The 142,547-nt window shown below is 44.1% G+C and overlaps 10 protein-coding genes across 10 annotated transcripts in view; 6 read left to right on the top strand and 4 right to left on the bottom strand.

The window, feature by feature from the left end:
- Positions 1-21,244, top strand: part of LOC311110216 (uncharacterized protein) — a gene marked incomplete at both ends in the record, with an annotated part of 48,039 nt that extends 26,795 nt beyond the window's left edge. The window contains 17 exons of the mRNA XM_084188755.1: positions 3,470-3,659; positions 3,816-3,952; positions 4,319-4,463; positions 5,362-5,455; positions 8,499-8,630; positions 8,744-8,930; positions 11,369-11,538; positions 11,689-11,801; positions 11,938-12,054; positions 12,297-12,485; positions 12,981-13,113; positions 13,599-13,751; positions 14,947-15,039; positions 15,502-15,770; positions 16,102-16,235; positions 16,485-16,644; positions 20,843-21,244. Coding sequence (XP_084044881.1) covers positions 3,470-3,659; positions 3,816-3,952; positions 4,319-4,463; positions 5,362-5,455; positions 8,499-8,630; positions 8,744-8,930; positions 11,369-11,538; positions 11,689-11,801; positions 11,938-12,054; positions 12,297-12,485; positions 12,981-13,113; positions 13,599-13,751; positions 14,947-15,039; positions 15,502-15,770; positions 16,102-16,235; positions 16,485-16,644; positions 20,843-21,244 — 2,818 coding nt within the window. The remainder of the gene's footprint in view (positions 1-3,469; positions 3,660-3,815; positions 3,953-4,318; positions 4,464-5,361; positions 5,456-8,498; positions 8,631-8,743; positions 8,931-11,368; positions 11,539-11,688; positions 11,802-11,937; positions 12,055-12,296; positions 12,486-12,980; positions 13,114-13,598; positions 13,752-14,946; positions 15,040-15,501; positions 15,771-16,101; positions 16,236-16,484; positions 16,645-20,842) is intronic.
- A 21,141-nt stretch (positions 21,245-42,385) lies between these two features.
- LOC311110214 (uncharacterized protein) lies at positions 42,386-50,875 on the bottom strand (the record flags this gene model as incomplete). The annotated part of the gene is made up of 4 exons (XM_084188754.1): positions 42,386-46,462; positions 46,663-46,774; positions 47,000-47,133; positions 50,551-50,875. Coding segments are annotated over 4 exons (3,192 nt in total), but the record flags the coding sequence as incomplete, so codon positions are not given.
- A 693-nt stretch (positions 50,876-51,568) lies between these two features.
- On the top strand, positions 51,569-63,640 carry LOC311110154 (uncharacterized protein). Its single transcript, XM_084188709.1, has 4 exons — positions 51,569-52,285; positions 61,062-61,192; positions 61,555-61,651; positions 61,911-63,640. The coding sequence occupies exons 1-4, from the start codon at positions 52,006-52,008 to the stop codon at positions 63,104-63,106; spliced, it is 1,704 nt and encodes a 567-aa protein (XP_084044835.1). The 5' UTR covers positions 51,569-52,005; the 3' UTR covers positions 63,107-63,640.
- A 3,146-nt stretch (positions 63,641-66,786) lies between these two features.
- Positions 66,787-80,122, top strand: LOC311110157 (uncharacterized protein). Its single transcript, XM_084188712.1, has 4 exons — positions 66,787-67,443; positions 77,850-77,986; positions 78,166-78,262; positions 78,480-80,122. Exons 1-4 carry the CDS (start codon positions 67,170-67,172, stop codon positions 79,646-79,648), a joined length of 1,677 nt encoding a protein of 558 aa, XP_084044838.1. The 5' UTR covers positions 66,787-67,169; the 3' UTR covers positions 79,649-80,122.
- Positions 80,123-82,610: 2,488 nt separating this feature from the next.
- Positions 82,611-88,943, bottom strand: LOC311110152 (uncharacterized protein). Its single transcript, XM_084188707.1, has 3 exons — positions 88,489-88,943; positions 85,750-85,886; positions 82,611-85,361 (listed from the first exon to the last, which is right to left on the bottom strand). Exons 1-3 carry the CDS (start codon positions 88,769-88,771, stop codon positions 82,827-82,829), a joined length of 2,955 nt encoding a protein of 984 aa, XP_084044833.1. The 5' UTR covers positions 88,772-88,943; the 3' UTR covers positions 82,611-82,826.
- Positions 88,944-91,941: 2,998 nt separating this feature from the next.
- On the top strand, positions 91,942-98,119 carry LOC311110156 (uncharacterized protein). Its single transcript, XM_084188711.1, has 4 exons — positions 91,942-92,759; positions 95,936-96,072; positions 96,255-96,351; positions 96,460-98,119. The coding sequence occupies exons 1-4, from the start codon at positions 92,477-92,479 to the stop codon at positions 97,638-97,640; spliced, it is 1,698 nt and encodes a 565-aa protein (XP_084044837.1). The 5' UTR covers positions 91,942-92,476; the 3' UTR covers positions 97,641-98,119.
- A 5,902-nt stretch (positions 98,120-104,021) lies between these two features.
- On the top strand, positions 104,022-109,445 carry LOC311110150 (uncharacterized protein). The gene is made up of 4 exons (XM_084188705.1): positions 104,022-104,355; positions 104,798-104,940; positions 105,224-105,335; positions 105,541-109,445. Exons 1-4 carry the CDS (start codon positions 104,064-104,066, stop codon positions 108,177-108,179), a joined length of 3,186 nt encoding a protein of 1,061 aa, XP_084044831.1. The 5' UTR covers positions 104,022-104,063; the 3' UTR covers positions 108,180-109,445.
- A 3,243-nt stretch (positions 109,446-112,688) lies between these two features.
- LOC311110155 (uncharacterized protein) lies at positions 112,689-120,089 on the bottom strand. Its single transcript, XM_084188710.1, has 4 exons — positions 119,403-120,089; positions 115,628-115,764; positions 115,353-115,449; positions 112,689-114,920 (listed from the first exon to the last, which is right to left on the bottom strand). Exons 1-4 carry the CDS (start codon positions 119,683-119,685, stop codon positions 113,692-113,694), a joined length of 1,746 nt encoding a protein of 581 aa, XP_084044836.1. The 5' UTR covers positions 119,686-120,089; the 3' UTR covers positions 112,689-113,691.
- Positions 120,090-132,999: 12,910 nt separating this feature from the next.
- On the bottom strand, positions 133,000-137,505 carry LOC311110153 (uncharacterized protein). The gene is made up of 4 exons (XM_084188708.1): positions 136,012-137,505; positions 135,623-135,759; positions 135,158-135,254; positions 133,000-134,898 (listed from the first exon to the last, which is right to left on the bottom strand). The coding sequence occupies exons 1-4, from the start codon at positions 136,325-136,327 to the stop codon at positions 133,688-133,690; spliced, it is 1,761 nt and encodes a 586-aa protein (XP_084044834.1). The 5' UTR covers positions 136,328-137,505; the 3' UTR covers positions 133,000-133,687.
- Positions 137,390-142,547, top strand: part of LOC311110213 (uncharacterized protein) — a gene marked incomplete at its 5' end in the record, with an annotated part of 10,972 nt that continues 5,814 nt past the window's right edge. Inside the window, 2 exons of the mRNA XM_084188753.1 lie at positions 137,390-137,672; positions 142,324-142,460. Of these exons, the coding sequence (XP_084044879.1) occupies positions 137,390-137,672; positions 142,324-142,460 (420 nt within the window). The remainder of the gene's footprint in view (positions 137,673-142,323; positions 142,461-142,547) is intronic.

Raw genomic sequence — 142,547 nt, 5'->3', positions numbered from 1 at the left:
TTTTGGGCCATTTTGAGCCTGTAATCGAACCCACAATTGCTGATGCTCCAGATACTCAACTAGTCTCAAGAAGGCCAGTTTTATTGCTTCTTTAATCAGCACAACAGTTTTCAGCTGTGCTAACATTATTGCAGAAGGGTTTTCTAATGATCAATTAGCCTTTTAAAATGATAAACTTGGATTAGCAAACACAACGTGCCATTGGAACACAGGACTGATGGTTGCTGATAATGCCTATGTAGATATTCCATAAAAAATCAGCCATTTCCAGCTACAATAGCCATTTACAACATTAACAATGTCTATACTGTATTTCTGATCAATTTGATGTTATTTTAGTGGACAAAAATAAATACATCTTTTGAAAACAAGTACATTTCTAAGTGACCCCAAACTTTTAAACGGTAGTGTATGTCGCCACAAGGTTAGCTGCGCAAGACTGTGTGTGTGTGTGTGTGTGTGTGTGTGTGTGTGTGTGTGTGTGTGTGTGTGTATGTGTGTGTGTGTGTGTACGTGTGTGTGTGTGTGTGTGTGTGTGTGTGTGTGTGTGTGTGTGTGTGTGTGTGTGTGTGTGTGTGTGTGCGTGTGTGTGTGTGTGTATGTGTGTGTGTGTATGTGTGTGTGCGTGTGTGTGTGTGTGTGTGTGTGTAAGGGTTGGGGTGAGGTGTGACCCAGGTGCAGGATATACAGTAGGAAGTAGGCAGAGATGGTGAAACAAGGATCTTTACTGGTGGTCCCGAAGCCAAAATACAAAATAACGGACTTATCACGATAAGAGAAAGGCGGAGCAAATAAGTTTCCAAAAACCGGCTGACAGCCGAAATCTGAAATACTACCTACAGTGAGGGAAAAAAGTATGTGATCCCCTGCTGATTTTGAACGTTTGCCCACTGACAAAGAAATGATCAGTCTATCATTTTAATGGTAGGTTTATTTGAACAGTGAGAGACAGAATAACAACAAAAAAATCCAGAAAAACGCATGTCAAAAATGTTATAAATTGATTTGCATTTTAATGAGTTGTTCGAAACCTTATTACTGATTTACAGCCACCATACACATACACATACACACACACACACACACACACACACACACACACACACACACACACACACACACACACACACACACACACACAAACACACACACAAACACACACACAAAGGTTAATGATTTATGGAAACTCCTAAAAGTGAATGATTAGTGTGTTTTGTAACACACCTCACCTTCCTCTCCCCATCCCTGCCTGACCATACTGTCCAGTATACATACAGGTGTATCTTCCAGAGGGGTTCCTCTACAGTTTGGGTTACTACTGCAACAGAGAGAGGGAAAGAGGAAGAGATCCAACTACGCTCAAATAACCTGAGAAGGTATGGAAGCTTTGAAAAGGTTTCTTTACATAACTGGTGTTATTATATGACAAAACAATTCAGATATCTTTATTTTCATTATGTTTACTATTATTTATATTATATTTATATTTATATATAGAGAGAATATTTATATATTCTATTTCTATCATTTATATTTTAAATGGTAAATGGTTTACAGTCCTTAGATGATAATATATTATGTTTTTGAATTGTTTGTTATAACCTTATAATTTTCTCGGTTAATGGTGCTTTGTCAAAATATATTTTCTCAGCGTTTGTCAGTTCAGTGGAAAGATTGTCTTTATTCAATTAATTAAATTTTAGAAGCATAAAAAATGGACTTTGAATTAGTTGAAACTTTTGACTCGAATTACAACAAAGTACTATGCTGTGATTGAAATAGATAACCAAACACACTTTGATGTTCATGTTGTTTGAGTTTCAAACACTTACAATTATTTTATTTGTCTTACATGGTATACAGATGTAGGATCTTAATTTGAGCCAGTTTGCTACAGCTGGAAAATAATGTGAATAATTATGTGGATTATAATGAATCAACATTTTTGTAAGGGGTAAAAACATTTTTTTTTTAGGGAAAATCAAGTCTGAAATTTCAAACCGGAAATTACAAACTTCATAACCCTTTTTAAACCTCAAATACACTAAACATTGACTTATTGCAGGAAAAGTATCCTGCAACATGGAGATACAATTAAGATAAAATTAAGATCCTATATCTGTAGTATTACACCTAACATTTACATTTACATTTGTCATTTAGCAGACTTATCCAGAGCGACTTACACATTGAATTTGAGGCACTTGTTGGGAGCCACTGATGGGGTTCCTATTAGGAAGTGCACCCTTACTTTGGCTTAAAACACCCACCATTAAGTTATTTAGTTATAGAACCCTATACACACTATATGTATACAGATTGAGAGGATCGTACATATATGACCATGATATATAGTATGTATAGGATTCTACAAATGACAGACATTCTCTCAATCTAGGACAGAAAGCAGCAGTAAGGAGCAGTATTGTTCCATTTCCCACCAGCCTTTCAGTTCAATGTTAGCTTTTTAACACTTGAGGAACTAAAGGTATTCAATAAATAGTTATTCAGCAAAAGGATATCGGGTAAAAAAAAGGCCATGGTTGAGTTGAGCCAAACACTTCAACAGTATGCACCTTTGTATCTCTTAGGAGAACACATTTACATAAACATTTACATCATTTAGCGGGGGGGGGGTGGCTAAGCACAGGGAATGCAGTATGGACAGGGGCTAAGCACTGGTCTCTAATCAGTTTTGACAACGTTTTATTACATTTTACTGATGTATCATAAAGATGCTTCTGCATCTTCCTCTACAGTTTGGGTTACTACGGCAACAGTGAGAGGGAAAGAGGAAGAGATCCAACTACGCTCAACTAACCTGAGAAGGTATGGAAGCTTTGAAAAGGTTTCTTTACATAACTGGTGTTATTACATCACAAAACAATTCAGATATCTTTATTTTAATTATGTTTACTATTATTTATATTATATGTATATTTATATATATTTTATATTTTATATATTTAAATGGTAAATGGTTTATAGTCCTTAGATGATAATATATTATGTTTTTGAATTGTTTGTTATAACCATATAATTTTCTCGGTTATTGGTGTCATTTTAGTGTAAATGTTTTTTATAGTCATTAGAGCATATTATAAAATGGGTGCTTCAAGCCCTTAATGCTGATTGGCTGACAGCCGTGGTATATCAGACCGTATATCACGAGTATGATAAAACATTAATTTTTACTGCTCTAATTATGTTGGTAACCAGTTTATAACAGCAATAAGGCACCTCGGGGGTTTGTGGTATATTGCCAATATACCACGGCTAAGGGCTGTATCCAGGTACTCCGCGTTGCGTCGTGCTTAAGAAAAGCCTTTAGCCGTGGTATATTGGCTATATACCACACCCCCTCGTGCCTTATTGCTTAAATATATATATAGTTTGTTGTGACCATATTATTTTTTAGGTTATTAATGCTTTAAAATATATTGTTGTCGATAATGCAATCCCACCACAGACTGATGATGTTACCGGTGCTGGGCGTGTCCTTTTTGGCCCTGGTCCTATCAGGAGGAGCCTGGGCAATTGCTCCCATCGGGGGCGGAGCCTCAACTCACATCAGCATCACGGGAACGGCCGTTCTACAGAAAGTCACAGAGGTGTGCCGAGCTATCGCCGAGTCAGAGGGACAAGACTTCACCCCCACGGTAAGTGTGTGTGTGTGTGTGTGTGTGTGTGTGTGTGTGAGAGAGAGAGAGAGATAAAGGAAATAGAGTTATGTGACAGATTTTTTTTTAAATCTACTTTGCCCTCAATGCTGATTGGCTGATATCTACCCTCTAACTTCTAACCTTTCCCTTTAGGGTAACTCTGCTGAGGAGCTGGTCCATGCCTGCCTGGGACCCAAAGCAACAGGTGAAGTGTCAGCAGCTAAGTTCAAATCTGCCCTGAACGAGATCTACGTACAGAATGGACAGGTGGACAGAGACTTTGTCAACAGGTTGGTGCTACATTGATAGAGGATGAGGTTACCTTATTATGTAAAATGCTTTGAGTGCTTGGAAATAGCACAGGAAAAGCAACATACATTTATTACATCTTTATTTAACTAGTTTTAAAAACAATTTAGTTTTCTTCTCCAGCACAAGTCATATGCTGCTCTCAAACACTTTATTCCTAAGCACCGTATTGTAAAGGTTTAGGATGTGCATAATTCATTCACCCTTCTTCTAGTGTATCTAATGTATGAACTATATTAACAATTAGTCATTGTCATTATTGTGATAGCCCAAGTGAACATTTCGTATATCACTCCTACAGTTGTTTTCTATGTAAAACCAATTGATCACAATCTTTATTATAACAGCCCAGCCCATCACTTTAACTCAGAGGCGTTTGCTGAGGGCCGGCGCCTTATCACTGATGGGGTGGCCAGCATTAAGGCCAACGTACGAAAGGAAAACTTCCAGGCTGCCAGAGAGACACTGGGGAGAGTACTGCACACACTACAGGTAAGAGAGAGAAGGGGGGTGGTACCACACAGTACAGGTAGCTAGAGAGACACTGGGGAGAGTACTGTACACAGTACATAGAGAGACACTGGGGAGAGTACTGTACACAGTACAACTATTTTCTAGTGCTCCTAAATGTTTTGTTGTGCTCCTAACTTTTATATGTTGGGAGCACCAGTGTCATTAGAGCCCTGACTGCAGGTAAAGAGAGAGGGAGGGAGAGGGAGAGAGAGAGAGAGAGAGAGAGAGAGAGAGAGAGAGAGAGGGGGAGAGGGAGAGAGAGAGAGAGAGAGAGAGAGAGGGGGGAGTTGGAGAGGGAGATAGAGGAGTGGGAGAGGGAGAGAGAGGGAGGAATGGGAGAGGGAGAGAGAGGGAGAGGGAGAGGGAGAGAGAGGAGTGGGAGAGGGAGAGAGAGGAGTGGGAGAGGGAGAGAGAGAGGAGTGGGAGAAAGAGAGAGAGAGGGAGGAGTGGGAGAGGGAGAGAGAGGAGAGAGAGAGAGAGAGAGGAGTGGTAGATGGAGGAGTGGGAGAGGGAGAGAGAGGAGTGGGAGAGAGAGAGAGAGAGAGAGAGAGAGGAGTGGGAGAGGGAGAGGGAGAGAGAGGAATGGGAGAGAGAGAGAGAGGAGTGGGAGAAAGTCTGAACTTCCAGGAATGAAGGGAGATAAGGTAAATAATTAAAGGATAGAGGGAGAAGGGGGGGGGGGGGGGGGGGGGAGAAAGACAACATCTATCTCACCTAATCTCTCGTTTCATATTTCATGTTGACTCAAGTGTTATCATCTGAACCAAGTTCACTTATATCTTGAGGTGTCTGTTTTGCCCACTGTAATAGGGAAGTAGATAGATCATTTTTCCACAGACACAGACTTGGTATATAATACATGCTTGTGTTTTGTCAGGACTTCTACAGCCACAGTAACTGGGTGGATCTGGGATACACTGAACCCTACGCCAACCTGATCCGCCCCGATCTCCCACTGGAAAACCTGGCAGGTAGGGTGGGTTTGTGTTAATGCGGGAGCGAGGACAGCTAAGCATGGGAACCAACTGGAGGGAGGGCAGTAGGGCAGGGAAGAAAGGAGGGGGGTGGTAGGGCAGGGAAGGAAGGAGTGAGGGAGGGTTGTAGGGCAGAGAGGGAAGGAAGGAGGGAGGGAGGGTGGTAGGGAAGGAAGGAAGGAAGGAGGGGGGGGTGGTAGGGCAGGGATGGAAGGAGTGAGGGGGGGGTGGTAGGGCAGAGATGGAAGGAAGGAGGGAGGGAGGGTGGTAGGGAAGGAAGGAAGGAGTGAGGGGGGGGGTGGTAGGGCAGAGATGGAAGGAGGGAGGGAGGGTGGTAGGGCAGAGATGGAAGGAGGGAGGGAGGGAGGCGTGCTTGGAATGTGAGAGAAAAAGTACGATAGCAGATTAAAAAGGAGAGACAAAGAGAGAAATCTGCTGCCACCTCTGGCTTCGTGTGATGATGAGGTCATTAAGGGTTTACAGGAAGTCTAAAGGGCAGACAGGGAGGGACACACTCACACATTATCTGTTATGGAGAAAACAGAGCGGTGTGAAGCAGAATAGTCAGAGGGAATTATGGGATAGAGAAAGGACCACCACACCCGTTTAGGGTTTAAGAGAGTGTGTGTGTGGGGGGGGGGGGGGACACACTTACTCATTCAAGGGTTTTTCTCTATTTTTACTATTTTCTACATTGCAGAATAATAGTGAAGACATCAGAACTATTAAATAACACATATGGATTCATGTAGTAACCAAAAAAGTGTTAAACAAATCAAAATATATGTTATATTTGAGATTCTTCAAATAGCCACCCATTGCCTTGATGACAGCTTTGCACACTCTTGGCATTCTCTCAACCAGCTTCATGAGGTAGTCACCTGGAATGAATTTCAACTAACAGGTGTGGCTTCTTAAAAGTTAATTTGTGGAATTTGAGCCACTAAGTTGTGTTGTGACAAGGTAGGGGGGGTATACAGAAGATAGCCCTATTTGGTAAAAGACCAAGTCCATATTATGGCAAGAACCGCTCAAATAAGCAAAGAGAAACGACAGCATCATTACTTTAAGACATGAAGGTCAAACAATAAGGAAAATGTCAAGAACTTTGAAAGTTTCTTCAAGTGCAGTCGCAAAAACCATCAAGCGCTATGATGATACTGGCTCTCATGAGGACCGCCACAGGAATGGAAGACCCAGAGTTACCTCTGCTGCAGAGGATAAGTTCATTAGAGTTATCAGCCTCAGAAATTGCAGCCCATATAAATGCTTCACAGAGTTCAAGTAACAGAAACATCTCAACATCAACTGTTCAGAGGGGACTGTGTGAATCAGGCCTTCATGGTCGAATTGCTGCAAAGAAACTACTACTAAAGGACACCAATAAGAAGAGACCTGCTTGGGCCAAGAAACACGAGCAATGGGCATTAGACCGGTGGAAATTTGTCCTTTGGTCTGGAGTCCAAATTGGAGATTTTTGGTTCCAACCGACGTGTCTTTGTGAGACGCTGTGTGGGTGAACGGATGATCTCCGCATGTGTAGTTCCCACCGTAAAGCATGGAGGAGGATATGTTATGGTGTGGGGGTGCTTTGCTGGTAACACTGTCTGCAATTTATTTAGAATTCAAGGCACACTTAACCAGCATGGCTACGCCAGCATTCTGCAGTGATACGCCATCACATCTGGTTTGGGCTTAGTGGGACTATCATTTATATTTCAACAGGACAATGACCCAACACACCTCCAGGCTGTGTAAGGGCTATTTTACCAAGAAGCAGAGTGATGGAGTGCTGCTTCAGACGACCTGGCCGCCACAATCCCCCAACCTCAACCCAATTGAGATGGTTTGGGATGAGTCGGACGGCAGAGAGAAGGAAAAGCAGCCAACAATTGCTCAGCATACAGTGGGGGAAAAAAGTATTTAGTCAGCCACCAATTGTGCAAGTTCTCCCACTTAAAAAGATGAGAGAGGCCTGTAATATTCATCATAGGTACACGTCAACTATGACAGACAAATTGAGAAGAAAAAAATCCAGAAAATCACATTGTAGGATTTTTTATGAATTTATTTGCAAGTTATGGTGGAAAATAAGTATTTGGTCAATAACAAAAGTTTCTCAATACTTTGTTATATACCCTTTGTTGGCAATGACACAGGTCAAACGTTTTCTGTAAGTCTTCACAAGGTTTTCACACACTGTTGCTGGTATTTTGGCCCATTCCTCCATGCAGATCTCTTCTAGAGCAGTGATGTTTTGGGGCTGTCGCTGGGCAACACAGACTTTCAACTCCCTCCACAGATTTTCTATGGGATTTAAGGTCTCCAGGACCTTAATGTGCTTCTTCTTGAGCCACTCCTTTGTTGCCTTGGCCGTGTTTTGGGTCATTGTCATGCTGGAATACCCATCCACGACCCATTTTCAAAGATCTGCAAAGAGGAGTGGGACAAAATCCCTCCTGAGATGTGTGCAAACCTGGTGGCCAACTACAAGAAACGTCTGACCTCTGTGATTGCCACCAAGTACTAAGTCATGTTTTGCAGAGTGGTCAAATACTTATTTCCCTCATTAAAATGCAAATCAATTCATAACATTTTTGACGTGTTTTTCTGGATTTTTTTGTTGTTATTCTGTCTCTCACTGTTCAAATAAACATACCATTAAAATTTTAGACTGATCATGTCTTTGTCAGTGGGCAAACGTACAAAATCAGCAGGGGATCAAATACTTTTTTCCCTCACTGTATCACTGGTAAATCATTTTTTAAGATTTGAGCATTTGTGGCGTCCATTTAAGAAAATCCTAATTTACTCAAATGTCTCATTGGTGTTACCATCACTGGTGTTACCACTGCTACAGGTGGCACAGTGTTATTATAATGGTAAAAATGATTTAAAGTTATTAAGCAGCCATATTAGTTGATTTAGAATGGTAACATGCATTTATATCAATAACAAAATATAGATAAATATATATATATTGTTTTAATGCCACTGTAATTCAAGAACGACTCTTAAACGTTGTGTTTTGGTTCTGTAGATGTCAGCACCCCGACCTGCAGTGACTGTGCCAATGGGGGGTTCTGTTCAAAGTCCATCCCGCCTAACATCCTTAATGAGAAGAAACTCACCTCTGGGTACATGGGGATCTTCTCCTCAGCTAAGCCTAAAGGTACAAACACATACACATACACATAGACACACACACACTACCCTCCCCACATACCCACACACTCTCCGTATAACATAAATGTATAACACCCATCATCACCTCTCTTCCCACAGGTAAGTGTAGTCATGGCGGTGCAGCTGACCTGACCAGCTCGGAGGTTCCTCGCGGGGGCATCAGCAAGGACGAGCGTCGCTCCGACAACATGGCCCTGCACACTGCCGCCGTCACCGTGGCAACGACCGCCACCCTCCAGCTGCTGGACGACATCCGGGGAGCTGCCGGTGACAACAACTACCTACGGTATGGAGAGGGGTAGAGGGGGTGAAGGGGAGGAGAGGGTAGAGGGGGTGAAGGGGAGGAGAGGGGTAGAGGGGGTGAAGGGGAGGAGAGGGTAGAGGGGGTGAAGGGGAGGAGAGGGTAGAGGGGGTGAAGGGGAGGAGAGGGGTAGAGGGGGTGAAGGGGAGGAGTGGGTAGAGGGGGTGAAGGGGAGAAGAGGGGTAGAGGGGGTGAAGGGGAGGAGAGGGTAGAGGGGGTGTAGGGGAGGAGAGGGTAGAGGGGGTGAAGGGGAGGAGAGGGTAGAGGGGGTGAAGGGGAGGAGAGGGTAGAGGGGGTGAAGGGGAGGAGAGGGTAGAGGGGGTGAAGGGAAGGAGAGGGGTAGAGGGGGTGAAGGGGAGGAGAGGGTAGAGGGGGTGAAGGGGAGGAGAGGGTAGAGGGGGTGAAGGGGAGGAGAGGGTAGAGGGGGTGAAGGGGAGGAGAGGGTAGAGGGGGTGAAGGGAAGGAGAGGGGTAGAGGGGGTGAAGGGGAGGAGAGGGTAGAGGGGGTGAAGGGGAGGAGAGGATAGAGGGGGTGAAGGGAAGGAGAGGGGTAGAGGGGGTGAAGGAGGGGAGGGGTAGAAGGGGGTGAAGGGGAGGAGAGGGGTAGAGGGTAGAGGGGGTGAAGGGGAGGAGAGGCTAGAGGGTAGAGGGGGTGAAGGGGAGGAGAGGGTAGAGGGGGTCAAGGGGAGGAGAGGGTAGAGGGGGTGAAGGAGAGGAGAGGGGTAGAGGGGGTGAAGGGGAGGAGAGGGGTAGAGGGTAGAGGGGGTGAAGGGGAGGAGAGGCTAGAGGGTAGAGGGGGTGAAGGGGAGGAGGGTAGAGGGGGTGAAGGGGAGGAGAGGGTAGAGGGGGTGAAGGAGAGGAGAGGGGTAGAGGGGGTGAAGGGGAGGAGAGGGTAGAGGGTAGAGGGGGTGAAGGGGAGGAGAGGGTAGAGGGGGTGAAGGGGAGGAGAGGGGTAGAGGGGGTGAAGGGGAGGAGAGGGTAGAGGGGGTGAAGGGGAGGAGAGGGGAGAGGGGGTGAAGGGGAGGAGAGGGTAGAGGGGGTGAAGGGGAGGAGAGGGTAGAGGGGGTGAAGGGGAGGAGAGGGGTAGAGAGGGTGAAGGGGAGGAGAGGGTAGAGGGGGTGAAGGGGAGGAGAGGGGAGAGGGGGTGAAGGGGAGGAGAGGGGAGAGGGGGTGAAGGGGAGGAGAGGGTAGAGGGGGTGAAGGGGAGGAGAGGGTAGAGGGGGTGAAGGGGAGGAGAGGGGTAGAGAGGGTGAAGGGGAGGAGTGGGGTAGAGGGAGTGAAGGGGAGGAGAGGGTAGAGGGGGTGAAGGGGAGGAGAGGCTAGAGGGTAGAGGGGGTGAAGGGGAGGAGAGGGTAGAGGGGATGAAGGGGAGGAGAGGGGTAGAGAGGGTGAAGGGAAGGAGAGGGTAGAGAGGGTGAAGGGAAGGAGAGGGGTAGAGGGGGTGAAGGGGAGGAGAGGGGTAGAGGGGGTGAAGGGAAGGAGAGGGTAGAGAGGGTGAAGGGAAGGAGAGGGTAGAGAGGGTGAAGGGGAGGAGAGGGTAGAGGGGGTGAAGGGGAGGAGAGGGTAGAGGGGGTGAAGGGGAGGAGAGGGGTAGAGAGGGTGAAGGGGAGGAGTGGGGTAGAGGGAGTGAAGGGGAGGAGAGGGTAGAGGGGGTGAAGGGGAGGAGAGGCTAGAGGGTAGAGGGGGTGAAGGGGAGGAGAGGGTAGAGGGGGTGAAGGGGAGGAGAGGGGTAGAGAGGGTGAAGGGAAGGAGAGGGTAGAGAGGGTGAAGGGAAGGAGAGGGGTAGAGGGGGTGAAGGGGAGGAGAGGGGTAGAGGGGGTGAAGGGAAGGAGAGGGTAGAGAGGGTGAAGGGAAGGAGAGGGTAGAGAGGGTGAAGGGGAGGAGAGGGTAGAGAGGGTGAAGGGGAGGAGAGGGTAGAGGGGGTGAAGGGGAGGAGAGGGTGGAGGGGGTGAAGGGGAGGAGAGGGTGGAGGGGGTGAAGGGGGAGAGAGGGTAGAGTGGGTGAAGGGGAGGAGAGGGTGGAGGGGGTGAAGGGGAGGAGAGGGTAGAGAGGGTGAAGGGAAGGAGAGGGTAGAGAGGGTGAAGGGGAGGAGAGGGTAGAGAGGGTTAAGGGAAGGAGAGGGTAGAGAGGGTGAAGGGAAGGAGAGGGTAGAGAGGGTGAAGGGGAGGAGAGGGTAGAGAGGGTGAAGGGGAGGAGAGGGTAGAGGGGGTGAAGGGGAGGAGAGGGTAGAGGGGGTGAAGGGGAGGAGAGGCTAGAGGGGGTGAAGGGGAGGAGAGGGTAGAGGGGGTGAAGGGGAGGAGAGGGTGGAGGGGGTGAAGGGGGAGAGAGGGTAGAGTGGGTGAAGGGGCGAAGAAGGGGGGAAGAGGGAATTACCCATGTTGAAGTTACTCACACTCTCTCTTTATCTTTCTCTCTCTCCCACAGCTTCATGGGCATAGCGCGTTCATCAGTGGTTGCTTTTGTGATCGACACCACGGGGAGCATGAAGGATGACATCCTTGAAGCCAAGAGAGTCGTCAATGAGATCATCGACAGCAAGAAGGGAACGCAGGATGAGCCCTCCCAGTACATCCTGGTCCCATTCAACGACCCAGGTTAGGCTGGCTTTACACTCCACCAAGCATTATCCTCAGCAAAATCTCACTGACAACTCTGGCATTCACCGAAATGCCTGTGCGGTTTGTGGTTAAGTCAGGAAGTGGTTAGTGATCTGTGTGTGTGTGTGTGTGTGTGTGTGTGTGTAGCGTTCGGACCCCTGATAAGAACGACAAACCCTGATGTTATGAAAACAGAGATTGCTAAACTCAAGGCTGATGGAGGCGGAGACCCCCCTGAGATGTGCCTGTCAGGGCTACAGGTACAGTGATTGACATGGCTATCTTCCAATCAGGTTTAGGATATAATCCCAATCTCTGTAGTGCACCTAACAGTAAGTAAAGACTCTAAGCACTCTCTCTCTCTCTCTCTCTCTCTCTCTCTCTCTCTCTCTCCAGTTGGCGCTGACCGGTGCCCCTGCGTCGTCCCACATCTATGTTTTCACAGATGCCGTTGCCAAGGACATTGCGTTGAAGGACACCATCGTGGCCCTGATCAGGAGCACCAAGTCAACCGTGAGCACTTCCTCAAACACTTCCTGTTTTAGAAGAAACCATTTCCTGCATTTCAAGATCTTATTCATTAGGGCACACAGTAGCAAAACGCAGCAAAATGTTTTGCAACGGCAAACGAAAACAATAAATTCTTATTGGACAAGTTTGGGTAGTCCCTCCATGTTTTCTTCCATTTGGTGCCTAATGAATACGACCAGGCAAACCACCCGACCTCTCTCAAACACAGCTATGTCTCTCTCCAGGTGTCTTTCTTCATGACTGGTGATGGTGCTGGTGCTAGAAGGAGGAGGCGTGGGTTAGAGTCCAGGGCAGCTACATTCGAGACCTACAAGGACCTGGCGGTGGCGTCTGGTGGTCAGGCCATTGGAGTCACCAAGGAAAACCTGCCCCAGGCCACTGACATCATCATCGACTCCTCCACCTCCGCTCTGGTGAGTCAACGATGGTGGCCATTTTGTTTTGGATCAGTAGTTGATTTAAAATCATTCAAAACTTGATCAATTAAAAAAAAACACCTGTGCTTTATAAATAATGCATTTTAGAAATGCCTAGGAGTTATACCCCTGAAAGGGGGAAATATATAAATAAATCACATGGAGATGTAGCTTTGGCTTCAAGTCACTTGCACCCCTATATTAATTCCTAGGTATCACAAATCAATCTCAGATCAGACATCAAGAGCACACAGGTCGTATAATCAACATTTAGATAAATGAATAGCATATTACTTGCTGGTACACATTATGATTCTGTATTATTATTTCGTTATTTTTAAGGCACTTTTAATTCTGTCACATAGGCATAATTGTTATGTCTATGGTTATTAAATCCTCCACATTACATCAACACAGCAACATACAGTACATCACATCTTATTTCTATCTGTTTCTTCCTCTCTCATTCTGTCTGTTTCTCCTCCTCCTCAGGTGACAGTCCTACAGCGAGCGAGGAACCCAGGCAAAGCTGAGACATTCTCCTTCCTGCTGGACGAGTCTCTGAACAACATCACCATCTACATCACCGGAAAGGCCCTCACCTTCACCCTGAAGAACCCTTCAGGTAAGAACCTCAAACACCTACACACTGATCTAAGGTCAATTTTCAGGTAAAGGTTCACCTAACTGAATAGGATGACATTTCCCCTAAACACTGATCTAAGGTCAGTTTTCAGGTAAAGGGTCACCTAACTGAATAGGATGACATTTCCCCTAGACACTGATCTAAGGTCAGTTTTCAGGTAAAGGTTCACCTTACTGAATAGGATGACATTTCTCAATGGTTACAGTTGACATTTTAGTAATTTTAGCAGACACTCTTATCCAGAGCGACTTACAGTTAGTGAGTGCATATATTTTTCATACTGCCCCCCGTGGGAAACGAACCCACAACCCTGGTGTTGCAAGCGCCATGCTCTACCAACGGACATGTTTGAGTATGCAGCTAGCCTGATGTTTTTATGGCACAATGCACGTTTCAACAACGTATCATGAACCAGTTACAGCCCAATGACAGTATATTTGACTGTATCCTCCTCGCCATTACAGGTGTGACCCAGAAACAGAACGAGGCCAATGGTAAACTCGGGACCGTCCAGACGGTGGGCAACCTCTACCGGGTCCGTCTGGCCTCCAACAAACAGACAGGATTATGGGAAATCAGCATGAACTCCAACCAGCCTTACACACTGAAGGTCACGGGTGAGTTTCCACAGAGATACCCCTGTTCTATTTAGTTATGTGTGTAATGCTTATGTTTACCACTAGAAGGCAGCCATGATACATACAAAGCCCAGACCTGGGTTTAAATTATCAAATCAAATCAAATGTGTCACATTTAATCACATGCACCGAATACAACAGGTGTAGATAGACCTTACAGTGAAATGCTTACTTATGAGCCCTTAACCAACAATTCAGAGTTTTAAAAAGTAAGTAAAAAAAGTAAGAAAAAAACTGGTACCGAGGCAATGTGCAGGGTTCCAGGTTAGTCGAGGTAATTGAGGTAATATGTACATGTAGGTAGGGGTAAGGTGTCTATGCATACATAATAAACAGAGTAGCAGCAGTGTATTTTTGAAATCTGTACCATTTGAAATACTTAAAAATACTATTTAAATCGATTTCAACTTTGAACACAGGTCTGAAATAACCATATAGAGAAGGGAGAGAATACAGCTCTCACTCCCTGGAAGACATTGGTAACGGGAACTTCCTGGTTACGGTAGCCGAGGTCCCTGCAGGGAGTTTGTGGTGCTGTTGAAGGGACAGATGTAGTCTCCTCCACTGTGTGTGCATCCTGGTCTCATAGACTAGACATAACATAGTAAACGTAAATCCGGGACAGTCAGATCACTATGATACGTTACGTTTGGTATGGTTACATAAGACAGGTTTCTTAAGGCAAAAACAAAAGGAGAATGGATGGTTGGTCGTGGTTGACGAGAGGGTGTATAACACAAACGTCTAGCATCCCAAAGGTTGTGTGTTCGTAACTCATCACAAACAATTTTAGCAACTTTGCAACTACTTACTACTTTTTAGCTACTTTGCAACTGCTTAGCTAACTCTTCCCCTAACCCTAACCTTAACCCTTTTAGCTAACGCTTCCACTAACCTTAACCCTTTTAGCTAACCCTTCCACTAACCCGAACCTTAACCCTTTTAGCTAACTCTTTCCCTAACCTTAACCCTTTTAAAATCATGTATAAAGATGTCAAAAAGTATTTGAATCCAGGTCTGGCAGAGCCATAAAGAGAAGGGAGACAATACAGCCCTGACTCTGTGTGTATGTGTGTGTGTGTGTGTGTGTGTGTGTGTGTGTGTGTGTGTGTGTGTGTGTGTGTGTGTGTGTGTGTGTGTGTGTGTGTCTCTCTCTCTGTCTGTCTGTCTCCAGGTCAGAGTACCATTGCCTTCATGTATGACTTTGTGGAGACCTTCGAGGGACCTCACCCAGGATACGCCCTCATCTCTGGCCGTCCAAAAGCAGGTAAACACAACATCATCTTAAAATCATTATCCTATCAAGCAGGTAATCTGTCGATCACAATTAAACTAAGGCGACATCATCTACATGAATGCAGATGCCACTTCATTAAAGCCGTTAGATACAGTTTATCATTGCACACGTCGTTTTTCTGACTGGCGACAGGTTTTGCACTCATCGCTACATTCTCTATCACAAAGTAGGCTGGCCCTCTTTGATGTTGCGTAGGTCGAAACAATGCATTCTGTTCATTTATAAAGCCTACTTAATCAAAGTCATAAAGAGCCATGAATTGTCATTTGTAAAAACGTATCTGAACCTAGAACAGTTACATAGCCACACCCTTCAAGAGGATGTTCCTCCTCTCTCTCTTCCTCTATTTCTCTCCTTACCCCTACACTCCTCCTCCTCTCTCTCTCTCACTCTCTTTCCCTCCGTTCCTCCTCTCCGCTCTCCTCCTCCCAGGTATGCCTGCCATGCTGTTGGTATCAGTGTTGGGCAGAAAGGGCCCAGCCTCTGTCAAGGTGGCCGACGTCGCCTTGGTGACAGCGTCAGGGTCAGTGGTCGTAGGCGGGGCCCTGGAAGACATGGGCAACGGGGACTTCCTGGTTACTGTAACCAAGGTCCCTGCGGGGGAGTTTGTGGTGCTGTTGAACGGGACAGACGTGGTTTCCTCCACCATGTTCCAGAGACAGTCCACCACTCAGATGTCCATCTCCAAGGTTACCATCAAGGTAAGTGATGATGACACACTTCCTGTTTACATTGAAAAACGGCTTTCATTTGTAAATCATGAAGGAGCCTATATTGCATATTGGGATAGAGTTCGAAAATAACCATGGTCATAGACATTCACAGATAATATCATAAAGAAAAATGTGCCTTACCATCACTCTCTAAACATGTAGTACTGTGGGCCCTACTTACAAATGACAACATGGACTTTCTAAACACAGACGTGTCAGTCCCTGTAAATGGGCCAACAAACAAACTGCACATGTTCAAAAGTGGAACTCACAACAACTCCTCAACAATTACTCTTCCTTCTTCTTCTTGTCTTCTCAGGCCGTGGTGGACAGAAGCATGGAGCCTGGTAAAGCCTTCAGCCTTCCCTTCACCGTCATGACCGACGCCACTGGAGGCACCTACAAAATCAGTGCCAGAAACGACAGAGACTTCAAGATGAACGTCCCCAGCAGGTAGGGATCAGGCCTGGAATATCCTGAGACTGGTCCCAGATCTGTTTGTACCGTCTTGCTAACTCCTATGGCCATTGTCACGTGGCACATTGACCATAGGAGTTGGCAATTTAAGCACAAACAAATCTGGGACCAGGTTATATGGTCAAAATGCTGGCAAAATGACTCAACATGACTAAATATTGTCCTCTCTTGGCATCATTTGTATTGACAATTAATGCTAACCCATTGCTGATGCTAACTTAACAGCGTCACTGTGGCCACCGGAGGAAACACCACAGGGGTACTGACCATCACGGTGCCCGCCAACACACCCTCAGGAACGGACGTCACCCTGACCATCGAGGCAGTGGCCCCCGGGGCGGTCGACTCCAACTACGCCGTCCTGCGCCTCTCTGTTGTCACCAAGGTAACTGCAGAGATACAGAGATAGATATCAATATATTATACTGAACAAAAACAAACGCAACATGCAACAATTCCAAAGAGTTACAGTTCATATAAGGGAATCAGTCAATTTAAATAAATCATTAGGACCTAATCTATGGATTTCACATGACTGGGAATACAGATCTGTTGGTCAAGGATACCTTTAAAAAAAAATAGGGGTGTGGATCAGAAAACCAGTCATATCTGGTGTGACCACCATTTGCCTCATGCAGCGCGACACATCTCCTTCACATAGAGTTGGTCAGGCTGTTGATTGTGGCCTGTGGAATGTTGTCCCACTCTTCTTCAATGGCTGTGTGAAGTTGCTGGATATTGGCGGGAACTGGAACACGCTGTCGTACACGTCGATCCAGAGCATCCCAAACAAGCTCAATGGGTGACATGTGTGGTGAGTATGCAGCCCATGGAAGAACTGGGACATTTTCAGCTTCCAGGAATTGTGTAGAGATCCTTGTGACATGAGGCTGTGCATTATCATGCTGAAACATGAGGTGATGGTGGCGGATGAATGGGACGCCAATGGTAGATAAATGAACATTACATTCTCTGGTAACAGCTCTGGTGGACATTCCTGCAGTCAGCATGCCAATTGCACAGTCCCTCAAAACTTGAGACATCTGTGGCATTGTGTTGTGTGACAAAACTGCATATTTTAGAGAGGCCATTTATTGTCCCCAGCGCAAGGTGCACCTGTGTAATGATCATGCTGTTTAATCAGCTTCTTGATATGCCACACCTGTCAGGTGGATGGATTATCTTAGCATGGAGAAATGCTTACTAACAGGGATGCTTTTTGTGCCTATTTCTGGGATCTTTTATTTCAGCTCATGAAACATGGGACCAACACTTTACATGTTGCGTTTATATTTTTGTTCAGTATAGAACCCTGTGTGTGCATTCTAATGTGACATCACAATGGGTGTAGAAATGTAAGACAGTAGAGCTATAGATAAAGATACACTAGAGAGCTGAGAGGCCTTTGTGGGCTGTCTCCACTATATGGTCTGTCTCCACTATATGGTCTGTCTCCACTATATGGTCTGTCTCCACTATATGGGCTGTCTCCACTATATGGTCTGTCTCCACTATATGGTCCGTCTCCACTATATGGTCTGTCTCCACTATATGGTCTGTCTCCACTATATGGTCTGTCTCCACTACATGGTCTGTCTCCACTATATGGTCCGTCTCCACTATATGGGCTGTCTCCACTATATGGGCTGTCTCCACTATATGGTCTGTCTCCACTATATGGTCCGTCTCCACTATATGGGCTGTCTCCACTATATGGGCTGTGTCCACTATATGGGCTGTCCCACTATATGGGCTGTCTCTACTATATGGTCTGTCTCCACTATATGGTCTGTCTCCACTATATGGGCTGTCTCCACTATATGGTCTGTCTCCACTATATGGGCTGTCTCCACTATATGGTCTGTCTCCACTATATGGTCTGTCTCCACTATATGGTCTGTCTCCACTATATGGGCCGTCTCCACTATATGGTCTGTCTCCACTATATGGGCTGTCTCCACTATATGGGCCGTCTATATTTATATATATATTTATATTTTATATATTTATATATATATTTATATTTATATTTATTTTATTTTATATTTTAGTCATTTAGCAGACGCTCTTATCCAGAGCGACTTACAGTTAGTGCATACATTATTATTTTTCATACCCCCTGTGGGAATCGAACCCACAACCCTGGCGTTGCAAACGCCATGCTCTACCAACTGAGCTACATCCCTGCCGGCCATTCCCTCCCCTACCCTGGACGACGCTGGGCCAATTGCGCGCCGCCCCATGGGTCTCCCGGTCGCGGTCGGCTACGACAGAGCCTGGATTCGAACCAGGATCTCTAGTGGCACAGCTAGCACTGCGATGCAGTGCCTTAGACCACTGCGCCACTCGGGAGTCTCCACTATATGGTCTGTCTCCACTATATGGTCCGTATCCACTATATGGTCTGTCTCCACTATATGGTCTGTCTCCACTATATGGGCCGTCTCCACTATATGGTCTGTCTCCACTATATGGTCTGTCTCCACTATATGGGCTGTCTCCACTATATGGGCCGTCTCCACTATATGGTCTGTCTCCACTATATGGTCCGTCTCCACTATATGGTCTGTCTCCACTATATGGTCTGTCTCCACTATATGGGCTGTCTCCACTATATGGTCCGTCTCCACTATATGGTCTGTCTCCACTACATGGTCTGTCTCCACTATATGGGCTGTCTCCACTATATGGGCTGTCTCCACTATATGGTCCGTCTCCACTATATGGTCCGTCTCCACTATATGTTCTGTCTCCACTGTATGGGCTGTCTCCACTTCTAAATAGCCTCCTTTCCTCATCTTTTCTCCATCATCATCATGATCACGGTCTCTCCCTCTCCCCCCCCCCCCCCCCCCAGGTGACAGATCTCACCCCTCCCCAGTGCGATGTGGTCAGCTTCTCGTCGGACGACTGCCCCGCTGACCCAGCAGCCTGCAGCTCCGCCTTCTGGCAGCTCTCTGCCAACCTGACCGACGGCATCAACGGCACCGGTATCGCCAGTCTCACACACCGCCAGGGCGTGGGCAGCCTCACCCACACGGACCTGAAGCAGACGGTTGTCGCGGCAGCGTTCAACGCTTCTTGCTGCACTCTGACAGTGGAGCTGGTGGCGGTGGACAAAGCCTGGAACGTGGGCACCTGTTTATACACCACCAAGGTAACCTGACATCACAGGAGGCTGGTGAGGGGAGGATGGCTCATGACAATGGCTGAAATGGAGTGAATGGAATGGTATCAAACACATGGAAACCACGTGTTTGATACCATTCCATCAATTCCGTTCCAGACATTACTATGAGCCCGTCCTCCCCAATCAAGGTGCCACCAGGCAAGTGTGCCTTATCTCATTTACATCATCATGGCCACTGATTTCAGAGGACTTGTGTTGGTGAAAGCAACATGGTGGAAATCTACTACCTACTGCTATTATCATCAAGGAAAGGCAGACAAGGAAACATATTTTTAAAGAGGGGCTGAACACTGATTCTGCCTGGGCTTTTCCCGTACTCATTAAGAAAAACTAAATTTGTGTCTTGGGGGTGTGGTTCAATGTGGGTGTGTTATGTTCGCTATATCCTATCCTGACAGTAATTGTTGTTGTCCTTCTTGAGTCACAGTCCCAAACAGACCACCATACTTTGGGTGAGGAATGGTTTAGCAACCGCGTGACTTGATTGGTCAAGAATCCCATGCGCTGAGCGTTATCAAAGAGAAAGAGGCGAAGAGAGGGATAACTGGGCCCAAAATCTGTCTTCTCCATTTTTTTAACAGGGATGCTTTTTGTGCCTATTTCTGGGATCTTTTATTTCAACTCATGAAACATGGGACCAACACTTTACATGTTGCGTTTATATTTTTGTTCAGTATAGAACCCTGTGTGTGCATTCTAATGTGACATCACAATGGGTGTAGAAATGTAAGACAGTAGAGCTATAGATAAAGATACACTAGAGAGCTGAGAGGCCTTTGTGGGCTGTCTCCACTACATGGTCTGTCTCCACTATATGGTCTGTCTCCACTATATGGGCTGTCTCCACTATATGGTCTGTCTCCACTATATGGTCTGTCTCCACTATATGGTCTGTCTCCACTATATGGTCTGTCTCCACTATATGGGCCGTCTCCACTATATGGTCTGTCTCCACTATATGGTCTGTCTCCACTATATGGTCTGTCTCCACTACATGGTCTGTCTCCACTATATGGTCTGTCTCCACTATATGGTCTGTCTCCACTATATGGTCTGTCTCCACTATATGGTCTGTCTCCACTATATGGTCCGTCTCCACGATATTGTCCCTCTCCACTATATGGTCCGTCTCCACTACATGGTCTGTCTCCACTATATGGTCCGTCTCCACTATATGGTCTGTCTCCACTATATGGTCCGTCTCCACTATATGGTCCGTCTCCACTATATGGTCCGTCTCCACTATATGGTCCGTCTCCACTATATGGTCTGTCTCCACTATATGGTCTGTCTCCACTATATGGGCTGTCTCCACTTCTAAATAGCCTCCTTTCCTCATCTCTTCTCCATCATCATCATGATCACAGTCTCTCTCGCTCTCCCCCCCCCCCAGGTGACAGATTTCACCCCTCCCAAGTGCGAGGTGGTTAGTGTCTCGTCGGACGACTGCCCAGCTGACCCAGCAGCCTGCAGCTCCTCCTTCTGGCAGCTCTCTGCCAACCTGACCGACGGCGTCAACGGCACCGGTATCGCCAGCATCACACACCGCCAGGGCGTGGGCAGTCTCACCCACACAGACCTGAAGCAGACGGTTGTCGCGGCAGCGTTCAACGCTTCGTGCTGCTCTCTGACAGTGGAGCTGGTGGCGATGGACAAAGCCAGGAACATCGGCACCTGTCTGTTTTCCATAGTCCCCAACGCGGGACCGCCCTCCCTCGCCCTGTCCCTTCCGCTGTTGGTGTGTCTGCTTGTCTCTGCCCTCTTCACAACGTCCCTCAGAGACCTACTTATTTGATCTAATGCTGCGTTCATAATCAAGTGGGAATGTGGAAATGACCAGTTGTGAAGTGCATTCACGTGCTTTGAACTTGTTGAGAACCGCTGATTGGATAAAAGTACAGCCAGCAATGCTTGAAACTAATTATAGTGTTCAAAAACCATAATAATAGATTGCTTTTTATAAATGCTTTGTTGCATGTAACTGCCGAAAATGCTGTTATCACGTTCATTTCCTTAGCAGGTGACGTCAGAGGTCAGCATGTGGGAGAAGTTGTAGCTCAGGGATGATAGACTAGTTATTACCAGTTGGAGGGGCGTTCAAGTGGATTTTCCTATGTGGTAAATACCACCTTCCCACTTGGTTATGATAAAAGGGTAAGGCTCATGTATTGACTGTCTGCCAGAAACTGCCTCTTAAAGTTAAAGGTTACGTTCCAGGCCGACTACATTGCAGACGTTGCATTGCATCAACGAATGCTTTGTGTGATACATCATCGACGGCGCAATTGTGCATCAGATTGCTATATGATGTGGAAAGCTGATATGTTAAACACCTATCCACATGTGAAATCTGGCAGGTGTCTGCAAAGTAGTCAGCCTGGAACATGGCCAAAGCCACCATGAAAATGAATGTCCCTTTTGTAAAAAAAAGTGCCAACAGTACTCTCTCTAGGCACTTTCTCAACATGTTATTTGCACTGTAAGATGTTGTTTCAATTTTTGTAGCATAATCTAAGTCTCTAGTTTACATCTGTCATGAATAAAACGCTCTGCTTTCCTACTGTGTGAGTGACTCAAGTTATTTGTTTTGTTATAATTCTGAGGTATTTTGCAGCCATGTGAAACCAGCCTGATCTCACGATAGCTCACATTCTGTTTCACTTCACATATCAGTGAAACGAAACATTAGCGGTCAGTCTGCTTGACTAGGCTTGTAGTTTAGTGCTTAGGACACAGTTTAGAGTAAATAATGCATTTAGACTGCACACATCTCACCCCTAGGGAGCAGCAGCATAATAATTAGCATCATAAAAAAATCCCCATCAGAATCCGCTTGTTTAAACTAGAGATCAGTTTTTTTGCATGGTCTGCGTATCAATCCACCGCATCTGCCGATGTCGGCAATCTGCATGTGCGGTGGAAGGTGACAGCTACAGCGGTGTTCGTCAGACCAGGAGACATCCGGACGTGTGTAGCGTCCGAACGGTTTGGGCTACAAACCAATATGACCCCACCATCGAAAGGTGAGACTCTCACAAACACAGACATTTCGGTTGTTTTGCTCTACAAAGCCCACAAGCCCTGTCAGAAGGTAACCTGGTACCAGTTTCAAAACTGAATGGAAGTATATATGAAAGTACTCTAGTGTCAAAAAAGTGGTTATGCTGCATTCACATGCCAGTCGGAACTAGGAAACTCCGAAATTTCAGACTTGCTAATTCGTTGAACGCAGCCTGTGATTAACTACAACCAGTTAGAACATTTCAGAGTTTTCTAGTTCCGACTAGCATGTGAACTCAACATCAAATATAGGTTAACAAAATACAATCATTTCCTGAGCTTTCTTATATCACTCAGATAATACCTTTTTGATGTATTTATTTTATATTTTGCCATGTATGAATGCTATCCAATGTGTTTCTATGGGCTAACAGCAGTAAAGCCAAATTCAATGTTTAATCAAATCATTTTTGAATATATTGTTTGATACCTACAGGGGTCCTAAAATTCCAAATCAAATAGCTACATTTTCCTTGGTATGACCGTCTAAAAACAATCCCATATGTTAGCTCACTAGAATCCCAGCCCCGGGCCCATAGACCTTATGGCGTGATTGCTGACAAATGTGGGTAATTGACAGGTGATTGTGGAGCTGAGAGGTGTCCTGGGTAGTCTCCCGACCCGGGTTTTTCAATGTTTGAATACTTTTGTTTGGCATGCTTTTTTTGTATGTTATTTGTCAACATATATGAAGAAGAATAACACGAGCAGCCTTGACCGTCTGTCCTATAGGGTACACACACATCCTACACCTTCTGCACTTACCACTTACTCTCACATTAAATGCATTTATATCAGGTTACGGACCAGCTAGGCATGCTGGGACACTAAATATAGCAAGACGTTGCCATCGGATGAAAACATCTCATCTCCATAACAACATATTTTCCCATTAACGAACATACAATTATGACGCTTCCAGAGCTATTTTGAACACATTTTCTTGGTCTTAGTCATGAAATGTTCAAAGTACATTAAGGGGAGTTACTGCTTTCAATACATGTACTGTGCCTTCAGAAAGTATTCATACCCCTTGACTCTTTCCACATTTAGTGTTACAACCTAAATTCAAAATTGATTTTTTCTCAAACATCTACACACAATACCCCATAATGTGAAATTGTTTTTAGAAATATTTACAAATTAATAAAAACTGAAAAGCTGAAATGTCTTGTGTCAATAAAGTATTTAACCCCTTTGTTATGGCAAGCCTAAATAAGTTCAGAAGTAAAAATGTGCTTAACAAGTCACATAAATTGCATGGAGTGTTTAACATGATTTTTGAATGACTACCTAATCACTGTACCCCACACATACAATGACATTTAAGGTCCCTCAGTCGAGCAGTGCATTTCAAATAGAGATTCAACTATAAATACCAGGGAGGTTTTCCAATGCCTCACCAAGAAGGGCACCTATTGGTAGATAGGTAAAAAAATAAAAAATAAAGCTGACATTGAATATCCCTTTGAGCATGGTGAAGTTATTAATTACACTTTGGATGGTGTATTAATACACACAGTCACTACAAAGATACAGGCGTCCTTCCTAACTCAGTTGCCAGAGAGGAAGGAAACCGCTCAGGCCAATGGTGACTTTAAAACAGTTACAAAGTTTAACGGCTGTGATAGGAGAAATCTGAGGATGGATCAACAACATTGTAGTTATTCCACAATACTAACCTAAATGACAGAGTGAAAAGAAGGAATCCTGCAAAAAAAATTGTTTTCTCCAATAAGGCACCAAAGTAAAACGGCAGAAAATGAACTTTATGTCCTGAATACAAAGCCCTATGTTTGGGGCAAATCCGAATCAACTCATCACTGAGTACCACTCTACATATTTTCAAGCATGGCGGTGGCTGCATCATGTTATGGGTATGCTTGTCACCGGCAAGGACTAGGGAGTTATTTACAATAAAAATAAATGGAATAGAGCTAAGCAAAGGCAAAATCCTAGAGGGACTACCTGGTTGTCTGCTTTTCAATAGACACTGTGATAGAGGAATTATGATTATGACTAAAATTGTTAACCCCAATACTGATGATGACTGTGTGAACTGTGTTATGGTTATCATTATGAACCCACTAACAGAGGGGTTGAGTTAGAAACTGCTGAGACAAACATTCCAGGGTGAAGGGGACTGAGAAACTGGTTAAAGGCCTCCTAAAGGTGGGCGGAGCAAAGTGCCTTTGTGTGTGAAGTGGTATAAAAGCTGTATATGTGTTTTTTGGTGGCAGAGCTCTCCATGATTAAACATACAGACCATTCTTGCCGGTTGTGGACATTTGTTTAATTCATGAATAAACCAGAGCCTTACACCCTCTGGGAATTATTCAAAGCATTAAGTTTGATTAATTAGAGATAGAAATTCTCGTGACAAATGGTCCTTCGAGCCGGATCTCAAAATACGTCTTTATCGTTCTGAGGACACCGAAAACCATGCACGGGCGGATGATAGCATCCGTATAGAATAGACCTGGCCTTTGACGTTAAGGTTATAAACAGGCCGGTGATTAACCTTATGAACGATAAAGACGTTGACGAGATCTGAAAAAGCATTTAAATCCCAACTGCAAGGATGAGGTCAGTTATTTTTATTCATGGATTTTGGTGAAATGATTTGAATTCTTGTGAAGGGCAGAGAATAGTTACCAAAATCTCATAAGAGAATTAAAAGGAAGGAAGGGGGTCTGAAATGACTCAAGGTAAATGGCCATTACCAAAATAAACTAGTTAATATTGAGATTGTACGGGGTACAGTGTTTACAATATAAACAGGAAGGGAGATAATTATCATCGTGTGAGATAGATACATTAAACAAGTCAAGAGTCCTAAACAACTGGGGATTTGCTCTAACTCTGTCTATTTCATCAAACTGGAGCAGTTACGACCTCTGGGTTACGGATAGTGTTAGCAAAAAATCGTATAAGGTTGTATACGTGTGAGATCTAATGATCCATCGAAATACGTGATAATTGTTTCAAGGAAGGGACTAAAATAGGTCGCGTGAGAAAAAAAGTGGTTGTCCCATCCGTTTCATGAAACTGGAATCTTTAAAAAACTCTGGGTTACGGGTTGAATAATTTAAATGGTTGATAACAAAAGCAGATCATAACATTTGCTCAAAAGTCACACCAAATAATAAGTCCCAAAGAAAATAATTATTGATTGAATTATTACTAAACGGGGGGATTTCTTATTTTTCTACCATGGAAAATAAATATTCTAAAGAGGTCCGAGAGTTAACGGGGGATGAAAGATATATGTTAGGAAGGGATCAAATAAATATGTATTATGGATCCATTTGGGAGAAGAGGTATGGATTTATTGGGCATCTCGATGTAGAGAAATTAGAGGCTATGATTAGACAGATGCATGAAAACTGTGGAACGGATTTGAAGAAACAGCGAGGGGAGAGGCTAGAGACAGCGAGAGTATGGCTTTTGGAGGCTCGAAAGAGAGAGAAAGGACAGAAAAGAAAACAAAATAGTTATGCAGAGAGAAAATAAAGTCAAGAGAGTGTGAGGCCCCGTGTAAATACTGTAACAAAACAGGTCATAACCATCGCGACTGCAGAGATAAAGGAAAGGGCAGTGTCCGGGGAATGACAGTCTATTTTTTGGTTCCATGGGTAAAATGTTTGAAGAAGTGATTTGTGTCTATTAAGAATTGGCTAAAAACACCACGTAGCGATTATTTGAGAGGTACCTATACATTTCTAACGATATATATGTATGAACTTTCTCACACAAACGTAGACATACGTCATGGGTGAGAAAGTAGAGAATATTTACATTTACAGTCATTTAGCAGATGCTCTTATCCAGAGCAACTTAAAGGAGCAATTGGGGTTAAGTGCCTTGCTCAAGGGCACCGACAGATTTTTCGCCTGGTCGGCTCGGGGATTGGAACTGGCGACGTCTCAGTTGCTGGCACGGCGCTCTTAGCCACTAAGCTACCTGCCGCCCCATATGAGTTTAAGGTTGTGCCGTTGTTTGATTATGTGATAAGGTTTAATGGGTAATCGGACCATAACTAATGTGGTTATAGAAGTAATGTATAATATAGTGGAGAGCCAATAGGGGGCTCCATTGAACTATTATGGTTTATTGGGCATTTCAATGGCATAAGGTGAAATCTGTATGTATGAGTGAATTCAACGGCTGGTATGGGTGGAAACCGGATACTACTGAGTATTTGGTTTGGTGATGTTGAATGGAAGATTTGTAGCGTGGTTTGGGTTAAATAGAAAGACTCACTTATTCAACAGGAATAGGTGCAGGGAGAGATAGTTTTTGTGTTGCTGAATGAGGTGAGAGCTAGTGCGGTTTTCATTTGGTGACGTCACTTGCTCTATGAACTGGAAGTAGTTGCTTTGAAAAGATCGCAGATTTTGTGGAGTGACTGGCAATGTATGTAGAGGGTCCCTGGTTCGAACCCAGGTAGAGACAGTGGGTAAAGCTTTCGCATTGGGGCTATGGACCTAGATTACTACGTGGATTGAGAAATGTGAAAAGTTGAATTAGATAGCTTTAGAAGTATTCTAGAAAGGTCTATGAAAATATGTTACAAGTACTAATTACATGATTTCGTAAGAAGTTCAAATGATAGGAATCAGGTCCCCGCGCCTCCCCCGTTGTGTAGGAAGGAGCAGGGGGGAGGGGGGAGAGACAGTACATAGTTCAAATGATAGGAATATGATTAAATGTATGCTTATCAACGATAGCAAGTATTTGTTTTATTAATTAGGGCCTAATCAGAGAGAACAGTTAAAGAAATTGAATAGCGAACAGAATTTGCGATACAGCTGTGAAAATTATTTAAGTTGAGGACAAGGGAAAATAATTGATGGTTCTAGTTCCCGGGTAAAAGAGTTGTACTTGCTTGACTAGATCGAGCAGAAGTTTTAATAGTTGAATGAAAAGCATTTATTTGACAAAGTCTAATGGTTATTACTTTATTGTATAGGTTGGGTAACACCAGTGGTGTATGAAAATAATTGGTGATTTCTAAAACGATAATCTGTTTATGGTACGCTGAACAATGGGATATAGTTGTGACTATTAGGATGATGGATTGAATAAACATTGGTTATAAGTATGAAGTTATTAAACAATAGGTTTAATATTTTAAAAACATCAATGCAACAGGTTGCGATGATTCAATTAATAGAAAGGGGTTATAGGGTTATATTAGAAGGTGTAGTGAACTTAATGAAACGTGGTATTATATAGTGTCTTCCAGGATTGATGGAAGTCTCCTATAGCATTATGTTAAGGGGATGCCTGGGATAAAATATAATGTCTTACTTACACGGAGTATGTGATTGTATTGGCTAATGAATGAGATATGACATTTACAGGGGCGAAAGGAACAATAGAAGGGGAGACAGATTTTCCTATGGTGTTGGTAAAATAATTGATAATGGATCATTTGAGATGAGATCACATGGAGCAGATTTAGGGGTTCAATAATCATTGTGAGATTTGTTATGAGGAATTAGATTGATACAAACGATTATTGATGAGTTAGGACTGGGGATATCTGTATCATGTTTTGTGTGTACTTACCATTTTTAGATTACTGATGGTAATTGAAGGTTAACAAAATATATAACCAGGAGAAAGAGATTACCTTATCTCATTGGAATGTTGCCCAGGGCTAGGGGGAGCAGTAGTGAAGTTAGGCAGTATTTAGGTCATAAAAGTGAGCTACCAAATTAAGTGGGGCCTGGCTATTTTTGGTTGTTGTTTTTCAATTGGGTTTTTCAAATAAAAAACAACACACCTAGTATGATGTTTATAAAGGGTTGTTATGTTGAATTTAGGGGGTTTTCAACAGTTCATAGGTGATGGGTCTTAAAGGAGCACACACAGTGAATTTTATGGAGTTTTTCTGTTTTTTTGACTGAGTTTGGGGTATACATGATTTCTTATGAGAATAGATGTCATGAGGACTTAATGAACACTTGGGATAAGTAACATTTATGTTGAACCATAAAATAGCAGAAGAGAGAGAGAGCTTTCCCTGAATGAGGGATACCTGTTGCTAGTCAATTGTACTAATCTTGGATTACTTTTACGGAATAGAAGTAAGTTGAGATATTATCAAAGGTTGTCATTTAAATTTCATTTTTATTATGTTTTAATAAACAAGAACTTGGTATTTGAAACTAAATTAATGCAATGAGCTGCAGTAATCAGAGGAAGGCACAATCTAATGCGAAACAGCTATTACCTAGATCATTGAAATTAGTAATAAGATCAGGAAGATAGTAATAATAGGAAGCTGGATAGGAGAATTTAAGATAGGGACTAGCTGTCCAGAAATAGATGAAGAAGGATGAGTTAAGGAATAAATGCAGAGACGAAATACAGAAAGAGTTGTGAAGTGTTCTTCTATACTTGAAGTACCAAAACCGTTAAACAAGAAACAAATGATGAGCTTTTTGGGAATGATAGACTACTGTAGAGCTTGGGTACTCCATTATGTACTGCATACTGGTAAATTAAGTGATCTTATCTATGGGAAGGCAATGGCAGCCCATGGTAAAATCATTTGGAACTCTGAGGAGGAACAATTTATGAAGATAAAAAAGTTGCTCACTTCCCAAACATATAACAGGAATTTTACCCAAATGGTAGAGAGTAAAGAGGGATATATGACATTGGTCATGATTTAAAGATGGTGATGAGGGAGATTGTTTAGTGGACTATTAGATTAACTGGGTTAATCACGAACATAGAGTTTGAATTCTTTGTTGCTAGGCGGAAGACTTAGTTAGGTTATTTCAGTGTGTAAGTGAAGTGGGAATCCATGGCTGTCCTACGCTGTCCTATGTTATCAGTGAATGAAAGCAGAAGGGAACCTTTTGCTTCTCTCCTCAAACAGAGAGGAAAAAGCTGCCAGGGTTGAGCAGAGTTCAGGCTAAAACCTTTGTCTCTCCTTTGCTATCTTCTTGATTGATTACAGCATGAATGGGGGTTTGTGCTAGGTTTGAAAGATTTAAGTATGGACCTGTCATGTCCAACCATCAGTCTTCAGGTCAAGCCCAGGAGAGCCGGTGTAGAACAGAGTTTGAACTAAACATGAGTGTTTTTACAAGATAAGGGAATGATTGATTGGATTACTATTGATTCTGAACTGAATGAAAGTCGAATTTAGCCGCCATAAGAGACAAAGGAAGTGGGAGGAGCAATAAAGAAGCAAGGGACAGTCTCAAAAATAAATAAGGGATGGCAATTGGATAATAAATTACCAATATTACCTAAGTGATTGTTTAGGTAGGTGGTAATATTGACACATGGGCAGTGACATGTGTCAAGAGGGGGGGAGATGGTAGTGATAGGATTAAATAGTAAATATACGAAGGAGAGGACAAAATACTTTAAAAAAATAAATAAATTTAGATACAGTCTAGAAAGAGAATACTGATGTGAACGGTATGATTAGAGAGGGGTTAAGGAAAACACACAGGAGAGCAGGAAGAAATGGGGTACAAGGTCTACCGATAGTATTAATGACGATCAGGAGAACTCCAGATGAAGAAGGGTTATTGCCATTGGAGAAGGGATTTGGTAGACCATAGAGAATGCCCGAGTTAGGAGGACCAGAGAAGGCAGAAATAGAAATTAAGAGCACCCTAGCAGAACACGTGAGAAGGTAGTTTATTAACCACACCGGTATGTCAGAGGTTTTGTGCCCCATAGGTGAACTAAAGGAGAAGGTGACCCACTCTATTTAACCAGGTGACTGGTGAGCATCCAGTCCCTAAAGAAGAAAGACTGGAAGCAGGCCTGTTGGGAAGGGCCCTATCAGGTTAGCTTGGTCACTGCCTTTGCCATTAGAATAGCAAAAGGAGCAACCTGGGTCCACGTTACCCACTGCAAAAAGGTAAGAACACATACAAGCACCACTGAACACACGCAGAGTTGGAGAGAAGAACTGTACCAATAGGGTCTGGGGATCACCTCTGTTAACGAAGATCTCCTACCCCGACCTATCATCACTGTAGTGTGTTCTCAGGGTGTGAGTATGGGATAGTACCAAGCAGAAAGACTGAGGACAGGAGAGGGTTGGCGGTTTTTGGGAATAGGGGTGACTTGAGCTGCATCATAGTCTCGGCAATGGTCTTGATATGTCAAGATCCACCACCAATTACGCTATGCCCTTACCATTGTTAAGAAGTAAAAGTGAAGAGAAGCGACCTGACATACTGACCATCAAGGACGAGTGGCCTACAAAATGGGAGTCAGAGAAGGGTAGACTGTAGGATTCAAAATAAAGGTTAGGGACGTAGCCAACGGGTGGGGTACATGTCAATAAGCAACTTGGGATTATAAAATCCCATTATATTCGTGTTCGGCCCCCACGGTGGATTGTTCCTAGACTCAAGTGTTTAAACACACTTGGGGACGGGGATATGAGACCGAGGGGGACTGAACATCCAGATGGGTGGTAAATAGAAACAAAGACATCACCAATTATCAATTGGAGATAGTAGTAATGTGATTGACTTAAGTTCAGAAGCACAGGAGAGAATTCTGAACCTTACAGCCCCTGTAACCGATGGGTGGTGGGCGTGTGCCAGTAAAGGCAGTATAAGGCAGAGAATACCAAAAGGGTGGCTAGATACGTGCGCCCTGGTTCTACTGATTCAGCTAGTTATAATTAGTCACCAGGAACCAAGGAAAGGGTTAAACAGACGTAGGAGGAGTTTTAACAAGAAGGAGAATAGCCCTATTTAGATGGATGCGATTGGGATACCAAGGGGGGTATCGGATGGATACCAAGCTATGAAAGAATTAGGGGAAGGATTTACTACCACGTTCTTTTGGTGGGTGACAATAAACAAAATTGTGGATTGGATTAATTATATCTATTACGACCAACAACAATTTATTGGCCAGACTAAGGATGCAGTAAAAGGGATCTCTGAACAATTATCCGCCATCTCACTCATGACTTAGGAAAAGAGGTTGGCTCTAGATCAGGCAGAAAGGGGCGGTGTCTATAGAATGATAAGCCATTGTTGCACATTTATCCCTAACAACACCACACCGGATGGGACAGTCACCAGAGCTCTTGCAGAATTAACTGCTCTAAGTGAAGAATGAGCTGAGAACTCAGAAATTAGTACATCGAGGATAGGGTGGTTTGATGAAATGTTTGGTAAATGGAAAACCATAGCAGCCACCATCTTAGGGGCGGTCAGCGTTTGTATGGATATTCTTGTATTATGTGGTTGTTGTCTTGTTCCCTGTGTCTGAGGATTGGTGAGTAAGGCGTTGGTGAATGCAGAATCTCAACAAATGATGAGAGATGGACCGACTCCGGACTCTGACCAGGGGAGTGGGAAAAACGATCCTCCAGGCTTGGTGGATGACGAGGATTTTGACCCTGTGTCATGAGAATTTCTATCTCTAATTCAACCTAAGCTTGAATCATTACCAGGGGTTGTAAGGCTCTGGTTTTAATCATAAATGATTCAAGGTCCACAACCAGCAAGAATGATCTGTATTTTTATTCATGGAGAGCTCTGGCGCCCAAATCCCATACATACTGTTTTATACCCCTTGACACACAAAGGCACTTTGCTCCGCCCACCTTTAGGAGGCTTTCTTAAACAGTTTCCGCAGTCTCCTTCACCCTGGAATGTTTAGTCCTGCCCCCCTCTGTTAGTGGGTTGACACTACATTATAATTCTAACACCGTTTACATTTATACTGTATTTGGGGTGAAATCCTTTAGTCATTATTCTTAAAATACAAATTAATCTATCAATCCACCCCTTTGACTAAATGTTTTCATACTCAGGATAAATGTATTTACAAACATGATTAATCTCAGAGATTAGTTCTATTTATCTACTTCCAATCATAGGTCTTCTTTTTAGGATTTTCCTTATGACCTTCATACGTCAGAACCAATAAACGTTTCATCCAATTGCGGTCTTTCAGGGTCAAAGTCCTAGTTATCCCCCAAGCCTGGAGGATCATATTTCCCACTCTCCTGGTCAGAGTCCGGAGTCGGTCCATCTCTTATCATTTGGGGAGATACTGCATTCACCAACGCCTTGCTCACCAATCCTCGGACACAGGGAACAAGACAACAACCACATAATACAAGAATACCCATACAAACACTGACTTCCCCTAAGATGGTGGCTGCTATGGTTTTCCATTTACCAAACATGGTATCAAACCACCCTGTCCAAGATGTACTAACTCCTGAGTTTTCAGCCCATTCTTCACTTAGCGCAGTTAATCCTGCAAGAGCTCTTGTGACCGTCCTCTCCGGTGCGGTGTTGTTAGGGATGAATATGCAACAATGGCCCCCCACCATTTTACAGACTCCACCCCTTTCTGCCAGCAACATATCCAGAGCCAACCGATTTTCCCAAGTCATAAGTGAGGTGGCGGATAATTGTTCGGAGATCCCCTTTACTGCATCTCTAGTCTGGTTAATAAATCGTTGTTGGTTGTAATAGATATAATTAATCCAATCCACATTTTTGTTTATTGTCACCCACCAGAAAAATGTTGTGGTAAACCCCTCCCATATTTGATTCATAGCTTTGTATTCATCTGGAACACCCCTGGGGATGCCTATACCATCTATCCAAATTGGGCTATTTCCTTCCTGACCTATATTTATTTTCCTCCTGATTATTCTTCCTGTCACTGGTCTTTGATGACTAATTCTTACAGGTTGGACCAACAATACTGGTGCACAAGTACCCACCCATCCTTCTGGTAATGTCTGTCGAATTCTCCCTTTGTTAGTACATGCCACCACACATCAGTCAGAGGGATGGTAAGGTTCATAATTTTTCCCCTCCCTTCCTTATCTAAATCAGTCACATTAATTATCTCCTTACAGCCATCAAAATCACCCAAGTTACGGGTGCCATTTCTATGTCTGTAACACTGGTATTCGCCAGGAGTTAAAGTGAATCTAGGTGGGCTGGCCGAGTAAGTCAACTTTGCCAGCCCAATCCCTGTGCAATTGGGCTCTTTTTGATTGGACTCCAGGTCTAATACACAGGGAAACATTGCCTTTGGCATTGGGGCGGTCAACATTGTCGGTCGCCCAATGGAGCATGCATGACAATTGGTCTCCCCCAAGGCCCTAGCGGTGTACTTCATCCACTTTAACCAGAGATTTTCATCAGGGACCCCCTCTACTTCCCCTTGGTTCCATTCTTGGAGGAGAAAATCTTTCATAGTGGACGGGTTAGTCGAATTGACTCCGTCATCCCTTGACTGATCTACTCGGTCTATTGCTATTAATGGATTAATGACAGTACCTGTGCCCTCCATATCTTTCAACTCCATCAAATGTAATCTTAGACAAGTATCCCGTCCGTATTCATCCGCGCAAGCCCAGTAAGTTCTTTTCATGTCCTCTTTAGTGACCTTTACTATTGTTACTACCATCTCCGTGGGGATGTTGTTATACCTTCTTATCCTCCATCTGGATGTCCAGCCCCCCCCCCCCTCCCCCCCCCTCCCCCCCCCTCCCCCCCGTCTCATATCTCCATCCCCCAGTATGTCTAAATACCTGAGCCCAGGAAGAATCCGCCAAGGGAGCTGAACATAAATACAATGGGATTTTATAATCCCACGTTGCTTGCTTATCCGCCCTGATAACATCCCTAATCCTAATTTTGAATCTTACTCCCCACACTTCTCTGACTCCTATTTTGTAGATCACTCGTCCTTGACGGTCAGAATGTCGGGTCGCTTCCCTTTTATTTCTTAATAATGGTAAGGCCATAGCGTAATTGGTGCGAGGTGGTGGTGGATCTTGACATACCAAGACTATTGCCGAGACTATGATGCAGCTCAGGGTCACCCATATTCCCAAAAACCGCCAACCCTCTCCTGCCTTTAGTCCTTCTGCTTGGTACCACCCCATACTCACACCCTAGGAACACACTACAGTGATGATAGGTCGGGGTAGGAGATCTTCGTTAACAGAGGTGATCCCCAGACCCTATTGGTACAGTTCTTCTCTCCAACTCTGCGTGTGTTCAGTGGTGCTTGTATGTGGTCTTACCTTCTTGCAGTGGGTAACGTGGACCCAGGTTGCTCTTTCTGCTATTCTAATGGCAAAGGCGGTGACCAATAAAACCTGATAGGGGCCTTCCCAACGGGGCTGCTTCCAGTCTTTCTTCTTTAGGGATTGTATCCACACCCAGTCACCTGGTTGGATAGAGTGGGTTACCCTCTCCTTTAGTTCTCCTGTGGGGCACAAAATCTTAGACGTGTTTGGTTAATGAACAGTCTTCTCATATGTCCCGCCAACGTCCCTTCTACTTCTATTTCTGCCTGCTCTAGTCTGCCTAACTCGGGCATTCTATATGGTCTCCCAAACACTTTTTCAAAGGGGGATAACACATCTTTATCCAGTGTTACCCTAATCGTCATTAATACTATTGGTAGACATTGTACCCAATTTCTTCCTGTACTCATGTGCGTTTTTCTCAGACGTGATTTAATCGTTGAATTAGTGCGTTCAATCAAACCCGCTGATTCTGGATGATATGAACAATGTTTCTTCATATTAATATGTAACTTCTGTCCAATATTATCTATCACCTGGTTGGCGAAGTGAGACCCATTGTCGGAATAGATAGTTTCCAGCAATCCGAATCTAGGGATTATTTCCTGACATAAAGCTTTAGCTACTGTGAATGTATCAGCGGAGGAGGTTGGAAAGACTTCTACCCATTTGGTATACTTGTCTATTACAGTCAAACACCATTTTTTCCCTTCACTTCTTGTAAGTTTTATAAAATCCATTTCCAACTGTTGGAATGGATATCTGGCCTGGGGAAATTCCCCTTTTGGTGCTCTCTGCTTTCCTTGATGATTACCTTGTGCACATATAACACACCTAGAACAATTTTTTTAAAAGTAATTTGTTATCCCGTACGCTACAAAGTGCTTTCTAATTATTTCCACCATCCCCCCGGTTGATACGTGGCTTTGCCCATGTATCAAAATTGCTGCATATCTAAACAGAGATTTTGGTAATATAGGTAAATTACCCTGATGCCAAATTTCCCCCTTCTTGACTGCTCCCATTTTCTCCCATCTAGTCACTTCCTTCATTGGTGCTCTCAACTGGCTCTCCATCAGTAATGCTTCATCAATGTCCACCTCTTCTTTCAGATGTAAGTATGTGGGTGCTTGTGGTTTGAGACCTGCCTTTTTTGCTTCCTCGTCTGCCTTTCTGTTGCCGTTGCCATCTACACCTTTAGTATGAGCATCACATTTACAGATAGCTAACTTCTCTGGTAGGAGTACAGCATCTAAAATATTGAAAATTAACTGGGCATGTGTAATGGTTTTGCCAGAAGTGGTTACCATTCCCCTGTTTCTCCATTGTGCAGCAAATACGTGTACTGTATTAAATGCATAGGCACTATCGGTGTAAATAGTAACCTTTTTCCCTTTCCCCAAATGACATGCCCGAGTGAGAGCCACTATCTCGGCCTGTTGTGCAGAATAATTTCTAGGTAATGATTCAGCTTCCAAGACGTCGGTCTCTGTTACAACTGCATATCCTGTAGCATTCGTACCATCAGGTTTTTTTCTAGATGAACCATCAACAAACATAGTCACTTCCCCATCTACTAAGGCTTTCAAGTCAGGTCTTGGCAACACAAGTTTCTCAGTTTCAGTTATACAATCATGTGGGCTGCCATCTATTGCAATAGGAACCAGAGTAGAGGGGTCAGAGTTGTACACCGTTCAATGGTCAAATTAGGCATATTTAACAGGATTATCATACAAGATAAATGTCTAGCGGGTGACATATAGGCCATCTTATGCTCCAACAACAGTATGGATACTGCATGCAGAACCTTTAGGGTTAAATCGTGGTACAAAACTATTGATGCCGAATCTTGCACCGCCTGAGCTGAAGCTACCACAGACTGTAAACATAGTGGCATTGCTTGTGCTACCTGGTCTAATTTAGATGAATAATATGCAATGGGTTTGTTCTTATCCCCATGTTTTTGAGTCAAGACCGATGTCATATATCCCTCCCTACAGTCTACCATTTGGGTAAAAGGCCTGTCATATCTAGGAAAAGCTAAGGCTGTTTGGGAAGTGAGAAACTTTTTTATCTCTACAAATTGTTCCTCCGCCTCGGAGTTCCAAATGATTTTATCATGGGCTGCCATTGCCTTCCCATAGATAAGATCACTTAACTTCCCAGTATGCAGTGCATAATGCGGTACCCAAGCTCTACAGTAGTTTATCATCCCCAAAAAGCTCATCATTTGTTTCTTGTTTAACGGTTTTGGCACTCCAAGTATAGCAGTTTTCCTGGATGAGTTTAACATTCGCCCCTCCTGAGTTATGGTGTGTCCTAGGTAAATCACCTCGCTCTGCCAAAGTTGAAGTTTATTTTTGCTCACTTTGTGTCCCTGTTCTGCCAGGAAAGTTAACAATTGGATTGTATCCCTCTTACATCCCTCCTGAGTGGGATTAGCCAATAGAATATAATCTACATAAACTAACATTTGGCTTCCTTCCTGAGGTTCAAACTTTCCCAAATTCCTAGTTATAGCCTGGGCAAAGATTGTAGGACTTTCCGAGTAGCCTTGTGGCATCCTAGCGTAAGTCCATTTCCTTCCCTGAAAAGTAAAGCCAAACCACCCCTGACTATCCGGATGAACTGGGATACTAAAGAAAGCATTAGCTAAATCTATCACCGTAAAATAGGAGTTTTCTGGTTTCAATTGGTTCAGCAATGTATGTGGATCTGGTACACATGGAGCTCTGGGAATTATATTTCTATTAATGCTCCTGTAAGTCGCTCTGGATAAGAGCGTCTGCTAAATGACTAAAATGTAAATGTAAATGTATTAACCCCCTGCAAGTCCATGACCATCCTCCAGTCGGTGCTAGGTGCCGCCTTTTTAACAGGAAATACTGGAGAGTTGCATTGTGCCTCATCTCCAGGAATTATCACCCCTCCCTTAAGTAAATGCTCAAATGTAGGTGTTATCCCTTTTATTGCTTCTGGTTTCATAGGATATTGCTTTTGGTCTGTGATCGGATCGAGGAATCACTTGTACTGGAGCTACCCCCTTAATTAGTCCCACATCGGCTGGTCCTTGTGACCATAATTTGAACGGAATTGCTGCTAACTCATCCTCCTGTTCCTGAGTTAAAAAAATATCTTCCTGTCATTCGTTAAAACTTGTCTCCAGGTGGACCCCAGGCTGGGTTTTTGCTCTCCAATTCAACTTTATTCTGTATCTTCCAGTGGAGTGGCTATACTGATCCCCATTTGGTGTATTCTGCCAGTCAGTGATGTTTTTCCCCTGTTTTACCCATTTACCTAGTGATACCCATTCCTCTGAAGGTTCTTTCACTAGGGCAACATGGGGGCCCCACCTTTCTCTGTACAGTCTCTGACTCTGTGGTCCCAACTCCACCTCTACAGCTGCATGTTTTCTATCATAGTGAACCCATTTTAACCCAATTGTTCTTTCTGTGGTTTTTAACAATTCTTCTTCATAATCTGGGTTAGGGCCCGGGTGCTCATTACACCATAATTTACAGTGTAAGTCATCTACTGTCATCTTGGTTGATCCAATCACTAAATCATTTGCTAGATCTATTAGTGATTTCGGTATGTCTGTAAGTCCCCCTCTTAGCAGGTCCTGGCTATACCAATAGCACGGTTCTCCCTCCCCGCTCAATACCATATTATCCCTTACGACATATGCCTTCATACCCCTCAGCGTCGGCTTCACAGCTACGTTCAACTGAATCATGGCATCCCTTCCTAGTAAATTGACTGGACACAGGCTTGATACAAGTACAGGTATGCATACCTCTCCCCCTGAATCTTCATGTTGTAAAGTCACAGGGGCCGATAATCGCTCTATAAATTGATGGCCCGAGGCCGAGCGTACCATGATTTTTTCCCCATTAATTCTAATTCCTTTGGGTATGTCGGCTGCACAGATCGCTGTGCGACATGCCCCTGTGTCACACAAGAATGTAATATTTTTCCCCAATATTGTTAAGGTGAGGTATGGTTTCTGTTCTTGCTGCAGAGCCAATTCAATCATTTCCAATTCAAACACTTCACACCCCGTATCAATGGGTTCCTCTGACCCCTCTCCTCCACTATCTGTCTTACTATCTTCCCCTTGTTCTAGTCATGCCTCATCTTCCTCTTCCTCCCTACCGGAACTGGGTGATGGGTGTTTGTAGGCCCTTTCTCTTTTTCCACCCCGATTATCTTGCTCGCCCCTTCTTTTATTGCCGCAGCTGCGATGGTTATGACCTGTCTCGTTACAGTATTTACACGGGGCCCAACACTCTCTTGCAAAGTGTCCTTCTTTGTTACAGTTAAAGCACTTACTTCCTTTCCCATAGGGCAGGAAAGAGCGAGGCCTCCCTCCCCCCTCTTCTGGTGTTCAACCTCTACCAGCTATTTCCCCTAGAGTGGTCATTAAATACTCTGCTCCCTTCTGTTCTTTTCTTACTCTGTCCTGTCTACTATTCTGCTCATGATGGATTGCATATCTCTTGACCTCAGCTAACGAAGTAGTTCCCCATCCCACTAAAATCCTTTCAATATTCCTGCTTATTTCTGGTCTCATTCCACTAAGGAATGCTATTTTTAGCTGCTGATGGTACGGAGTATCATTTCCCTGCCCCTGGGGAGGCTCAGGTATGCCACTATTTACATTAAATACATTTCTCAGTCTCTCTAAGTATTGGCTGATATTCTCACTGTCTTCCTGTTTACATTCATGTACTTTGGAGAAGTCCGCATGTCGATGGTAATGTTCCCTCAACTCAGTTATTTTCCCAACATATTGCCCATCATCTGCCCATGGCAGGACTGCTCCATTGGCATCCCCTGAAACCCACTGCCCCCGAACAGCTGCCCAATCTTTCCCAACTAGCGTTCTGACTGCCCTCTCAATTTCCCCTGTGTTTAGCTTAAAGCTTGCTGCTAAACTCTCCAAATCCCTCCTGAATCCCTCTATCCCCGTTTTAGGGTGCACCACACCCTCTATAGCTCTTACTACATCTCGCTGTGTCCACGCCCTATATACATCCAGTGTGTCTGGTGCATGCTCCTCCCCAGCCCTTGGGTTCGGCAAGGCTATCAAAGGGTACTGGTCATCCCCTTCCTCATCATCTAACCACTCTCTCTTCCCTGGCTTATTATAGTCTTCTAATCTCTTCAATTCCCTGTGTTTAAACTCTCTATGTTTACTTTCTCTAGCTCTTCCTGCCTCTTTCTCTCTATCCAGCTCTACTCTTAGCCTGCCTATTTCCTCTCTACTTTCCCTGAGTTCTGTAATTTCCTTCTGTAAAACTTGCCCCTCTTTGTTCTCTTTACTGGCCTCCCTACTCTGCCCCCCTCTTCCCGCCCTTCCAACATTCCGGCTTGGCCGTCATATGATGGGGGAGGGACGGGGATCACTCCTAATTTTCTCCTACACATGACAACGTTATCATCTGGGTTTTCTTTCCATGCCTGCTCTACCAAAACTGGATATAACCTTTCTGCTCTCTGCGCTGGGGGAGGCACTGAAATCTAAAATTTTATTTCCCTTTCTCTTTGCATATCTAATTATTTTTCCCTTTGTCCTTCCTCTCTCCTTCGCGCTTCCAAAAGCCATACCCTCGCTGTCTCTAGCCCCTCCCCTTGCTGTTTCTTCAAATCCGTTCCACAGTTTACATGCATCTGCTTAATCATAACTTCTAACTTCTCCACATCGAGATGCCCAATAAATCCATACCTCTTCTCCCAAATAGATCCATAAAACATATTTCTTCGATCTCTTCCAAACATATATCTTTCATCCCCCGTTAATTATCGGACCTCTTTAGAATATTTATTTCCCATGGTGGAAAAATAAGAAATCCCCCCGTTTAGTAATAATTCAATCCAGAATTATTTTCCTGGGATTTATTATTAGGTGCGACTCTTGAGCCAATGTTATGATCTGCTTTTGTAATTAACCATTTAAATTATCTAACCCGTAACCCAGTTTTTTTTTTACTCCAGTTTCATGAAAGGGATCGGACAACCATTTTTTCTCACGCGACCTATTTTAGTTCCTTCCTTGAAACAATTATCACGTATTTCGATGGATCATTGAGTCTCACACGTATACAACATTATACGATTTTTTTCTAACACTATCCGTAACCTAGAGGTCGTAACTGCTCCAGTTTCATGAAATAGACAGAGTTAGAGCAAATCCCCAGTTGTTTATGTGACTTTTGACTTAATTATCATCGTGTAAGATAGATATCTCCCTTCCTGTTTATAATGTAACACTGTACCCCGTACAATCTCAATATTAACTAGTTTATTTTGGTGATGGCCATTCACCTTGAGTCATTTCAGACCCCCTTCCTTTTAATTTTCTTATGAGATTTTGGTAACTATTCTCTGCCCTCCACAATAATTACTATTCTCATACAAGTTCAAATCATTTCACCAAAAGCCATGAATAAAAATTACTGACCTTTTCCTTGCAATTTGGATTTAAATGCTTTTTCAATCTTGTTAACATCTTTATCGTTCATAAGATTAATCACTGGCCTGTTTATAACCTTAACGTCGAAGGCCAGGACTATTCTCCACGGATGCAATCACCCGCCCGTGCACGGTTTCGGTGTCCTTAGAACGACAAAGACGTATATATCGAAGGACCACTTGTCATGAGAATTTATATATCTAATTCAACCTAAGCTTGAATCATTACCAGGGGTTGTAAGGCTCTGGTTTTAATCATAAATGATTCAAGGTCCACAACCAGCAAGAATGATCTGTGTTTTTATTCATGGAGAGCTCTGGTGCCCAAAACCCATACACTCCTGTTTTATACCCCTTGACACACAAAGGCACTTTGCTCCGCCCACCTTTAGGAGGCTTTCTTAAACAGTTTCCACAGTCTCCTTCACTCTGGAATGTTTAGTCCTGCCCCCCTCTGTTAGTGGGTTGACACTACATTATAATTCTAACACCGTTTACACATTTATACTGTATTTGGGGTGAAATCCTTTAGTCATTATTCTTAAAATACAAATTAATCTATCACCCCGAAAGACCGCAATTGGATGAAATGTTTATTAGTTCTGACGTATGAAGATCAGATTGGTCATGCTTGTAAATACATTCATCCTAAGGGTGTAAAAATGTAGTCAAAGGGTGGACTGATAGAGGAATTATGATTATGACTAAAATTGTTAACCCCAATACTGATGATGACTGTGTGAACTGTGTTAGGGTTATCATTATGAACCCACTAACAGAGGGGGTGAGTTAGAAACTGCTGAGACAAACATTCCAGGGTGAAGGGGACTGAGAAACTGGTTAAAGGCCTCCTAAAGGTGGGCGGAGCAAAGTGCCTTTGTGTGTCAAGGGGTATAAAAGCTGTATATGTGTTTTTTGGCGGCAGAGCTCTCCATGATTAAACATACAGATCATTCTTGCCGGTTGTGGACATTTGTTTAATTCATGATTAAACCAGAGCCTTACACCCTTTGGGAATTATTCAAAGCATTAAGTTTGATTAATTAGAGATAGAAATTCTCGTGACACACTGGGAGACAAATTCACCTTTCAGCAGGACAATAACCTAAAACACACTGGAGTTGCTTACCAAGACGACATTGAATGTTGCAGAGTGGCCTAGTTACAGTCTTGACTTAAATCGGCATGAAAATGTATGGTAAGACTTGAAAACGTCTGTCTAGCAATGATCAACAACCAACTTGACAGAGCTTGAAGAATTTTGAAAATAATAAATGGGCAAATGTTGTCCAGATGTGCAAAGCTCTTAGAGACTTACCCAGAAAAACTCACAGCTGTAATCACTGCTAAAGGTGATTATAATAATGTATTGACTCAGGGGTGTGAATACTTATGTAAATGAGATATTTATGTATTTCATTTTCACAAAAATTGCCAAACTATCTAAAAACATTTCATCAATTTGTCATTATGGGGTATTGTGTGTAGATGGTGAATAATTTCTTTAAAATCAATTTTGAATTCAGGCTTTAACACAACAAAACATGGAATAAGTCAAGGGGTATGAATACTTTCTGAAAACACTGTAGATGTCCTACTGCCATTAGTTGATATGATAAATAATACATTTCCCACATAGAATCACAATAGCCAAAGCAAAATATTAACTTTGATTGGTTCTTGCAAACTGACCCAGATAGATGAGACAGATTTATTGTCAATGTATCTAGCAAATCTGATATTTCAATGTCATAGAATGCCCATCCTAGATGGTTTAAACTTTAAAATGACTGATAGTGTTGGGCCCAACATGTGCCTGGAAGCTGAAACAGTGCACCCTCCCAAGCATATCTAATAGCACTGAAAAATTATTAAAACAAGTAATGTCTTGTTTTAAACATTCAACAGCACTGAATAGGTTAAAACCTAGAATAAAATTAAAGCTATCTTTTAGGGTTAGGCCTAAATCTATCAGCCCAATCCATTTTTATTTTATAAATGTACATTTGACATTTAGCAGACGCTCTTATCCAGAGCGACTTACAGGTGCAATTAGGGTTAAGTGCCTTGCTTGCGACAGATTTTTCACCTAGTCGGCTCGGGGATTAGAACCAGCGACCTTCCGGTTACTGGCACAACGCTCTTAACCACTAAGCCACCTGCCGCCCAACCATGAGGAACATCATTGATCAAAAGTGCGATGAAAGCACAGATAACATTAACATAAAACACATTTAAATGAAACTAGTTCAAACCTGTGGTCACAAACCATAATGTGCGTGACCACGATAAAACTAATATAACCTTGCTTTTCGGCAATTCAATTTCATAATAAACTAAATTAACAAATTGACAAATAATCCGATTTTGTTTTAAATAAAATACATGTAAATTCAACATTTCTCTTTTCTTTTTTTACACTACGTCATTCTCTCACAGCATGAACCTTCCAAACAAAAGCACGCCCAAATGTTTACACAACCAAAGCGTTGACACTTAATCAATCAATACATAAAAACATAAAAGAACAAGTCCTTCCAAATCACTTTCAGAATTCAATCCCAAATTAAAAAAGGATTAAATGTATTTTTTTCCTCACCCAACTACACACAATATTCCATCAATACCTATATGGCTGGGTTTTGAATTCACAAATGGAGAAAGAGTGCACTATTCCCAACTATGACACCCTATTCACATATAATGCACTGCTTTGGACCAGAGCCAGCATAGTGCACTATATAGCGAATAGGGTGCCATTTAAGACTCGTCCCCTCCACTGCCCTCTTTATCTGTCTTTGTGTATGGTCTTCAAGTGTTTCTTCAGATGGCCAGTCTGTTTGAAGTGCTTGCCACACTTGGAGCAGGTGTAGGGTTTCTCTCCGGTGTGGACCAGTTTGTGCCTCTTCAGATTATTGTAATCCAGAAATCCCTTCCCGCAGTATGAGCACCAGTGTCTCTTCTCCCCTTTGTGCCACCTCAGGTGAACATTCAGCTCCACACGCCTCTTGAACCGCTTCACACAGAGGGAGCAGGCAAATGGTTTCTCTCCAGTGTGAACGCGGAGATGGGTCTCCATGTCGCGCCGAATGGCAAAGCGTTTGCCACAGATCGGGCAGGCGAACGGGCGCACGCCGCTGTGGACCATCTGCTCGTGCTTGGTCAGGCCAAAGCGGTAGACGAAGGTCTTGCTGCACTGCGGACACTGGTGGCCCCGCTGGTTGCCATGGACGCGGGCGTGGCGGTTGAGGCCCTTGAGGTTGGGGAAGTCCTTGCCGCAGGCGGAGCAGACGAACGGGCGCTTCCCCGTGTGGAGGGATGCATGGCTCTCTAAAGCAGCTGCGCTGCTCAGGACACGACCGCAGTCTGCGCACTGGTTCTTGGCCAGACGTTTCCGTGGAGACTGTTGGAGCTGGTACGGTGGCGACCACATCGGTTGTGATTGGCGGTACCACCGCGCCTGCTGGAACATCAGTGGGCTCTGAGGGGACTTTTTGAAGCCAGAGCGAAGGCTGCCAGTGAACGGGACAGGTTGAGGGGTGGAGGGAGACCGTTTCAAATGTAATGCTGCCGCAGCCACCAAACGAGGTCTTCCACGGCGAGGGGTGGTGGAAGTGACCTTGAACGGGTGAGGCTGTGGGTGAGGGGAGGTGGCAGGAGAAGGGTTCACGTTCGCCCCCGTAGCCTGGCGAGGGCTGGTGCGGCGTGGGCTGGGGGCACCGTGAGGGCTGGTGCAGCGTGGGCTGGAGGTGGAGGCAGCGCGAGGGCTAGGGCTGTGCGACCGGCGGCGCTGTGGGGTGGAAGGCAGAAATGGTGTCTGTGTGACTAGACCTCTAAGCTCTGACTTAAGACCACACTGTGAGGCCTTGGTGACCTTTGACCTACTCCTCTTAGCCTGGGCTAGGGCCAAACCTCTCTGAGCCTGCACCCAGGTCATGTTTCTCTTCTTGGATTCGGACAAGCCTCCTCCTCCACCAATAGGTGACTGTCTAGTCGGGGAGGTCACATCAGTGTTAGCTCCTCCCTCTTCCTCACTGATGACTTCGTTACTACTTCCTTGTCCAGTAGACTTGTCGTCAGCCGTCACACCGTTAGCGGTGTCCTCTACTACATCCTGGTCAACGTGTGATTCACTGGACTTTTCTCCTCCGCTCTGCATCACCTTTGAGTAGTCGTGGTCTAGAGGGGCGGTTCTATCTCCTCTGAGTTTCTTAGCAACCACGGGAGATGGGGTACTGTCCTGGGGGCGGGACCTTAAGCAAAGGCGGAGACCAGAGAGGATCGCTTCACGAGGACTTGACTTTCGGCCGCCGCCTACCTGGACAACAATCTCCTCCTTTTTCTCGCCGGCGGGGGTCGTCTCCGTAGCGACAGACCTGGTCATCACAGCTTCCGTAGACATGGCAGGGAGGGGGGAAAGCCTCTCCCCCTCCTCGTCTTCCTCCACCCTCGGCGGGTCGCGTACTAGGGGTACTACTGACATCTGAGCTAAAAACTGTGTCTTAGACATTTGACAGGGGCCAGAGGGTGAGGGTGTGGTTACAGCAGGGGCTGACGGCTGTACAGGGGCTTCATCAGATGTCTCTGGGACAGCAGGTGACTTCGGAGGTGGCACGGTGGAGGAGCGTTGCACATGCTCAGTGACCAACGACGCCTGCTTCTCAGGGGGGCCGGCAAGTTCTTCAGACAAAGTCAGCAACGGAGCGGACTGGACCGGTGTTGGCAGAGTTGCCGTGGCAACACCCGACTGCTCCAAAACTGTAGGCGGTTGCGGTTGTGATGGTGGTGCGGCCGGTGGTCCATCGGGTACGGCTGTAGGCCTAGCTGGTTGTGTTGAGGGCACTACTATTGGACGAGCTACGGGTAGTACGTCTGTGTGAGACTGTGATGGTGGTGCTCGAAGAGGTCGGGGTGGACAAGGGGGTACGAGGCTGGGCTGTGTATCCTGAAGAGGGGTACTGGGTAACCCGGAGAGGACAGGTGGCGGGCGCTCTGACGCTGCTGCTCTCGCAGTTACGGTAGACTGGACTGCTGTGGTCGTTTGGACAGTTTCTTTTGACAGAGTAGTTACCGTGGACTGGACCATTACAGTCGACAGGACCGTTGATGTAGACTGGATAGTGGCTGGTGATTGAGAAGATGCTGTCAGGTGTAATGTTGATGGAGACTCTGCCACTGGTATTACCAGTGACTGCTGTTCTGTTCCAGAGGCCTGGTCCTGGCCTGCACTGCCCCTGGTAAACCCTCTGGTCCTGGGCTGGGATGGGCTGAGAGCCTGGGGGGCCTCCTGGGTGTCTGGATCTCCCTGGAGGAGGGCCACTGCGGCTCCTGAGGTAGGCTGGGTGGTGGGAGGCCTTTCCTGGGTGTAACGGTTGACCAGGGCCCTGACAGCTCCAGGAGGGACCAGGGCTACATAGGGAGGGAGATTGACAGGACGGATAAAGGTGGAGGGGATAGTGGAAAGAGGGAGAAGTGGAGAGAGACAGAGAAAGAACAAAATAATAACAGTGGAGAGATTATTAGAGATATTAGAGTTTGTTTCTCATCCCAATACTCTTTAATACATTGTAATAACGTGTGATTCAGAAGCAGGTCTCCCTAGTTCCTACCTCTGCCTGGTAACTCTCTGAGAGGTTGTCTACGGACCAGTGTCGGGGGCTCTCCCCCCTCCTGCTTCAGCAGTATGTACCCAGGGGAGTAGTCATCAGAATAGTCTGCCTCCTCGGGGGGGGGGGGGGGGGGGGAGACAACCACAACAGCTCAGGGTCAACAAAAACTCTGACAAAGGCTGTGAGGCCGATGTAAGTAAGTTTAAATAAACAAGTGATACTAGCAAGCGCAGTGTGAAGGTTTTTCTTTTCTCTGGGGTCGACCACAATAGAGAGGTGGATAAATTGAAAAGACAGCACAAACAGATCTGGGACTCAGGCTAGAAGCCTGTCTTACCCAATCCAACTCCTGTTTGATCAGTACGAAGGCCATCTGTGGGTTGCCCTCCTCGTCGTAGGCCCCACGATGCAGCTCCATCCCCTGGTTCTCCTCACGCTGGTGCTGCTCCCCAGCCCGAGGCAAAGCATGCGCTGTCAGAAATGGAAATAACAGATCAGGAGAGAGTGGTAGTTAAGATATAAGCACAAAATAATGCTTAGTTAAAGATTAGAAACCAACTGATGTGACAGAACATTTCAACATCCTATGTTGCAACCAAATAAATAGAATCCAGTCAAATTGCCAGGGTTCGAGGTTCCAAGCCCGTTCTATGGATTCTATACCTGAGTCAATATCACTATGAGGTGCCTTTGGTGTCCTCATCAGACTCACTCAGTCATCATGAAAATGTAGCAGAATAATGAAAGTCTGAGGTCTTATTATAAGTGGCCAAACATTTGCACACATATCAGTAGAATGATAAGTCTCTAAAAAAGTGTTTCCTTCATTTTATAAAAATTTTTTCATTGGATGTACGGGATTTTGGCATGTCCCACACACTGCTCTGCTAACTACAGTGTGTGTAATAAGTGGTTAAATGATACTAAATCCAATTTTTTTTTACATGGTTATTATAAAAATGGTTACACACATTTTATAACAGTACATGCTATACATAGTAAGAATGGACAATATGGACAATTTTTTTGGCGATATCGGTATCAGCAAACCTAGTTTGATAATGCAAGCCTAGTTTACCGGGACTGCCAATTAAAGTGTGTAAGGGAACATTTTGAATCTTCTTTTTCAAGGAATGAGATCAAAAGGAGCTGAGATAGCAAGGAGATATCGGGAACGTCGTGATGCTGACCCAGACAGAAGAAGAAAGTACCTTGAGAAAGAAAGGGTCAAATGGAAAAAAGACAGAGAGACTGGAAAGAAGAAGGGTGTCAATGAGCTCAGTGAGAGAGAGAAGAGGGCAAAAAGAAAGAAATGGAGAGGCAAAAAGTCAAGCCAGAGCCAGAAACAGGGCCAGTGCTTTGCTACAGTCAGAGACACCACCCAACTCCCCTGCTGAAACTCCTGAAAATCAGCATGAGCCAGGGCCCTCCAGGATGACAGAGAAGATCAAGAAGGATGAGAAGGTGTCAATAATAACAGTGAAAAGGGAGATAACAACAACAGAGCATGAGCTTAACACAGATTTCCAGGAGGGGCTTCTCCATTTTAGGAGCCATGTCTTCAACATTAAATGGCAGTTTGATGCCTACAGGGAGCTCAGGAGGAGTCTGAAGCACAATGAGTCCCTCTTGCATATAGATTTTAGCGAAAATTACTCATGTAAGTACAGCGAAGAAATACAATCTGTGCATTTTGGAGGCTCACACAAGCAGGCCAGTCTGCACACTGGAGTGCTCTACACCACTGGTGAACAAGCGCCACACACCTTCTGCTCCATATCACCCTCCAGAAGACACGACCCTGTGGCCATCTGGGCCCACCTTGATCCAGTTCTGAAGGTAGTGAGAGAACGACACCCTCAAGTCAGCACACTTCATTTTTTCAGCGATTGGGCCTGCAACGCAGTATCGACAAAAGGGAAATTTATTCTACCTCTCAACGGAACCCTACAAGTATGGCTTCAAAGAAATAACGTGGAATTTATTTGAGGCTAATCATGGGAAGGGGGCACCAGACGGTGTGGGTGGGGCCCTCAAGAGGTCAGCAGACCGGATTGTAGCCCATGGAGGAGACATTCCTGATGCCCAGAGCTTGTATAACAAGCTGAAAAGCCTGGACACATCTGTCGAGCTGTTCTTCATCCCAGAGAGGGATATTGAATCAAAGCCTGAGGTACCTGCAATAGCTGCCATAAAAGGCACTATGAGAATCCACCAAGCTATCAGTCTGACACCCGGCCAAATGAAATACAGAGACATTTCATGTCTGTGTAAAAGGGAGGAAGGTGTTTTGGACTGCCCCTGCTTTAACCTTCAAGAGGTCACTCTAGCTAATGTTCCTGTTTCATCTGACAAGTCCCCAGCATGTGGAAAGACACCAGATAATCCTAGGAGACCAGAAATGATTGAGGTAAAGCACATTGGAGAGTGGTGCGTCGTTAATTATGACAATGAAGCATACCCAGGTATCATCATGGATGCAGAAGGGCACAGTGTGAAAGTTAAGTGTATGCAACGCCATGGCATAAACAAGCTCAAATGGCCAAGTCTTCGGGACGACATCTGTTGGTACCATGACTGGCAGGTACTTTGCCTAATACCAGAACCACAGGCTCTGAACAAGCGCTCTGTACAGATTGAAGTGTCTGCATGGAAGTATGTGGAACAGCAACTGCAGAACTGAGCCATGTCTCTGCAGAAAGGGAGAGACTGTTTGGAGATGCGTCCAAGTGATCTTTCTGTAATCAACTGTTCTCCACTTAAAAAACATTTTTCTTCTTGTTCTACAGTTGAATGTTTGACTTTCACTGTGCAGAATGATGTACAGAGTTTAACGCTAGAAGGCCACATTAATGTCTCATTTTGGGCATCTTTATTCAGTGGCTGCATGCAGGTAGAGTGGATCAAAAACAGTCTGTTCAACTTCTAATTTCCCCCTACATGGGAAAAGGCATTTTTTACATCATTTTCTTGCATTGTTCCTTGCATTTATGAGGCCATTCAATTACATTTCACAACGTGTCCACCCTGTCATGCCCAGGGTCCACCCTGTCATGTCACTGTCCACCCTGTTATTTTCATGTTCTATGAAAATAAACAAATTATTTTCACAAGTTAGCAAAATCTTTTGTGTGATTCCTTTATAAACAAATGAGGGCCAAATAGTATTGTTTGAAAGTTTGACCAGATATCTTTTTTGTTAGATTTTATTTAGAAAAGAAAGAGCAACTCTCGCAGATTTTATAGAGAAACAAATAGTTTGCCATAATTTCATTATTATCCAAATACTTTTCCCATAAACTAAAATATATTGTTGAGAAAGTGACTAAATAGTTTTCTGAAAATGTACGTTTTATAATCACTATGTAATTACAATGTATTTATTCTGCTTTGAAATTGTCCATGACAGGGTGGACATATTTTGCTGTTTGCATGTAAATTGTCTGCTTGCAGTTAATTTATAAAAAGTGTGGGAGCTTGACCAATATGCATTTCTAACAGCATAACATATACTTAATACAATGAATATGAAGTTCAATGGAAAATCTCAGCTTTTTGGGGGGGGGGGAAATGGGGAAGTCTCAAAGGCACCTTATGGTGATATTGACCCACCTATCATTTTGGGTGACATATCAATCCCTAGGTTATCAAGGATCTCTTTTCAGTCATTTATGAATGCATAATAACAGACTACACCTCTCAAAACCATATGTTCTGTCTAATATTGTAGTCTATACAAATTAAATGTAACTACATGAAGCAGTTTTGGAAATTATTATTAACTTTGAGCCTTCATGCTCAGCTAGCTAGTTATCATGTTGTGTGATCATGGATGAGTCATTTGAACGTAGATAGATAGATAGATAGCTAGCTAACGTTTCAACTCACCGCATTGAACGCCAATGTCACATTTGCCGATACGTGTTGTTCTTTGGCTCGGTCTGGGCTCTGCGGTTTGGCTTTCACTTTCACCCGTCGATTTCTTCGCATTTTCAGGGGATCGAATCCTTGATTTGAGGTACTCGTTCTCTTCTTTTATTCTGCATATTTCGGCTCGCAGTTCCTCAATAGTTGTTTCGAAAAGTTTCGTTGTCTCAGTGACTGCAGTCTTCAATACACTCTCCATAACAGAGGCGAACTGGATTTGAAAACCGTCTTTCAACATGTTTGCGGCAGCCATCTTCAACCAACACTCATATACATGTGCATTCGATTATTATTTCGAATATAATGTACAAGATTGATCAGAACATGGCTTCTTCCTCTATGGACTCGGCACACGGTGCTTTGTGTGGTGGTGGTTTGGATAAATCGATTCAGTCTAGATTTCCTGTAAATAATTTACACAATTTTATTAAAATAGCTAATTATATTTTTTAACCTTATTTACAGTAAACGTGAGAAAATGCAAAGGTTTTGTTCAAATAAATATATTTTCTCTCTAGAAAGGAGCGTTCCCATGTAGATTGTCCCACTATCAGATCCGTGGGTTTGTTTTTGTGCTATTGTTTTGTGAAGACTTTAGCAAAAAAAATTTATTACTAAACCAAGATAGACCACAGGCCACAATGGGAACAAATGAGTCATAGTTGGCAGAACAAGCAGCAAGGAGGTGGGCAGAGCCAAACACGAGTTAGCGAGATCCTATTGGCGCGTTCTAATATTAATCTGCATATTTCCGATAGGCAACGCCTTCCCTGAAGTGCGCGTGTGCAATAACTTAATTCGCCTTGGCGCTCCTTCTAAACAACGCGATTTTTTAATCTTTCGCAAAGGGTAAAGTCTACAAAACGTAGTCCACTCTGATCATAACAGATTTTATTTTTTGGTTAGAGAAAACTTTATTGAGATCAAATGTTTCATCGATGAGAACATTTGCAGAATGTCGGCCAAAATCCATCTCGTTCCATCTTCTCCCACTGCCGGCCAGTGGGCTTCCTCTCACTACCATATTTAGTAGTGAATGAACTGCTAAGCGGATGCTTCACGTTTGTACATCCGGTGAAATATCTGTGTCATTGTACTATCTGTGACTTTAGTGTTGGCTCTGTAACTATCTAACTGCCATAAGCTTGCGTTCTCTCAATACCTATTGTATTTATTCGAATAACCTCATACAGTAAATGCTACAAATTATATCTTGAAATTATTACAATTGTTATTAGGACCGTCATTGAGAGCGACAACTTCCAACAGTAGCTAGCTTTGCTAGCCTGCTAACGTTAGCTAGCTTCCTCCTAGCCTTTTGCTGAACTGGATCGTAACACTGACCCACCTGAACAAAAGTAGCTCAACGTTACGAACTCTTAACTGTAGCTAGATACACATATATAGTTTGCCTTCATGTCTGAAGCCATCGTAACCTTCCAGTCTAAGCTCTCTGGAGTCATGGAGACGGTATTCAAGGCTGCCATGTACGAGATCACCAGGCTGGTGGAGGATAGCTTCCTGAAGGAGGTGTCCCGGAGCCGGGAGCAGATCGAGTCACTGAAGAAGCGGTTGCAGTGGTCAGAGAACAGACGCAGGGAGGGGGACAGAGAGGGAGGCCAGAGGGGAAATTGTGGGGACTATGGAAGAGCTGACGAGGAAGCCGAGGAGACAAGCTCTGGAACCTCACAGACAGGTGAGGAGAGAGACATCTAAACACATATCTACACTGAGTTTACAAAACATTAGGAACACCTGCTCTTTCCATGACAGACAAACCAGGTGAAAGCTATTACCCCTAATTAATGTCACTTGTTAAATCCACTTTAATCAGTGTAGATGAAGGGGGTGAGACAGGTTAAATAAGGATTTTAAAGCATTGAGACATGGATTGTGTATGTGTGCCATTCAGAGGGTGAATGGGCAAGACAAAATATTTAAGTGCCTTTGAACGGGGTATAGTAGTAGGTGCCAGGCGCACTGGTTTGAGTGTGTCAAGAACTGCAACGCTGCTGGGTTTTTCATGCTCAACAGTGTCCCGTGTGTATCTGGAATACATTTCAATGAACAGGTGTGCCTTCTTAAAAGTTAATTTGTTGAATTTCTTTCCTTAATACGTTTGAGCCAATCAGTTGTGTTGTGACAAGGTAGGGGGTGGGGGTATACAGAAGATAGCCCTATTTGGTAAAAGACCAAGTCCATATTATGGCAAGAACAGCTCAAATAATCAAAGAGAAATGACAGTCCATCATTACTTTAAGACAGGGTTCTTCAATTCCGGTCCTGGAGGGCCGAAACACTTCTATTTTTTATTTCTACCTGGTAGTTAATTGCACTCACCTGGTGTCCCAGGTCTGAATTAGCCCCTGATTAGAAGGAGAGGATGAAAAACAGAGGTGTTTCGGCCCTCCAGGACCGGAATTGAAGAACCCCGCTTTAAGACATGAAGGTCAGTTAATACTGAACATTAAAATAACTTTGAAAGTTTCTTAAAGTGCAGTCGCAAAAAGTACTATGACGAAATTGGCTCTCTAGAGGACCGCCACAAGAATTGAAGATCCTCTGCTGCAGAGGATAAGTTCATTAGAGTTACCAGCTTCAGAAATTGCAGCAAAATAAATGCTTCACAGAGTTCAAGTAACAGACACATCTCAACATCAACTGTTCAGAGGAGACTGTGTGAATCAGGCCTTCATGGTCAAATTGCTGCAAAGAAACCACTAATAAAGGACACCATTAATAAGAAGAGACTTGCTTGGGCCAAGAAACACGAGCAATGGACATTAGACCGGTGGAATTGTGTCCTTTGGTCTGGAGTCGAAATTGGAGAGTTTTGGTTCCAACCGCTGTGTCTTTGTGAGACGCGGTGTGGGTGAACGGATGATCTCCGCATGTGTAGTTCCCACCGTAAAACATGGAGTAGGAGGTGTTATGGTGTGGGGGTGCTTTGGTGGTGACACTGTCTTTGATTTATTTAGAATTCAAGGCACACTTAACCAGCATGGCTACAACAGCATTCTGCAGTGATACGCCATCCCATCTGGTTTGGGCTTTGTGGGACTATGATTTGTTTTTCAACAGGACAATGACCCAACACACCTCCAGGCTGTGTAAGGGCTATTTTACCAAGAAGGAGAGTGATGGAGTGCTGCATCAGATGACCTGGCATTCACAATCCCCCGACCTCAAGCAAATTTAAATGGTTTGGGATGAGTCGACCGCAGAGTGAAGGAAAAGCAGCCAACAAGTACTCAGCTTATGTGGGAACTCCTTCAAGACTGTTGGAAAAGCATTCCAGGTGAAGCTGGTTGAGAGAATGCCAAGAGTGTGCAAAGCTGTCATCAAGGCAAAGGGTGGCTATTTGAAGAATCTCAAATATAAAATATATTTTGATTTCTTTAACACGTTTTTTGGTTACTACATGATTCCATGTGTTATTTCATAGTTTTGATGTCTTCACTATTATTCTACAATTTAGAAAATAAAGAAAAACTGTTGACTGAGTAGGTGTCCTAAAACTTTTGAACGGTAGTATATATATACTACCGTTCAAAAGTTTGGGGTCACTTAGAAATGTCCTTGTTTTCGAAAGAAAAGCAATTTTTTTATGTCCATAAAAATAACATCAAATTGATCAGAAATACAGTGTATACATTGTTAATGTTGTAAATGGCTATTGTAGCTGGAAACGGCTGATTATTAATGGAATATCTACATAGGCGTACAGAGGCCCATTATCAACAACCATCAGTCCTGTGTTCCAATGGCACGTTGTGTTTTCTAATCCAAGTTTATCATTTGAAAAGTCTAATTGATCATTAGAAAACCCTTTTGCAATTATGTTAGCACAGCTGAAAACTGTTGTGCTGATTAAAGAAGCAATAAAACTGGCCTTCTTGAGACTAGTTGAGTATCTGGAGCATCAGCAATTGTTGGTTTGATTACAGGCTCAAAATGGTCAGAAACAAATAACTTTCTTCTGAAACACATCAGTCTATTCTTGTTCTGAGAAATGAAGGCGAGAAATTGCCAAGAAACTGAAGATCTCGTACAACGCTGTGTACTAATCCCTTCACATAACAGCGCAAACTGGCTCTAACCAGAATAGAAAGAGGAGTGGGAGGCCCCGGTGCACAATTGAGCAAGAGGACAAATACATTAGTGTCTAGTTTGAGAAACAGACGCCTCACAGGTCCTCAACTGGCAGCTTCATTAAATAGTACCCGCAAAACACCAGTCTCAATGTCAACAGTGAAGAGGCCACTCCGGGATGCTGACCTTCTAGGCAGAGGTGCAAAGAAAAAGCCATATCTCTGACTGGCCAATAAAAATAAAAGATTAAGATGGGCAAAAGAACACAGACACTGGATAGAGGAAGATTGGAAAAAAGTGTTATGGACAGACAAATCAAAGTTTGAGGTGTTCGGATCACAAAGAACATTTGTGAGACGCAGACCAAATGAAAAGATGCTGGAGGAGTGCTTGATGCCATCTGTCAAGCATGGTGGAGGCAATGTGATGGTCTGGGGGTGCTTTGGTGGTGGTAAATTGGGAGATTTGTACAGGGTAAACGGGATCTTGAAGAAGGAAGGCTATCACTCCATTTTGCAACGCCATGCCATACCCTGTGGACGGCGCTTAATTGGAGCCAATTTCCTCCTACAACAGGACAATGACCCAAAGCACAGCTCCAAACTATGCAATAACTATTTAGGGAAGAAGCAGTCAGCTGGTATTCTGTCTATAATGGAGTGGCCAGCACAGTCACCGGATCTCAACCCTATTGAGCTGTTGTGGGAGCAGCTTGACCGTATGGTACGTAAGAAGTGCCCATCAAGCCAATCCAACTTGTGGAAGGTGCTTCAGGAAGCATGGAGTGAAATCTCTTCAGATTACCTCAACAAATTGACAACTAGAATGCCAAAGGTCTGCAAGGCTGTAATTGCTGCAAATGGTGGATTCTTTGACGAAAGCAAAGTTTGAAGGACACAATTATTATTTCAATTAAAAATCATTATTTCTAACCTTGTCAATGACTACATTTCCTATTCATTTTGCTATATTTCCTATTCAAACTCATTTCATGTATGTTTTCATGGAAAACAAGGACATTTCTAAGTGACCCCAAACTTTTGAACGGTAGTGTGTGTATATACACTGCTCAAAAAAATAAAGGGAACACTTAAACAACACAATGTAACTCCAAGTCAATCACACTTCTGTGAAATCAAACTGTCCACTTAGGAAGCAACACTGATTGACAATACATTTCACATGCTATTGTGCAAATGGAATAGACAACAGGTGGAAATTATAGGCAATTAGCAAGACACCCCCAATAAAGGACTGGTTTTGCAGGTGGTGACCACAGACCACTTCTCAGTTCCTATGCTTCCTGGCTGATGTTTTGGTCACTTTTGAATGCTGGCGGTGCTTTCACTCTAGTGGTAGCATGAGACGGAGTCTACAACCCACACAAGTGGCTCAGGTAGTGCAGCTCATCCAGGATGGCTCATCAATGCGAGCTGTGGCAAGAAGGTTTGCTGTGTCTGTCAGCGTAGTGTCCAGAGCATGGAGGCGCTACCAGGAGACAGGCCAGTACATCAGGAGACGTGGAGGAGGCCGTAGGAGGGCAACAACCCAGCAGCAGGACTGCTACCTCCGCCTTTGTGCAAGGAGGAGCACTGCCAGTGCCCTGCAAAATGACCTCCAGCAGGCCACAAATGTGCATGTGTCTGCTCAAACGGTCAGAAACAGACTCCATGAGGGTGGTATGAGGGCCCGACGTCCACAGGTGGGGGTTGTGCTTACAGCCCAACACCGTGCAGGACGTTTGGCATTTGCCAGAGAACACCAAGATTGGCAAATTCGCCAATCGCGCTCTTCACAGATGAAAGCAGGTTCACACTGAGCACGTGACAGACGTGACAGAGTCTGGAGACGCCGTGGAGAACGTTCTGCTGCCTGCAACATCCTCCAGCATGACCGGTTTGGCGGTGGGTCAGTCATGGTGTGGGGTAGCATTTCTTTGGGGGGCCGCACAGCCCTCCATGTGCTCGCCAGAGGTAGCCTGACTGCCATTAGGTACCGAGATGAGATCCTCAGACCCCTTGTGAGACCATATGCTGGTGCGGTTGGCCCTGGGTTCCTCCTAATGCAAGACAATGCTAGACCTCATGTGGCTGGAGTGTGTCAGCAGTTCCTGCAAGAGGAAGGCATTGATGCTATGGACTGGCCCGCCCGTTCCCCAGACCCGAATCCAATTGAGCACATCTGGGACATCATGTCTCGCTCCATCCACCAACGCCACGTTGCACCACAGACTGTCCAGGAGTTGGCGGATGCTTTAGTCCAGGTCTGGGAGGAGATCCCTCAGGAGACCATCCGCCACCTTACCATGAGCATGCCCAGGCGTTGTAGGGAGGTCATACATGCACGTGGAGGCCACACACACTACTGAGCCTCATTTTGACTTGTTTTAAGGACATTACATCAAAGTTGGATCAGCCTGTAGTGTGGTTTTCCACTTTAATTTTGAGTGTGACTCCAAATCCAGACCTCCATGGGTTGATACATTTGATTTCCATTGATCATTTTTGTGTGATTTTGTTGACAGCACATTCAACTATGTAAAGAAAAAGTATTTAATAAGATTATTTCATTCATTCAGATCTAGGATGTGTTATTTTAGTGTTCCCTTAATTTTTTTGAGCAGTGTATATACATACAGTCGTGGTCAAAAGTTTTGAGAATGACACACGTTTTGGTCTTCACAAAGTTTGCTGCTTCAGTGTTTTTAGATATTTTTGTCAGATGTTACTATGGTATACTGAAGTATAATTACAAGCATTCCATAAGTGTGAAAGGCTTTTATTGACAATTACATTGTTTATGCAAAGAGTCAATATTTGCAGTGTTGACCCTTCTTTTTCAAGACCTCTGCAATCCGCCCTGGCATGCTGTCAATTAACTTCTGGGCCACATCCTGACTGATGGCAGCCCATTCTTGCGTAATCAATGCTTGGAGTTTGTCAGAATTTGTGGGTTTTTGTTTGTCCACCCGCCTCTTGAGGATCGACCATAAATTCTCAATGGGATTAAGGTCTGGGGAGTTTCCTGGCCATGGAACCAAAATGTCGATGTTTTGTTCCCAGAGCCACTTAGTTATCACTTTTGCCTTATGGCAAGGTGCTCCATCATGCTGGAAAAGGCATTGTTTGTCACCAAAAGGTTCTTGGATGGTTGGGAGAAGTTGCTCTCAGAGAATGTGTTGGTACCATTCTTTATTCATGGCTGTGTTCTTAGGCAAAATTGTGAGTGAGCCCACTCCCTTGGCTGAGAAGCAACCCCACACATGAATGGTCTCAGGATGCTTTACTGTTGGCATGACACAGGACTGATGGTAGCGCTCACCTTGTCTTCTCCGGACAAGCTTTTTTCCGGATGCCCCAAACATTCGGAAAGGGGATTCATCAGAGAAAATGACTTTACCCCAGTCCTCAGCAGTCCAATCACTGTACCTGTTGCAGAATATCAGTCTGTCCCTGATGTTTTTCCTGGAGAGAAGTGGCTTCCTCGCTGCCCTTCTTGACACCAGGCTATCCTCCAAAAGTCTTCGCCTCACTGTGCGTGCAGATGCACTCACACCTGCCTGCTGCTATTCCTGAGCAAGCTCTGCACTGGTGGTGCCCCGATCCCGCAGCTGAATCAACTTTAGGAGACGGTCCTGGCACTTGCTGGACTTTCTTGGGCGCCCTGAAGCATTCTTCACAACAATTGAACCTCTCTCCTTGAAGTTCTTGATGATCCGATAAATGGTTGATTTAGGTGCAATCTTACTAGCAGCAATATCCTTGCCTGTGAAGCCCTTTTTGTGCAAAGCAATGATGACGGCACGTGTTTCCTTGCATTTAACCATGCTTAACAGAGGAAGAACAATGATTTCAAGCACCACCCTCCTTTAAAAGCTTCCAGTCTGTTATTCTAACTCAGTCAGCATGACAGAGTGATCTCCAGCCTTGTCCTCGTCAACACTCGCACCTGTTTTAACGAGAAAATCACTGACATGATGTCAGCTGGTCCTTTTGTGGCAGGGCTGAAATGCAGTGGAAATGTTTTTTGGGATTAAGTTCATTTTCATGGCAAAGAGGGACTTTGCAATGAATTGCAATTCATCTGATCACTCTTAATAACATTCTGGAGTAAATGCAAATTGCCATCATAAAAACTGAGGCAGCATACTTTGAAAATTTATATTTGTTTAATTCTCAAAACTTTGTGTGTGTGTGTGTATATGTGTATATATATATATATATATAATGTGGAATCACTCTGAAGTGGGGGTGCTGTAATGTGTACCTTCCATACGTTGGTGATCAATGAGTATTGGTTTAAGAAAAGAGTTGAAGTCATGGGTGGTGTCATCTTAATAAGATGCTTCCTTTCCTTCATCTGCACTAATGTGAGGAGACTCCATCATCCACAATGTTACTTTAGCCTTTTCTTTTACTTCAAATAAAATGTTATTATTAAAATGTTATTTTAGGTCCCGAGTGGCGCAGTGGTCTAAGGCACTAGCTGTGCCACTAGAGATCCTGGTTCGAATCCAGGCTCTGTCGTAGCCGGCCGTGACCGGGAGACCCGTGGGGCGGCGCACAATTCGTCCAGGGTAGGGGAGGGAATGGCCGGCAGGGATGTAGCTCAGTTGGTAGAGCATGGCGTTTGCAACGCCAGGGTTGTGGGTTCGATTCCCACGGGGGGCCAGTATGAAAAATATAATGTATGCACTCACTAACTGTAAGTCGCTCTGGATAAGAGCATCTGCTAAATGACTAAAATGTCAATGGGGGAAAAAAAGTATTTAGTCAGCCACCAATTGTGCAAGTTCTCCCACTTAAAAAGATGAGAGAGGCCTGTAATTTTCATCATAGGTACACGTCAACTATGACAGACAAATTGAGGAAAAAAAATCCAGAAAATCACATTGTAGGATTTTTAATGAATTTATTTGCAAATTATGGTGGAAAATAAGTATTTGGTCACCTACAAACAAGCAAGATTTCTGGCTCTCACAGACCTGTAACAACTTCTTTAAGAGGCTCCTCTGTCCTCCACTCGTTACCTGTATTAATGGCACCTGTTTGAACTTGTTATCAGTATAAAAGACACCTGTCCACAACCTCAAACAGTCACACTCTAAACTCCACTATGGCCAAGACCAAAGAGCTGTCAAAGGACACCAGAAACAAAATTGTAGACCTGCACCAGGCTGGGAAGACTGAATCTGCAATAGGTAAGCAGCTTGGTTTGAAGAAATCAACTGTGGGAGCAATTATTAGGAAATGGAAGACATACAAGACCACTGATAATCTCCCTCGATCTGGGGCTCCACGCAAGATCTCACCCCGTGGGGTCAAAATGATCACAAGAACGGTGAGCAAAAATCCCAGAACCACACTGGGGGACCTAGTGAATGAACTGCAGAGAGCTTGGACCAAAGTAACAAAGCCTACCATCAGTAACACACTACGCTTCCAGGGACTCAAATCCTGCAGTGCCAGACGTGTCCCCCTGCTTAAGCCAGTACATGTCCAGGCCCGTACTGAAGTTTGCTAGAGTGCATTTGGATGATCCAGAAGAGGATTGGGAGAATGTCATATGGTCAGATGAAACCAAAATATAACTTTTTGGTAAAAACTCAACTCGTCGTGTTTGGAGGACAAAGAATGCTGAGTTGCATCCAAAGAACACCATACCTACTGTAAAGCATGGGGGTGGAAACATCATGCTTTGGGGCTGTTTTTCTGCAAAGGGACCAGGACGACTGATCCGTGTAAAGGAAAGAATGAATGGGGCCATGTATCGTTAGATTTTGAGTGAAAACCTCCTTCCATCAGCAAGGGCATTGAAGATGAAACGTGGCTGGGTCTTTCAGCATGACAATGATCCCAAACACACCGCCCGGGCAACGAAGGAGTGGCTTCGTAAGAAGCATTTCAAGGTCCTGGAGTGGCCTAGCCAGTCTCCAGATCTCAACCCCATAGAAAATCTTTGGAGGGAGTTGAAAGTCCGTGTTGCCCAGCGACAGCCCCAAAACATCACTGCTCTAGAGGAGATCTGCATGGAGGAATGGGCCAAAATACCAGCAACAGTGTGTGAAAACCTTGTGAAGACTTACAGAAAATGTTTGACCTGTGTCATTGCCAACAAAGGGTATATAACAAAGTATTGAGAAACTTTTGTTATTGACCAAATACTTATTTTCCACCATAATTTGCAAATAAATTCATAAAAAATCCTACAATGTGATTTTCTGGATTTTATTTCCTCATTTTGTCTGTCATAGTTGACGTGTACCTATGATGAAAATTACAGGCCTCTCTCATCTTTTTAAGTGGGAGAACTTGCACAATTGGTGGCTGACTAAATACTTTTTTTCCCCACTGTAAATGTAAATGTTTACCTGTGGCCAGGTGCGGAGCGTGGCCTGAAGCAGGAGAAGGTACCAGGGGAGGAGTGGACCAGCTGTGGGTGCGTGGCCGGGGAAACAGCCTTCCATGATGTGAAGGAGGCAGAGGCCACCAGTCCTAGGAGAACATCTGAGGTATCTAAGGGACTAAACACCTGTGGAGGGTGCAGTGTTACAGAACGTTCAGTTAGAAATATATTTTAAAGAACATATTAAGAACAGATAGTCTGTCACTAAGAATAGGGCAGCCTCTTTCAAACCTCTCCTCATATTTGAACTGTTCCAGAACTAGCTCACCTGATTCAACTTGTCAACGAATCATCAAGCCCTTCACTACTTGAATCAGGTATGCTAGTTCAGGGCTACAGCAACATTGTGAGATGTCTTGGGGTCCCTGAGGAGAGTTCTGAATAGGGAACCATCATGTCAGCTCTATTCAGTCACTGTCATTTTATCCATCGTTTAGTCAGAATCGACTCATTCATTTGCTCTTCCAGTCCACAGAGGTCGGAGGTCAGAAGCTGGACAGCCTGCTGAAAGAGGAGCCTCTCCACAACACTGAGCTACAGGAGAAATGGGGTGTCTGCCTGGATGGTGAGTTGAGGAGTTTACAACAAACATAACACCGACAATAGCCTACCTTTAATAGCCTACCTTTAGGTTTATGAGAATGATAAGAAGAGTAACTTATAGTATGCTGTGTCATTCCAAATGTATTCATTATTACACATGGCAAGTCATCTGGAAACTGTAAGTACACGTTTAGCATTATAGTTACTCTACTAAAGTTTCTAGTAATTCTAATGTCTTAAATATGAATGCTTCTAATGCCTCATGTCCCCTGTGTTTTCAGGGGCCAATGGTTCGGACGTCTCGGGGCCCAGTAAGAGTTTCAGTGAGCAGGAGCTGCAGCAGTGCCAGGATGACTGGGCATCCGGTCTAGACCAGGGGCCTGAACCACCGGGCCCAGAGGGAGACCCAGGGGACCCCACTGACCCTCTCTACCGCCCTCGTTACAGCATGGAGGAACTGGGGGGCGGCTTTGAGAAGTCTGGTTACGGCAGTGATGGTGGTGGCGACCATATTCTAGACTTGGAAGGACTGGATAGTCTTCCTGGTTCCTCGTCTCGTCTGGGGGCGCTGAGCTACGGAGCTGTGGGTCACTACCAGGTGAACCTGGTGGGGTCTGAGGGGGGAGACCATCACTCCCACATGCCTGGCCCCCATCGGAGCCGGAGGGAGCGGTTAGGGTTGCCAACGCGGTCCCCCCATCTGGAGGTGGGAGACCTGAACTGCCTGTTGATCAACGAGGAGGGGTACCTGCAGGACTCCAGTGTCTTGTACCCCGAACATGGTGTCCCAGAGGCGGGTAACAGAGCTGACCACAGGGGGATAACCTCCATCCACTCTGGAAGCTCAGCCCACAACGACGACTTTGGACACTCTCTAAACCTCAGAGATCGTTCACAAGAGCAGTTAACAGGAAGAGTGGGAGGAGGGGGGAGACGTCACGCCTGCAATCAGTGCACCATGACCTTCCCAGACTCTGGCTCCCTCAAGGCCCACAAGCAAACACACAAAACAGAGAGAGGGTCGAGTACAGGGTCAGGGTCTGGGCCTCCGTACTCCTGCACCCAGTGTGGTAAAACCTTCACCCAGGCCTGCAACCTCAAGGTCCACCAGCGGGTCCACCAGGCCAAGGGACTCCACCTCTGCAGCCACTGTGGCAAGGGCTTCACCTCCTTCTCCGACCTGAAGAGGCACAAGTGCAGCCAGATGACAGACAAGCCCTACTGCTGCTCCATCTGTGGGAACAAGTTCAGTCGGCTCTGGAACCTGAAGGTGCACCAGCGCATTCACACGCAGGAGAAACCCCACCGCTGCACTATGTGTGACAAGAGATTCACGCGGGCAGACATTTTGAAAGTGCACCTGCGCACCCACACTGGGGAGAGACCGTACTGCTGTGCTGTGTGTGGACTCAGCTTCAAAAGACTGGCCCATCTGAAGTCACACCAGCGCAAACACAGGCCGGAACTCCTGGACTGATTTTTTTTATTGCTACATTTTTTTTGTCATATAGCAGACACTCTAAAAACAGAGCGACTTACAATTAGTGCATTCATCTTAGGATAGGTTAGGTTTATTATTATTTTATTTGACATTGAGAACATTTCTTGTGATCAGTTGTTTATTAATAAGGACATGTTTGCTGTGATCTAGTGTACTATAAAAGAGACGTCTCTCCTATTCTTAACACTTTGCCCAGTCATATTCAATGTCAGAACTACTTTTCTAGGGGTTCTGATGCTTCTAGCCTTAATCTGTATTTTTATAACATATCTACAATATTTCACTTTTTAATGTGTATAGTATTTCCTACTATGTGTTGTCTAATGAATTCTGTAACCACTCCCTCTTCATATTGATTGGTTGATTGGAAAATGCTGTTCAAAAGAGGACATTGTATTATCATATCTTTGTACTCCCTGATGAAGGCCATGCAGCCGAAACGCGTCGGAGTTTGTAATCTTTGTTTCCATTGAACATGTCATACAAATAAATATATTTTAGTTAATTATATTCAGATTGCCTTGGTCCTCCTTTCTTTATGATGAAAATATGAACGGTTGGAAATCTGTGTGTTGAATAAGAATTTACGCCATACATGGACGGTCTATGAATTGTCTTTCATAATGATCATGCCAACCTACCATGATTGTGTTCAAGTGCTTTTGAAGTCTGACCAATTCATCAACCAATAAGATTTTAGCTTGCTTGATTGCTAGTTAACATTGCTAATAATAAAATTAGCTTGTGACATGTTGATAGGATGGTTCAGCATAAACAACAAAATAATAATTAACCAATCAACAACAAGTGAATATAGTCCTGTCAGAGCCAACAGTCTCAGTTCAAAACCTGAATCCTACCAGAACCTTTGGTTGAGAGTGTTAGTCCTTAAATGGAAGTGCAAGTCCAAATAAATGTTTGTAAACCAAAGGATATTTTCACTAGGGCCAGGACAACACCAGTATCGTGATATTTTTTCCATGCCAAAAATGAAAACACGAAGCAGACTTAACTCTTTGGTCCTTTAAAAACCTGCTGTATGTAAAATACTGTGTTCTATAGCCTGGAAGATAAATACATGTGACTCTGGATGACAACATAATGATGTTTGTTTAGGAAGTTAACTTTGCTATAGTGTTTTGTTTCCTTATCACCACACTAGTGTTATTCCGGTTCTAATTTTCACCAAAGCAGTGGACTGTGATAAAAAAGAGGCCTAAAAATCCCTCTTAGCACACAGCAAACAATGCTTGCTCTCTCTCACAATGGGCTTGCAGTCAATTCAAGATGGCACCTGTGGGTTGGACATGCCTCCCGACCACACCCATATCTGCAACCTTAAAGGCCGACTGCATAATAGGCCTTTATAATCCCAACACAGTGTAATAACGTGGCCAAGACTAAGTACATTCAGCAACACATTATTTTCATCATTTCATTTATTTTAGGGGCAACGTTTAATTTATTTTCACATTGTGCTTTCTTGGTAAAGCATGTTACAAGCTAGCTTGCTTAACATTGACAATATGGTCAAGCTACCTATTCTGAAAAAATATATAAACGCAACATGTAAAGTGTTGGTCCCATGTTTCATGAGCTGAAATGAAAGATCACAGAAATGTTCCATATGCACAAAAAGCTGACTTTAACATTTGTTTACATCCTTGTTAGTGAACATTTCTCATTTTCCAAGGTAATCCATCCACCTGTGAGGTGTGGCATATGAAGAAGCTGATTAAACGGCATGATCATTACACAGGTGCACCTTGTGCTGGGGACAATAAAAGGCCACTCTAAAATGTGCAGTTTTGTCACACAACACAATGCCACAGATGTCTCAAGTTTTGAGGGAGTGTGAAATTGGCATGCTGACTGCAGGAATGTCCACCAGAGCTGTTGCCTGAGAAGTTAATGTTCATTTTTCTACCATAAGCCACATCTAATGTGTTTTAGAGAATTTAGCAGTACATCCAACTGGCCTGACAACCAAAGACCATGTGTATGGCATTGTGTGGGCTAGCAGTTTGCTGATGTCAACGTTGTGAACAGAGTGCCCCATGGTGGCGGTGGGGTTATGGTCTGGGCAGGCATAAGCTACAAACACAATTGCATTTTATCGATGGCAATTTGAATGCACAAAAATACGGTGACAAGATCCTGAGGCCCATTGTGAGGCCCATAATATATATATATATATATATATATATATATATATGTATTCCCAGTCATGTGTCATCCATAGATTAGGGCCTAATGAATTTATTTCAATTGACTGATTTCCTCATATGAACTGTAACTCAGTAAAATCTTTGAAATTGTTGCATGTTGTGTTTATATTTTTTTCCAAATTGATACATTTGTAATTGTCAAACATTTATTTGTTCTCATCTTTTGGTTGAAAGGGTGAAGGGTCAGTGGTGAAACATGCAACTCGGGTAACAAATTTTTTTGTTTTTTGTCTCCCACTCTTAATTATGACTTAGAGGGTCATTCAAGTGAAAATTCCCAGTCTTTAAAGCAACTAGTTCAAACCTGCAGAACATAAAAACCATGACGTGAGACGTGAACTCAGTACACCTCAATTTGAACTTGTTTTTAGGCTTCTAACTTTCCTAATGAATAACAAATGATAAATAACCAGAATTTATGTTTTAAAAACAATTAATCAACTGTTAATTCAAGTCTCAATTCAAAATCAAAATTTTATTTCGTGGCATTTTTCTTCCAAACAACAAAATATTTGATATGTGTTATCAATCAATACATAAAAACATAAAAGAACAAGTCCTTCCCAATCACTGTGAGAATAGATTGGGATTCCTGCGTCATTAAAACTAACACTGCTGGATTTTTTAATTCACAGCGAAGAGAGAGGGAGCACTAGTGGGCAGTAATATTTGATATGTGAATATACAGTATATTATATATACATCACATGCGACTCATAATGAGACTAAGCAGTTAGCCTATTAAAATGTTTATCTGACTCCATAAAGATAATTAAAATATACACAAGACTATGGTTGAGTTACAGTAATAGGCAATGAAGAACGGTCTGAGAATGGAATTCTAAATGCAAGTGTATTTAATTAATGGATTCAGCATAAAGCTTAACCTACAAGGCAATACTAACATAAAAAAAACCTGTAGTAAAAAAAAAACTGTTATTTTGGACGCAGTATTTGCCGCATACTGCAGTTATACTGCACTCTGACTGCAATCTTTTTTCGTAAGGGCACTGCTGCAACATGACCATAAACGTTGCACCTGAAACAGCGCGGTGGATTCTGCACAAAAGCTCTAACAGTATAACTGATATAACCTAACTTTCTGTCGCCAATTGGATAGAAACCTAGTTTTGGACACGCTATTCCCTATCTAGTCCACGCCACTACCTTAGACCTGGGCCCGCATAAGGCTGAGTGTGTGGCGGGATAAATCGCTTCCGTGTAGATTTCCTGGAAATCGTTTACACAATAAATAGCCTACTACGGTAATTATCTGTATCTGAATGTTATTATAATAGCCGAATTATATTTCGAATCTTATTTACAGTAAACTTACAAAGGTTTTGTTCAAAGAAAGGTCGTCTTTTCTCTCCAGTACGATAAGGATCGTTCCAATTTAGATTGTCCCACTACCCGATCTGTAGGTTTGTTTCCGGAAGTCTTATGTTTTGGTGTTGGCTCTGTAACTAGCTAGCAAGCAAACTATCATCTCTCATTAACGCTGGTATTTATATATGTTTTTATATTTATTAGAATAGCCTCATATACAGTAACTGCTACATCTTATATCACGAAATGCTACAAAAAAATATATTACTAGGGCAGTCACTGAGTCAGACAACAACTTCCAATAGTAGCTAGCTTTGCTAGCCTGCTAACACAGACACAAGGTTTAGTTGGCAGTATCCTTGCTGCTAACGTTAGCTTACTATCATTTTACTAGACTCGATCGCAGGACTGATTCGCCTGTACAAAAGTAGCTACACGTTACGAACTCTTAACTGTAGCTAGTTACACATAGACAGTTTGCCATGATGTCCGAAGCCACCGTAACCTTCCAGTCTCAGCTCTCCGGAGTCATGGAGACGGTATTCAAGACTGCCATGTACGAGATCACAAGGCTGGTGGAGGATAGCTTCCTGAAGGAGGTGTCCCGGAGCCGGGAGCAGGTTGAGTCGCTGAAGAAGCGGCTGCAGTGGTCGGAGAACAGACGCAGGGAGAGGGACAGAGACGGAGGTCGGACAGGGAAGTGTGGGGACTGTGGGAAGGCTGCCGAGGAGAGAAACTCTGGAACCTCACAGACAGGTATACTGCCCTACCAAACAAAAAGGCAGTAACTGCTCATAGCATGGAACTGAGAAAAATGGCTTTTATTTACTTTGGTTTCACAGTAACCTTATGCAGTTACTGCTAACATGACCCCCATTTTCTCCAAAACACAATACAATAGAGGCAGGATACTTGTCCACATGATTAAGCATGTATTTAATGTAGCAAAAATGACACTAACTCATTTTCGACCAAATGAGCAGTTACTGTCTTTTTGCTTAGTATAGAGAGATACATCTAATGACAGTCACTCTCTCTCAATTCACATTCAATTTAAGGGGCTTTATTGGCATGGGAAACATGTGTTTACATTGCCAAAGCAAGTGAAATTGATAATAAAAAATGAACAGTAAACATTACTCACAAAAGTTCCAAAATAATAAAGACATTTCAAGTGCCATATGTCTATATACAGTATTGTAATGATGTGCAAATAGTTAAAGTACAAAATGGGAAATAAATAAACATAAATATAGGTTGTATTTACAATGGTGTTTGTTATTCACTGGTTGCCCTTTTCTTGTGGCAACAGGTCACAAATCTTGCTGCTGTGATTGCACACTGTGGTATTTCACCCAATAGATATGGGAGTTGATCAAAATTGGATTTGTTTTTGAATTCTTTGTGGGTCTGTGTAATCTGAGGGAAATATGTGTCTCTAATATGGTCATACATTTGGCAGGAGGGTAGGAAGTGCAGCTCAGTTTCCACTTCATTCTGTGTGCAAGGCTGTGCTCACTGAGTCTGTACATAGTCAAAGATTTCCTTAAGTTTGGGTCAGTCACAGTGGTCAGGTATTCTGCCACGGTGTACTCTCTGTTTAGGGCCAAATAGCATTCTAGTTTGCTCAGTTTTTTTGGACATTCTTTCCAATATGTAGAGTAATTATCTTTTTTTTTTCTTCTCATGGTTTGGTTGGGTCTAATTGTGTTGTTGTTGTCCTGGGGCTCTGTGGGGTCTTCTCCAGGTTCATTTCTCTGTAGGCGATGGCTTTGTTAAGGAAGGTTTGGGAATAACTTCCTTTTAGGTGGTTGTAGAATTTAACAGCTCTTTTCTGGATTTTGATAATTAGCGGGTATTGGCCAAATTCTGCTTTGCATGCATTATTTGGTGTTTTACGTTGTACACTGAGGATGTTTTTGCAGAATTCTGCATGCAGAGTCTCAATTTGGTCCCATTTTGTGAATTTTTCTCACAACCATAAAGGGCAATGGGTTCTATAACTGATTGAAATATTTTTAGCCAGATCCTAATTGGTATGTCTAATTTTATGTTCCTTTTGATGGCATAGAAGGCCCTTCTTGCCTTGTCTCTCAGATCGTTCACAGATTTGTGGAAGATACCTGTGGCGCTGATGATTAGGCCGAGGTATGTATAGTTTTTTGTGTGCACTAGGGCAACAGTGTCTAGATGGAATTTGGATTTGTGGTCCTGGCAACTGGACCATTTTTGGAACACCATTATTTTTGTCTCGCTGAGATTTACTGTCAGGGCCCAGGTCTGACAGAATCTGTGCGGAAGATCTAGGTGCTGCTGTAGGCCCTCCTTGGTTGGGGACAGAAGCACCAGATCATCCGCAAACAGTAGATATTTGACTTCAGATTCTAGTAGGGTGAGGCCGGGTGCTGCAGACTGTTTTAGTGCCCTCGCCAATTCGTTTATATATATATTTAAGAGGGTGGGGCTTAAGCTGCATCCCTGTCTCACCCCCCGGGCCCTGTGGAAAGATGTGTGTTTTTGCCCATTTTAACCGCACACTTGTTGTTTGTGAACATGGATTTTATAATGTTGTATGTTTTGCCCCCAACATCACTTTCCATTAATTTGTATAGCAGGCTCTCATGCCAAATTGAGTCTAAAGCTTTTTTGAAATCAAGAAAGTATGAGAAGCCTTTGCCTTGGTTTTGGGTTGTTTGTTTGTTTGTCAATTAGGGTGTGCAGGGTGAATACGTGGTCGGTCGTACGGTAATTTGGTAAAAAGACAATTTGACATTTGCTCAGTACATTGTTTTCGCTGAGGAAATGTACGAGTCTGCTGTTAATGATAATGCAGAGGATTTTCCCAAGGTTGCTGTTGACGCATATCCCACGGTAGTTATTGGGGTCAAATTTGTCTCCACTTTTGTAGATTGGGGTGATCAGTCCTTGGTTCCAAATATTGGGGAATATGCCAGAGCAGAGGATGATGGTAAAGAGTTTAAGAATAGCCAATTGGAATTTGTGGTCTGTATATTTTACAGACCATCAACCCCACAGGCCTTTTTGGGTTGGAGGGTTTGTAATTTGTCCTGTAGTTCATTCAATGTAATTTGAGAATCCAGTGGGTTCTAGTAGTCTATAATAGTTGATTCTAATATTTTTATTTGATCATGTATATGTTTTTGCTGTTTGTTCTTTGTGATAGGGCCAAAAAGATTGGAGAAGTGGTTGATCCATACATCTCCGTTTTGGATAGATAGCTCTTTGTGTTGTTGTTTGTTTAGTTTTCCAATTTTCCCAGAAGTGGTTAGATTCTATGGATTATTTTTGCATAAATCTTTTATTTTTATTTTTATTATTATATATTTTTTATACTGGCCCCCCGTGGGAATCGAACCCACAACCCTGGCATTGCAAACGCAATGCTCTACCAACTGAGCTACATCCCTGCCGGCCATTCCCTCCCCTACCCTGGACGACGCTGGGCCAATTGTGCGCCGCCCCATGGGTCTCCCGGTCACGGCCGGCTACGACAGAGCCTGGATTCGAACCAGGATCTCTAGTGGCACAGCTATTCTTCTCGGGATTCTTCAATTACATTGAGCTGATTTCTGACTTGCTGTTCTTTATTTTTCCGTAGTGCATTTCTGTATTGTTTTAGTGATTCACCATAGTGAAGGCGTAGGCTCAGGTTTTCTGGGTCTCTATGTTTTTGGGTGGATAGCTTTCTCAATTTCTTTTAGGTTTTTGCGTTCTTCATCAAACCATTTGTCATTGTTGTAAATTTTCTATGGTTGTCTGCTTGATATTCTTTTATTTGATAGGGAAGCGGAGAGGTCAAATATACTGTTTAGGTTTTCTACTGCCAAGTTTATACCTACACTATTACAGTGAAACATTTTGTCCAGGAAATTGTCTAGAAGGGATTGTTTTTGATGTTGCCAAATAAAAATAAATAAAAAGAAAATATTGTGTTTGGGTAGATTTCCACACTACTTTCCTTCCATCAATAGCATGTCTTATTCAGTTCCTTTGGCTTTGATGCCTCATGATTGAGCATAGCTCTGTTCAAGTAGAGTGTGCTTTTGCTGTGATCTGATAGGGGTATCAGTGTATTGACTGTGAACGCTCTAAGAGACTCTGGTTTGAGGTCAGTGATAAAGTAGTCTACCGTACTACTGCCAAGACATGAGCTATAGGTGTACCTACCGTAGGAGTCCCCTCGAAGCCTACCATTGACTATGTACATACCCAGCGTCCGACAGAGCTGCAGGAGTTGTGACCCGTTTTTGTTGGTTATGTTGTCGTAGTTGTGTCTAGGGGGGCATATGGGGAAGGGAATGCTGTCACCTCCAGTTAGGTGTTTGTCCCCCTGTGTGCCTAGGGTGTCAGGTTCTTGTCCAGTTTTGGCATACAGGTCACCACAGGCTAGTATTTGTATTTATTAGGGATCCCCATTAGCAGCAGCTACTCTTCCTGGGATCCAAACATATTAAAGCACTTACATTACATATAAAACAAAATATAAAAGTACATCATATGACATTATTACACCACTACCTATCTACAATACAAAATGTTTAATACCACCATACAACAATATCACAATGTGTGCGTATGCATGTGTCTCTTCACAGTCCCCGTTGTTCCATAATTTTTTTAATCTGATTCTACTGCTTGCATCAGTTACCTGATGTGGAATAGAGCTCCTTGTAGTCATGGCTCTATGTAGTACTCTGCGCCTCCCGTAGTCTGTTCTGGACTTGGGGACTGTGAAGAGACCTCTGGTGGCATGTCTTGTGGGGTATGCATGAGTTTCTGAGCTGTGTGATAGTAGTTTAAACAGACAGCTCGGTACATTCAGCTTGTCAACACCTCTTACAAAAACAAGCAGTGATGAAGTCGATCTCTCTTCCACTCTGAGCCAGGAGAGACTGACATGCATGTCATTAATGTTAGCTCTCTGTGCATTTTTAAGGGCCAGCCGTGCTGCCCTGTTCTGAGCCAACTGTAATTTTCTCAAGTCCCTCTTTGTGGCACCTGACCACACTACAGTAGTCTAGGTGCCACAAAACTAGGGCCTGTAGGACCTGCCTTGTTGATAGTGCTGTTAAGAAGGCAGAGCAGCGCTTAAATATGGAAATACTTCTCCCCATCTTAGCTACAATATGCTTTGACCACGACAGTCTACAATCCAGGGTTACTCCAAGCAGTTTAGTCTCCTCAACTTGCTCAATTTCCACATTATTCATTATGAGATGTAGTTGAGGTTTAGGGTTTAGTGAATGATTTGACCCAAATAAAATGCTTTTAGTTTTGGAAATATTCAGGATTAATTTATTCCTTGCCACCCATTCTGAAACTAACTGCAACTCTTTGTTAAGTGTTGCAGTTATTTCAGTTGCTGTAGTAGCTGATGTGTACAGTGTTGAGTCATCCACATACATAGACACACTGGCTTTACTCAAAGCCAGTGGCATGTCGTTAGTAAAGATGAAAAAAAGCAAGGGGCTTAGACAGCTGCCCTGGGAAATTCCTGATTCTACCTGGATTATGTTTGAGAGGCTTCCATTAAAGAACACCCTCTGTGTTCTGTTAGACAAGTAACTCTTTATCCACATTATAGCAGGGGGTGTAAAGCCATAACACAAGTTTTTCCAGCAGCAGACTATGATTGGTAATGTCAAAAGCCGCACTGAAGTCTAACAAAACAGCCCCCACAATATTTGTATCATCCATTTATCTCAGCCAATCATCAGTCATTTGTGTAAGTGTTGTGCTTGTTGAATGTCCTTCTCTATAAGCATGCTGAAAGTTTGTTGTCAATTTCTTTAAGGAATTCAAAATTACAATGCTTATCTTTCATAATTTGGTCAGATATACTTGGATGTGTAGTCTCAGCAATTGTTGCTGGCATGTCATGCCTAAATTTGCTAATCTTGCCAATTAAGCAATTATTAAAGTAGTTGGCAATATCAGTTGGTTTTGTGATGAATGAGCCATCTGATTCAATAAATGATGGAGCTGAGTTTGCCTTTTTTCCCAAATTTTCATTTAAGATGCTCCAAAGCTTTTTACTATCATTCTTTGTCATTAATCCTTGTTTCGTAGTGTTGTTTCTTCTTTTTATTCAGTTTAATCACATGATTTCTCAATTTGCAATACGTTTGCCAATCAGTTGTGCAGCCAGACTTATTTGCCATTCCTTTTGCCTCATCCCTCTCAACCATACAATTTTTCAATTCCTCATCAATCCACGGGGATTTAACAGTTTTTACAGTCATTTTCTTAATGGGTGCATGCTTATTAGTAACTGGAATAAGCAATTTCATAAATGTGTCAAGTGCAGTGTCTGTTTGCTCCTCATTACCCACCATGGACCAACACATATTCTTTACATAAACAACCTAGGAATCACTGGGTCTGGAAATGGGCCTGGGCCTGAAATGGATCTCTGTCACCTCCAGGTAGGTGTTTATCCCCCTGTGTGGGTTCTTGTCCAGTTCAGGCATTTAGGTCACCACTATTACATGTCCCTGGGCCTGGAAATTGTTGGTCTCCCCCTTCTAGGATGGAGAAGCTGTCATTGTTAAAGTATGGGGATTCTATTGGGGGGATATAGGTAGCATACATGAGTACATTTTTCTCTGAGATAATTTCCTTATTCATTTCTAGCCAGATGTAAAATGTTCCTGTTTTGACTAATTTAATAGAGTGGGTTAGGTCTGCTCTATACCAAATTAGCATACCCCCTGAGTCTGTATTTCCAATTTCTTTGAGGAAGTCTGGGTTCCTGCTCTTTAGGCCAAAGGCAGATGACCTCAGACCTTGTACAGTTGAAGTCGGAAGTTTACATACACCTTAGCCAAATACATTTAAACTCAGTTTTTCACAATTCCTGACATTTAATCCTAGTAAAAAGTCCCTGTCTTAGGTCAGCTAGGATCACCACTTTATTTTAAGAATGTGAAATGTCAGAATAATAGTAGAGAGTGATTTATTTCAGCTTTTATTTCTTTCATCACATTCCCAGTGGGTCAGAAGTTTACATACACTCAATTAGTATTTGGTAGCATTGCCTATAAATTGTTTAACTTGGGTCAAACGTTTCGGGTAGCCTTCCACAAGCTTCCCACAATAAGTTGGGTGAATTTTGGCCCATTCCTCCTGACAGAGCTGGTGTAACTGAGTCAGGTTTGTAGGCCTCCTTGCTCGCACGCGCTTTTTCATTTCTGCCCACTAATGTTCTATAGGATTGAGGTCAGGGCTTTGTGATGGCCACTCCAATACCTTAACTTTGTTGTCCTTAAGCCATTTTGCCACAACTTTGGAAGTATACTTGGGGTCATTGTCCATTTGGAAGACCCATTTGCAACCAGGCTTTAACTTCCTGACTGATGTCTTGAGATGTTGCTTCAATATATCCACATAATTTTCCTTCCTCATGATGCCATGTATTTTGTGAAGTGCACCAGTCCCTCCTGCAGCAAAGCACCCCCACAGCATGATGCTGCCACCCCGGTGCTTCACGGTTGGGATGGTGTTCTTCAGCTTGCAAGCATCCCCCTTTTTCCTCCAAACATAACAATGGTCATTATGGCCAAACAGTTCTATTTTTGTTTCATCAGACCAGGGAACATTTCTCCAAAAAGTAAGATTTTTGTCCCCATGTGCAGTTGCAAACCGTAGTCTGGCCTTTTTATGGCGGTTTTGGAGCAGTGTCTTCTTCCTAACTGAGCGGCCTTTCAGATTATGTCGATATAGGACTCGTTTTACTGTGGATATAGATACATTTGTACCTGTTTCCTCCAGCATCTTCACAAGGTCCTTTGCTGTTGTTCTGGGATTGATTTGCACTTTTTGCACCAAAGTACGTTCATCTCTAGGAGACAGAACGTGTCTCCTTCCTGAGCGGTATGACGGCTTCGTGGTCCCATGGTGTTTATACTTGCGTACTATTGTTTGTACAGATGAACGTAGTACCTTCAGGCGTTTGGAAATTGCTCCCAAGGATGAACCAGACTTGTGGAGGTATACAAATCTTTTCTGAGGTCTTGGCTGATTTATTTTCATGATGTCAAGCAGAGGCACTGAGTTTGAAGGTAGGCCTTGAAATACATCCACAGGTACACCTCCAATTGACTCAAATGATGTCAATTAGCCTATCAGATGCTTCTAAAGCTATGACATCATTTTCTGGAATTTTCCAAGCTGTTTAAAGGCACAGTCAACTTAGTGTATTGTAAACTTCTGACCCACTGGAATTGTGATACAGTGAATTATAAGTGAAATAATCTCTGTAAACATTTGTTGGAAAAATGACTTGTGTCATGCACAAAGTAAATGTCCCAACCGACTTGCCAAAACTATAGTTTAACAAGAAATTTGTTCAGTGGTTGAAAAACAGGTTTTAATGACTCCAACCTAAGTGAATGTAAACTTCCGACTTCAACTGTATATTCCAGGATGAGATGGTAAAAGCTTTGTGTTCCATAGTGTCTAGTGTTGTTTTTGTGTGGTTTAGGCCCGGACCATCACAGTAGGTGTGAGAAGAGAATGTTGAGCATCTGACTCTTAGGTCGCAGGATGGTGATTGGGCGGGTGTAATAGTGTTGGGCCTGTTGCTCTGCTCACGTTCTGGGTCTCTCTCGCTCTCTCTCTCTCATGTCCATTGCTCGTGTTTCTTGGCTCAAGCAGGTCTCTTCTTCTTATTGGTGTCCTTTAGTAGTGGTTTCTTTGCAGCAATTTGACCATGAAGGCCTGATTCACACAGTCCCCTCTGAACAGTTGATGCTGAGATGTGTCTGTTACTTTAACTCTGTGAAGCATTTATTTGGGCTGCAATTTCTGAGGCTGGTAACTCTAATGAACTTATCCTCTGCAGCAGAGGTAACTCTGGGTCTTCCATTCCTGTGGCGGTCCTCATGAGGGCCAATTTCATCATGGTCCTCTGTAGCTCAGCTGGTAGAGCACGGCGCTTGTAACGCCAAGTTAGTGGGTTCGATCCCCGGGACCACCCATACACAAAAAATAAATGTATGCACGCATGACTAAGTCGCTTTGGATAAAAGCGTCTGCTAAATGGCATATTATTTATTATTATCATAGCGCTTGATGGTTTTTGCGACTGCACTTGAAGAAACTTTCAAAGTTCTTGAAATGTTCAGCATTGACTGACCTTCATGTCTTAAAGTAATGATGAACTGTCGTTTCTCTTTGCTTATTTGAACTGTTCTTGACATAATATGGATTTGGTCATTTACCAAATAGGGCTATCTTCTGTACACCCCCCCCCTACCTTGTCACAACACAACTGATTGGCTCAAATGCATTCCACAAGAACAATTAACAGGCACACCTGTTAATTGAAATGCATTCCAGGTGACTACCTCATGAAGCTGGTTGAGAGAATGCCAAGAGTGTGCAAAGCTGTCATCAAGGCAAAGGGTGGCTATTTGAAGAATCTCAAATATAAAATATATATTGATTTGTTTAACACCTTTGGTTACTACATTATTCCATATGTGTTATTTCATAGTTTTGATGTCTTCACTATTATTCTACAATGTAGAAAATAGTAAAAAAAATTAGAAAAACCCTTGAATGAGTAGGTGTGTCCACATTTTTGACTGGTAGTGTAAGTATTCAGACCCTTTGCTATGAGACTCTAAATTGAGCTCCGGTGCATCCTGTTTCCATTGATCATCCTTGATGTTTCTACAACTTGATTGGAGTCCACCTGTGGTAAATTAAATTAATTGGACATGATTTGGAAAGGCACACACCTGTCTATGTAAGGTCCCACAGTTGACAGTGCATGTCAGAGCAAAAACTAGCCATGAGGTTGAAGGAATTGTTTGTAGAGCTCCGAGACAGAATTGTGTCGAGGCACAGATCTGGGGAAGGGAACCAAAATATTTCTGCAGCATTGAAGGTCCCCATGAACACAGTGGCCTCCATCATTCTTAAATGGAAGAAGTTTGGAACCACCAAGACTCTTCCTAGAGCTGGCCGCCTGGCCAAACTGAGCAATCGGGGGAGAAGGGCTTGGTCAGGGAGGTGACCAAGAACCCGATGGTCACTCTGACAGAGCACTCTGACAAACCTTCAAGAAGGACAACCATCTCTGCAGCACTCCACCAATCAGGCCTTTATGGTAGTGGCCAGACAGAAGCCACTTCTCAGTAAAAGGCACATTACAGCCCGCTTGGAGTTTGCCAAAAGGCACCTAAAGGACTCTGACCATGAGAAACAAGATTCTCTGGTCTGATGAAACCAAGATTGAACTCTTTGGAGTGAATGCCATGCGTCACGTCTGGAGGAAACCTGGCACCATCCCTACGGTGAAGCATGGTGGTGGCAGTATCATGCTGTGGGGATGGTTTTCAGCGGCAGGGACTGGGAGACTAGTCAAGATTGAGGGAAAGATGAACAGAGCCAAGTACAGAGATCCTTGATGAAAACCTGCGATCAGGACCTCAGACTGGGGCGAAGGTTCACCTTCCAACAGAACAATGACCGTAAGCACACAGCCAAGACAACGCAGGAGTGGCTTCCGGACAAGTCTCTGAATGTCCTTGAGTGGCCCAGCCAGAGCCCGGACTTGAACCCGATCTAACATCTCCGAAGAGACCTGAAAATAGCTGTGCATCGACGCTCCCCATCACACCTGACAGAGCTTGAGAGGATCTGCAGAGAAGAATGGGGGAAACTCCCCAAATACAGGTGTACCAAGCTTGTAGCATCATACCCAAGAAGACTCTAGGCTGAAATCGCTGCCAAAGGTGCTTCAACAAATTACTTAGTACAGGGTCTGAATACTTATATAAATGTGATATTTTAGTTTTTTATTTTCAATAAATTTGCAAACATTTCTAAACCTGATGTTGCTTTGTCATTATGGGGTGTTGTGTGTAGATTTAATCTATTTTAGAATAAAGCTGTAACGTAGCAAAATGTGGAAAAAGTCAAGGGATCTGAATACTTTCCGAATGGAGGAATCACTCTGAAGTGCGGCTGCTGTAATGTGTACCTTCCAGATTTTGGTGAACACTGATCAGTTGAATTGGTGGTAAGATGCTTTATTTCCTTCATCTGCACTGATACGAGGAGACTACATTATTCACAATTCAGCTTTCACCTTTCCATAAGATTAATTTTTCTCTTTGTTTACCTGTGGCCAGATGCAGAGAGGGAGCTTGGCCTGAAGCAGGAGAAGGTTCCAGGGGAGGAGTGGAGCAGCTGTGGGGCCGTGGCAGAGGAAACAGCCTCGCATGATCTGGAGGAGGCCGAGGCCACCAGCCCTAGGAGTACCTCTGAGGTAGCTAGGGGATGGACTAAACACCAGTGTTACAGAACCTTCAGATAAAAATGTATTGTGTAGAACAGATTAGAACTTGTCTGTCAGGAGGAATAGGGGACCGTCATGTCCACTCTATTCATTCACTGTCAGTTTATCCATCATTTAGTCTGAATCGACTCATTAATTTCCTCTGGCAGTCCACAGAGGTCGGAGGTCAGAAGCAGGACAGCCTGCTGAAAGAGGAGGCTCTCCCCAACACTGAACTACGGGAGAGATGGGCCGGCTGCCTGGACGGTGAGTTGAGGAGTTTACAACAAACATAACAGACCATCTTTATGATGATGAGAATGAAAAGGAAAGTAGCTTCTAATATGTTGTCATTGGTATCATAACAAATCAACTTGAAACTTTAAGTTCACATTTAGCATTAGTTACTCTACTACAGTTTCTACTATTACCAATGCCTCTAATGCTAATGCTTCTAATACCTCATGGCTCCTGTGTTCTTCAGGGGCCAATGGTTCGGACGTCTCGGGGCCCAGTAAGAGTTTCAGTGAGCAGGAGCTGCAGCAGTGCCAGGATGACTGGGGGTCCGGTCTAGACCAGGGGCCTGAACCACCGGGCCCCGAGGGAGACCCAGGGGACCCCACTGACCCTCTCTACCGCCCTCGTTACAGCATGGAGGAACTGGGGGGCGGCTTTGAGAAGTCTGGTTACGGCAATGGTGACCATCTTCTAGACATGGAAGGGCTGGATAGGCTTCCTGGTTCTCCGTCTCGTCTGGGGGCGCTGAGCTACGGAGCAGTGGGTCACTACCAGGTGAACCTGGGGGGGTCTGAGGGGGGAGACCATCACCATCGCTCCCACATGACTGGCCCCCATCAGAGCATGAGGGAGCGGATGGGGTCGCTAACGAGGTCCCCCCACCAGGAGGTGGGAGACCTGAACTGCCTGTTGATCAACGAGGAGGGGTACCCTGAACACGGTGTTCCGGACATGGGTAGCAGAGCTGGCCAAAGGGGTCTAACCTCCATCCACTCTGGAAGCTCAGCCCACAACAACACAGAGAGCCTGTATGGTGCCGCTGATGACTTTGGACACTCTCTAAACCTGAGAGATCGTTCACAAGAGCAGGTAACCGGAGGAGGGGGGAGGCGTCACGCCTGCAATCAATGCACAATGACCTTCCCAGACTCTGGTTCCCTCAAGGCCCACAAGGAGAAACACAAAACTGGGAGATGGTCGAGTTTAGGGCCAGGGCGTCTATACTCCCGCACCCAGTGCGGTAAGACCTTCACCCAGGCCTGCAACCTCAAGGTCCACCAGGCCGAGGGACTCCACCTCTGCAGAGATTGCGGCAAGGGCTTCACCTCCTTCTCCGACCTGAAGAGGCACAAATGCAGCCAGACGACAGACAAGCCCTACTGCTGCTCCCTCTGCGGGAACAAGTTCAGTCGGCTCTGGAACCTCAAGCTGCATCAGCGCATTCACACGCAGGAGAAACCCCACCGCTGCACCATGTGTGACAAGAGCTTCACACGGGCAGACATTTTGAAGGTGCACAAGCGCACCCACACTGGGGAGAGACCGTACTGCTGTGCTGTGTGTGGACTCCGCTTCAAACAACTGAACCATCTGAAGTCACACCAGCACAAACACAGGCCGAATCTCGTGGACTGAGTGGTGGTCTAGAAAACAACTATTTTTTGTTTAGTTTTAATTTGACATTGAGAACATTTATTTTTTGGGTGATCAATTGTTTATTAATAAGGACATTGAAAATATGAACTGTTGGAAATCTAACCCTGTGTTGAATAAGAATGTATGCCTTAAATTATAGACTGTCTATGAATTGTCTGTCATAATGACCATGCCAACCTAACAAACATTTGAAAATGGGGCATTCATGTGCTTGTGGGATGTCGTAAGTCTGCCATGATTGTGTTCAAGTGCTTTTGAAGTCCGAACAAATCTTCAACCAATAAACATTTAGCTAGTTAACGTTGCTAATAAAAGTTAGCTTGCTTAACATTGACAATATGTCAAACTAGCTACATTATCCTAATTGATAGACTTTTCTGTAAAGAATTTGATTTTTTGTCATGTTTTGGTTGAAAAGGTGAAAGGTAAAACGTCACAACTTGGGTAACAATATTTTTTCAGCGTTTTCTACTTCTAATTACGACCTGGAGGGTCATTCAAGTCCAGCGCAGATTTTTACATAAAAATAAAAACATTTTAATGCATCTATACCGAACAAAAATATAAACAACAATTTCATTGATTTTACTGAGTTACAGTTCATATGAAGATATCAGGTAAGTTATATAAATTCATTAAGCCCTAGTATATGGATTTCACAACTGGGAATACAGATATGCATCTGTTGGTCACAGATACCTTCAAAAAAATGGGCCTCACAATGGTCCTCAGGATCTCATGGTATTTTTGTGCATTCAAATTTCCTTAGATAAAATGCAAATGTGTTCGTTGTCTGTAGCCTATGCCTGCCCATACCGTAACCCCACCATGGGGCACTCTGTTTGACAAAACTCCACATTTAATCAGCTTCTTGATATGCCACACCTGTCAGGTTGATGGATTATCTTGGCAAATGAGAAATGTTCACTAACAGGGATGTAAACAAATTTGTTCACAATATGAGAGAAATGCGCTTTTTGTGCGTATGGAACATTTCTGGGTTATTTTATTTCAGCTCATGAAACATGGGACCAACACTATACATGTTGAGTTTATATTTTTGTTCAGTGTAGTTCAAAACCGCAGAACATAAAAACCATGACGTGAGACGTAAACACAGTACACCTACATTCAAACTTGTTTAGGCTTATAACTTTCCTAATGAATAACAAATGACGAATAACCAGAATTGATGTTTTAAATACAAATAACCAACTCAATTCAAGTCAACAACTTGTAAAAACATTTTTACACTTAGCGACGTCATTCTCTTGCAGCATGATTCTTCCACACAACAAAATCAGCCCCAAATGTTTAGACAACAAAAGCTTTGACTCTTGTAATCAATACATAAAATAACAAGTCCTTCCAAAGCACTGTGAGAATAGATTGGGATCCCTGCTTCGATAAAACTAACATGGCTGGGTTTTGAATTCACAGCAAATAGAAAGCCGATATGAGGGAATAGTTATTTCTATACACCCTATTCCCTATACAGTGAGGGAAATAAGGATTTGATCCCCTGCTGATTTTGTACCTTTTGTCCACTGACAAAATGTTTTATCAGTCTATAATTTTAATGGTAGGTTTATTTGAACAGTGAGAGACAGAATAACAACAACAAAATCCAGAAAAACACATGTCAAAAATGTTAAATTGATTTGCATTTTAATGAGGGAAATAAGTATTTGACCCCATCTCAATCAGAAAGATTTCTGGCTCCCAGGTGTCTTTTATACAGGTAACGAGCTGAGATTAGGAGCACACTCTTAAAGGGAGTGTTACTAATCTCAGCTTGTTACCTGTATAAAAGACACCTGTCCACAGAAGCAATCAATCGGATAGATTCCAAACTCTCCACCATGGCCAAGACCAAAGAGCTCTCCAAGGATGTCAGGGACAAGATTGTAGACCTACACAAGGCTGGAATGGGCTACAAGACCATCGCCAAGCAGCTTGGTGAGAACAGTTGGTGAGATTATTCGCAAATGGAAGAAACACCAAATAACTGTCAATCTCCCTTGGCCTGGGGCTCCATGCAAGATCTCACCTCGTGGAGTTGCAATGATCATGAGAACGGTGAGGAATCAGCCCAGAACTACACGGGAGGATCTTGTCAATGATCTCAAGGCAGCTGGGACCATAGTCACCAAGAAAACAATTGGTAACACACTACGCCGTGAAGGACTGATATCCTGCAGCGCCCGCAAGGTCCCCCTGCTCAAGAAAGCACATATACAGGCATGTCTGAAGTTTACCAGTGAACATCTGAATGATTCAGAGGAGAACTGGGTGAAAGTGTTGTGGTCAGATGAGACCAAAATCGAGCTCTTTGGCATCAACTCAACTCGCCGTGTTTGGAGGAGGAGGAATGCTGCCTATGACCCCAACACCACCATCCCCACCGTCAAACATGGAGGTGGAAACATTATGCTTTGGGGGTGTTTTTCTGCTAAGGGGACAGGACAACTTCACCGCATCAAATGGACGGGGCCATGTACCGTCAAATCTTGGGTGAGAACCTCCTTCCCTCAGCTAGGGCATTGAAAATGGGTTGTGGATGGGTATTCCAGCATGACAATGGCCCAAAGCACACAGCAACAAAGGAGTGGCTCAAGAAGAAGCACATTAAGGTCCTGGAGTGGCCTAGCCAGTCTCCAGACCTTAATCCCATAGAAAATCTGTGGAGGTAGCTGAAGGTTCGAGTTGCCAAATGTCAGGCTCGAAACCTTAATGACTTGGAGAAGATCTGCAAAGAGGAGTGGGACAAAATCCCTCCTGAGATGTGTGCAAACCTGGTGGCCAACTACAAGAAACGTCTGACCTCTGATTGCCAACAAGGGTTTTGCCACTAAGTTGTGTTTTGCAGAGGGGTCAAATACTTATTTCCCTCATTAAAATGCAAATCAATTTATAACATTTTTGACATGCATTTTTCTGGATTTTTTTGTTGTTATTCTGTCTCTCACTGTTCAAATAAACCTACCATTAAAATTATAGACTGATCATGTCTTTGTCAGTGGGCAAATGTACAGAATCAGCAGGGGATCAAATACTTTTTTCCCTCACTGGATAGTGTACTACTTTACCAGGGCCTGACACTCTCTGGTCCAAAGTAGTGCACTATATAGGGAGCCATTTAAGACTCGTCCCCTCCCTATCTGTGTTTGTGTATGGTCTTCAGGTGTTTCTTCAGATGGCCAGTCTGTTTGAAACACTTGCCACACTCAGAGCAGGTGTAGGGCTTCTCCCCTGTGTGGACCAGTTTGTGGCTCTTCAGATTATTGTAATCCAGAAATCCCTTCCCGCAGTATGAGCACCAGTGTCTCTTCTCCCCGTTGTGCCACATCAGGTGAACATTCAGCTCCACACGCCTCTTGAACCGCTTCACACAGAGGGAACAGGCAAATGGTTTCTCTCCAGTGTGAACGCGGATATGCGTCTCCAGGTCACGCCGGGTGATCAAGCGTTTGTCACAGATCGGGCAGACGAACGGACGCACGCCGCTGTGGACCACCTGCTCGTGCTTGGTCAGGCCGAAGCGGTAGACGAAGGTCTTGTCACACTGCGGACACTGGTGGCCCCGCTGGTCGCCGTGGACGCGGGCGTGGCGGTTGAGGCCCTTGAGGTTGGGGAAGTCCTTGCCGCAGGCGGAGCAGGCGAACGGGCGCTTCCCCGTGTGGAGGGAGGCGTGGCTCTCTAAAGCAGCGCCGCTGCTCAGGACACGACCGCAGTCTGCACACTGGTTCTTGGCGAGACGTTTCCGTGGAGACTGGGGAGACTGTTGGTGCTGGAACGGTCCCGGCGGTGACCACATCGGTTGTGATTGGCGGTATCGGCGCCCCTGCTTTAACGTCAGCATGCACTGGGGGGACTTCTTGAATCCGGAGCGAGGGCTGACTTTGACAATGAAGGGGATAGGTTGAGGGTTGGAGGGAGACCGTTTCAAATTTAAAGCCGCCACGGCCCCTGAACGAGGTCTTCCGCGACGAGAGGTGGTGGAAGTAACTTTGAACTGGTGAGGCTGTGAGTGAGGAGCGGTGGCAGGAGAAGGGTTTGTGTCCGCCCTTGTAGCCTGGCGAGGACTGGTGCGGCGTGGGCTGGAGGTGGAGGTAGCGTGAGGGCTGGGGCTGTATGACAGGCGACGCTGTGGGTTGGAAGGCAGAAACTGTGTCACCAGACCTCTTAGCTCTGACCTCAGACCTCTCTGGGAGGTCTTGGTGACCTTTGACCTACTCCTCTTAGCCTGGGCTAGGGCCAATAGTCTCTGAGCCTGCACCCAGGTCATGTTTCTCTTCTTGGATTTGGACACGCCTCCTCCTCCACCAATAGGTGACTGTCTAGTCGGGGAGGTCACATCAGTGTTAGCTCCTCCCTCTTCCTCACTGATGACTTGGTTACTACTTCCTTGTCCAGTAGACTTGTCGTCAGCCGTCACACCGTTAGTGGTGTCCTCTACTACATCCTGGTCAACGTGTGATTCACTGGACTTTTCTCCTCCGTTCTGCATCACCTTTGAGTAGTCGTGGTCTAGAGGGGCGGTTCTATCTCCTCTGGGTTTCTTAGCAACCACGGGAGATGTCGCGCTGTCCTGGGGGCGGGGCCTTAAGCGGAGGCGGAGACCAGAGAGGATCGCTTCACGTGGACTTGACTTTCGGCGGCCGCCTACCTGGACAACAATCTCCTCCTTAGTCTCTTTGGCGGGAGTCGTCTCCGTAGCGACAGACCTGGTTATCACAGCTTCCGTAGACATGGCAGGGAGGGGGGAAAGCCTCTCCCCCTCCTCATCTTCCTCCACCCTCGGCGGGTCGCGTACTAGGGGTACTACTGACAATTGAGCTAAAAACTGTGTCTTAGACATTTGACAGGGGCCAGAGGGTGATGGTGTGGTTACAGCAGGGGCTGACGGCTGTAGAGGGGCTTCATCAGACGTCTCTGGGACAGCAGGTGACTTCGGAGGTGGCACGGTGGAGGAGCGTTGCACATGCTCAGTGACCAATGACGCCTGCTTTTCAGGGGTGCCGGAAGGTTCTGTCAACTCAGTCGGAGACGGAGAGGACTGGACCGGTGGTGTTAACGATGTTGCCGTGCCAACACCCGACTGCTCCAAAACCGTAGGCGGTTGCGGTTGTGTTGGTGGTGCGGCCGGTGGTCCATCGGTTACGGCTGTAGGCCTAGCTGGTTGTGTTGAGGGCACTACTATTGGACGAGCTACAGGTAGTACGTCTGTGTGAGACTGTGATGGTGGTGCTCGAGGAGGTCGGGGTGGACGAGGGGGTACGAGGCTGGGCTGTGTATCCTGAAGAGGGGTACTGGGTAACCCGGAGAGGACAGGTGGCGGGCGCTCTGACGCTGCTGCTGTCGCCGTTACGGTAGACTGGACCGCTGTGGTCGTTTGGACAGTTTCTTTTGACAGAGTAGTTACCGTGGACTGGACCATTACAGTCGACAGGACAGTTGATGTAGACTGGATAGTGGCTGGTGATTGAGGAGATGCTGTCAGGTGTAATGTTGATGGAGACTCTGCTGCTGGTATTACCAGTGACTGCTGTTCTGTTCCAGGGGCCTGGTCCTGCCCTGCACTGCCCCTGGTAACCCCTCTGGTCCTGGGCTGGGATGGGCTGAGAGCCTGGGGGGCCTCCTGGGTGTCTGGATCTCCCTGGAGGAGGGCCGCTGCGGCTCCTGAGGTAGTCTGGGTGGTGGAAAAAGGCAACCACAACAACAGTTTGAGTATAAAGAAGTGGATGGACAGGTTAATAGGGTCAACAAAACTCGACGAAGGCTGTTAGGCCGATGTACTTAAGTTTAAATAAATAAAAAGCATGCTAGCAAGTGCAGTGTACAGGTTTTTCTTCTCTCTTGGGTCAACAACAATAGGTTGAGTATAGAGAGGTGGATGAATTGGCAAGACAGCACAAACAAATCGGTCCGTGCTATCCAGGTTCCTTAGGACGTCCCTACCCCATTGAAGTTGACATTTTACATGGTTTGGTAGGGGTTTAGGGTAGGGACGTCCCAACGATCCGAGATTGCACTGACCCAAACAGATCGGGACTCAGGGTAGGTGGGCACGGTCTTACCCAGTCCACTTCCTGTGGTGCTAAGGCCGTCTGTGGGTTTCCCTCCTCGTCGTGGGCCCCACGGTGCAGCTCCGTCCCCTGGTTCTCCTCGCGCTGTTGCTGCACCCCAGCCCAAGGCAACGCGTGCGCTGTCAGAACTGGGAATACCAGATCAGGGGAGAGAGTGGTTAGTAGGTAAACCCAAAACACCATAGCTATAGACTACGCCTCTCAAAACCACATGTTCTTCTGTGTAATATTGTAGTCTATAGACCTTTGACGAAAATCCTAGAACTGTTAGCTAGAAATCTCAGCCCATAATCATAAGCCTAATGTGTCTACTACTACTAGGTGAAAGTGGCATGCATATCTGTCCAGTAGTTTAGAAATATACAGTACCAGTCAAAAGTTTGGACACCTACTCATTCAAGGGTTTTTCTGAATTTTTACTATTTTCAACATTGTAGAATAATAGTGAAGACATCAAAACTGTGAAATAACACATATGGAATCATGTAGTAACAAAAAAAAAGTGTTAAACTAATCAAAATATACTTTATATTTGAGATTCTTCAAATAGCCACCCTTTGCCTTGATGACAGCTTTGCACACTTGGCATTCTCTCAACCAGCTTCACCTGGAATGCTTTTTCAACAGTCTTGAAGGAGTTCCCACATATGCTGAGCACTTGTTCGCTGCTTTTCCTTCACTCTGCGATCCAACTCATCCCAAACCATCTCAATTGGGTTGAGGTCGGGTAAAACTGCACATTTTAGAGTGGCCTTTTATTGTCCCCAGCACAAAGTGCACCTGTGTAATGATCATGCTGTTTAATCAGTTTCTTGATATGCCACACCTGCCAGGTGGGTGGATTATCTTGGCAAAGGAGAAATGCTCACTAACAGAGATGTAAACAAATTTGTGCACAAAATGAGAGAAATACACTTTTTGTGCATATGGAACATTTATTTATATATGAAACATGGGCCTATCAAATTTCAGAAATTATAAACGGATAAATAAAAATTAGGCTTAAGTATTTCTTCCTAACCAGAAACGTTGTTCGACTGTCTGCCTGTCATACATTCTTATTTCTTTATACCATGGCATTGTTGAATACTCGTTTCTGATTGGCTTGAAGGGCGTTCTAGAGCTTGTATTATTTCCCTATAATGCATGGTATATTGACATAGTATAATTCAATGGCTATAGTTCATAGTTACATGTTTTGTTTGAGCTGCTGTTGAAAGCAAAAGTCCAATTGAAAACATTATTTGTATTTTTTAATTCGATTTTCATAATAGCAAGCTAGGCCTGATAGTTATCAAAACGTCATGGCAGGGTAAGCCTACACAAAACACAGCCTTTAGTTAAAGTTTTTATGGAATCTCCTATGGGAAAAATGAATGGTGGAAAATGATTGGAACCATTTCCCTATTTGACCGCTAGGTTTTATGGGTACTATGACACCTCTATAGGATCTCACTAGCTGGTGATTGGCTCTGCACTCCTCCTCGCTTGTTCTGCCCACCATGATTAATTTGCTCCCATTGGAAATGACAGGCTCAGGTCTGTCTTGGGTTAGTTATAAAAATCTTTGATAAAGCTAGCCAAGTCCAACAACACAAAAACGGACTATACAGCTAGAATTAGCGAATGGAGTTACACACGGACAGTACTAAACAAGTTAAATGTCTCACCTTTGATTAAATGTTTTCCACACACACATAGCTACGTTAAGCCTACTTGGCGAATAGGCTGACGCCACAGGGCTTTATCGCAAGCTCTATTTCCCTATGTGGGAGCATTGAGAAAATGAAAGGGAATCAGAAGGGGGTACCCTAGTCTGTTGCGCAACAGAATGCTTTCAACCGAAATGTGTCTTCGGCATTTAACCCAACCCCATTGAATCAGAGAGCTGCAGTGGCAGGCTTAAATCGACATCCACGTCAACGGCGCCTTGCTCAATGGCAGAAAGGTAGATTTTTACCACTTTGCCGGTTCGGCGATTCGAACCAACGACCTTTCGGTTCCTGGCACAACGCTCTTAACCAATAGGCTACCTGCCGCCCCTTATCAATTGTATGGTCGGGATGTTTGACCTGGCTACATGTACATTGAAGAACACAGCAGTGGTCAATAGGAAATTAAGTTGGTTTCCCCCATCTATTTTTGGGCGTGGTTGAGGGGAATTCCTTATTATCGACTCGGAGTCACCTCCCCTGTTGCTTCTCGCCAAGTATCCAGGCCAAGTATTCCACATCCTCTGTAGTGTTTGCCTAGCTCCGCCTCCAATTTCTCCATACACTGACTAGGCTACATGTAAGCCCGCTTCTCCGTCTTTATAAATATAATTTTGTTTCCTTTTCTGCTTGTAACATATACTTGACATGTTGAGTTCTCCAGGGAAGCTAGTTCGCCTGATGTAGAGTGGGGCCGCGCATTCTGAATTAGTTTTACGTTCCAAATTAAATACAAATTCTATACAAATTAAAACGTATACATGAAGCAGTTTTGGAAAATATTCTCAGCTTTGAGCCTTCATACTCAGCTAAATAGCTAGGCTATCAGGATGTGTGATCATCTGAACGTATTTTAGCTAGCTAGTCCAGGAGTGTATTCATTCCGCCGATTCTGTTGCAAAATGTTTCGGAAGCAAACGGGGAGGGACCTACCTGAATTTGTCCAATAGAAACTCGTTTGTTGCAAAACCATCTGCAATTGTTTGGCGGAATGAATACACCCCTGTTTTCTACTCACCGCACTGAACGCCAATGTCACGTTTGCCGATAAGTGTGGTTCTTTGACTCGGTCTGGGCTCTGCAGTTTGGCTTTCGCTTTCACTTTCACCAGTCGATCTCTTCGTTTTTTCGAGGGATAGAAGCCTCGATTTGAGGTACTCGTTCTCTTCTTTTATTCTGGATATTTCGGCTCGCAGTTCCTCAATAGTTGTTTCGAAAAGTTTCGTTGTCTCAGTGACTGCATTCTTCAATACACTCTCCATAACAAAGGCGAACTGGGTTTGAAAACAGTCTTTCGACATGTTGGCGGCAACCAGCTTCAACCCACACTTTCGATTATTATTTCCAATTTAATGTACAGGATTGATCAGAATTGGCGGCCTATGTCAGTGACATCATGGCTCCTCTTTCCGCTATGGAACGCTGCGGTATAATATTAACTGGAGACTGCGTCCAAAAGATGTCTGACCGTTGTTTGAGGTAATCTACCCACGTTCGCATACGCCGATTCATTGACCGTTTATATCCGGGTTGGCGGGTTGCATCCGGTTTATACGGACCAACATCACATGCGCACTAGCACTCAGTGCGCCGAGGGAGCAGCGCGAGCATAAAAACGACTGCAGGCTGACTGATCTACATATCACCTTGCATCATAAATACAGACAAATTATTATTTGTAGATCATTCAGTCAATTTAGCCATGATAAATTGCTGTTTTGATCCTCTCGAACACTGCCAATAACTTCGTCTGTGAGTGATTGGGGGAAAAATCGTCCTCAGCAACGATTATTTGAATAATTCAATGGGTGTTTTGTGTACAAAGGCAATGGAACTCTGCGCACAGTGCTTTGTGTGACGCACTGAGTGTTGGCCGGGGTAAACTGCTTCCGTGTAGATTTCCTGTTCATTTACTGAAGGATCGATCTAGCTTTTCGTTACATGCACTACATTACAGTGATAGTGTAGAAATTAATACATTTTTCAAAGTGCGTGGACTATTGTCGCGTTCAAAACAACTGGGAACTCGGAAATAAACGAGCTCCGACTGGCCTCCTGTAGCTCAGTTGGTAGAGCATGGCGCTTGCAACGCCAGGATTGTGGGTTCGATTCCCACGGGGGGCCAGTATGAAAAATGTATGCACTCACTAACTGTAAAATCGCTCTGGATAGGAGCGTCTGCTAAATGACGAAAATATAAATGGGAAAAATCGATTTGAACGGTCATCCAACTCGGAATTCAACTCGGTCCTCTTTCTAGAGCTCCAACCTGAAGATCACTGACGTCATGATTTACCTCCCATTTTTCCAGTTCCCATTTCACATAATCCACATACATGCTTATGGGCATGTGGCAGCAGTGTGTAGGAGGGAGGTTCCTAGGTGTGAGAAGTGTGCAGAAGGGCATGAGACAAAGGAATGTGTAGCATTGGGGAAAGTGTGGAGCATATGTGTTAATTGTAGGGGTGCCCATGGGGCTGAGGATCCGAAATGTCCGGTGCGAGAGAGGCAGGTTGAGGTTTCCAGGGTTAGAGTAGTGCAGAAGTTGTCATATGCTGAGGCAGGGAATACAATAGAGGAAGATGGGTCAAGGGGGAGGGATCCTGAGAGGAATGGTGTGAGTAGTAGATCTGTACCAGTACAGAGGGATAAACCAACAAGTGATATACAGTTGAAGTCGGAAGTTTACATACACCTTAGCCAAATACATTTAAACTCAGTTGTTCACAATTCCTGACATTTAATCCTAGTAAACATTCCCTATCTTAGGTCAGTTAGGATCACCACTTTATTTTAAGATTGTGAAATGTCCGAATAATAGTAGAGAGAATGATTGATTTCAGCTTTTATTTATTTCATCACATTCCCAGTGGGTCAGAAGTTTACATACAGTCAATTAGTATTTGGTAGCATTACCTTTAAATTGTTTAACTTGGGTCAAACGTTTTGGGTAGCCTTCCACAAGCTTCCCACAATAAGTTGGGTGAATTTTGGCCCGTTCCTCCTGACAGAGCTGGTGTAACTGAGTCAGATTTGTAGGCCTCCTTGCTCGCACACGCTTTTTCAGTTCTGCCCACACATTTTCTATAGGGTTGAGGTCAGGGCTTTGTGATGGCCACTCCAATACCTTGACTTTGTTGTCCTTAAGCCATTTTGCCACAACTTTGGAAGTATGCTTGGGGTCATTGTCCATTTGGAAGACCCATTTGCGACCAAGCTATAACTTCCTGACTGATGTCTTGAGATGTTGCTTCAATATATCCACATAATTTTCCTTCCTCATGATGCCATGTATTTTGTGAAGTGCACCAGTCCCTCCTGCAGCAAAGCACCCCCACAGCATGATACTGCCACCACTGTGCTTCACAGTTGGGATGGTGTTCTTCAGCTTGCAAGCCACCCCCTTGGCCAAACAGTTCTATTTTTGTTTTATCAGACCAGGGGACATTTCTCCAAAAAGTCTTTTTTATGGCAGTTTTGGAGTAGTGGCTTTTTCCTTGCTGAGCAGCCTTTCAGGTTGTCGATATAGGAGTCATTTTACTGTGGATATAGATAATTTTGTACCTGTTTCCTCCAGCATCTTCACAAGGTCCTTTGCTGTTGTTCTGGGATTGATTTGCACCAAAGTACGTTCATCTCTAGGAGACAGAACGTGTCTCCTTCCTGAGCGATATGACGGCTACTTGGTCCCATGGTGTTTATACTTGCGTACTATTGTTTGAACAGATGAACGTGGTAACTTCAGGCATTTGGAAATTGCTCCCAAGGATGAACCAGACTTGTGGAGGTCTACAATTATTTTTCTGAGGTCTTGGCTGATTTCTTTTGATTTTCCCATGATGTCAAGCAAAGAGGCACTGAGTTTGAAGGTAGGCCTTGAAATACATCCACAGGTACACCTCCAATTGACTCAAATGATGTCAATTAGCTTCTAAAGCCATGACATCATTTTCTGGAATTTTCCAAGCTGTTTAAAGGCACAGTCAACTTAGTGTATGTAAACTTCTGACCCACTGGAATTGTGATACAGTGAATTATAAGTGAAATAATCTGTCTGTTAACAATTGTTGGAACATTTACATGTGTCAAGTCGGTTAGACTTGCCAAAACTATAGTTTGTTAACAAGAAATATGTGGAGTGGTTGAAAAACAAGTTTTAATGACTCCAACCTAAGTGTATGTAAACTTCCGACTTCAACTGTATGTTTTAGTAAGATTGGATTTTTAGCATTCATAGCAATGGTTATCAACTGTACTGCAGGGATGGAACGTAAGTTGCAGAAAATAGAGGTTGTGGTGGCAGCTGCAGAGAGGTATTTGGGTGTGAGAGACTTGACATCAGAAGAGTTACAGGGTATGTTAAGTGGTGGTGTCCCATCCTTTCAGGCTGTTGGCCTGAAGTAGGAATAAATTATTTTAAATAGTGGAGTATTGTAGTTATTATTATATATATATAAAAAACAAATTGTGAGTGTAGTGTTAGATGGTAGGGTATTTGTTGTATTTTTTAAAAGCAAAGTATAAGGGAGTTATACTCCAGTCTAGTAGGTGGCGGTAATGCAACATTTATTGGATGCCAACCGCCGTTAAACCTCATCGAAGACTCCAGTGAGGAGCTTTCCAATGTAGATTGTCCCACTACCCGACCCGTTGGTTTGTTTACGGAAGTTTTTGTGGATTTTCTTTGTGTTGCCTGGCTAGCTAAGTAGCAAGCCAACTACCATAGCCTTAATTTCTCTCAATACCCCTGGTATTTATATTTGTTCGAATAGCCTCATATACAGTAAATGCTACAGCTTATATCTCAAAATGATTAAAAATTGCAATAGGACAGTTATTGATAGAGACAAAAGAGGTTTAGTTACTAGTATCTTTGCTGCTAACGTTAGCTAATTAGCTAGCTTTCTATCCTTTTGATAGACTGGATCGTAACACTGACCCACCTGAAAAAAAGTAGGTAAACTTTACGAACTCTTAACTGTAGCTAGCTACTCAGACAGTTTGCCATGATGTCCGAAGCCATCGTAACCTTCCAGGCCCAGCTCTCGGGAGTCATGGAGACGGTCCTAAAGTCAGCCATATATGAGATCACCAGGCTGGTAGAGGATAGTTTCCTGGAGGAGGTGTCCCGCAGCCGGGAGCAGGTCGAGTCGCTGAAGAAGCGTCTGCAGTGGTCGGAGAACAGACGCAGGGAGAGGGACGGCAAGGGAGACCGGAGGGGGAAATGTGCGGACTGTGGGAGAGCTGGCGAGGAAGCCGAGGAGAGAAGCTCTGGAACCTCACAGACAGGTGAGGAGAGAGAGAGACCTCTAAAGACAATATATCTACACTGAACAAAATATAAACGCAACATGTAACAATTTCAAAGATTTTACTGAGTTACAGTTCATATAAGGAAATCAGTCAATTTAAATAAATTCATTAGGCCCTAATCTATGTATTTCAAATGACCGGGAATACAGATATGCATCTTTTGGTCACAGATACCATTTAAAAAATGGTAGGGGCTTGGATCAGAAAACCAGTCAGTATCTGGTGTGACCACCATTTACCTCATGCAGTGCGACACACCACCTTCTCATAAAGTTGATCAGGCTGTTGATTGTTGCCTGTGGAATGTTGTCCCACTCCTCTTCAATGGCTGTGCGAATTTGCTGGATATTGGCAGGAACAGGAACACTGTTGTACACGTTGATCCAGAGCATCTCAAACATGCTCAATGGGTGACATGCATGGTGAGTATGCAGGCCATGGAAGAACTGGGACATTTTCAGCTTCCAGTAATTGTGTACAGATCCTTGCGACATGGGGCTGTTCATTATCATGCTGTAACATGAGGTGATGGCGGCAGATGAATGGCACAACAATGGGCCTCAGGATCTCGTCACAGTATCTCTGTGCATTCAAATTGCCATCGATAAAATGCAATTGTGTTCGTTATCCGTAGCTTATGCCTGCCCATACCATAACCCCACCGCGAGCACGCAGATGAGCTTCCCTGAGACAGTTTCTGACAGTTTGTGCAGAAATCCTTCGGTTGTGCAAACCCACAGTTTCATCAGCTGTCAGGGTGGCTGGTCTCAGATGATTCTGCAGGTGAAGAAGCCGGATGCGGAGGTCCTGGGCTGGCGTGGTGACACATGGTCTGCGGTTGTGAGGCCGGTTGGACTTACTGCCACATTCTCTAAAACAACATTGAAGGTGGCTTATGGTAGAGAAATGAACATAACATTATCTGGCAATAGCTCTGGTGGACATTCCTGCAGTCAGAATTTCAATTGCACACTCCCTCAAAACTTGAGACATCTGTGGCATTGTGTTGTGTGACAAAACTGCACATTTTAGACTGGCCTTTTATTGTCCACAACACAAGGTGCACTTGTGTAATGATCATACTGTTTAATCAGCTTCTTGATATGCCACACCTGTCAGTTGGATGGATTATCTTGGCAAAAAATATATGCTCACTAACAGGGATGTAAACAAAGTTGTGCACAAAATTTGAGAGAAATAAGCTTTTTGTGCGTATGGAAAATTTCACCTGGTCATGGAAGGATCAGGTGTTCCTAATGTTTTGTACACTCAGTGTATATATGAAGGAATAACTCTCTAGTGGGGCTGCTGTAACTGTCCTTCCATACTTTGGTGATCACTGATCAGACAGTTGAATTGGTGGTGGCATTTGAATAAGATGATTTATTTCCTTCATCTGCACTGATGCGAGGAGACTGCATAATGAACAATGTTGCTTTCTGTTCCTTTTCATCTTCTTCGTGTGTTTTTCCGGCAGACTAGATTACTGCCTTTCGCAGCACATTTTGATCACAAAACAAGGGACAAGAGGAAGGGGAATATCTTACGTTAAATCTAACCTATACACCATCTCCAGAAACCCACCACCAATCCCACTACTTTGGCCCTAAAAGATCCTACACCTTGGGCCCTGTGTAGCTCAGTTGGTAGAGCATGGTGCTTGCAACGCCAGGGTTGTGGGTTCGTTTCCCACGGGGGGGCAGTATGAAAATGTATGCACTCACTAACTGTAAATCGCTCTGGATAAGAGCGTCTGCTAAATGACTAAAATGTACACGTCAGTTGATCATCATGGCTATAAATGCAAGAAATTCCACCGTACTAAAACTCATCCTCTCTGGATCTCTCTCTTCAAGCTTACTCACTGGGGGGCTCCCAGTCGAATCACTAACCCTTGGGCTATCCTCTACTCTCTTCACTGCCTCAGTATAGGAAACATTCTGCCCCACTCGAACTCTGGCAATCTCAACCTGTCTCTCTCTTACAGGGCACTTGGGATCCCCAGCTGCATGCCCCCCCCCCCACAGTTAACACAGTGCTTTCTCTGTCCTTTCTGTACTCTGGCTATACCCTCCTGCACACTTCCACATCGTGGCATCTCCCTTCTACACACTGCTGCAACATGTCCAGATCCTTGACACTTAAAGCACCGTAGTGTGTTCGGAACATAGGCCCTCACAGAATATAAAATATAACCTAACCTGACCTTATCAGGTAGAAACTCTGTTTCAAAGCTCAACAAGACACACAGGGTATTATCAGTCTCGCCATTGCCACCGGGTCTACGACTCACCAAACGGCCGGCGTCACAAACACTAGGAGTATTCCTTTTCATCTGATCCACCTCTACACTCAACGCAACCCCACTGATCACTCCTTTGAGCGGTGCCCTGCTCCGGAGAGTAAAGTGTGACACAAGTTGAGCCCCGAGACGTGTGATGCGCAGCGTCCCCTGCCTTTGGGTGGAGGATGCACAAAAACTCAAAACAATTCAACTTCTCAAAACTTTCACAGATGTAACCGCTCCCAGTTTGTCCTTTACCCAACCTGAAACAACACACGGGTCGGCCAAAAAGCAGGAATCCACTTTTTGTAAAAATCTCGCTCCTACTGGTCCAAAATCATCTCTAAAAGGACTCCCATGGCAACCACTGGAAGTGTGTACCACACCTGTCGCCACAGGTACTTCTTCCTGGTTTGGCCCAACTTCAGAGCGGTACTTCACCCTGGTCTGGCTCAACTTCAGAGCGGTACTTCTCCCTGGTCTGGCTCAACTTCAGAGCGGTACTTCACCCTGGTCTGGCTCAACTTCAGGGCGGTATTTCACCCTGGTCTGGCTCAACTTCAGAGCGGTACTTCACCCTGGTCTGGCTCAACTTCAGGGCGGTATTTCACCCTGGTCTGGCTCAACTTCAGAGCGGTACTTCACCCTGGTCTGGCTCAACTTCAGAGCGCTCAATACTGCTAACCGGCTCAAGGTTCTCAAAAGAGCAATTACATTTATAGGTAATTTGAATGGGTTTGTATTCAGGAGACGTAGGTCTGTACCTGATGCCATTTTTCGACTGTGATCTGCTCAGTCTGTCGTTTCAATCTTGGCCCTTTTTTCTTTTACTCCAAATAAAATCTTCTCTTTGTTTACCTGTGGCTAGATGCGGAGAGGGGGTGTGGCCTGAAGCAGGAGAAGGTACCAGGGGAGGAGTGGAGCAGCTGTGGGGGCGTGGCCGGGGAAACAGCCTTCCATGATGTGAAGGAGGCAGAGGCCACCAGCACTAGGAGAACCTCTGAGGTAGGTAAGGGACTGACTAAACACCAGTGTTACAGAAAGTTAGTTTAGAACTATATTGTCCAGAACAGATTAGAACTGATTGTCTGTCAGGAGGAATAGGGGACCGTCATGTCTGCTCTATTCATTCACTGTCAGTTTATCCATCATTTAGTCAGAATCAACTCATTAATTTCCTCTTCCAGTCCACAGAGGTCGGAGATCAGAAGCTGGATAGCCTGCTGAAAGAGGAGGCTCTCCACAACACTGAGCTACGGGAGAGATGGGGTGTCTGCCTGGACGGTGAGTTCAGGAGTTTACAACAAACATAACAGACCATTTCTATGATGATGAGAACTATTGCCAATGCCGCTAATGCTTCTAACACCTCATGTCTCCTGTGTTCTTCAGGGGCCGACGGTTCGGACGTCTCGGGGCCCAGTAAGAGTTTCAGTGAGCAAAAGCTGCAGCAGTGCCAGGATGACTGGGGGTCTGTTCTAGACCAGGGGCCTAAACCTCCGGGCCCCGAGGGAGACCCAGGGGACCCCACCAACCCTCTCTACCGCCCTTGTTACAGCATGAAGGAACTGGGGGGCGGCTTTGAGAAGTCTGGTTGCGACGGTGGTGGTGGTGGCGGCCATCTTCTAGACATAGAAGGGCTGGATAGGCTTCCTGGTTCTCCGACTCGTCTGGGGGCGCTGAGCTACGGAGCAGTGGGTCACTACCAGGTGAACCTGGGGGGGTCTGAGGGGGGAGACCATCACCATCGCTCCCACATGACTGACCCACATCGGGGCCGGAGGGAGCAGGTGGGATCGCTAACGCCATCCTCCCACCCGGAGGTGGGAGACCTGAACTGCCTGTTGATCAACGAGGAGGGGTACCTGCAGGACTCCAGTGTCTTGTACCCCAAACACGGTATGCCAGAAGCGGGTAGCAGAGCCGGCCACAGGGTGCTAACCTCCATCCACTCTGGAAGCTCAGCCCACAACAACAACACAGAGTGCCTGTATGGTGCCGCTGACGACTTTGGACACTCTCTAAATCTCAGAGATCGTTCACAAGAGCAGGTAAAAGGAGGAGGAGGAGGGGGGAGGCGTCACGCCTGCAATCAATCCCACAAGCAGAAACACGAAACGGGAAGAGGGTTGAGTGCAGGGTCAGGGTCTGGGCATCCATACTCCCGCACCCAGTGCGGTAAGACCTTCACCCAGGCATGCAACCTCAAGGTCCACCAGGCCGAGGGACTCCACCTCTGCAGCCACTGTGGCAAGGGCTTCACCTCCTTCTCCGACCTGAAGAGGCACAAGTGCAGCCAGACGACAGACAAGCCCTACTGCTGCTCCATCTGCGGCAACAAATTCAGTCGGCTCTGGAACCTCAAGCTGCATCAGCGCATTCACACGCAGGAGAAACCCCACCGCTGCACTATGTGTGACAAGAGCTTCGCTCGGGCGGACAATTTGAAGGTGCACCAGCGCATCCACACTGGGGAGAGACCGTACTGCTGTGCTGTCTGTGGACTCCGCTTCAAACAGCTGGACCATTTGAAGTCACACCAGCGCAAACACAGGCCGGATCTCGTGGACTGAATCTGTTTAAAAAATATATATTCAGTGTATATATATCACATTTTATTAGAATATTTTTAGTTTTTTTTATGTGATCAATTGTTTTTTAATAAGGACATTGAAAATATGAACTGTTGGAAATCTAACCATGTGTTGAATGAGAATGTATTCCTTACATGATGGACTGTCTGAATTGTCCGTCATAATGATCATGCCAACCTAGCTGACGGCTCTATCAATCGCTCCAGAAGAAAGGTTAGTGGGCGTGTCTTTTGGCCGGAGTCATGTGGCTGGGTAGTCAGACTAAAGCCAACCTTTAGAATAAGTATAATATTTTCTGTTCATCCAGCTTGGCTTCTCCCCCAGTCACTCACCATACTGTAACCATACATGTTATTCCTGTATATAATATCTTATGTTACCTGAATGGAAAATGTTACCTGAATTGCCATAATTTTATGGTTGGTCTTTTTGTACAATAAATATTTTGCTCCCCACATATTCAGTTAATATATAATTCCTTAATTCCATTGGTAAAAATGTTTTTAACAATGTTTATAGCTTACAACTATATTTTTTACCTTAGACGAGGTGAAGTAATAATTCTCTCTCCCACACTTCTGTAGGATTTGGCGCAAACAAAGGGTTTCACTTGTACTAGAACGCCAAGGTAACCTGTATAAATGACTATTGCCCCGTAGCACGCACATCTGTAGCCATGAAATGCTTTGAAAGGCCTGCCATGGCTCACATCAACACCATCATCCCAGACACCCTGGACCCACTCCAATTTGCATACCGCCCCAACAGATCCACAGATGACGCAATCTCTATTGCACTCCACACTGCCCTCTCCCACCTGGACAAGAGGAACACCTATGTGAGAATGCTGTTCATTGACTACAGTTCAGCGTTCAACACCATAGTGCCCTCCAAGGTCATCACTAAATTAAGGACCCTGGGACTGAAAACCTCCCTCTGCAACTGGATCCTGGATTTCCTGACGGGGTGCCCCCAGGTGGTGAAGATGGGCAACAACATCTACCACACTGACCTACAACAAGGGGGCTCCTCAGGGGTGCGTGCGTAGTCCCCTGTACTCCCTGTTCACCCACGACTGTGTGGCCGCACACGACTCTACGACGAGGATGAGACAGCGTATAGGGAGGAGGTCAGAGACCTGGCAGTGTGGTCCCAAGAAAACAACATCTCAGCAAGACAAAGGAGCTGATCGTGGACTACAGGAAATGGAGGGCCGAGCATGCCCCCATCCACATCGACGGGGCTGTAGTTGACCGTGTCGAGAGCTTCAAGTTCTTCGGTGTCCACATCACTAAGGATGTTTCATGGTCCACACACACCAACACAGTCGTGAAGAGGGCATGACAACATCTCTTCCCCCTCAGGACGTTCTACAGCTGCACCATTGAGAGCACCTTGACTGGCAGCATCGCCACTTGGTATGGCAACTGCTTGACATCCAACCACAAAGCGCTACAGCGGGTAGTGTGTACTTCCCAGTATGTCACTGGGGCCGAGTTCCCTGCCATCCAAGACATCTATACCAGGCAGTGTCAGAGGAAGGCCCTAAAAATTGTTAAAGACTCCAGCCACCCAAGTCATTTAGACTGTAATTTCTGCTACAGCATGGCAAGCTGTACCAATGCATCAGCTTCTACCCCACAAGCCATAAAAGTGTTAAATAGTTAAGTTAACCAAATAGCTACCCAGACTATCTGCATTGACCCTTTTTGCACTAACTTTGACTCATCACATACGCTGCTACTGTTTTATTTTCTGTCCTGTTAAATCACTTTATTCCTGTACATATCTACCTCAACTACTTCATATACCTGCACATCAACTTGGTACTGGAATGGTACCCCCTGTTTATAGCCAAGTTATCGTTACTCATTGTGTATCTATTATTACTTTTATTAATGTGTTTTACTTTTCTATTATTTCTCTATTTTCTTTCTCTCTGTGTTGTTGGGAACGGCCCGTAAGAATGCAAGTCACTGTAAGGCTACACCTGTTGTTTACGGTGCATGTGAGGAATACAATTTGATTTGATTTTACAAAAAACATTTGATTTAACTAGCAACACCTTTCTGAAACATTTCCTCACCATGCACGTTGATCTCACAGGGCCACCAATCCATACAGCACAACCGTGACATACAGTGGCTTGCGAAGGTATTCAGCCCCCTTGGCATTTTTTCTATTTTGTTGCCTTACAACCTGGAATTCAAAATGGATTTTTTGGGGGGTTGTATCATTTGATTTACACAACATGCCTACCACTTTGAAGATGAAAAATATGTTTTATTGTGAAACAAACAGGAAATAAGACAAAAAAACACAACTTGAGCGTGCATAACTATTCAACCCCCCAAAGTCAATACTTTGTAGAGTCACCTTTTGCAGCAATTACAGCTACAAGTCTCTTGGGGTATCTTTCTATAAGCTTGGCACATCTAGCCATTTTTGCACATTATTCAAGGCAAACTGCTCCAGCTCCTTCAAGTTGGATGGGTTCCGCTGGTGTACAGCAATCTTTAAGTCATATCACAGATTCTCAATTGGATTGAGGTCTGGGCTTTGACTAGGCCATTCCAAGACATTTAAATGTTTCCCCATAAACCACTCGATTGTTGCTTTAGCAGTATGCTTAGGGTCATCGTCCTGCTGGAAGGTGAACCTCCATCCCAGTCTCAAATCTCTGGAAGAATTTCCCTGTATTTAGCGCCATCCATCATTCCTTCAATTCTGACCAGTTTCCCAGTCCCTGCCGATGGAAAAACATCCCCACAGCATGATGCTGCCACCACCATGCTTCAGTATGGGGATGGTGTTCTCGGGGTGATGAGAGGTGTTGGGTTTGCGCCAGACATGGTGATTTCCTTGATGGCCAAAAAGCTCAATTTTAGTCACATCTGACCAGAGTACCTTCTTCCATATGTTTGGGGAGTCTCCCACATGCCTTTTGGCGAACACTAAACATGTTTGCTTATTTTTTACTTTAAGCGATGGCTTTTTTCTGGCCACTCTTCTGTAAAGCCCAGCTCTGTGGAGTGTACTGTTTAATGTGGTCCTATGGACAGATACTCCAATCTCTGCTGTGGAGCTTTGCAGCTCTTTCAGGGTTATCTTTGGTCTCTTTGTTGCCTCTCTGATTAATGCCCTCCATGCCTGGTCTGTAAGTTTTGGTGGGTGGCCCTCTCTTGGCAGGTTTGTTGTGATGCCATATTCTTTCCATTTTTTAATAATGGATTTAATGGTGCTCTGTGGGATGTTCAAAGTTTCTGATATTTTTTTTATAACCCAACCCTGATCTGTACTTCACCACAACTTTGTCCCTGACCTGTTTGGAGAGCTCCTTGGTCTTCATGGTGCCGCTTGCTTGGTGGTGCCCCTTGGTGTTGCAGACTCTGGGGCTTTTCAGAACAGGTGTATATATACTGAGATCATGTGACACTTAAATAAAGTCCACCTGTGTGCAATCTAACTAATTATGTGACTTCTGAAGGTAATTGGTTGTACCAGATCTTATTTAGGGGCTTCATAGCAAAGGGGGTGAATACATATGCATGCACCACTTTTCCGTTATTTATTTTTTAGAATTTTTTTGAAACAAGTTATGTTTTTCATTTCACTTCAACAATATGGACTATTTTGTGTATGTCCATTACATGAAATCCAAATAAAAGTCCATTTAAATTACAGGTTGTAATGCAACAAAGTAGGTAAAACGCCAAGGGGGATGAATACTTTTGGTTGTCACTAGTTACCACAGCCACGAAGTCAGAAGGCCCGCCTACTCGACCAATCAGATGAGGGAGTGTGATGACACATGCGAACCGGCCTGTGTCATCACTATCGATCCATCAATGATTTTGTTATTTATTAGCTATAATAAAACCAACCTTTCTAAATGCAACGTGGTAATTGGATGTCTTATTCAAACTCAGCTTGCAAGCAAGCTCATAACGTTCGCCCTAACTCATAGTGGCGTGTTTTAACCCAAAATAGGGTTACTGCATTATCTGCATTGTTTTTAAAATGGCATGTAGACAAACAAATGGACACATCTTTTTTTAGCCCACACGTAATCCACAAGTAAAACGTACACAGTTTCACAGAAATGCTCAGATAAATGTAAATGTTTGAAATTGGCAGATTTATGGCAGATTTAAGATGAACACTTTAACCCTGTGACTGTATTTGGCACATAGGCACTTACTATAGTAATTTATTTATTTACGTATCACAGCCTTGCAGTCCACCTTTTTTTGATATTTTGTACCAGTTTACATCTTTTGAGAAAGGCATGGTCTTCAAGCTACCGAAGATGGCAAAACATTTAATTATAATAATAATTGATTGGGCTTACATAGCACTTTTCTAGACACACAAAGCTCTTTACAGTTTAAGGGGAAACTCACCATCCTAACCTACATACTTGTAATTTTATTTATTTTATTGGCCCATCCACCTCCCTCTTCGGAGGACAAAATTAACTGCTTTACATTCGTTTTTTATTTTAGTTTTTTACAGATATTTTGTTAAATATACATTATTCATACACTTTACATACATGGTCCTGATAGGAATAAAGTTTGATAAACACATTACACCTACAATGGTACTCATCATGACGTACCCTTGCAATAAGTGCCATTGGATCTTTAGCGACCACAGAGTTAGGACACCCGTTTAAAGTCCCATCTTCAATTTTATTGAGGAACATTCCATTGCTAGTTAGTAATTCAACATTATTAAAATGAAATTAATGTTGTAAAAGTGTATGGTATAAATTAGAATGATCTGTCTTTGAACTTACTGCCATTTCAGCAGCATATTTCTCTTTGGCTTTAGTTTGTCTGTCTTTCACCTGGTGCCATTCAGACGTCTTTTGTGGCCACATCTTGAAACGGAACACCATTGAATGGGAGACTTTTATACTCCCAACTGAGTTTTTTTCCCCTGCCAAAGGCTGTGCATCTGTTGAAGGTCAAGAATATGATATTTTGCTATAAGAATGAAACTAACAACGTTGCTCTATCAAATAGAATAACTCCTCTGTGCATGGAATGGAATCCCTTATGCTAGCTAGCTAGCTCATTTTAGATGAGAGTAGCAAATGTTGCCGATTCTTGTTCCCGAATGTATTTAGTTATTATTTGGTCCTCAAACTTGAACTCGAGATTTTCTATTTCGAAAATGAGTCGTTTCCCGCGAACCAGAATACGCGTCATCAGTAGGCGGGCCTTCTGACTTTGTGGCTGTGGTAACTATAATATTATTTCGAATATAATGAACAGGATTGATCAAAATGGCTTCGGTTTTCACTAGTTAATTTAAGGTTAGGGTTAGGCATAATATAAGCAGTGTGGTTGAGGTTAGGGTTAAGGTTAGGTTTAAAATAAAATGTTAATAAGATAAATAGTAGAAATAGGCGGGGTTTCTGAGTGTGGCTGTGGTAACTAGCTTCTTGTTGAGATGTGTGTGTTGAGTAAGGATGCATATGTGGGAGACCCGTTTGAGGTGTAAAAAATGGTGAAGTAGGCCTGTGCGCTGGGAAAAGTGGAGTCTGTCAGAGTGACCAGGAGTGGTCTTATTTTGATTAACTGTATTTATGAAGTACAGAAGACGATTGCAGTGGGCCTCAAATGAATCCGGACAACATACATTTTGTGCTTTAACCTTCGGAGTAGACCACACCCCAAAGGAGTCATCTCAGCGATGACGACAGATGTTCAGGCTGAATAGAATTCCTGGTGTGGTTGGTGCCCAGCATCTGACCTGCTGGGTGAATTATAAAGTCTGTCGGTCCTGTTGTTTTTTGATAAAGAGCACCTACACCTACACATGTGAAGCTTGGTTATGTAAGATGCGCTGTAAGAGCTTTCGTCCCCAAACCACTGCAGTCTAAGAATTGTAAAGGATTTGGCCATGTTTCAACGGTGTGTAGAAGGACGACGGTGTTGCAATTGTGGTAAGGGTGAACGAGATTGAGGTGGCAAAAGTTAGAGCAATCAATCGAATCTCCTATGCGAAGGCGATTAAAATAATTGAGAACAACTGATGCTAGTGGAGATATGGTAGTGGATGCCCCACAGCACATAGTAAATGTTTGCTGCCAGTCAAAAGATACTGTGTTAAAAGGGTTGATTTTGTGGCTTCATTGCCAGTTATAAACCGTACCCTAAAGTCTCAGAGAAGTCTAAGAAACTGGACATTATTGTGGCTGCTGCAGAAAAGTTTTTTTGGCTTAAGGATTTCACATCTTTATTATAATTTTTTATGTTTAGTAGTTTGTTACGCTTTTGGGGAATCCTGTTTCCATCCCGCACAGTAGGTGGCAGGATGCACAATAAATTGTGCGATCACTAATTTACCATAGAAGAAGAATACATTTTTATGTGTGTGTGAGAGTTGAAGATGGCCGCCGCTAACATGGCGAAAGACGGTTTTCAAACCCAGTTCGCCTCTGTTATGGAGAAGGTGCTGAAGACAGCAGTCATTGAGACAACGACACTTTTCGAAACAACTATTGAGGAACTGCGAGCTGAAATATCCAGAATAAAAGAAGAGAACGAGGACCTCAAATCGAGTCTTCGATCCCCTGAAAATGCGAAGAAATCGACTGGTGAAAGTGAAAGCCAAACCGCGGAGACTGGTTCTAGTCAAACAACCTCACATATCGGCAAACGTGACATTGGCGTTCAATGTGGTGAGTAGAAAACGGTTTTATTCGTTCCACCAGTTTTCGTTTTGAGTTTAAAATGAGTTTCTATTGTACAAATTCAGGTAGGTCCCTCCCGTTTCGTTTGCTCCCTTTTAAGAAACGTTTTGCAACAGAATCGGTGGAATGAATACACCCCTGGACAAGCTAGCTAAGCTACGTTAAAGTGATCACACATTCTGATAGCTAGCTATTTAGCTGAACATATGAAGACTCACAGTTTGTATAGACTACAATATTAAACAGAACATGTTTGAGAGGTGTAGCCTATATTATGCATTCTTGCATTCTGATAACCTTAATAATGCTAAGCACGTTGCAACACGGGATGTTGTTCTGTCATGTCATCAGCTGGTTTGTAATCTTAAACTCTAAATTTCTAGGTTGCCTTATCTCCTAACCACTGTCTCTGCTAATTTGGTATTTCCAGTTCTGACAGTGCAAGCTTTGCCGCGGGCTGGGGAGCAGCACCTGCGCTCAGAGGACCAGGGGACAGGGCTGCACCATGGGGCCTATGATGAGGAGGGCAACCCACAGATGGCCTTTGTACTGATCAAACAGGAGGTGGACTGGGTAAGACTGGGCTTCTAGCCTGAGTCCCAGATCTGTGTGTGCGGTCTTGCCAATTAACCTACCTCTATACTCAACCTGTTGTTGTCGACCCCAGAGAAAAGAAAAACCTTCAACCCCAGAGAAAATAAAAACCTTCACACTGCGCTCCCTAGTATCACTTGTGTATTTAAGCATACATATTGACCTCACAGCCATCGTCTGAGTTTTTGTTGACCCTATTAAACTGTCCATCCACTTCTTTATACTCAAACTGTTGTTGTTGCCATTGTGCCCATCCCCCCAGGAGGCAGACTATTCTGATGACTACTCCCCTGGGTACATACTGCTGAAGCAGGAGGGGGGAGAGCCCCCGACTCTGGTCCGTAGACAACCTCTCAGAGAGTTACCAGGCAGAGGTAGGAACTAGGGAGACCTGCTTCTGAATCACACGTTATTACAATGTATTAAAGAGTATTGGGAAGAGAAACAAACTCTAATATCTCTAATCTCTCCACTGTTATTCTCTCTGTCTTTTGTTCTTTCTCTGTCTCTCCCCACGTCTCCCTCTTTCCACTATCCCCTCCACCTTTCTCCGTCCTGTCAATCTCCCTCCCTCTGTAGCCCTGGTCCCTCCTGGAGCTGTCAGGGCCCTGGTCAACCGTTACACCCAGGAAAGGCCTCCCACCACCCAGCCTACCGCAGGAGCCGCAGCGACCCTCCTCCTGGGAGATCCGGAGGCCCCCCAGGCTCTCAGCCCATCCCAGCCCAGGACCAGAGGGGTTACCAGGGGCAGTGCAGGGCAGGACCAAGCCCCTGGAACAGAACAGCAGTCACTGGTAATACCAGTGGCAGAGTCTCCATCAACATTACACCTGACAGCATCTCCTCAATCACCAGCCACTATCCAGTCTACATCAACTGTCCTGTCGACTGTAATGGTCCAGTCCACGGTAACTACTCTGTCAAAAGAAACTGTCCAAACGACCACAGCGGTCCAGTCTACCGTAACGGCGACAGCAGCAGCGTCAGAGCGCCCGCCACCTGTCCTCTCCGGGTTACCCAGTACCCCTCTTCAGGATACACAGCCCAGCCTCGTACCCCCTCGTCCACCCCAACCTCCTCGAGCACCACCATCACAGTCTCACACAGACGTACTACCTGTAGCTCGTCCAATAGTAGTGCCCTCAACACAACCAGCTAGGCCTACAGCCGTACCCGATGGACCACCGGCCGCACCACCAACACAACCGCAACCGCCTACAGTTTTGGAGCAGTCGGGTGTTGCCACGGCAACTCTGCCAACACCGGTCCAGTCCGCACCATTGCTGACTTTGTCTGAAGAACTTGCCGGCCCCCCTGAGAAGCAGGCGTCGTTGGTCACTGAGCATGTGCAACGCTCCTCCACCGTGCCACCTCTGAAGTCACCTGCTGTCCCAGAGACATCTGATGAAGCCCCTGTACAGCCGTCAGCCCCTGCTGTAACCACATCCTCACCCTCTGGCCCCTGTCAAATGTCTAAGACACAGTTTATAGCTCAATTGTCAGTAGTACCCCAAGTACGCACCCCGCCGAGGGTGGAGGAAGATGAGGAGGGGGAGAGGCTTTCCCCCCTCCCTGCCATGTCTACGGAAGCTGTGATAACCAGGTCTGTCGCTACGGAGACGACCCCCGCCGGCGAGAAAAAGGAGATTGTTGTCCAGTTAGGCGCCGGCAGAAAGTCAAGTCGACGTGAAGCGATCCTTTCTGGTCTCCGCCGCCGCTTGAGGCCCCGCCCACAGGACAGCACGCCATCTCCCGTGGTTGCTAAGAAACCCAGAGGAGATAGAACCGCCCCTCTAGACCACGACTACTCAAAGGTGATGCAGAACGGAGGAGAAAAGTCCAGTGAATCACACCTTGACCAGGATGTAGTAGAGGACACCGCTAACGGTGTGACGGCCGACGACGAGTCTACTGGACAAGGAAGTAGTAACCAAGTCATCAGTGAGGAAGAGGGAGGAGCTAACACTGATGTGACCTCCCCGACTAGACAGTCACCTATTGGTGGAGGAGGAGGCTTGTCCAAATCCAAGAAGAGAAACATGACCTGGGTGCAGGCTCAGAGAGGTTTGGCCCTAGCCCAGGCTAAGAGGAGTAGGTCAAAGGTCACCAAGGCATCACAGCGAGGTCAGAGGTCAGAGCTTAGAGGTCTGGTCACACAGACACCGTTTCTGCCTTCCACCGCACAGCGCCGCCGGTCGTACAGCCCCAGCCCTCATGCTGCGTCTACCTCCAGCCTCAGCCCACGCCGCACCAGCCCGCGTTGCACCAGCCCTCACGGTTCCCCACACCAGGCTACGGGGGCGAACGTGAACCCTTCTCCTGCCACCCCTCCTCACCAGTTCAAGGTCACTTCTACCACCCCTCGGCGCGGAAGACCTCGTTCGGCGGCCGTGGCGGCTTTAAATTTGAAACAGTCTCCCTCCACCCCTCAACCTATCCCCTTCATTGTCACCGTCAGCCCTCGCTCTGGATTCAAAAAGTCCCCCCAGTGCACGCTGACGTTCCAGCAGGCGCAGCGCTATCGCAAGTCACAACCGACATGGTCGCCGCCAGGACCGTACCTGCTACAACAGTCTCCCCAGTCTCCACGGAAACGTTTTGCCAAGAACCAGTGCGCAGACTGCGGTCGCGTCCTGAGCAGCGCCGCCGCTTTAGAGAGCCATGCTTCCATCCACACGGGGAAGCGCCCGTTCGCCTGCTCCGCCTGCGGCAAGGACTTCCCCAACCTCAAGGGCCTCAACCGCCACGCCCGCGTCCACGGCGACCAGCGGGGCCACCAGTGTCAGAAGTGTGACAAGACCTTCGTCTACGGCTTCGGCCTGACCAAGCACGAGCAGATGGTCCACAGCGGCGTGCGCCCATTCGTCTGCCCGATCTGTGACAAACGCTTCGTCATCCGGCGCGACATGGAGACCCATCTCCGCGTTCATACTGGAGAGAAACCGTTTGCCTGTTCCCTCTGTGTGAAGCGGTTCAAGAGGCGTGTGGAGCTGAATGTTCACCTGAGGTGGCACAACGGGGAGAAGAGACACTGGTGCTCGTACTGCGGGAAGGGATTTCTGGATTACAATAATCTGAAGAGGCACAAACTGGTCCACACCGGAGAGAAACCCTACACCTGCTCTGAGTGTGGCAAGCACTTCAAACAGACTGGCCATCTGAAGAAACACCTGAAGACCGTACACAAAGACAGAAAGAGGGCAGGGGACGAGTCTTAAATGGGACCCTATTCCCTATATAGTGCACTACTTTGGACTAGAAATATATAGCACTATATAGGGAATAGGGTGTCAGATGGTGATGAGGGAATAGTTCACTCTGTTTGCTGTGAATTCAAAACCCAGCTGTGTTAGTTTAATTGAAGCAGGGATGTATTGATTATCAGCGCTTTGGTTCTGTAAACATTTGAGGTCGCTATTGTTGTTTTGAAGAATCATGCCCCGAATGTAGCAAAATGTAAAAAAGAAAATAAATGTTGAATTGAGTTGGTTAGTTGTTTTTAAAACAAATTCTGGTTGTCATTTGTTATTCATTCTATTTATTAGGAAAATTAGAAGCCTAAAAACAAGTTTAAATGTAGGTGTACTGCGTTCACGTCTCACATCATACTTTTTATGTTCTGTGGGTTTTAAGTAGTTCCTTTAAAAATGTGTTTTTATTTTGTTTTATTTGTATGTAAAAATCTGGGCTGGACTGGGAAGTTTTACTTGAACAACCCTCTAAGTCGTAATTACAAGTGGGAAATAGATTTCTGTTTTTGCCGAGTTGTTACGTTTCACCACTGACCTTATACCATTTCAACCAAAACATGACAACAAATCAATTTTTGACAATTACAAACATATCAATGTGGATAATGTAGCTAGTGGGGGGGGGCAGGACCCAGTTTGGGAAACTATAAGGCATACATTTTTATTCAACACATGGTTAGGGTTCCAACAGTTCATCTTTCCAATGTCCTTATTAATAAACAATAGCTCACAAAAAAATTGTTCTCAATGTCAAATAAAAATCGAGACATGGGGTTTCCAAACATTTTCACTTGGCGACCCCCTTCCAGGATTGGGGAACACCCCGCGGTGCGCACCAGGTCTATTTCTGGGCACTAGCACTGTTCCTGACACTAACTGTTCACACCGCTCTTGTTGGTGGAGAGAGTTTTGCAGGTTTAATGCTTATTTCCTGCAATTCTACAGATTTTGTCATGGGGTGCAAAGGAAATTTTGGTGTTTTAAAGCAAATTTTCTTGCAATTCTATACATTTAGCCATGTCTGTGTATTCATGTGATATTTGAGTGACAAAACATTTTCTACAATATCTATGGGCTAAATAACCTATACTGAACAAAAATGTAAATGCAACACTTAAAGTGTTGGTCCCATGTTTCATGAGCTGAAATAAAAGATACCAGAAATGTTCAATACGCACCAAAAGCTTATTTTTCTCAAATGTTGTACACAAATTTGTTTATTATTATTATTATTATTTATATATACAGTGGGGGAAAAAAGTATTTAGTCAGCCACCAATTGTGCAAGTTCTCCCACTTAAAAAGATGAGAGAGGCCTGTAATTTTCATCATAGGTACACGTCAACTATGACAGACAAAATGAGAAATAAAATTCCAGAAAATCACATAGTAGGATTTTTAATGAATTTATTTGCAAATGATGGTGGAAAATAAGTATTTGGTCAATAACAAAAGTTTCTCAATACTTTGTTATATACCCTTTGTTGGCAATGACACAGGTCAAACGTTTTCTGTAAGTCTTCACAAGGTTTTCACACACTGTTGCTGATATTTTGGCCCATTCCTCCATGCAGATCTCCTCTAGAGCAGTGATGTTTTGGGGCTGTCGCTGGGCAACACGGACTTTCAACTCCCTACAAAGATTTTCTATGGGGTTGAGATCTGGAGACTGGCTAGGCCACTCCAGGACCTTGAAATGCTTCTTACGAAGCCACTCCTTCGTTGCCCGGGCGGTGTGTTTGGGAACATTGTCATGCTGAAAGACCCAGCCACCTTTCATCTTCAATGCCCTTGCTGATGGAAGGAGGTTTTCACTCAAAATCTCACGATACATGGCCCCATTCATTATTTCCTTTACACGGATCAGTCGTCCTGGTCCCTTTGCAGAAAAACAGCCCCAAAGCATGACGTTTCCACCCCCATGCTTCACAGTAGGTATGGTGCAACTCAGCATTCTTTGTCCTCCAAACACGACAAGTTGAGTTTTTACCAAAAAGTTATATTTTGGTTTCATCTGACCATATGACATTCTCCCAATCCTCTTCTGGATCATCCAAATGCACTCTAGCAAACTTCAGACGGGCCTGGACATGTACTGGCTTAAGCAGGGGGACACGTCTGGCACTGCAGGATTTGAGTCCCTGGCGGCATAGTGTGTTACTGATGGTAGGCTTTGTTACTTTGGTCCCAGCTCTCTGCTGGTCATTCACTAGGTCCCCCCGTGTGGTTCTGGGATTTTTGCTCACCGTTCTTGTGATCATTTTGACCCCATGGGGTGAGAACTTGCGTGGAGCCCCAGATCGAGGGAGATTATCAGTGGTCTTGTATGTCTTCCATTTCCTAATAATTGCTCCCACAGTTGATTTCTTCAAACCAAGCTGCTTACCTATTGCAGATTCAGTCTTCCCAGCCTGGTGCAGGTCTACAATTTTGTTTCTGGTGTCCTTTGACAGCTCTTTGGTCTTGGCCATAGTGGAGTTTGGAGTGTGACTGTTTGAGGTTGTGGACAGGTGTCTTTTATACTGATAACAAGTTCAAACAGGTGCCATTAATACAGGTAATGAGTGGAGGACAGAGGAGCCTCTTAAAGAAGAAGTTACAGGTCTGTGAGAGCCAGAAATCTTGCTTGTTTGTAGGTGACCAAATACTTATTTTCCACCATCATTTGCAAATAAATTCATAAAATATCCTACAATGTGATTTTCTGGATTTTTTTTCCTCAATTTGTCTGTCATAGTTGACGTGTACCTATGATGAAAATTACAGGCCTCTCTCATCTTTTTAAGTGGGAGAACTTGCACAATTGGTGGCTGACTAAATACTTTTTTCCCCCACTGTGTGTATATATATATATATATATATATACACACACAGTGGGGAGAACAAGTATTTGATACACTGCCGATTTTGCAGGTTTTCCTACTTACAAAGCATGTAGAGGTCTGTAATTTTTATCATAGGTACACAACAACTGTGAGAGACGGAATCTAAAACAAAAATCCAGAAAATCACATTGTATGATTTTTAAGTAATTAATTTGCATTTTATTGCATGACATAAGTATTTGATACATCAGAAAAGCAGAACTTACTATTTGGTACAGAAACCTTTGTTTGCAATTACAGAGATCATACGTTTCCTGTAGGTCTTGACCAGGTTTGCACACACTGCAGCAGGGATTTTGGCCCACTCCTCCATACAGACTTTCTCCAGATCCTTCAGGTTTCGGGGCTGTGGCTGGGCAATACGGACTTTCAGCTCCCTCCAAAGATCTTCTATTGGGTTCAGGTCTGGAGACTGGCTAGGCCACTCCAGGACCTTGAGATGCTTCTTATGGAGCCACTCCTTAGTTGCCCTGGCTGTGTGTTTCGGGTCGTTGTCATGCTGGAAGACCCAGCCACGACCCATCTTCAATGCTCTTACTGGGGGAAGGAGGTTGTTGGCCAAGATCTCGCGATACATGGCCCCATCCATCCTCCCCTCAATACGGTGCAGTCGTCCTGTCCCCTATGCAGAAAAGCATCCCCAAAGAATGATGTTTCCACCTCCATGCTTCACGGTTGGGATGGTGTTCTTGGGGTTGTACTCTTCCTTCTTCTTTCTCCAAACACGGCGAGTGGAGTTTAGACCAAAAAACTATATTTGTGTCTCATCAGACCACATGACCTTCTCCCATTCCTCCTCTGGATCATCCAGATGGTCATTGGCAAACTTCAGACGGGCCTGGACATGCGCTGGCTTGAGCAGGGGGACCTTGCGTGCGCTGCAGGATTTTAATCCATGACGGCGTAGTGTGTTACTAATGGTTTTCTTTGAGACTGTGGTCCCAGCTCTCTTCAGGTGATTGACCAGGTCCTGCCGTGTAGTTCTGGGCTGATCCCTCACCTTCCTCATGATCATTGATGCCCCACGAGGTGAGATCTTGCATGGAGCCCTAGACCGAGAGTGATTGACCGTCATCTTGAACTTCTTCCATTTTCTAATAATGGCGCCAACAGTTGTTGCCTTCTCACCAAGCTGCTTGCCTATTGTCCTGTAGCCCATCCCAGCCTTGTGCAGGTCTACAATTTTATCCCTGATGTCCTTACACAGCTCTCTGGTCTTGGCCATTGTGGAGAGGTTGGAGTCTGTTAGATTGAGTGTGTGGACAGGTCTTTTATACAGGTAATGAGTTCAAACAGGTGCAGTTAATACAGGTAATGAGTGGAGAAAAGGAGGGCTTCTTAAAGAAAAACTAACAGGTCTGTGAGAGCCGGAATTCTTACTGGTTGTTAGGTGATCAAATACTTATGGCATGCAATAAAATGCAAATTAATTACTTAAAAATCATACAATGTGATTTTCTGGATTTTTGTTTTAGATTCCGTCTCTCACAGTTGAAGTGTACCTACGATAAAAATTACAGACCTCTACATGCTTTGTAAGTAGGAAAACCTGCAAAATCAGTAGTGTATCAAATACTTGTTCTCCCCACTGTATATATATATATACACACACACACATCCCTGTTAGTGAGCATTTCTCCTTTGCCAAGTAAATCCATCCACCTGACAGGTGTGGCATATCAAGAAGCTGATTAAACAGCATGATCATTACACAGGTACACCTTCTGTTGGGGACAATAAAAGGCCACTCTAAAATGTGCCGTTTTGTCACACACAATGCCACAGATGTCTCAAGTTGAGGGAGTGTGCAATTGACATGCTGACTGCAGGAATGTCCACTAGAGCTGTTGCCAGAGAATTGAATGTTAATTTCTCTACCATAAGCCGAGGCGGTGATAAAGGTAACGTCCTCAACATAGGAATGACCAATATCAATATTCAGACTATGGTGTCACTGCAGAAGAATAAAAAGGAAGGTTCTAAGTAACATCATACCAACGTTTGCAGTATGTTGACCACAGCCCCATATTGCACCTAGCAAAGGACTTCCACCTCCGGCTTCTTCACCTGCGGGGTTGTCGGAGACCAGCCACCCGGACAGCTGTTGAAACTGAGGAGTATTTCTGTCTGTAATAAAGCCCTTTTGTGGGGAAAAACTAATTCTGTTTGGCTGGGCCTGGCTCCCCAGTGGGTGGGCCTATGCCCTCCCAGGCCAACCCATGGCTGTGCCCCTGCCCAGTCATGTGAAATCTATAGATTAACAGATTTTCTTATATGAACTGTAACTCAGTAAAATTGTTGCGTTTATATTTTTGTTCAGTATGAAAATAAATAAACATTAGCTGACATGGGCTAGTTGAGCTGGACATTTCGGACAAGTTATAAATAGCTCTCTAAGGTAGGCAATGACTAACATGACAAGAGGAACTGATGATGCACAACCCAATTTCGAAATTGCACCTTGTGCATTCTACTATTACAACTTTCAAGAGTACATTTACAGCTGGACTGAGTATATATATACTTTTTTTTTTTTTTTTGGGGGGGGGGACCCCACGCCCCACAGTTTGGAAACCACTGTTCTAGACCACCGCTCAGGCCTGGAAATCCGGCCTGTGTTTGTGCTGGTGTGACTTCAGATGGACCAGTCTTTTGAAGTTGAGTCCACACACAGCACAGCAGTACGGTCTCTCCCCAGTGTGGATGCGCAGGTGTACCTTCAAAATGTCCACCCGCGTGAAGCTCTTGTCGCACATAGTGCAGCGGTGGGGTTTCTCCTGCGTGTGAATGCGCTGATGCAGCTTGAGGTTCCAGAGCCGACTGAACTTGTTCCCACAGATGGAGCAGCAGTAAGGCTTGTCTGTCGTCTGGCTGCACTTGTGCCTCTTCAGGTCGGAGAAGGAGGTGAAGCCTTTGCAGCAGTGGCTGCAGAGGTGGAGTCCCTCGGCCTGGTGGACTCGCTGGTGGACCTTGAGGTTGCAGGCCTGGGTGAAGGTTTTACCACACTGGGTGCAGGAGTACGGAGGCCCAGACCCTGACCCTGTACTCGACCCTCTCTCTGTTTTGTGTGTTTGTTTGTGGGCCTTGAGGGAGCCAGAGTCTGGGAAGGTCATGGTGCACTGATTGCAGGCGTGACATCTCCCCCCTCCTCCCACTCTTCCTGTTACCTTGTCTTGTGAACGATCTCTGAGGTTTAGAGAGTGTCCAAAGTCATCAGCGGCACCATACAGGCTCTCTGTGTTGTTGTGGGCTGAGCTTCCAGAGTGGATGGAGGTTAGCCCCCTGTGGCCGGCTCTGTTACCCAAGTCCGGCACACCATGTTTGGGGTGCAAGACACTGGAGTCCTGCAGGTACCCCTCCTCGTTGATCAACAGGCAGTTCAGGTCTCCCACCTCCTGGTGGGGGGACCTCGTTAGCGACCCCATCCGCTCCCTCATGCTCTGATGGGGGCCAGTCATGTGGGAGCGATGGTGATGGTCTCCCCCCTCAGACCCCACCAGGTCCACCTGGTAGTGACCCACAGCTCCGTAGCTCAGCGCCCCCAGACGAGACGAGGAACCAGGAAGACTATCCAGCCCTTCCAAGTCTAGACGATGGCCTCCATCACCACCACCGCCGTAACCAGACTTCTCAAAGCCGCCCCCCAGTTCCTCCATGCTGTAACGAGGGCGGTAGAGAGGGTCAGTGGGGTCCCCTGGGTCTCCCTCTGGGCCCGGTGGTTCAGGCCCCTGGTCTAGACCAGATCCCCAGTCATCCTGGCACTGCTGCAGCTCCTGCTCACTGAAACTCTTACTGGGCCCCGAGACGTCCGAACCATTGGCCTCTGAAGAACATGAGGCATTAATGTTTAAGGCAGGGGTGTCAAACTCATTCCATAGAGGGCCTAGTGTCTGCTGGTTTTAGTTTTTTCCTTTCAATTAAGACCTAGACAACTAGGTGAGGGGAGATCCTTACTAATTATTGACATTAATTCATCAATCAAGTACAAGGAAGGAGCGAAACCCACAGACACTCGACAATCTGAGGAACAAGTCTGACACATGATTTAAGGCATTGAAAATAGTAGAAACTATAACTGTAAAGCTAAATGTGTACTTACAGTTTCCAGATGACTTGCCATGTGTAATAATGAATACATTTGGAATGACACAGCATACTATAAGTTACTCTTCTTATCATTCTCATAAACCTAAAGGTAGGCTATTAAAGGTAGGCTATTGTCGGTGTTATGTTTGTTGTAAACTCCTCAACTCACCGTCCAGGCAGAACTCCCATCTCTCCTGTAGCTCAGTGTTGTGGAGAGCCTCCTCTTTCAGCAGGCTGTCCAGCTTCTGACCTCCGACCTCTGTGGACTGCCAGAGGAAATGAATGAGTCGATTCTGACTAAATGATGGATAAACTGACAGTGACTGAATAGAGCGGAAATGACGGTCCCCCATTCTTCCTGACAATCAGTTCTAATCTGTTCTGGACAATATAGTTCTAAACTAACTTTCTGTAACACTGGTGTTTAGTCAGCCCCCTACCTACCTCAGAGGTTCTCCTAGTGCTGGTGGACTCTACCTCCTCCAGATCATGTGAGGTTGTTTCCCCGGCCACACCCCCACAGCTGCTCCACTCCTCCCCTGGTACCTTCTCCTGCTTCAGGCCACACCCCCTCTCTGCACCTGGCCACAGGTAAACAAAGAGAACATTATATTTGGAGTAAAAGGAAAGGCTAAAGTAACATTGTGGATGATGGAGTCTCGACTCAGATGAAGGAAAGAAAACATCTTAATAAGATGCCACCATGACTTCAACTCTTTTCTTAAACCACTACTGTCTGATCAGTGATTACCAGTATGAAAGGTACACATTACAGCAGCCGCACTTCAGAGTGATTCCTCCATGTATACAGTACCAGTCAAAAGTTTGGACACGCCTACTCATTCAAGGTTTTTTCTTCATTTTTACTATTTTCTACATTGTAGGATAATAGTGAAAACATCAAAACTATAAAATAACATGTAGTAACCAAAGAAAGTGTTAAACAAATCAAAATATATTTTATATTTTTCAAAGTAGCCACCCTTTGCCTTGATAACAGCTTTGCACACTCTTGGGATTCTCTCAACCAGCTTCATTAGGAATGCTTTTCCAACAGTCTTGAAGGAGTTCCCACATATGATGAGCACTTGTTGGCTGCTTTTCCTTCACTCTGCGGTCCAACTTATCCCAAACCATCTCAACTGGGTTGAGGTCGGGTGATTGTGGAGGCCAGGTCATCTGATGCAGCACTCCATCACTCTCCTTCTTGGTCAAATAGCCCTTACACAGCCTGGAGGTATGTTCTGGGTCATTGTCCTGTTGAAAAACAAATGATAGTTCCACTAAGCGCAAACCAGATGGGATGGCATATCGCTGCAGAATGCTGTGGTAGCCATGCTGGTTAAGTGTGCCTTGAATTCTAGATAAATCACTGACAGTGTCACCAGCAAAGCACCCCCACACCATCACACCTCCTCCTCCATGCTTCACGGTGGGAGATCATCCGTTCACCTACTCTGTATCTCATAAAGACACGGCGGTTGGACCCAAAAATCTGAAATTTGGACTCATCAGACTAAAGGACAGATTTCTACCGGTCTAATGTCCATTGCTTGTGTTTCTTGGCCCAAGCAAGTCTCTTCTTATTATTGGTGTCCTTTAGTAGTGGTTTCTTTTCAGCAATTCGACCATGAAGGCCTGATTCACACAGTCTCTTCTGAACAGTTGATGTTGAGATGTCTGTTACTTGAACTCTGTGAAGCATTTATTTGGGCTGCAATCTGAGGTGCAGTTAACTCTAATGTACTTATCTTCTGCAGCAGAGGAAACTCTGGGTCTTCCTTTCCTGTGGCGGTCCTCATGAGAGCCAGTTTCATCATAGCTCTTGATGGTTTTTGCGACTGCACTTGAAGAAACTTTCAAAGTTCTTGAAATGTTCCGTATTGACTGACCTTCAAGTCTTAAAGTAATGATGGACCGTCGTTTCTCTTTGCTTATTTGAGCTGTTCTCTCCATAATATTCTCTCCATAATATGGACTTGGTCATTTACCAAATAGGGCTATCTTCTGTATACACCCCTACCTTGTCACAACACAACTGATTGGCTCAAACGCATTAAGGAAAGAAATTCCACAAATTAACAAGGCACACCTGTTAATTGAAATGCATTCCAGGTGACTACCTCATGAAACTGGTTGAGAGAATGCCAAGTGTGCAAAGCTGTCATCAAGGCAAAGGGTGGCTACTTTGAAGAATCTCAAATATAAAATATATTTTCATTTGTTTAACACTTGTTTGGTTACTACATGATTCCATAAGTGTTATTTCATAGTTTTGATGTCTTCACTATTATTCTACAATGTAGAAAATAGTACAAATGAAGAAAAACCCTGGAATGAGTAGGTGTGTCCAAACTTTTGACTGGTAGTGTACAGTTGAAGTCAGACGTTTACATACACTTAGGTTGGAGTCATTAAAACAAGTTTTTCAACCACTCCACAAATGTCTTGTTAATAAACTATAGTTTTGGCAAGTCGGTTAGGACATTTACTTTTTGCATGACACAAGTCATTTTTCCAACAACTATTTACAGACAGATTATTTCACTTATAATTCACTGTATCACAATTCCAGTGGGTCAGAAGTTTACATACACTAAGTTGACTGTGCCTTTAAACAGCTTGGAAAATTCCAGAAAATGATGTAATGGCTTTAGAAGCTTCTGATAGGCTAATTGACATAATTTAAGTCAATTGGAGGTGTACCTGTGGATGTATTTCAAGGCCTACCTTCAAACTCAGTGCCTCTTTGCTTGACATCATGGGAAAATCAAAAGAAATCAGCCAAAAAAAATTGTTGACCTACACAAGTCTGGTTCATCCTTGGGAGCAATTTCCAAATGCCTGAAGGTACCACATTCATCTGTATAAACAATAGTACGCAAGTATAAACACCATGGGACCACGCAGCCGTCATACCACTCAGGAAGGAGACGCGTTCTGTCTCCTAGAGATGAACGTACTTTGGTGCAAAGTGCAAATCAATCCCAGAACAACAGCAAAGGACCTTGTGAAGATGCTGGAGGAAACAGGTACAAATGTATCTATATCCACAGTAAAACGAGTCCTATATCGACATAACCTAAAAGGCCGCTCAGCAAGGAAGAAGCCACTGCTCCAAAACCGCCATAAAAAAGCCATACTACGGTTTGCAACTGCACATAGGGACAAAGATCGTACTTTTTGGAGAAATGTCCTCTGGTCTGATGAAACAAAAATAAAACTGTTTGGCCATAATGACCATCGTTATGTTTGGAGGAAAAAGGGGGACGCTTGCAAGCTGAAGAACACCATCCCAACCATGAAGCACGGGGGTGGCAGCATCATGGTGGTCCTCTGCTCAGCTGGTAGAGCACGGCGCTTGTAACGCCAAAGTAGTGGGTTCGATCCCCGGGACCACCCATACACAAAAAATTATGTATGCACGCATTACTGTAAGTCGCTTTGGATAAAAGCGTCTGCTAAATGGCATATTATATTATTATTATTATTATTATTATTATTATTATTATCATGCTGTGGGGGTGCTTTACTGCAGGAGGGACTGGTGCACTTCACAAAATAGATGGCGTCATGAGGAAGGAAAATTATTGAAGCAACATCTCAAGACATCAGTCAGGAAGTTAAAGCTTGGTCGCAAATGGGTCTTCCAAATGGACAATGACCCCAAGCATACTTCCAAAGTTGTGGCAAAATGGTTTAAGGACAACAAAGTCAAGGTATTGGAGTGGCCATCACAAAGCCCTGACCTCAAACCTATAGAACATTTGTTGGCATAACTGAAAAAGCGTGTGCGATCAAAGAGGTCTACAAACCTGACTCAGCTACACCAGCTCTGTCAAGAGGAATGGGCCAAAATTCACCCAACTTATTGTGGGAAGCTTGTGGAAGGCTACCCGAAATGTTTGACCCAAGTTAAACAATTTAAAGGCAATGCTACCAAATACTAATTGACTGTATGTAAACTTCTGACCCACTGGGAATGTGATGAAAGAAATAAAAGCTGAAATAAATAATTCTCTCTACTATTATTCTGACATTTCACATTCTTAAAATAAAGTGGTGATCCTAACTGACCTAAGACAGGGAATTTTTACTAGGATTAAATGTCAGGAATTGTAAAAAACGGAGTTGAAATGTATTTGGCTAAGGTGTATGTAAACTTCCGACTTCAACTGTATATATATATGTATTTGTCTTTAGATGTCTCTCTCCTCACCAGTCTGTGAAGTTCCAGAGTTTCTCTCTTCACCTTCCTCGCCAGCGCTCCCAAAGTCCGCACACTTCCCCCTCTGGCCTCCCTCTCTGTCCCTCTCCCGGAGTCTGTTCTCTGACCACTGCAGCCGCTTCTTCAGCGACTCGATCTGCTCCCGGCTCCGGGACACCTCCTCCAGGAAACTGTCCTCCACCAGCCTGGTGATCTCGTACATGGCTGACTTAAGGACCGTCTCCATGACTCCGGAGAGCTGAGACTGGAAAGTTATGATGGTTGCGGACATCATGGCAAACTGTCTACGAGTAGCTAGTTAAGAGATCGTAACGTTTAGCTACTTTTGTTCAGGTGGGTCAGTGTTACGATCCAGTCTATCAAAAGGATAGAAAGCTAGCTAGCTAACGTTAGCAGCAAAGATACTGGTAACTAAACCACTGTTGTCTGTGTTAGCAGGCTAGATACTGACAGTACTTCTGTTGGAAGTTGTGGTCTCTACCTAATGCATTTTTTTATCATTTCGCGATATAAGATATAGCATTTACTGTATATGAGAGTATTCGAATAAATATAAATACCAGAGGTATTGAGAGAAAGCAAGGCTATGGTAGTTGGCTCGGTGAGAGAAAGCAAGGCTATGGTAGTTGGCTCCGTACTTACTTTGCAAGCAAGTCAACACAAAAACTGTCCACAAAAACAATGGAACTTCCGGAAACAAACCAACGGGTCGAGTAGTGGGACAATCTACATCGAACGTTCCCTTACTGGAGCAAAAAGACGACATTTATTGCTTATAAATTTACAGGAAATGTACACGGAAGCAATTTATCCCGCACACCACTCAGTACATCACACAAAGCACTGTACTCCTAATCCATAAAGGAAGAAGAAGTCATGTCACCAACATAGGCCAATTCTGATCAATCCTGTACATTATTTTGGAAATAATAATCGATTGTAGATTCATATGAAAGTGTGGGTTGAAGATGTCTGTTGCCAACATATCAAAATATATTTGTCACACCCGGGGCTTTTTTAGGGATTGAAGACATTTGGGGCATAGCCCAAAGCCAGTAAGGGGGTCCGGGTGCATCCTCCACCTGCAAAAAAAAAAAGTAATGTCACCTTCCCACCTGCCACAGCAGACACTGCCAGTATTCGAATACAGTTAGTACTGTGGGTCTCTCTAATCTGGAACAATCTCTACTCTGTAACAAAAGTTTGGGGTCACTAAGAAATGTCCTTGTTTTCGAAAGAAAAGCAATTTTTTTGTCCATTAAGATAACATAAAATTGATCAGAAATACAGTGTAGACATTGTTAATGTTGTAAATGGCTATTGTAGCTGGAAACGGCTGATTTTTAATGGAATATCTACATAGGCGTACAGAGGCCCATTATCAGCAACCATCAGTCCTGTGTTCCAATGGCACGTTGTGTTTGCTATTCCAAGCTAATCATTTTAAAAGGCTAATTGATCATTAGAAAACCCTTTACAATTATGTTAGCACAGCTGAAAACTGTTGTGCTGATTAAAGAAGCAATACAACTAGCCTTCTTGAGACTAGTTGAGTATCTGGAGCATCAGAAATTGTGGGTTCGATTACAGGCTCAAAATGGCCAGAAACAAATAACTTTCTTCTGAAACTCTGTCAGTCTATTCTTGTTCTGAGAAATGAAGGCTATTCCATGCGAGAAATTGCCAAGAAACTGAAGATCTCGTACAACGCTGTGTACTACTCCCTTCATATAATAGCACAAACTGGCTCTAACCAGAATAGAAAGAGGAGTGGGAGGCCCCAGTGCACAACTGAGCAAGAGGACAAATACAATAGAGTGTCTAGTGTGAGTAACAGACGCATCACAGGTGCTCAACTAAATAGTACCCACAAAACACCAGTCACAACGTCAACAGTGAAGAGGCCACTCCGGGATGCTGACCTTCTATGCAGAGTTGCAAAGAAAAAGCCATATCTCAGACTGGCCAATAAAACTAAAAGATTAAGATGGGCAAAAGAACACAGACACTGGACAGAGGAAGATTGGAAAAAAGTGTTATGGACAGACGAATCGAAGTTTGAGGTTTTCGGATCACAAAGAGGAACATTTGTGAGACGCAGACCAAATGAAAAGATGCTGGCGGAGTGCTTGATGCCATCTGTCAAGCATGGTGGATGCAATGTGATGGTCTGGGGGTGCTTTGGTGGTGGTAAAGTGGGAGATTTGTACAGGGTAAAAGGGATCTTGAAGAAGGAAGGCTATCCCTCCATTTTGCAACGCCATGCCATACCCTGTGGACGGCGCTTGATTGGAGCCAAATTCCTCCTACAACAGGACAATGACCCAAAGCACAGCTCCAAACTATGCAAGAACTATTTAGGGTAGAAACAGTCAGCTGATATTCTGTCTATAATGGAGTGGCCAGCACAGTCACCGTATCTCAACCCTATTGAGCTGTTCTGGGAGCAGCTTGACCATATGGTACGTAAGAAGTGCCCATCAAGCCAATCCAACTTGTGGGAGGTGCTTCAGGAAGCATGGGGTGAAATCTCTTCAGATTACCTCAACAAATTGACAACTAGAATGCCAAAAGTCTGCAAGGCTATAATTGCTGCAAATGGAGGATTCTTTGACGAAACTGATTAAAGGATCCCACAGTACCCAAACACACACTCTCTCTCTCACTCTCACACTCACTCACTCACTCACTCACTCACTCACTCACTCACTCACTCACTCACTCACTCACTCACTCACTCAGAGACACCACAGTAAGCTTTGAGTGATACAGTCTACTGTGCTCACCCCTCCTCTACCTCTCTCCATCCCCTTCTCTGTGTCAGCTGTTGCTGTCTCTCTTGTCTACCCTCTTCTGTTGATCTTAGTATTATATGTTGCTGTCTCTCTTGTCTACCCTCTTCTGTTGATTTTAGCATAATCTGTTGCTGTCTCTTAGTATAATCTGTTGCTGTCTCTTAGTATAATCTGTTGCTGTCTCTTAGTATTATCTGTTGCTGTCTCTCTTGTCAGCCCTCTTCTGTTGCTCTTAGTATTATATGTTGCTGTCTCTTAGTAGTATCTGTTGCTGTCTCTTAGTATTATCTGTTGCTGTCTCTTAGTATTATCTGTTGCTGTCTCTCTTGTCTACCCTCTTCGGTTGCTGTCTTAGTATTATCTGTTGCTGTCTCTTTTGTGTACCCTCTTCTGTTGCTGTCTTAGTATTATCTGTTGCTGTCTCTCTTGTCTACCCTCTTCTGTTGCTCTTAGTATTATCTGTTGCTGTCTCTTAGTATTATCTGTTGCTGTCTCTCTTGTCAGCCCTCTTCTGTTGCTCTTAGTAGTATATGTTGCTGTCTCTGAGTATTATCTGTTGCTGTCTCTCTTGTCTACCCTCTTCTGTTGCTGTCTTTATTTTATTTATTTTAATTTTTTGGGGGTGGGGGGGGGGGTAGATCAGTTTAATATTGCAGATAGATTGTAACTTCCATCAATGTAATTGTCTGCATCACTTCCAATCCTCCATGTTTTTTATATATTCCCCTTTATTACATTCCAACCCCACCACCCTTTCCCTACTTGGGGTAAACTAGTGAACAACAATGCTTAGGCCTCTACTTCCAGCTTATACTTACTATCTACATTTTATGGACACAGTCAATTTTACAATAATTATATATATATATATTTTTTCTCCTGAACATCTTCTACTCTCAACCTCTCCGATCATTTTCATGATGTCCATCCGGTTTGCTTCTATATGCCATATCTTTCTTACTGTGCTCTTTCCCAAAAGCTCCAAACATACAACCTACATACTTATTATGGACACAGTATGCTTACATTATTAGTTATCTTGTTATTATTTTGTTGCTAGTTGTTATTAGTCCCATCCTTCAGCTCCATTCAACACCTCCCATCTATCTCTTAACACCATCCATATAGGATTTCTATTTGCCACATATATTTCAACTGTACTGTGATGTTTTACAAAAATTCTGAACCTTTCTATTCTCATTGTTTCTACAGATTCTGAATTAAAAATAAACATTTTTGCTAAAAGTATTATTATATTATTGATCGATTGACTATGACTTTTCAGATCACCCAGTAATGCTATCTGCAAGGTTAGCTCCAGGTAAATATTGCAATCCTTTAGCCATTCCTGGACCTGTGTCCAAAAACAAGCTACAAATGGACAGTACCAAAACAAATGATCTAATGATTCTGTCTCTTCGCAGCAAAATCTGCAGAGCTGGGAAGATTGTATCCCCCATATAAATAACATTATATTGGTAGCAAGAATTTATATAATAATTTCAATTGAAAGATTCTAATTTTTGAATCCGGTGTCGTTTTGCGTATCAGTTCATAAACACTATGCCATGGGATCGGTACGTCAAAAATCTCTTCCCAACTATTTTGCAATCTATATGGGACGGCTGTCAATCCTTTGGTCCTTAAATGAAACTGATATACTTTTTTATTTATCACAGTTTTCCTTAACCAATTATGTTCTTTAATGCAAGGCCGACAGACAAGTTCCTTACTTTCTCCCCCTTCCACTTTCCTCTTCCATTTTTGCGGTAAGGCTGCAATTATTTGGTTGTAATTTTGGGTAGAGCAGACATTTCCATATGTTTTTGTTAGCTGCATGTGCGACATAACTCCGCCAGTCCTACCAATGATATCATTTACGAAGATTATACCTTTTTTAATAAATTTTGTTTAAAAAAAAAGTTTTTTTGTCAATTAGTATATTTGAGTTTAACCACAATATGTGTTGCTTTATTTGTTCTGTCGTTTCTGGAGGATTAAATTGAAATTGCAACCAACTTTCTATGCTTGTTTTAGAAATAGTGATATTTGGGAGATGATTTCCTTTTCAAATAGCTGAAAGTGAGTGGTTGTAATCTGAATAAAGGGAAAAAGGACATTCTTGAACATTGGGTGAGACAATCTTACTAATTTGCTAGAGAACCAGTTCGGATTTAAGTATAACTTTTGTATGACTGAAGCTTTTAGTGATAGGTCTAATGCTTTAATATTTAATAATTTCTGTCCTCCAAATTCATATTCATTATATAAATAGGCCCGTTTAATTTTGTCTGGCTTGCTGTTCCAAATAAAAGGGAATATTTTTTTCTCATATAATTTAAAAAACTGTTAGCTAGGCGTAGGCAAGACCATAAGCAAATAGGTAAACTGGGATAATACTAAAGAGTTAATCAGGGTGATTTTTCCACAAATTGACAGGTATTTACCTTTCCAAGGTAGCAAGATCTTATCTATTTTTGCTAACTTTCTATTATAATTTATTGAAGTGAGATCATTTATTTCCTTTGGGATATGTATTCCAAGTATATCCACATCACCATCAGACCATTTTATTGGTAAACTACATTGTAATGTAACATTTTTATTTTTTAATGATCCAATACGTAAGACAGTACATTTGTCATAATTTGGTTGTAATCCAGAGAGGTTAGAAAATGTATCTAGATCCTCTATGAGGCTGTGGAGGGATTCTAGTTGTGGATTTAAAAGAAAACATGAATCATCAGCGTACAATGACACCTTTGTTTTTAAGCCCTGGATTTCTAATCCTCTGATATTATTGTTGGATCTGATTTTAATAGCTAACATCTCGATGGCCACAATAAATAGATATGCCGATACTGGACAACCTTGTTTCACTCCTCTTGACAGTTTAAAACTTTCGGAGAAATTGCCATTATTTACTATTTTACACCTAGGGTTACTATACATGATTTTGACCCATTTTATAAGAGATTCTCCAAAATTGAAATGCTCCAGGCATTTATATATAAACCCCAGTCGTACTTTATCAAATGCCTTTTCGAAGTCTGCTATGAATAGCAGGCCTGGTTTCCCAGATTTTCCAAAATGTTCTATTGTTTCCAATACTTGCCTTATATTATCTCCAATATATCTTCCATGTAAAAAACCTGTCTGATTAGAATGAATAATATCCAACAATACCTTTTTAATTCTATGCGCTATACATTTTGCTAGAATTTTTGCATCACAACACTGAAGTGTAAGGGGCCTCCAATTTTTTTCATGGACTGGATCTTTATATTTTCCACTTGTATCCTGTTTCAGTAATAATGAGATCAGACCTTCTCTTGAGTGTCAGATAATCTACCATTTACATAGGAGTGGTTAAAACATGCTAATAACGGTCCTCTTAGTATATCAAAAAAGGTTTGGTATACCTCGACTGGTATGCCATCCAACCCTGGAGTTTTCCCGGACTTAAAGTCTTTAATTGCATCCAGAAGTTCCTCCTCTGTAATTTCACCTTCACATGAGTCTTTCTGTATGGCTGTTAATTTTACATTATCAATAGAAAAACATCTCTACAATTAGCTTCAGTTAGAGGAGATGGAGGCGACTGAAACGAAAACATATGCTTAAAGTACTTTGTTTTCTCCTTCAAAATATCATTTGGTGAATCATGGATGACCGTCAATTGTAACCAGTTTCATTAAATTCTTTTTGGTAGCATTCCTATGTTGAAGATTAAAAAATTATTTTGTGCATTTTTCCTCATATTCCATCCAGTTTGTTTTATTTTTATAATATATTACACTTGACCTTTCTTGAATAAGTTTCTCCATTTCTTTTTGTTTTTCCTCTAATTTATTCTGAGCCTCTATGTTACAGTTTTTATTGCCATCTATCTGTTCTGTTAGACTTTCTATTTCCTTTGTTAGTATAAACTATTTTGACCTAAATTGCTTTTGTTTTTGAGATGAGTACTGAATTGCATAGCCTCTAAAGGCACATTTAAAGGTGTCCCATACAATCTGTTGATCTTAGTATTATCTGTTGCTGTCTCTTAGTATTATCTGTTGCTGTCTCTGTGTCTTGTCTGGTGTCTCTCTCTCTCCATCCTATCCTATTATTATGTTGCTGTCTCTGTGTCTTGTCTGGTGTCTCTCTCCATCATATCATATTCTTCTGTTGCTGTCTCTGTGTCTTGTCTGGTGTCTCTCTCCATCATATCCTACACTTCTGTTGCTGTCTCTGTGTCTTGTCTGGTGTCTCTCTCCATCATATCCTATTCTTCTGTTGCTGTCTCTGTGTCTTGTCTTGTGTCTCTCTGCATCATATCCTATTATTCTGTTGCTGTCTCTGTGTCTTGTCTGGTGTCTCTCTCCATCACATCATATTCTTCTGTTGCTGTCTCTGTGTCTTGTCTGGTGTCTCTCTCCATCATATCCTATTCTTCTGTTGCTGTGTCTGTGTCTTGTCTGGTGTCTCTCTCCATCCTATCCTACTCTTCTGTTGCTGTCTCTCTGTCTTGTCTGGTGTCTCTCTCCATCATATCCTATTATTCTGTTGCTGTCTCTCTGTCTTGTCTGGTGTCTCTCTTTAGTTTTTCAATCCAAAACGGTCAAGGAGCTACTGGGGTAGCTTAACTTGTTTTGGGCCTGTTTCTGGGTCACCTAAATCATCCTCTTACCTACCCTTTGCCCTGGCTGCTGCTGTTCTAAGTGCTCCTTGGCTCATCTGAAAGGGAGCAAGGTAGACGTGCAACATGTCATTAGTTCGTTTTAAAGGGCGACTGCACTTCCTGATTTGGCCTTGTTTTAGATTTGTTTATTTAAGAAATGCTAGTGGCCATGAGTGATTTCAAACGTAAGCTCGTTTCGAGTTATGGTTTGATGTGGGTGTCTCTGTCACGCCCTGACTCTGGGGACTCTTATTTGTTGAGTCAGGGTGTGACTTTCTATGTTGTGATGTTCTATGTTGTATTTTCTAGGTTTAGATCTAGTACGTCTAGATCTATGTTGGCCGGTTTGGTTCCCAATCAGAGGCAGCTGTCGCTCGTTGTCTCTGATTGGGGACCATACTTAGGCAGCCTATTGGCACTAGTGGGTTGTGGGATCTTGTTCCGTGTGAGGTATGTTGTTTGTGTACCTTGGACTTCACGTTTCGTTTGTTGTTTTTTCATTGTTTATTCGGTTCAAATAAACATGTATGCATATCACGCTGCGCCTTGGTCTGACCCATTCATCAACGATCGTGACAGTCTCGTGTGTGTGTTCGCAGGTGGGAAGTGTTAACCAAATTATTTCACCGATTAGCTTCAGCCGGTTGGTGTGCGACCTGACTCTGACTTTGGATATCCTATCTCCTTGGCTAGTGAGGGACCATCAATAAATTACACAATGTAAATGAGACAATAAATGCATTAAATGCTTTCAATATTTGTATATGAATTTCTACAATTTATAGTTGATTTAAGGTTTTTAAGCTTTTGGAATTTGAAGATATTGTCCTATGTAATTTACCGATTGTCCCTAACTAGCCTCATAGGGATATCCAAAGTCAACCCAAATTTACCACGGGCATTACAATTGGGTTGCGTGCAGCTGCACTCTGAATTGATGATTACTTGTGTGCTGCCAGCATAGCCTGAAGGTCGGGAGGGGCAGTTCCTCTTGCTGTTCCGTAGGTAAGCACCATGGTCTTGTAGTGGATGCTAGCTTCGACTGGAAGCCATTGGAGTGTGCGGAGGAGCGGGGTGACATGAGAGAAGGTTGAAAACCAGGTGGGCTGCAGCGTTCTGGATAAGTTGCAATGGTTTGATGGCACAAGCGTGGAGCCCAGCCAACAGCGAGTTGCAGTAGTCCAGACGGGAGAGGACAAGTGCCTGGATTAGGACCTGCACCGCTTCCTGTGTGAGGTAGGGTCGTACTCTACGGATGTTGTAGAGCATTAACCTGCATGAGCGGGTCACTGCTTTGATGTTGGCAGAGAACGACAGGGTGGTGTCCAGGGTCACGCCAAGGTTCTTTACACTCTGGGAGGGCGACACTCTGGGAGGGCGACACTGTGGAGTTGTCAACTGTGATGGAGAGGTCTTTGAGCAGGCAGGCCTTCCTCGGGAGGAAGAGCAGTTCCGTCTTGTCAAGGTTGAGCTTGAGGTGGTGGGCCAACATCCAAGCTGACATATCTGCCAAGCACGCGTGTCGCCACCTGGGTGTCAGAAGGGGGAAGGAGAAAAGTAGTTGTGTCATCCGCATAGCAAGTTTATTTGTCATATACAGTGGGGAAAAAAAGTATTTAGTCAGCCACCAATTGTGCAAGTTCTCCCACTTAAAAAGATGAGAGAGGCCTGTAATTTGCATCATAGGTATACGTCAACTATGACAGACAAAATGAGAAAAGAAAATCCTGAAAATCACATTGTAGGATTTTTTATGAATTGATTTGCAAATTATGGTGGAAAATAAGTATTTGGTCAATAACAAAAGTTTCTCAATACTTTGTTATATAACCTTTGTTGGCAATGACACAGGTCAAATGTTTTCTGTAAGTCTTCACAAGGTTTTCACACACTGTTGCTAGTATTTTGGCCCATTCCTCCCTGCAGATCTCCTGTAGAGCAGTGATGTTTTGGGGCTGTCGCTGGGCAACACAGACTTTCAACTCCCTCCAAAGATTTTCTATGGGGTTGAGATCTGGAGACTGGCTAGGCCACTCCAGGACCTTGAAATGCTTCTTACGAAGCCACTCCTTCGTTGCCCGGAAGGTGTGTTTGGGATCATTGTCATGCTGAAAGACCCAGCCACGTTTCATCTTCAATGCCCTTGCTGATGGAAGGAGGTTTTCACTCAAAATCTCACGATACATGGCCCCATTCATTCTTTCCTTTACACGGATCAGTCGTCCTGGTCCCTTTGCAGAAAAACAGCCCCAAAGCATGATGTTTCCACCCCCATGCTTCACAGTAGGTATGGTGTTCTTTGGATGCAACTCAGCATTCTTTGTCCTCCAAACACGACAAGTTGATTTTTTACCAAAAAAGTTCTATTTTGGTTTATCTGACATTTACATTACATTTTAGTCATTTAGCAGACGCTCTTATCCAGAGCGACTTACAGTTAGCACATACATTATTTTATCGAACCCACAACCCTGGCGTTGCAAACGCCATGCTCTACCAACTGAGCTACATCCCCTGCCGGCCATTCCCTCCCCTACCCTGGACGAATTGTGCGCCGCCCCATGGGTCTCCCGGTTGCGGCCGGCTACGACAGAGCCTGGATTTGAACCAGGATCTCTAGTGGCACAGCTAGCACTGCGATGCAGTGCCTTAGACCACTGCGCCACTCGGGAGAGACCATATGACATTCTCCCAATCCTCTTCTGGATCATCTAAATGCACTCTAGCAAACTTCAGACGGGCCTGGACATGTACTGGCTTAAGCAGGGGGACATGTCTGGCACTGCAGGATTTGAGTCCCTGGCGGCGTAGTGTGTTACTGATGGTAGGCTTTGTTACTTTGGTCCCAGCTCTCTGCAGGTCATTCACTAGGTCCCCCCGTGTGGTTCTGGGATTTTTGCTCACCGTTCTTGTGATCATTTTGACCCCACGGGGTGAGATCTTGCGTGGAGCCCCAGATCGAGGGAGATTATCAGTGGTCTTGAATGTCTTCCATTTCCTAATAATTGTTCCCACAGTTGATTTCTTCAAACCAAGCTGCTTACCTATTGCAGATTCAGTCTTCCCAGCCTGGTGCAGGTCTACAATTTTGTTTCTGCTGTCCTTTGACAGCTCTTTGGTCTTGGCCATAGTGGAGTTTGGAGTGTGACTGTTTGAGGTTGTGGACAGGTGTCTTTTATACTGATAACAAGTTCAAACAGGTGCCATTAATATAGGTAACGAGTGGAGGACAGAGGAGCCTCTTAAAGAAGAAGTTACAGGTCTGTGAGAGCCAGAAATCTTGCTTGTTTGTAGGTGACCAAATACTTATTTTCCACCATAATTTGCAAATAAATTCATAACAAATCCTACAATGTGATTTTCTGGATTTTTTTCTTCTCAATTTGTCTGTCATAGTTGACGTGTACCTATGATGAAAATTACAGGCCTCTCTCATCTTTTTAAGTGGGAGAACTTGCACAATTGGTGGCTGACTAAATACTTGTTTTCCCCACTGTACACATGGAGTACACAGTGCAATGAAATGCTTACTTGCAGGTTAACCTCTCGACAATGCAACAACAAAAGAACAAGTATGTAGCTAATTGAATAAAAATTGTAATACAAATAAAAGCTCAATAAAATAATCTCACAAGTTTTTTTTTTTTTTTTTACATATGGAATATATGAAAATAACAGACATGAGCCAATCATGTTTGCTTGTAGAATGGAACAGGTTATAAGACTGATTCATTTCATTTAGTCAGTTATACCACCTCAACATTGCTAATTTTAAACAGGGGTTAAATACTGTATGTTGTAGTAAGGTTCAGCTTCAGTCCACAGGGGGGCACTGTGTCACTGTCAGAAGATATGTGCTTCAGTCAGAAAAACGTTCTCTTCCTCGGTCTCAGCTAGCTAGCCAGCCAGTAGCTCCCGAACTAGCCAGCCAAACTAGCTACAGAAACAAAACCCATAAAATACACTAGCTGGAAATACACACTTTTCCTAATATCATGACTTATATCAACATATTTAGCTTGCCCATTCACTAAATATACTGTTAAATAACTCTGACTGACACCCAATAGCTTAAGGATGCTGAGCGCTAACGATAGCTTATTAGCATTAGCCAACCCTAAAGCTGATGTATGCTTGATCCGAAAATGCGATCTGGAGATATGTGGAGGCCAAATCAAGCTCCTTAAGGGCTCTGTATGGTCAATCAGACGTCTGCAGTGGCCATACAGCATTTACTGCGATATGACCTCTGTAGAAGTCAGGGCATTCACACTTCTTGCGCTTGGCAGAGCAGAGCTGCCCGTCAAGGAAGTGAGTTTGTGTTCATACAGTTAAACGCATTGGGCCAGTAACTGAAAGGTTGCTGGTTCGAATCCCAGAGCTGACTAGGTGAAAAGTCTGTCTGTGCCCTTGAGCAAGACACTTAACCCTAATTGCTCCTGTAAGTCACTCTGGATAAGAGCTTCAAAATGACTAAAATGTTAAGCTTTTGTTGTGTAAACATTTGGATTCGCTTTTGTTGTTTGGAAGAATTATGCTGCGAGAGAATGATGTAGCAAAGTGTAAAAAAGAAAAGACAAGAAAAATGTTGAATTCATAATCAAATCAAATTTTATTCGTCACATGCTTCGTAAACAAAAGGTGTAGACTAACAGTGAAATGCTGACTTATGGGCCGTTCCCAACAACACAGAGAGAAAGAAAATAGAGAAATAATAGAAAAGTAAAACACATATTAATAAAAGTAATAATAAATACACAATGAGTAATGATAACTTGGCTATATACATGGGGTACCAGTACCGAGTTGAAGTGCAGGGGTACGAGATAATTGAGGTAGATATGTACATATAACTAGGAATAAAGTGACAGATGGTAAACCGTAGCAGCAGCATATGTGATCAGTAAAAAAAGTTAGTGCAAAAAGGGTCAATGTAGATAGTTAAATAGTTAACCAAATAGCTACCCGCACTAACTATTTAACAATCCTATGGCTTGGGGGTAGAAGCTGTTCAGGGTCCTGTTGGTTCCAGACTTGATGCATCGGTACCGCTTGCCACGCTTGGGTGGCTGGAGTCTTTGACAATGTTTAGGGCCTTTCTCTGACACCGCCTGGTATAGAGGTCCTGGATGTCAGGGAGCTCTGCCCCAGTGATGTACTGGGCCATCCGCACTACCCTCTGTAGCGCCTTGCGGTTGGATTACAAATCAGTTGCCATACCAAGCGGTGATGCAGCCAGTCAAGATGCTCTCAATGGTGCAGCTGTAGAACTTTTTGTGTTGATTGTGTTGGTGTGTTTGGACCATGATAGATCCTTAGTGATGTGGACACCGAGGAACTTGAAGCTCTCGACCCGCTCCACTACAGCCCCATCAATGTGAATGGGGGCGTGCTCGGCCCTCCGTTTCCTGTAGTCTACAATCAGCTCCTTTGTCTTGCCCAAGTTGAGGGAGAGGTTGTTGTCCTGGCACCACACTGCCAGGTCTCTGACCTCCTCCCTATAAGCTGATCAGGCCTACAACCGTTGTGTCGTCAGCAAAGTTAATGATGGTGTTGGAGTCGTGTGAGGCCACACATCTTGGGTGAACAGGGAGTAAAGGAGGGAACTAAGCACGCACCCCTGAGGGGCCCCTGTGTTGAAAGTCAGCGTGGAGGATGTGTTGTTGCCTACCCTCACCACCTGGGGGTGTCCCGTGACGAAGTCTAGGATCTAGTTGCAGAGGGAGGTGTTCAGTCCATGGTTCAGTCCCAGGGTCCTTAGCTTAGTGATGAGCATGGAGGGCACTATGGTGTTGAAAGCTGAGCTGTAGCCCATGAACAGCATTCTCATGTACTGTAGGTGTTCCTTTCCTCCAAGAGTGAAAGCACAGTGTGGAGTGCAATAGAGATTGCATCATCTGTGGATCTGTTGGGGCTGTATGCGAATTGGAGTGGGTCCAGGGTGTCTGGGATGATGGTGTTGATGTGAACCATGACCAGCCTTTCAAAGCATTTTATGGCTACAGATGTGAGTACTACAGGGCGATAGTCATTTAGACAGGTTACCTTGGCATTCCTGAGCAAAGGGAATTTGAATTGAGACTTGAATAATTGTATTTAAAACATACATTCTGGTTATTTGTCGTAATTTGTTTTTAATTATATTTATTAGGAAAATTAGAAGCCTAAAAACAAGTTTAAATGTAGGTGTACTGTGTTCACGTCTCACGTCTTGGTTTTTATGTTCTGCGGGTTTAAACTAGTTGCTTTAAAATGTGTTTTATTTTGTTTTATTTGTATGTAAAAATCTATGCTGGACTGGGAATTTTCACTTGAACAACTCTCTAAATCCTTATTAGAAGTGGGAAATTGATTTTTTTGTTGTTGCCGAGGTGTGACGTTTCACCACTGACCTTTCACCCTTTCAACCAAAACATGACAACAAATCATTTTTTGACAATTACAAACTTATCAATGTGGATAATCTAGCTAGTTTGACCATATTGTCAATGTTAAGAAAACTAGCTAACTTTATTATTAGCATCATTAGCAGGCAATCAAGCTAACAAAAATATAATTGGTTAAAGAATTGGTCCGACTTCAAATCCACTTGAACACAATCATGTCAGACTTCCGACTTCCAAAGAGCACATGAATGCCCCATCATTCAAATGTTTGGTAGGTTGGGATGATCATTATGACAGACAATTCATAGACAGTCCATAATGTAAGACATTAATTCTTATTCAACACATTGATAGATTTCCAACAGTTCATATTTTCAGTGTCCTTATTAATGAACAATTTATCAAAAAAATAGTTTTCTAGACCACTGCTCAGGCCAGGAGATCCACCCTATGTTTGCGATGGTGCCACTTCAGATGGTTCAGTTGTTTGAAGCTGAGTCCACACACAGCACAGCAGTACGGTCTCTCCCCAGTGTGGGTGCGCTGGTGCACCTTCAAATTGTCCGCCCGAGCGAAGCTCTTGTCACACATAGTGCAGCGGTGGGGTTTCTCCTGCGTGTGAATGCGCCTGTGCAGCTTGAGGTTCCAGAGCCGACTGAATTTGTTCCCACAGATGGAGCAGCAGTAGGGCTTGTCTGTCGTCTGGCTGCATTTGTGCATCTTCAGGTCGGAGAAGGAGGTGAAGCCCTTGCCACAGTGTCTGCAGAGGTGGAGTCCCTCGGCCTGGTGGACACGCTGGTGGACCTTGAGGTTGCAGGCCTGGATGAAGGTTTTACCACACTGGGTGCAGGAGTATGGAGGCCCAGACCCTCTACCAGTTTTGTGTGTTTGCTTGTGGGCCTTGAGGGAGCCAGAGTCTGGGAAGGTCAAGGTGCACTGATTACAGGCGTGACGCTTCCCCCCTCCTCCACCTCCTGTTAATTGCTCTTGTGAACGATCTCTGAGGTTTAGAGAGTGTCCAAAGTCGTCAGCGGCACCATACAGGCTCTCTGTGTTGTTGTTGTGGGCTGAGCTTCCAGAGTGGATGGAGGTTAGACCCCTGTGGCCGGCTCTGTTACCCGACTCTGGGACACCGTGTCCGGGGGACAAGACACTGGAGTCCTGCAGGTACCCCTCCTCGTTGATCAACAGGCAGTTCAGGTCTCCCACCTCCGGGTGGGGGGACCGCGTTGGGGACCCCACACGGTCCCTCCGGCTCCGATCGGGGCCAGGCATGTGGGAGCGATGGTGATGGTCTCCCCCCTCAGACCCCCCTAGGTTCACCTGGTAGTGACCCACTGCTCCATAGCTCAGCCTCCCCAGACGAGACGGAGAACCAGGAAGCCTATCCAGCCCTTCCAAGTCTAGACGATGGCCTCCATCACCACCACCGCCGTAACCAGACTTCTCAAAGCCGCCCCCCAGTTCCTCCATGCTGTAACGAGGGCGGTAGAGAGGGTCAGTGGGGTCCCCTGGGTCTCCCTCTGGGCCCGGTGGTTCAGGCCCCTGGTCTAGACCAGGTCCCCAGTCATCCTGGCACTGCTGCAGCTCCTGCTCACTGAAACTCTTACTGGGCCCTGAGACGTCCGAACCATTGGCCCCTGAAAACACAGGGGACATGAGGCATTAGAAGCATTCATATTTAAGACATTAGAATTACTAGAAACTTTAGTAGAGTAACTGTAATGCTAAATGTGTATTTACAGTTTCCAGATGACTTGCCATGTGTAATAATGAATACATTTGGAATGACACAGCATACTATAAGTTACTCTTCTTATCATTCTCATAAACCTAAAGGTAGGCTATTAAAGGTAGGCTATTGTCTGTGTTTTGTTTGTTGTAAACTCCTCAACTCACCATCCAGGCAGACACCCCATCTCTCCTGTAGCTCAGTGTTGTGGAGAGCCTCCTCTTTCAGCAGGCTGTCCAGCTTCTGACCTCCGACCTCTGTGGACTGGAAGAGGAAATGAATGAGTCGATTCTGACGAACCGATGGATAAACTTACAGTAACTGAATAGAGCAGACATGATGGTTCTCTATTCAGAACTCTCCTCTGGGACCCCAAGACATCTCACAACTTTGTCATAGCCCTGAACTAGCATACATGATTCAAGTAGTGAAGGGCTTGTTGATTCGTTGACAAGTTGAATCAGGTGAGCTAGTTCTGGAACGGTTCAAATATGAGGAGAGGTTTGAAAGAGTCTGCCCTATTCTTCCTGACAGACTATCTGTTCTAATATATTCTTTCAAATATATTTATACCTGAACGTTCTGTAATACTGCACCCTCCACCCTTCACAGGTGTTTAGTCCCCTAGATACCTCAGATGTTCTCCTAGGACTTGTGGCCTCTGCCTCCTCCAGATCATGGAAGGCTGTTTCGCCGGCCACGCCCCCACAGCTGCTCCACTCCTCCCCTGGTACCTTCTCCTGCTTCAGGCCACGCCCTCTCTCCGCACCTAGCCACAGGTAAACAAAGATAATATTTTATTTGAAGTAAAAGAAATGGCTAAAATAACATTGTGGATAATGGAGTCTCCTGCATCAGTGCAGATGAAGGAAAGGAGGCCACTTATTGAGATACCACCCATAACTCCTTTCTTAAACCAATACTGTCTGATCACCAAAGTATGGAAGGTACACATTACATCAGCCACACTTCAGAGTGATTCCTCCATATTGTCTTTAGATGTCTCTCTCTCTCTCCTCACCTGTCTGTGAGGTTCCAGAGCTTCTCTCTTCACCTTCCTCATCAGCTCTCCCACAGTCTGCACATTTCCCCCTCCGGTCTCCCTCTCTGTCCGTCTCCCTTCGTCTGTTCTCCGACCACTGCAGCCTCTTCTTCAGCGACTCGACCTGCTCTCGGCTCCGGGACACCTCCTCCAGGAAGCCGTCCTCCACCAGCCTGGTGATCTCGTATATGGCTGACTTCAGGACCGTCTCCATGACTCCCGAGAGCTGGGTCCGGAATGTGAGGACAAGGGTCTCCGACATACTGCTTGCGTGTGTGTCTTTTTCACAGATCATTTCACAGTGGGATCTGCATCAAGCATCTGTGCTCGTGGGAGCAAGTCAGGACTGTGTTTGTGTGTGATCCTAAAGTGAATCTCTTCAGAGAGCCCTATTATTCACAGTGGGTAGAAATATGCCATGTCCATCACTGACACATCGCTGATTTGTTTCTCTGTCCAATAAGAGTGACAGCTCCTCCCAGCTAGCTAACAACCAAGTGGCGAAGACAGTCCAGCGTAGAAGAGTGCAACAAAGGTTCAATAAAATGGTCAAATTGCAAGGTTCACAAGGTAACAGTTGTCACACCAAGCTGGGGTTGTATCCAGCTTGCTCAAGAAAAATAGCTAGCTAGCTAACATGCTACTACTAGCCGTGTTACTAGTCAATAAAGGGATATTTTGCAACATAAGGTATTATTGATTAAAATCGTTATTACCGAAAGGCTGAAATCACTTGATGAGCATGGTGTTTGGTCGTTTTTTCCAGATAACGCACGGTCTAGTGGGCGGGATAAATCGCTTCCGTGTAGATTTCCTGTAAATAATTTACACAATAAATAGTCTACTAATCAGTATCCGAATTTTATAATAATCGCCTAATTATATTTTGAACCTTATTTACAGTAAACGTGAGAACATACAAAGGTTTTGTTATAATAAATGTCATATTTTCTCTCCAGTAAGGAGCGTTCCAATGTAGATTGTCCCACTACCTGATCCGTAGGTTTGTTTCCGGAAGTCCTATTGATTTTGTGGGTGCTTTTTGTGTTGGCTCTTTAGCTAGTTAGCTAACTACCCCAACCTTGCTTTCTCTCAATACCTCTGGCATTTATATTTATTCGAATAGCCTCATATACAGTAAATGCTACAATTTAAATCTCGAAATGATTACAAGTGTTATTACGACCGTCATCGAGAGAGACAACTTCCAACAGCAGCTAGCTTTGCTAGCCTGCTAACGTTAGCTAACTGTTCCTAGCCTTTTGCAAGACTGGATCGTAACACTGACCCACTTAAACAAAAGTAGCTACACGTTACGAACTCTTAACTGTAGCTAGCTACTCATAGACAGTTTGCCATGATGTCTGAAGCCATCGTAACCTTCCAGTCTCAGCTCTCCGGAGTCATGGAGACGGTATTCAAGGCTGCCATGTACGAGATCACCAGGCTGGTGGAGGATAGCTTCCTGAAGGAGGTGTCCCGTAGCCGGGAGCAGGTCGAGTCACTGAAGAAGCGGCTGCTGTGGTCGGAGAACAGACGCAGGGAGAGGGACAGAGAGGGAGGCCGTACGGGGAAGTGTGCGGACTGTGGGAGAACTGACGAAGAAGCCGAGGAGAGAAGCTCTGGAACCTCACAGACAGGTGAAGCGAGAGAGAAATCTCAAGACAGTGCCTTCAGGAAATATTCATAGACCTTGACTGATTCCACATTTTGCTGTGTTACAGCCTGAATTAATCAAAATTGATTAAATTGATATTTTTCTCACCCATCTACACACAATACCCCAGAATGACAAAATGGTTGCAAATACAGAAATATCAAATTTACATAAGCAGTCACACCCCTGAGTCAATACTTTGTAGAAGCACCTTTGGCAGCGATTACAGCTGTGAGTCTTTCTGGGTAAGCCTCTAAGAGCTTTCCACACCTGGATTGTGCAACATTTGCCCGTTATTATTTAAAATGGTACTTCAAGCTCTGTCAAATTGGTTGTTGATCATTGCTAGACAATCATTTTCAGGTGTTGCCATAGATTTTCAAGTAGATTTAAATCAAAACTGTAACTCGGCCACAGGGACATTCACTGTCTTCTTGGTAAACAAGAAGCCAAATAAGAGCCAAATAAACTCCAGTGTTTATTTGGCCTTGTGTTTTAGGTTATTGTCCTAATGAAAGGTGAATTCATCTCCCAGTGTCTGGTGGAAAGCAGACTGAACCAGATTTTCTTCTAGGATTTTGCCTTTGCTTAGCTCTGTTTAGTTTTTATCCTGAAAAACTCCCCAGTCCTTAACAATTACAAGTATACCCATAGCATGATGCCACTATGCTTGAAAATATGGAGAGTGGTACTCAGTAATGTGTTGTATTGGATTTGCCACAAACATAACACTTTGTATTCAGGACAAAAAGTGAATTGCTTTGCCAATTTCTTTTGCAGCATTACTTTAATGCCTTGTTGCAAACAGGATGCATGTTTTGGAATATATTTATTCTGTACAGTGTCTTGTTGCAAACAGGATGCGTGTTTTAGAATATTTGTATTCTGTACAGGCTTCCTTCTTTTCACTCTGTCAATTAGGTTAGTATTGTGGAGTAACCCCAATGTTCTTGATCCATCCTCAGTTTTCTCCTAACACAGCCATTACACTCTGTAACTGTTTTAAAGTCACCATTGGCCTCATGGTGAATTCCCTGAGCGGTTTCCTTCCTCTCAGGCAACTAGGTTAGGAAGGACACATGTGTAATCCAAAGTGTAATTAATTACTTCACCATGCTCCACGGGATATTCAATGTCTGCTTTGTTTATTTTTTACCCATCTATCAATAGGTGCCCTTCTTTGTGAGGCATTGGAAAACCTCCCTGGTCTTTGTGGTTGAATCTGTGTTTGAAATTCACTGCTCGACTGAGGGATCGTACAGATAATTTTATGTGTGGGGTATGGAGAGGAGGTAGTCATTTAAAAAAGAATGTTAACACTATTATTGCACGCAGAGTGAGTCCATGCAACTTATTATGTGACTTGTTAAGCACATTTGTACTCCAGAACTTATTTAGGCGAAAGGGTTGAATACTTATTGACTCAAGACATTTCAGCGTTTCATTTTGTATTAATTTGTAAACATTTCGAAAAACATAATTTCACTTTAACATTATGGGGTATTGTGTGTAGGCCAGTGACAAAAAAAACTATATTTAATCTGTTCAGGCTACAACACAACAAAATGTGGACAAAGTCAAGGGGTGTAAATACTTTCTGAAGGCACTGTATACAGTATATATTGGTTATTGAACTACAGTAAGTTAAATGGATTTACACCCGATAACAGAATTACGGTAACGGAATTACATAATGGGTCGCTGATCTGAACTACATAATGATGGATATGAAAGTCATGCTCTTCATGGGGATGTATCCTGAATAGGAACACAAAGGTAGACATATACAATATCATCCATTGTGTGTGTATATATATATATGGTATTATTCTACACACTGGCTATTATTCTAATGAGCTCCACCCCAAAACAAAACCACATTTGGTTGGTCCGGACCGGACCAATTCTGAACCAATCATAGACGTCTGTGTTTCACAAGTTTGGACATCACATTACAGCACAGTAGAGTACAGTATACTACTCTAGTCTGCTCTACTGAACTATACTCTTCTTTACTGTACTGTACTCTACTACTGTACAAACTTGTGAAACATAGACGTCTATGATTTGGTCCGGCCACCAATCATGGATGTCTATGTTAGGGCCAAATCAAGGCTGTAGATGTTGAAATCAAGGCCAGGGTGGACTGACCAAATATATCAACTACTTTTCAACATTCATGGACGTCCGGTGTCGGTCGCTGCTCAGTGGGTGAGGATGCTGGTTACAGTAAATGGAAAGAGAGGAGGCTCATGGGTAGGTGTCAGTAAGAGCTGGGAGAGGTGACATTAACGAGAGAGAGAGAGATTGTCCAGACTGTTTTCACACTCACTTTGACCACCAGATGACAGAAAGAAAGAAAACAGTTATGAGCTGAATATAACAGTATGGAAGGGAGGACAGTAGCAGGAGACCCTATGAGCTGAACATAACAGTATGGAAGGGAGGACAGTAACAGGAGACCCTATGAGCTGAACATAACAGTATGGAAGGAGGACAGTAACAGGAGACCCTATGAGCTGAACATAACAGTATGGAGGGGAGGACAGTAACAGGAGACCCTATGAGCTGAACATAACAGTATGGAAGGGAGGACAGTAGCAGGAGACCCTATGAGCTGAACATAACAGCATGGAAGGAGGACAGTAGCAGGAGACCCTATGAGCTGAACATAACAGTATGGAAGGGAGGACAGTAACAGGAGACCCTATGAGCTGAACATAACAGTATGGAAGGAGGACAGTAACAGGAGACCCTATGAGCTGAACATAACAGTATGGAAGGGAGGACAGTAACAGGAGACCCTATGAGCTGAACATAACAGTATGCCAGTGGAAGGAGGACAGTAACGGGAGACCCTATGAGCTGAACATAACAGTATGGAAGGGAGGACAGTAACAGGAGACCCTATGAGCTGAACATAACAGTATGCCAGTGGAAGGAGGACAGTAACAGGAGACCCTATGAGCTGAACATAACAGTATGCCAGTGGAAGGAGGACAGTAACAGGAGACCCTATGAGCGGAACATAACAGTGTGGAAGGGAGGACAGTAGCAGGAGACCCTATGAGCTGAACATAACAGTATGCCAGTGGAAGGAGGACAGTAACAGGAGACCCTATGAGCGGAACATAACAGTATGGAAGGGAGGACAGTAACAGGAGACCCTATGAGCTGAACATAACAGTATGCCAGTGGAAGGAGGACAGTAACAGGAGACCCTATGAGCTGAACATAACAGTATGCCAGTGGAAGGGAGGACAGTAGCAGGTGACCCAACTGTGGTTTGTGACTATTATGATTTCACAATGTAGCCAATTCAATTGGAGTATAAGTAATTCTGATACTGATTTGGTAACAGAATTACGAGTTTTAATCACTTAATAATTCAGAAACAAATGTATATCAGTAAAAACACTACAACTAATTGCTAGGTCTACCTTTACTTGTTACTTCTGTCAGAAATTAGAAAATATCTTAAAGATATATGGGTTTTTGGTTACTGAATTACAAAGCAATGTAATATTTTATATTTTATTAAATTAGAAAATATCTTAAAGATATATGGGTTATTGGTTACTGAATTACATAGCAATGTTATATTTTATTATTATTATTATTATTATTATTATTATTGTTACCCCTTTTTCTCCCCAATTTCGTGCTATCCAATTGATAGTTACAGTCTTGTCCCATCGCTGCAATTCCGGTACGGACTCGGGAGAGGTGAAGGTCGAGAGCCATGCGTCATCCGAAACACGACCCTGCCAAGCCGCACTGCTTCTTGACACACTGCTCACTTAACCCGGAAGCCAGCCGCACCAATGTGTCCTAGGAAACACCGTACAACTGGCGTGCATGTGCCCGGCCGGCCCGCCACAGGAGTCGCTAGAGCGCGATGGGACAAGGACATCCCGGCCGGCCAAACCCTCCCCTAACCCGGACGACGCTGGGCCAATTGTGCGTCGCCTCTTGGGTCTCCCGGTCGCGGCCGGCTGCGACACAGCCCGGGATCGAACTCGGATCTGTAGTGACGCCTCAAGCACTGCGATGCAGTGCCTTAGACCGCTGCGCCACTCGGGAGGCCAAGGCAATGTTTCTTACAGAAGGCAAATAATTTCTCCAAAACTAAATATGTGTTTATTAGTTCGCAGGGGTCTTTACTTCAACATTTATTATGTTTTGATGTGTTTCTAATACCTTATAAGACTTTTTCTGTTAAATGTTTTCTAAGACCCCTTTTTGACCATAAATCAAAGCCATTACTTAGGCCTAATTTGGTTGAAAAATGTATCTATGCATTCCTAAAAATATAGACTTACCTTTCATTTGACAGCCAATTTGATATGCTCCTATTAACTTCACATATTGGTGCTCATGGTTCCTTTTACATGGAAATGACCATATGGAGGAATCACTCTGATGTGGGGCTGCTGTAATGTGTACCTTCCATACGTTGGTGATCAATGAGTATTGGTTTAAGAAAAGAGTTGAAGTCATGGGTGGTGTCATCTTAATAAGATGCTTCCTTTCCTTCATCTGCACTGATGTGAGGAGACTCCATCATCCACAATGTTACTTTAGCCTTTCCTTTAACTTCAAATAAAATGTTATTTTTGTTTACCTGTGGCCAGGTGCGGAGACGGGGCGTGGCCTGAAGCAGGAGAAAGTACCAGGGGAGGAGTGGAGCAGCTGTGGGGGCGTGGCTGGGGAAACAGCCTTCCATGATCTGGAGGAGGCAGAGGCCACCAGTCCTAGGAGAACATCTGAGGTATCTAAGGGACTAAACACCTGTGGAGGGTGCAGTGTTACAGAACGTTCAGTTAGAAATATATTTGAAAGAACATATTAGAACAGA

The sequence above is a fragment of the Coregonus lavaretus genome, assembly GCF_964263955.1.
Source record: "Coregonus lavaretus genome assembly, contig: SUPER_35_unloc_2, whole genome shotgun sequence".
NCBI lineage: Eukaryota > Metazoa > Chordata > Actinopteri > Salmoniformes > Salmonidae > Coregonus > Coregonus lavaretus.
This window is presented reverse-complemented; position numbering and strand designations above follow the sequence as displayed.

Bases quoted from the DNA above. Each gene is read 5' to 3' on its own strand.
- LOC311110157 (XM_084188712.1), top strand. From the start codon at position 67,170: ATGATGTCCGAAGCCACCGTAACCTTCCAGTCTCAGCTCTCCGGAGTC. The intron at 67,444-77,849 runs GTATACTGCCCT...ACCTGTGGCCAG, and splicing joins CTCTGGAACCTCACAGACAG to ATGCAGAGAGGGAGCTTGGC. The intron at 78,263-78,479 runs GTGAGTTGAGGA...TGTGTTCTTCAG, and splicing joins ATGGGCCGGCTGCCTGGACG to GGGCCAATGGTTCGGACGTC.
- LOC311110156 (XM_084188711.1), top strand. From the start codon at position 92,477: ATGATGTCCGAAGCCATCGTAACCTTCCAGGCCCAGCTCTCGGGAGTC. The intron at 96,073-96,254 runs GTAGGTAAGGGA...TTCCTCTTCCAG, and splicing joins GCACTAGGAGAACCTCTGAG to TCCACAGAGGTCGGAGATCA. The intron at 96,352-96,459 runs GTGAGTTCAGGA...TGTGTTCTTCAG, and splicing joins ATGGGGTGTCTGCCTGGACG to GGGCCGACGGTTCGGACGTC.
- LOC311110150 (XM_084188705.1), top strand. From the start codon at position 104,064: ATGGCCGCCGCTAACATGGCGAAAGACGGTTTTCAAACCCAGTTCGCC. The intron at 104,941-105,223 runs GTAAGACTGGGC...CCATCCCCCCAG, and splicing joins TCAAACAGGAGGTGGACTGG to GAGGCAGACTATTCTGATGA. The intron at 105,336-105,540 runs GTAGGAACTAGG...CTCCCTCTGTAG, and splicing joins CAGAGAGTTACCAGGCAGAG to CCCTGGTCCCTCCTGGAGCT.
- LOC311110152 (XM_084188707.1), bottom strand. From the start codon at position 88,771: ATGTCGAAAGACTGTTTTCAAACCCAGTTCGCCTTTGTTATGGAGAGT. The intron at 85,887-88,488 runs GTGAGTAGAAAA...TGGTATTCCCAG, and splicing joins TGACATTGGCGTTCAGTGCG to TTCTGACAGCGCACGCGTTG. The intron at 85,362-85,749 runs GTAAGACCGTGC...TCCACCACCCAG, and splicing joins CACCACAGGAAGTGGACTGG to ACTACCTCAGGAGCCGCAGC.
- LOC311110154 (XM_084188709.1), top strand. From the start codon at position 52,006: ATGTCTGAAGCCATCGTAACCTTCCAGTCTAAGCTCTCTGGAGTCATG. The intron at 52,286-61,061 runs GTGAGGAGAGAG...ACCTGTGGCCAG, and splicing joins CTCTGGAACCTCACAGACAG to GTGCGGAGCGTGGCCTGAAG. The intron at 61,193-61,554 runs GTATCTAAGGGA...TTGCTCTTCCAG, and splicing joins GTCCTAGGAGAACATCTGAG to TCCACAGAGGTCGGAGGTCA.
- LOC311110153 (XM_084188708.1), bottom strand. From the start codon at position 136,327: ATGATCTGTGAAAAAGACACACACGCAAGCAGTATGTCGGAGACCCTT. The intron at 135,255-135,622 runs GTATCTAGGGGA...TTCCTCTTCCAG, and splicing joins GTCCTAGGAGAACATCTGAG to TCCACAGAGGTCGGAGGTCA. The intron at 134,899-135,157 runs GTGAGTTGAGGA...CTGTGTTTTCAG, and splicing joins ATGGGGTGTCTGCCTGGATG to GGGCCAATGGTTCGGACGTC.
- LOC311110155 (XM_084188710.1), bottom strand. From the start codon at position 119,685: ATGATGTCCGCAACCATCATAACTTTCCAGTCTCAGCTCTCCGGAGTC. The intron at 115,765-119,402 runs GTGAGGAGAGAG...ACCTGTGGCCAG, and splicing joins CTCTGGAACTTCACAGACTG to GTGCAGAGAGGGGGTGTGGC. The intron at 115,450-115,627 runs GTAGGTAGGGGG...TTCCTCTGGCAG, and splicing joins GCACTAGGAGAACCTCTGAG to TCCACAGAGGTCGGAGGTCA.